The 144,179-nt window shown below is 37.3% G+C and overlaps 1 protein-coding gene and 3 non-coding genes across 8 annotated transcripts; 2 read left to right on the top strand and 2 right to left on the bottom strand.

Moving 5' to 3' along the window:
* The first annotated feature begins 1,239 nt into the window (after positions 1-1,239).
* On the top strand, positions 1,240-1,348 carry LOC130963849 (small nucleolar RNA R71). Its single transcript, XR_009079967.1, has one exon. It is a non-coding gene; the product is annotated as a small nucleolar RNA R71 (small nucleolar RNA).
* Positions 1,349-64,105: 62,757 nt separating this feature from the next.
* LOC130964358 (small nucleolar RNA R71) lies at positions 64,106-64,213 on the bottom strand. Its single transcript, XR_009080455.1, has one exon. It is a non-coding gene; the product is annotated as a small nucleolar RNA R71 (small nucleolar RNA).
* Positions 64,214-73,128: 8,915 nt separating this feature from the next.
* On the bottom strand, positions 73,129-122,282 carry LOC130957931 (actin-related protein 2/3 complex subunit 2B). Of its 5 annotated transcripts, none has more exons than XM_057884800.1 (11): positions 122,154-122,282; positions 121,946-122,039; positions 120,803-120,869; positions 120,272-120,479; positions 78,319-78,485; positions 77,100-77,177; positions 76,885-77,017; positions 74,612-74,703; positions 74,453-74,509; positions 74,243-74,300; positions 73,129-73,501 (listed from the first exon to the last, which is right to left on the bottom strand). In XM_057884800.1, exons 2-11 carry the CDS (start codon positions 122,002-122,004, stop codon positions 73,308-73,310), a joined length of 1,113 nt encoding a protein of 370 aa, XP_057740783.1. In that variant the 5' UTR covers positions 122,005-122,039; positions 122,154-122,282; the 3' UTR covers positions 73,129-73,307. The 5 variants fall into 5 exon arrangements, with proteins under 5 accessions (XP_057740783.1, XP_057740789.1, XP_057740775.1 ...); XM_057884806.1 differs by having other exon boundaries at positions 122,193-122,255; XM_057884792.1 differs by lacking the exon at positions 122,154-122,282 and having other exon boundaries at positions 121,946-122,142.
* Positions 122,283-137,410: 15,128 nt separating this feature from the next.
* Positions 137,411-137,518, top strand: LOC130964427 (small nucleolar RNA R71). The gene has a single exon (XR_009080522.1). It is a non-coding gene; the product is annotated as a small nucleolar RNA R71 (small nucleolar RNA).
* The last annotated feature ends 6,661 nt before the right edge of the window (positions 137,519-144,179 follow it).

The following is a 144,179-nucleotide window of genomic DNA, read 5'->3' as shown; positions in this document are numbered from 1 at the left end:
TCTAGGTTTTCTCTCTACACATTCATAGTTCTTAGGATTTGGTTTTTATTGCTTTTTGGATTGGGATATTGAGAAGAGTTATTACCTCCGTAAGACTTTATCACTCTAGTTTGTTCTCTTTACTTTTTTGCTTACTCTTTCATATCCTTAATTTGTTCAGAGTTACAATTGGATTATTTTTAGAATTTATTAATACAAGAACCATTTTTATTTTTAATTGATCTTTTTTATTATTGTCTATCATGTCTTTCTTTATTCCTTATTCTTATTTTGTGAAATTTACATTCATGATGAGCGAGTAGTTCTCTAACTTGATTGGGAGTTGATTGAAAGGAGAACCTTGAGTTAGAATGCTCAAAAGTAAAATTGTAATTGGGTTTATTTTTGGATGGCTCTCTAGTCACTGACACTAATCCTTCCCAAGGGAGAGGATTAGAACTTGTGAATAGAAGTAGAATTCCAACTTACTTGACTTTCCTTTACCTAGTAAAGGAAAACTAAGTAGAAAAACCTTCAATTATCAATTGATCTTGGGAAAACACCAACAAGGATAGAACTTTTGATTAATCTACTCCCGGTCAAGATTTTTATTTAAATTACATCAATTCTCTAATTTAATTTCTTGTTTATCAAACTCAAAACCATTTTGGAAAACCTCTGATTAATAAGACAGCACATCCTCCTGCAACTCGTTGGGAGACGACCTGAGATTCATACTCCCAGTATTTTAATTCTAATTTTGTGACAACCCTTATAAATTGATAAGCGGATTTTTATTGGTTAAGAACTGTACTTGCAACGTATCTCTCATATTAATTTCTTAATCTGCCTATTTCTGCCACGTCAAGTTCTCCCATGTAATTCACCTCTTCCATCATGGTTTGATTTGGATCATAGGCATCTCCATCATAGGAGGTGTCATGAGTGCTACTAGTTGCAGCTTGCACTCCAATCAAGTGCTGAGAGATCATTTGATCTATTGCGTCAATATCTTATTCTAAGCCAATATGGCATTCAGAGTGTCAACTTTTAAGACTACTTTCTTTTGACCTACCCCATTGTTCACAGTGTTTCTCTTAGAAGTATACATGAATTGGTTGTTTGCAACCATTTCAATGAGTTCCTGTTTCTCTTCAGGCATTTTCTTCAAGTGGAGTGATCCACCAGCAGAATGATCCAAGGACATCTTGGACATCTCAGATAGACCATCATGGAAAATACCTAGGATAGACCATTCTGAGAGCATGTTAGGAGGACATCTCTTGATCAGTTACTTGTATCTTTCCCATGCTTCATAAAGGGATTCACCCTCTTTTTGTCTGAAGGTTTGAACTTCCTCTCTGAGCTTGCTCATCTTTTGAGGTGGAAATAACTTGACCAAGAAAGCATTGACTAACTTTTTCCAAGAGTCTAGGCTTTCTTTGGGTTGAGAATTTAACCACATCCTAGCTCTGTCTCTAATAGCAAATAGGAAAAGCATAAGTCTGTAGACCTCAAGATCAACTCCATTAGTCTTAATAGTATCACAGATTTGCAAGAATTTAGATAAGAACTGATGTGGATCTTCTAGTGAAAATCCAAGGAATTTGCAATTCTATTGTATTAGAGAGACTAACTGAGGCTGAAGCTTAAAGTTATTAACCTTAATGGCGGGTATAGAGATACTTCTGCCATAAAGGTCAAAAGTTGGTGCAATGAAGCCACCAAGAACCTTCCTTGCATCTTCTCCATTGTTCTGTTCGGCTAACATGTTTGTATTTTTAGTTTCCTGTTTGAAAAGTTTTGTGAGGTCTCTTCCAGAGTGTTGTGCTTTAGCTTGTTGCAAACGCTTCCTTAGGGTCCTCTCAGGTTCAGGATCAGGATCAAAGAGAGGTTCTTTATCACTGTTCCTGCTCATAAACAAGAAAAAGAAAACAAGAAAGAAAGAGAATGGGAGCTCTATGTCAAAGAATAGAGAACTTCCTATGAGATGTGAGGAAGAAAGAAGAATAAGGATAAAAGAATGAGATGAAGAATTCGAATAAAGGGGGTAAAGAATTCGAAAATTAAGAAGTGAAAAGAGAAACTAGAATTAAAATATTTTTGTTTTTTTATTTATTAATTGAATAGGAAATTAGAAGCTAATTAACTAAAAAAATTTGAAAATTGGAAGATGAATTTCGAAAAAGAAAAGAGAGAAAGAAACAAGAATTTTCCAAAAAATAGAAGAGAGAGGAATTAGTTTGGAAGTTTTGAAAAAGAAGAAAGAGAAAACAAGTAACAAATTAAGAAAGATTTGAAAATAAGATAAGACAAGAGATTTGAAACAAGATTTAATTTTGAAATTTAAAATTTGAAAAAATGAGATAGAAATTGAAAATATTTGAAAATGATTTGATTTTGGATTTTGGAATTGAAACAAGATAAGATAAATATTTGAAAACAAGTTGAAAAAGATAAGATATGATGAAGATTTGGAAAAGATTTAGAAAGATAAGATTTGAAATTTGAAATAAGATAACATGAGATTTTTGAAATTTAAAGAAAGATAAAAAGATAACATAGAGATTTGAGAACGATATGATTTTTGAAAAGATTTAAAATTAAGAAAAGATAAGATAATGATTTGAAATTAAAATTTGAAATTTCTTTTGGAATTTTAGAAAAAAAATTTTTTGACTAAAGATAAAAAAAGATTTTTTATTTTTTATTTTTGAATTAATGAAGAAAGAGAAAAACAACCAAAAGACACCAAACTTAAAATTTTTAGATCAAAAGGCACTTGTTTTTCGAAAATTGAAAAGAAAAACTCCAAAAGACACCAAACTCAAAAATTTCAAGATCAAAATAAGAAAAGAAACAAGAACAACTTTAATACCAAGAAAGAACACTAAGACAATTTCAAAAATTCAAAGGAAACAAAGAACACACAAAGAACGCAAAACTTAAGAATTGACACTAGACTCAAACAAAAGATACTATTTTTGAAATTATTTTTTGAAAAAGAAACAAGAAAATTTGAAACTTTAATAAGAACAAAAACAAAAGACTCAAATAAAATAGTAAAAAATACATAATCTAAGCAACAGGATAATCTAGTTGTTTGTCAAATCCGAACAATCCCCGACAACGGCGCCAAAAACTTGGTGCGCGAAACTGGCTCCGCACGTTTCACACAGATAGACCGGCAAGTATACCGGGTCGTCTAAGAAATACCTCAAGTGAGTGAGGGTTGATCTCACAGAGATTGTTGGTTTGAGCAAGCAGTGGTTACCTTGTAGATCTTACTTAGGCAGTTAGAAATTATAGTTTGTCACGGAAAACGCATAAAACAAAATAAATAAATGAAATGTTACTAGATAGATGAGAAATCAATGGTATGAGAATGGTTGAGGCTTCGAAGATGCTTTGTCTTTCCGGATTGACTTTTCTTACTGTCTACTTCAATAACTTTCTGATTCCTTCAATGTCAGCCGTAAGTGATTAACTCATATCCTCTCATCAAATTAACCTCCTCCACTGCAACAACCCACTACGTTGAGATGACTCATATCCTCTCATCAAGCCACCTCTAGGTTTCTCACAGTAGTAGAAGATGAAGCTCTAAGCAATCCACTTCCCTTTATGATCCCACTCAAGATGGCACAGACAAGGCATATCTTCTAAATTAGAAAGTGCTGATTCTCTAACTCTAGTTTTAACGCCATAGAGACCTCACTTACCCACGGTCAACGGGATTTTATGTCACGTATCCAAAGTTGCCCAGGTACTCTATTGGAATCCGCAATGCAATCTCTAGCTTTGGTTCAACACTATCCGGGTCAGGACTCGCACGGAACCCATTTAGAACAAGGATGATTATCACAGGTCACACTCAATTCATGAGATGAAGAACGAGAATGCATAAGAGAATAGAATTAGACATATTGAACTAGAATGGTAATATTATTAATCCATAAAACTCAGCAAAGCTCCTAACCTTAACTTTAGGAGGTTAGTGACTCATGCTAACAGAGAAATACAATGGAAAACCTTAAAGTGGACAAGAGTTTTATGACAAGGGTGAACTTTTGTATATATATACTAATCTGTTAACTAAGAATTACAAAAATAAGATAAACTAGTCTTGTAGTTCGAAAATTCACTTCTGACGCCCACTTGGTGAGTGTTTGGGCTGAGCTTGAGTGTCTCCCACGAGCTAGTTCCCCTTAGGGGTGTTGAACGCTGGCTAGGGACTCCCTTTTGGGTGTTGGACGCCAGCTGCTCCCCTGTGGGCGCTGGACGCCAGGAATGGGGCTGGTGGCTGGTGTTGAACGCCAATTTTGGACCTTCATTTCCAAAGCAAAGTATAAACTATTATATATTTATGGGACGCCCTAGATGTTAGCTTTCTATTGCCGTTAAGAGTGCACTATTTGGACTTTTGTAGCTCCAGAAATGCTCCTTTGAGTGAACGGAGATCAGATCCTGACAGCATCTACAGTCCTTTCTCTGTCTCTGAATTAGACTCTTACTCAAGCTCCTTAATTTCAGCCAGAAAATAGCTAAAAACACCATAAAACACAAAAACTCAAAGTAAAATCCAAAAATACGAATTTCTCACTAAAACCTATGAAAACTTAATAAAACTTAAAGAAAATATAATGAAAACTATATGAAAATGATGCCAAAAAGCATATAAAATATCCGCTCATCAGTTGGATTGTAGTGAATTAGATGTTGATTGAGCTGTTCGGGCCTGAGGTTGTGATTGATTATGTGATGGGCAGAAAGCCGCGATTGGTTTGTGTTTGTGGTTTAGTAAAGTATGAAAAATCAAACCGGTTCAACATAGACTTAATGAACTTATGCTTGGAATAGGTTGGTCATTCATATTGTCTAGTAATACTTTTAAGATTTTATAAGAAAGGAAAAAGCTTTAGCTTTTCAAGAATTCATTGATTTCTCTTTTAAAAAGGATTTTGAATATTTGAATGTAAACCTTTGGCTTTTGAAAGGATACATAAGACGAGCAACGATCACTGTACCTTGAACACAGTTTTATTTTACGTATCTTATTATAGCAATTCTCTAATCCTATAGTGGGAACCAATGAGGATGATGTTCTCACTCCCCTAAAGGTTTTCCCTTTTCAGGATATGGACGAAGAAGTTTTGAAGAGTTTATTTCGTTTTCTGTTTGCATGATATTTTGTATTGTTTAGATATTATGTTTTCCTCGCCTTTATCTTTACAAATTTTGTAAGAAGGACAGAAATTGTGAAATGCAATGCTTGTAAATTAATATTATGTCTATATATGATTTGTAAGTATTGTATCTGGTCTGTATGTACGTATTTATGTTTTTAACTAAAAGGTCCCCTTTGGAAAGGTTACAGTTTTAAGTTTTAGTCAGGCTCTTGTCTTAGTATTAAATATGTTTAAAGTCATCGTAATACCTAAACTATCTGAGTGGCACAGCCTGAAGTGTGACATTTTATAGCAAGGGTGTTATAACAATCGTAGGTTGGATTCAAAGGTGATCGCTCAACACATATTCACAATGGTCAAAGCAGATCCAACAATCAGCATCGGGATTCTGCAAGGAGGTATGGAGAATCACTTCGGTTACAAGGCGTCCTACAAAAAAGTTTGGCTTGAAAAGCAGAGGGTCACTGCTAGAATATATGGTGATTGAGAGGAGTCATACAATGAGCTCCCTTGTTGGTTATTTGCTATGCAGATGTACTTGCCCGATAAGATTCATTACATTAACCTTAGTTATGTATAAAGTCACTATCTACATGTGCTAACTGTTGACGTTTTTTAGGTACTTAGATGCAACTTATGACACAACCTTGGCCTGGTTCAATCGACACTATCATGTTTCATCAGGTTTTTTGGACGTTTTCATTGTGTGTTGAGATTTTCAAGCATTACAAGCCACTTATTTTCATCAATGGCACCCACTTATACGGCGAATTCGGAGGCACGTTACTGATGGTCATTGCTTAAGATGGCAATGCAAACATTTAGCATATTGCATTTTTGTTATTGAGGGTGAGATGAAGGAGGCTTGGTCATTCTTTCTTACATATCTGCTGCAGCATGTGACACCACAACCCGACATCTTAGTTGTTTTTAGACAAACACAAATCAAATTGATGCCGCGTTGAACGCCGATGGAAGTTTCTAGAAACCACCTCATGCCTTCCAGGAATTTTGAACGAGACACATTGCTGCCAACTTCATGACTCACTTTATAAACAAGGACTTGAAGAAGGTTCTGGTTAACACAGCCTATTCGAAGTTGCAGCGGGAGTTTGCTCATTATTTTGGCTGTCTGAGGGGAGAAAATGTAGTAATCACAAAGTGTCTTAAAGAAATGCCTCGGTCACATTGGGCGCAGTATAGAGATGAAGGTCGTCAGTTTGATCACATGATGGCAAACATCTCGAAGTGCATTAATGTTGTCATGAAGGGTTCTCGTAATTTGCCCATCACGGTGATTGTTAAGTCAAGTTATTCCCGTTTGGGTGAACTTTTTGCTAGGAAGGGTTCAGAGGCCCTTGCCTAGCTTCAAGTCGGTGGTGCTGAATTCTCATAGACGTTGATGAAGGCCATAGAATACAACTCAAAGCACATGAACACTATGAATGTTTACCAATTTAATTAGTCGAGGACTACGTTCATGGTTGAAGAGTTAGCAACAGTGCCTGGGTCTAGACAACAGAATTAACAAGTGCTACTTGATGTGTAAACCCCGTTAAATTAATAGATAATTAGTCAATAAATTAGTCTTTAATAAAGAAGATTAAAAATGTAAATATTATATTAAATTAGGATAGAGTTCATCGAAACGATAATTTTAACACTAATTTCAAAGAAAACGGATCAAGATTGGACAAAACGGGCCGAACTGGTTAAACCAGGCCCAACCGGCCCAACATTAAAGAACCCAAGTTTTGTCTTCTCCCTCATTTCAGCAGCAACAAAGTTGAAGGCTTCCAGGGAGAAGAGAAACAAAAAACTCTCGAACCCTTACGCTAGTTTCCAAATCCCGTAACTTCTCCGTCCGAGCTCCGATTGTCGCACCGTTTACGGCCACGCATCCACCACGTTGAGCTCTACATTTCTACCGAAACAATTTCATAGGTAAGCCATTAAATATTCTTATCCACTCTTTTCCCCGAATTTTTGAAAAATTGAAAGAGATGTTGAATTTCTTTAATTTATAATGTTTTAAGATCCAATTAGCTTGAGAAAAATGTTCACTCTTGCTTAAGTGAAGCTTGGGTAAGGTGAGGATACCGTAATTCTATTTTAATTTCATTGAATTTGATCTTTGAGTATTAAATTGGATATATATGTGTTATAAATGTGTATTAGGTTGAAAATAAATAATTGGAGCTTGAAATTGCGAATATTGGAACTTGGAGGAAACTGATCCTAGAGTTTATTGAGTTTTGGGGGGGCTGCCTTGGTTTTAAATAAATTGCTTTGGTTGCTACGTGGAAATCGGCCAAGGTATGGCTTAGGTTTCTTTCATTTAATATATAATATTCTGTGAAAACTTAGGCTAGATGACCGTAGGATAAGTTGGAATGCAAGTGTAGGTTTAAGGTTTAGCAATTTGTTGATGAATATATTTGGTTGGTGTTTGTTGGATAACAAGTGATTGATTATGGATGGAGATGGTTATTATGTTAATTTGGAAAGAATCATGGTTGAATTGTTAATTATGAGTGCAGGTATATTGAAGGAAAGCTTGATTGATTGATTATGAAATGTTACGAATAATCATGTGTGATACTTGATTTGATAATCAAATGAATGATCATGTATGAAACTTGGCTTGAATGGTTAAATGATCTGAGATACGAGATTCCCTTGATAAAGTGCCGTGGCTTGCCACCACGTGTACCATGTTGAAAACTCGATACTCTGTTGACTTTACAACGTAAGGGTGACCGGGCACTTATAAATTCCCGGGAATATTAACCCCTGATGCGGTATTTTACAACCACACTAACTAACCGGCAAGTGCACCGGGTCGTACCAAGTAATACCTTACATGAGTAAGGATCGATCCCACGAGGATTGATGGATCAAGCAACAATCGCGTTTGATAGGATTAGTTAGGCAAGCAGAAAAGGGTTTTGAGATATTCAAAAGATTTAAATTCGAACTCAGAATATAAAAAGGGTAGACAAATAAATAAGTCGGGAATAAAATATTGAGAAAACAGTTAAGGTTTCAGAGTTATCTATTTTCCAGATTAATTTTTATTGCTAATTAATTTAATCATGCAAGATTTAATTTCATGGCAAACTATATGTGACTAGACCCTAATTCCTTAGACCTTCCTAGTCTCCTCTAAAATTCATTAATTGCCAATGCCTTGGTTAATTAATTCCAATCAAAGGGTGATGATCAATTTCTAGTTTATATGCCAAAAGAATCCTAATTATCCACAAATAAGGGGATTATATGTCACGTATCCCGTTAAATACAAACAATTAGAAATTCAGTATAATATGTTTTCAAGCTGTTGTTCAAGTAAAGAGCTTTTCCAAGTTTTACAAGAACTCAATTAGAACATGGGTCATACTTCCATTCCACCCAATGTTCATAGAATAAAGAACGAAAACAAGTTTAGCACGTGGCGCATGTCACACGTACGCATCAGTCACACGTACGCGTTGCTGGTCTTCTTCGCAAGTCACGCAGACGCGTCGGTCACGCGAACGCGTCGCTGAGTCAATCCTCAAATCACGCGTACGCGTCAGTCACACGTATGCGTCGCGATGGATACTTCCAGATCACGCGCACATGTCAGGAACGCGTGCACGTCGCTCCTCGCAGCCATCTCCTTTGATTCTTGTGTTGCAGAAATTCTGTCAAATTCCGCCGAATGCTACCCGAAATAAATAAAATTGCCCAAAACTCAAAATAGCATCCATAGTGGCTAAAATATAATTAATTCTTAATTAAACTCAACAATTTAAGTGCAAATTCACTAGGAAAAGATAGACAAGATGCTCACGCATCACAACACCAAACTTAAACTGTTGCTTGTCCTCAAGCAACCAAAACTAACATAAGCTTAGGATGTGAATTTGCATGAGAATGAGAATTCGATTAAGCTCATGTCTCTTTTTATAGTGGGGTTTATAACTGTAATCCTGAATAGTATTGGCATCACACTCTCCTTTGAATCTGAAGAATGTTAATGTCATTCGGAATTAGAATCCGGAAAATATTATGAATTCTCTGATCTTTACATTTCATAATCCTTGAACACAGCAAAATTGACTTTAATTTATTATTTTTTTTTCTTTGGTGCTTTGCACCTTGAGCCTAGTCGTGACTTTAAATGTTTTGTCTCAAGGATTACTTGAGACAGAAACACCACAAGCACTTAACTGGGGGACTTTCTTTGAGTCCTGATTTTTCTTTCAGTTATTCCCAGATAGTGGTGCTCAAAGTCTTTGGCATACTCTGTTAAACGCACTTGGTCTCGACTCTAAGTGTTATGTCTCAAGGATTACTTGACACAATCACACCACAACCATATAACTAGGGAAACAACTCTTTGAGCTTTTAATCATGTCTGACCTCCCTAGCCATTGATGCTCAGAGCCTTGGACCTTGCTTTTATTTATTAATTATTATATTTTTTTTTCTTTTGCTGTTTCTTTTTGCTTCAAGGAATAAATTTTTATTTATTTCAGAGAAGTCATAATAATTCTCTAAATTCCTGTTCCTTATACATTAACATCCCTTGATTCAAATTCAAATATGCACTGTTCAGATCATGCATTAAAAAATTACAGAAAATACCACCACATTTAAGTAAATAAGACCATTCTTAAAATTAAACTCAATTTCTCATGCAATACATCACTTCTTTTTCTTTTCTTTTTAGATTCAAGATCAGTGAGTGGTACATGAAACATCTTTGCAGCATTAAAGCAATTAAAAAAACTAAACTAGTCCTAAGATTCTAACTAATAAAGGATCAAGCAACAAACAAAGCAAAATAGCAGAAAACCGGAACATAACATAGAAAAAGAAGGGAGGAATAAAAATGAAAGGAACTCAACCACCTTAATTATCCTAGCGAATGCTTTATTCTTCAGGTTGTGCTACTCTGTGAAGATGATTCGCCTCCCTTTTGTGCTAGAAAACCTATAAGCGCAGCGTCAACACAAAACTTAAAGGTTTGCTTGTTCGCAAGCAAAGAAGAACTAAAAATAGAAGAGACAAATATTAAGAGGAGAGAAAAATAGAATGATAAAAGAATAAGAGAGAATTAGGATTGGGAGAGAGAGAGAGAGAGAAAGAAAACCGGGCGGCGCAAGCGACGTGTTCGCGTACGGCACGCAATCGCGTATGTCGCGCATTTTTCATAATAACGCATCAACGTCAGGCACGCGTCCGCGTGCCTTGAATTTGTGCGATTCACGCGAAGCCAGCCGCGCACCCGCACGACTTTCTGTTCGAATGGCTTGGGAGCCAATTTTTCATACGACGCGTTCGCGTCATACACGCGCTCGCGTGGATGGCCATATGTGCAACTGACGTGAACGTGTCAGTCACGCGTCCGCGTGACCAAATTTGTGCTTTTAGCACACTTCTTGCCCCAAGCCAGCACAACTCTCTGCCCAAATACTCTTTTCGTCGAATTTGCAGGTCACGCATTCGCGTCGGTGACGCGCCCAAGTGATTGGCGGAAATTACAAATGGCGCGAACACGTGGGGTACGCGTTCGCGTGCGATTGTTTGTGCAAAAGGCATGAGTCCAGCGCCACTCCCGTGCATCTCTCTGTCAAATTTTATTTTTCACGCACACATAATTGACGTATTCCCGTCAGTGACGCTTGCGCGTCGTGTGCTCTTTTTTTTTAGCTTGAGGTGTTCGGTTCCTGTGATAAAATAGCTGCATGATCAGAAAATTAGTAAGAACTTAATAAAAATCTAACAAGTAGGAAAACTACTACTACGAAAAATAAAAATAGCTAAGGATACGAAATTATCAGGTTGCCTCCCGACAAGCGCTTCTTTAACGTCACTAGCTTGACGGTCAGCTCTGCTAGTTCAGTAGATGAGTGGACTTCTGTCGATCAATCTCGCCTCCAAGATAGTGCTTCAACCTCTGGCCATTCACTGTAAATTTTTTGTCAGAATTCTCTTCTTGGATTTCCACATGACCATACGGTGAAGCTCTGGTAACCACAAACGGTCTTGACCATCGGGATTTTTAGCTTCCCGGGAAAGAATTTGAGCCTTGAATTATATAGAAGCACTTTTTGTCCTGACTCAAAGACTCTGATGGCAATCTTCTTGTCATGCAGTATCTTAGTTCTTTCCTTATAGAGCTTGGCATTCTCATAGGCTGAATATCTGAATTCATCAAGCTCATTTAGCTTAAGCATTCGCTTGATTCCTGCAACTTCTGAATCAAGGTTCAAGTATCTGATTGCCCATAAGCTTTATGCTCCAACTCAATTGGCAAGTGACAGGCTTTGCCATAGACCAACTGATAAGGGGACATGCCAATGGGAGTCTTGTACGCTGTCCGGTATGCCCAGAGAGCATCATCAAGCTTCCTAGACCAGTCCTTTCTTGAAACACTGACGGTCTTCTCTAGAATCCTCTTAAGTTCCCTGTTGGAAATTTTAACCTGTCCACTTGTCTGAGGGTGATAGAGGGTTGCCACTTTATGATGGACTCCATATCTCTGCAGAAGAGAGTCCAACTGTCTGTTGCAGAAATGGCTTCCTCCATCACTAATGATTGTCCTTGGAACACCAAACCGGCTAAAAATATATCTCTGAAGAAAGCTCATTACCACTTTGGCATCATTGGTGGGCAAAGCCACAACTTCCACCCACTTGGACACATAGTCAACTACCACTAGAATATAGTTGTTTGAATGTGAGGGTGGAAAAGGTCCCATAAAATCAATACCCCACACATCAAACAACTCGACCTCAAGAATTCCTTGCTGTGGCATTTCATGGTTGGCAGGGAGATTTGTAGCTTTTTCACATCTGCCACAGTGCTTCACAAATACTCTTGAGTCCTTGAAGAGAGTCGGCCAGTAAAACCCGCTCTAAAGGACTTTTGTAGCTGTCCTTTCACCACCAAAGTGGCCTCCATAATCAGACCCATGATAGTGCCAAAGAATCTGCTGCTTTTCCTCATCTGGGACACACCTCCAGCTGATTCCATCTGAACACCTTTTAAAATGGTATGGTTCTTCCCAAATGTAGTACTTTGCATCAGTCAATAGCTTCTTCACTTGTTGCCTACTGTACTCCCTTGGGATAAAATTCATGGCCTTATAATTTACAATGTCTGCAAACCATGGAGCCTGCTGAATGAGGAACAATTGTTCATCCAGAAACGTCTCAGTCACAGCTGTGGGTGGTTGTACTCCTGCTTCAGGCTCAATTCTGGAAAGATGGTTAGCTACTTGATTCTCTGACTCTTTCCTGTCTTTTATCTCAATATCAAACTCCTGAAGGAGCAACACCCATCTGATTAATCTTGGTTTAAAATCCTGTTTGGTTAGAAGGTACTTCAAAGCAGCGTGATCAGTATAAATAACAACCTTAGAACCAAGTAAATAGGACCTAAACTTATCAACAGCATACATAACAGCTAATAATTCCTTTTCTGTAGTTGTGTAATTCTTTTGGTCATCATTTAACACACGACTGGCATAGTAAATAACATGCACAAGCTTACCATGCCTCTGTCCTAAAACAGCTCCTATAGTAAAATCACTAGCATCACACATTAATTCAAATGGTAGATCCCAGTCAGGAAGAGCTATAATGGGAGCAGAGGTAAGGTTTTCCTTTAGAGTTTCAAAAGCATGCAAACAATCAGAATCAAAGATAAAAGGAACATCAGCAACCAAGAGGTTGCTTAGAGGTTTAGCAATTTTAGAAAAATCCTTTATAAATCTTCTATAAAATCCTGCATGACCCAAGAAACTCCTGATTGCCTTAACATTAGTTGGTGGTGGTAATTTTTCAATTACCTCCACTTTTGCTCTATCAACCTCAATTCCCTTACTTGAAATCCAGTGTCCAAGAACAATACCTTCTGTAACCATAAAATGGCATTTTTCCCAATTTAAAATAAGGTTTGATTCTTGACACCATTTAAAGACAAGAGATAAATGCTTAAGGCATGATTCAAAAGAATTACCAAAAATAGAAAAGTCATCTATAAACACCTCAATAAAATTTTCAATCATATCAGAAAAAATTGAAAGCATACACCTCTGAAAAGTTGCTGGAGCATTGCAAAGTCCAAAAGGCATTCTTCTGTAGGCAAATACTCCAAAAGGGCATGTGAATGTTGTCTTCTCTTGATCTTGAGGGTCCACTGCAATTTGATTATATCCAGAATATCCATCTGGAAAACAATAAAATGTATGACCAGCTAACCTCTCAAGCATCTGATCAATGAAAGGCAGGGGGAAATGATCCTTCCTTGTAGCAGTGTTGAGCCTCCTGTAGTTGGTGCACAGAGATTGTTGGCTTGAAGCAAGCTATAGTTATCTTGTTGATCTTAGTCAGGATGCCAATAGGGTTCTTTCGTTTTAATTGTAAAAAGTCAAAAGGCATAAAATAAATACTTATTGTGCAATAATGGAGAATATGTTGGAGTTTTGGAGATGCGTTGTCTTCTGAATTTCAGGCTTTTCTCTTGTACTCCTCTTCACACATGCAAGGCTCTTTCCATGGCAAGCTGTATGTAGGGTGTCACCGTTGTCAATGGCTACTTCCCATCCTCTCAGTGAAAATGGTCCAAATGCTCTATCACAGCACAGCTAATCATCTGTTGGTTCTCGATCATGTCGGAATAGAATCCATCGATTCTTTTGCGTTTGTCATCACGCCCAACACTCGCGAGTTTGAAGCTCGTCACAGTCATCCAATCCCAGAATCCTACTCGGAATACCATAGACAAGGTTTAGACTTTCCGGATTCTCATGAATGCCGCCATCAATTCTAGTTTATACCACGAAGATTCTGATTAAGGAATCTAAGAGATACTCATTCAATCATATGTAGAACGGAGGTGGTTGTCAGGTACACGTTCATGGATTGAGGAAGGTGATGAGTGTCACGGATCATCACCTTCTTCATAGTGAAGCGCGAATGAACATCTTAGATAAGAACAAGCGTGTTTGAATGGAAGACAGAAATAATTGCATTAATTCATCGAGACGCTGCAGAGCTCCTCACCCCCAACAATGGGGTTTAGAGACTCATGCCGTTAAAGAGTATAAAATTCAGATTTAAAAATGTCATGAGATACAAAATAAGTCTCTAAAAGTTGTTTAAATACTAAACTAGTAACCTAGGTTTATAGAAAATGAGTAAACTAAGATGGATAGTGCAGAAATCCACTTTTGGGACCCACTTGGTGTGTGCTGGGGCTGAGACTTAAGCTTCTCACGTGCCTGGGCTGTTTCTGGAGTTGAACACCAGGTTGTAACCTGTTTCTGGCGTTGAATTCCAACTTGCAACCTGTTTCTGGCGCTGAACGCCAGACTGCAACATGGAACTGGCGTTAAACGCCAGTTTACGTCGTCTATCTTCGTGCAAAGTATGGACTATTATATATTGCTGGAAAGCCCTGGATGTCTACTTTCCAAAACAATTAAGAGCGCGCCAATTGGACTTCTGTAGCTCCAAAAAATCTATTCCGAGTGTAGAGAGGTCAGAATCTAACAGCATCAGCAGTCCTTTTTCAGCCTAAATCAGATTTTTGCTTAGCTCCCTCAATTTCAGCCAGAAAATACCTGAAATCACAGAAAAACACACAAACTCATAGTAAAGTCTAGAAATATGAATTTTTCCTAAAAACTAATAAAAATATACTAAAAACTAACTAAAACATACTAGAATCTATATGAAATTACCCCCAAAAAGCGTATAAAATATCCGCTCATCACAACACCAAACTTAAACTGTTGCTTGTCCTCAAGCAACTAGATAAATAAAATAGGATAAAAAGAAATTAAGAAGCAATAATATCTCAGAGTTTTAAGTGAAGCTCGGATTCTAATCAGATGAGTGGGACTAGTAGCTTTTTGCCTCTAAACAGTTTTGGCATCTCACTTTATCCTTTGAAATCTAGAATGATTGGCATCCATAGGAACTTAGAATTCAGATAGTATTATTGATTCTCCTAGTTTAGTATGTTGATTCTTGAACACAGTTACTTTATGAGTCTTGGCCGTGGCCCTAAGCACTTTGTTTTCCAGTATTACCACCGGATACATAAATGCCACAGACACATAATTGGGTGAACCTTTTCAGATTGTGACTTAGCTTTGCTCATGTGCCCAATTAGAGGTGTCCAGAGTTCTTAAGCGCACTCTTTTGCTTTGGATCACGACTTTAACCACTCAGTCTCAAGCTTTTCACTTGGACCTGCATGCCACAAGCACATGGTTAGGGACAGCTTGATTTAGCCGCTTAGGCCTAGATTTTATTTCCTTGGGCCCTCCTATCATTGATGCTCAAAGCCTTGGATCCTTTTTACCCTTGCCTTTTGGTTATAAGGGCTATTGGCTTTTTCTTCTTGCTTTTTTTTTCTTTTTCTTTCTATATATTTTTTTCGCCAATTTTTTTTCACTGCTTTTTCTTGCTTCAAGAATCAATTTCATGATTTTTTAGATCAGCAATAATATTTCTCTTGTTCATCATTCTTTCAGGAGCCAACAATTTTAACATTCATGAAATTCAATATCAAAAATATGCACTGTTCAAGCATTCATTCAGAAGACAAAAAGTATTGCCACCACATATAAATAATTAGAATTTTCCTTATTAAGAACTCGAAATTAAATTGCCTCTTTATTCTAAAAATCTACTATTTTATTCATGTTTGATGATGATGAGAAAAATAATTTATAGCTTAATTGGAAATAAAATCAAAATAGATATACTAATTACTACTACTCCTATATAACTTCTAAGGTAAATTCCTATAAGAGCAATTATCACAGAGTTAAGTTTAAGATTAGGACTCAACAACCTTTGGTTTGGGAGATGATGGGTGCTCCTTCAACTTGTGGGGTGGTGCATGACATTGTGATTCATTCTTTTCACAACTCAACAGTCCCCGGTAATAGCTCCAAAAACTTGGTGCTCAATACCATGGTCTAAACACAACTTCGCACAACTAACCAGCAAGTGCACTGGGTCGTCCAAGTAATAAACCTTACGCGAGTAAGGGTCGATCCCACGGAGATTGTTGGTATGAAGCAAGCTATGGTCACCTTGTAAATCTTAGTCAGGAAGATTCAAATGGTTATGAATGATATATGAATAAAGCATAAAGATAGAGATACTTATGTAATTCATTGGTGAGAATTTCAAATAAGCGAATGGAGATGCTTTGTCCCTTCCGTCTCTCTGCTTTCCTACTGTCTTCATCCAATCCTTCTTACTCCTTTCCATGACAAGCTGTATGTTGGGCATCATCGTTGTCAGTGGCTACAGTCCCGTCCTCTCAGTGAAAATGTTCAACGCACCCTGTCACGGCACGGCTAATCATCTGTCGGTTCTCAATCAGGTTGGAATAGAATCCATTGATTCTTTTGCGTCTGTCACTAACGCCCAGCCTTCAGGAGTTTGAAGCTCGTCACAGTCATTCAATCATTGAATCCTACTCAGAATACCACAGACAAGGTTTAGACCTTCCAGATTCTCTTAAATGCCGCCATCAATTCTAGCTTATACCACGAAGATTCCGATTAAGGAATCCAAGAGATAAACATTCAAGCCTTGTTTGCTTGTAGAACAGGAGTGGTTGTCAGGCACGCGTTCATGAGTGAGAATGATGATGAGCGTCACATAATCATCACATTCATCATGTTCTTGGGTACGAATGAATATCTTAGAATAAGAACAAGCTGAATTGAATAGAAGAACAATAGTAATTGCATTAATACTCGAGGTACAGCAGAGCTCCACACCTTAATCTATGGTGTGTAGAAACTCCACCGTTGAAAATACATAAGAACAAGGTCTAGGCATGGCCGTGAGGCCAGCCTCCCATAATCTAAGAACTAGACGTCCAAAGATGATCTAGAGATCTAAAAATGATCAAAAGATGATCTAGAGATCTAAAAATGATCAAAAGATGAAAATACAATAGTAAAAGGTCCTATTTGTAGAGAACTAGTAGCCTAGGGTTTACAGAAATGAGTAAATGACATAAAAATCCACTTCCTGGCCCACTTGGTGTGCTTGGACTGAGCATTGAAGCATTTTCGTGTAGAGACTTTTTTTAGAGTTAAACGTCAACTTTTGTGCCAGTTTGGGCGTTTAACTCCCATTCTTATGTCAGTTCCGGCGTTTAACGCCGGGCAGTTTTGAGCTGATTTGGAACGCCGGTTTGGGCCGTCAAATCTCGGGCAAAGTATAAACTATTATACATTGCTGGAAAGCCCAGGATGTCTACTTTCCAACGCCGTTGAGAGCGCACCAATTGGGCTTATGTAGCTTCAGAAAATCCACTTCGAGTGCAGGGAGGTCAGAATCCAACAGCATATGCAGTCCTTTTCAGTCTCTGAATCAGATTTTTGCTCAGGTCCCTCAATTTCAGCCAGAAAATACCTAAAATCATAGAAAAATACACAAACTCATAGTAAAGTCCAGAAAAGTGAATTTTAACTAAAAACTAATAAAAATATACTAAAAACTAACTAAAACATACTAAAAACATACTAAAAACAATGCCAAAAAGCGTATAAATTATCCGCTCATCATGGGGTGTCTGGTCCTTCAAGAGATAGCTTCTGGCGCTTCAGCTCCTGTATCTCCAGATATTTGTCTTCTTTCAGATCAAATTTAACTTCCGGGATCACTGATCTCAGATCCATTATTTTGTGGTAATGGTCTGCATGTTCTTTGGTTAAGAACTTCTCTTAATTCCAAAGTGGTTTTGGAATATTCTCTTTCTTGCCTCTTGAAGTAGTTTGTTTTCCCTTAGGTGCCATGATCTTGATGAGTTTTAGCTCAGTGATCACGGAAAAACACACCAAACTTAGAGGTTTGCTTGTCCTCAAGCAAAAGAAAGGAAGGGAGAGGAATAGAAGGAGAGGCAATTTCGAAATTTCAAAAGATATGATGAGATTTTGAAAAAGATAACTTTGAATTCAAAAAGATAATATGATGAGTTTGAAAAAGATTTGAGAAAAATTAAAAAGATTTGAAAAGAATTCAAAAAGATAATTGAGTTTTGAAAAAGGTTTGAAAATATATTGAAGAAAAATTAAGAAACATGTTTAGGATTAAAAATTTTTGGAATTGAAGTTGAAAGATGAGAGTTTGTAATATGTTTATGCAAGAAATCATGAATTGAAACATGAAAAATGAAAAAAAAATTTGAAGTGAAAACGAATTTACCTCCTCCCCACAATCCTGGCGTTGAACGCCCAAACGCTGCATGTTTTGGGCGTTTAACGCCCATTTGCAGCTTCTCCTGGGCGTTCAACGCCCAGCTGTTTCTTCTAGCTGGCGCTTAATGCCAGGAACTCCTTTGTCACCGGGCATTTTTCTGAACGCCCAGGACGCTGTCAATCTGGCATTAAACGCCCAGAAGGTGCTTCTTTCTGGCGTTCAACGCCCTAAAGATGCTTCTTTCTGGCGTTTAACGCCCAGATGGCTATCCTTACTGGCGTTGAACGCCCAGTAGATGCTTCTTTTGGGCGTTCAACATCCAAAACAGTTCTTACTGGCTTTTTCGCACCAGTAAGCTTCCTTTTTGCAGTTTTATCCTGCGAATCCTTCTGTAACTCTGTGAACTCAAGCAATTGCTATTTTACATTGAAGATATTTGACATAAACCTGTAAAAATCAATTAATTAACAAATAAACTTTGTAAATGGCTGGGTTGCCTCCCAGCAAATGCTTCTTTATTGTCTTTAGATGTACTATTATTGAGCTTTAATCAAGTCTCAGTTTTGAGCATTCTTGCTCAAAATTGCTTTCAAGATAATGTTTAACTCTCTGTCCATTAACAATGAACTTTTTGTTAGAATCATTATCCTGAAGCTCCACACATCCATATGGTGACACACTTGTAATCACATATGGACCTCTCCACCGGGATTTTAATTTTTCGGGGAACAATCTGAGCCTAGAATTAAACAGCAGAACTTTCTACCCTGGCTCAAAGACTCTGGATGACAACTTCTCATCATGCCATCTTTTTGCTTTCTCTTTGTAAATTTTTGCATTTTCGAAAGCATTGAGTCTGAATTCCTCTAGCTCATTTAACTGGAGCAATCGTTTTTCTCCAGCTATCTTGGCATCAAGGTTTAGGAATCTGGTTGCCCAATAGGCTTTATGTTCCAGTTCTACTGGCAAGTGACAGGCTTTTCCATACACAAGCTGGTATGGAGAAGTTCCTATAGGAGTCTTGAATGCTGTTCTATATGCCCACAGAGCATCATCCAAGCTTCTTGCCCAATCCCTTCTACGGCTAATCACAGTCCATTCCAGGATTCTTTTAAGTTTTCTATTAGAGACTTTAGCTTGCCCATTTGTCTGTGGATGATATGGAGTGGCCACCCTGTGGCTAACTCCATATTGGACCAAAGCAGAGTAAAGTTGTTTATTGCAGAAATGAGTGCCTCTATCACTGATTATTACTCTAGGGATACCAAATTTGCTGAAGATATGTTTCTGGAGGAATTTCAGCACTGTCTTAGTATCATTAGTGGGTGTTGCTATAGCTTCTACCCATTTGGATACATAATCCACTGCCACCAGAATATAAGTATTTGAGTATGATCCCCATTAAGTCAATACCCCATACATCAAACAACTCAATCTCCAAGATAACTTGTTGAGGCATGGCATAACTGTGAGGCAGATTGTCAGATCTTTGGCAACTGTCACAATTAAGTACAAACACTCGGGAGTCTTTATAGAGAGTAGGCCAGTAGAAGCCACATTGGAGGACTCTTGTGGCTGTTCGTTCACTTCGAAAATGTCCTCCATACTATGATCCATGGCAGTGCCAGAGGATCTTCTGTGCTTCTTGTTTAGGCACACATCTACGGATTACTCCGTTTGCACATCTCTTGAAGAGATATGGTTCATCCCAAAGATAGTATTTTGCATCCGTGATCAATTTCTTTGTTTGATACCTACTGTACTCTTTGGGTATGAATCTTACTGCCTTGTAGTTTGCAATGTCTGTAAACCATGGCAAAGAGTTGCTCATCTGGAAAGTTTTCAGAGATCTCAGTAAGAGGGAGGGACGCCCCTTCTACTGGTTCTATTCGGGACAGGTGATCTGCTACTTGGTTCTCTGTCCCTTTTCTGTCTCTTATTTCTATATCAAACTCTTGCAGAAGCAACACCCATCTAATGAGTCTGGGTTTTGAATCCTGCCTTGTGAGTAGATATTTAAGAGCAGCATGGTCAGTGTACACAATCACTTTTGATCCTACTAAATAAGATCTAAACTTGTCAATGGCGTAAACCACTGCAAGTAACTCTTTTTCTGTGGTTGTGTAGTTCTTCTGTGCGTCATTTAAAACATGACTGGCATAGTAAATGACGTGCAGAAGCTTGTCATGCCTTTGCCCCAACACTGCACCAATGGCATAGTCACTGGCATCACACATCAATTCAAATAGTAATGTCTATTCTGGTGCAGAGATGACCGGTACTGTGACCAGCTTAGCTTTCAGAGTCTCAAACGCCTGCAAACACTCCTTATCAAAGATAAATGGCGTGTCAGCAGCTAGCAGATTACTCAGAGGTTTGGCGATTTTTGAAAAATCTTTTATAAACCTCCTATAGAATCCTGCATGCCCCAGAAAGCTTCTGATTGCCTTAACATTGGCAGGTGCTGGTAATTTTTTAATTACCTCTATCTTAACTTGATCTACCTCTATTCCCTTGTTCGAAATTTTGTGCCCAAGGACAATTCCTTCAGTCACCATAAAGTGACATTTCTCCCAATTTAAAACCAGGTTAGTCTCTTGGCACCTCTTTAGAACAAGTGCTAGATGGTTAAGACAGGAGCTGAATGAGTCTCCAAATACTGAAAAGTCATCCATGAAGACTTCCAGAAATTTTTCCACCATATCAGAGAAAATATAGAGCATGCATCTTTGAAAGGTTGCAGGTGCATTACTGGTGCACGAAATTGCAGTCACACTTTTGCAATCCCGCACAACTAACCAGCAAGTGCACTGGGTTGTCCAAGTAATACCTTACGTGAGTAAGGGTCGATCCCACGGAGATTGTCGGCTTGAAGCAAGCTATGGTTATCTTGTAACTCTTAGTCAGGATATCAATAATTCTCAGGTTTAATTGTGAAAAGTAGAAGAACATGAAATAAATACTTATTTTGCAGTAATGGAGAACAGGTTGAGGTGTTGGAGATGCTCTATCTTCTGAATCTCTGCTTTCCTACTGTCTTCTTCTTCAAGCACGCAAGGCTCCTTCCATGGCAAGCTGTATGTAGGGTTTCCCCGTTGTCAATGGCTACCTCCCATCCTCTCAGTGAAAATGTTCAACGCGCTCTGTCACAGCACGGCTATTCATCTGTCGGTTCTCAATCAGGTTAGAATAGAATCCAGTGATTCTTTTGCGTCTGTCACTAACGCCCAGCCTTCAGGAGTTTGAAGCTCGTCACAGTCATTCAATCCTTGAATCCTACTCAGAATACCACAGACAAGGTTTAGACCTTCCGGATTCTCTTGAATACCGCCATCAATTCTAGCGTATACCACGAAGATTCTGATTAAGGAATCCAATAGATATCTACTCAATCTAAGGTAGAACGGAGGTGGTTGTCAGGCACACGTTCATAGGTGAGAATGATGATGAGTGTCACGGATCATCACATTCATCAAGTTTAGGAACAAGTGATATCTTAGAATAGAAGCAAGCGTGATTGAATGAAAAACAGTAGTAATTGCATTAATCCATCAAGACACAGCAGAGCTCCTCACCCCAACCATGGGGTTTAGAGACTCATGCCGTAGAAGATACAATAAGAAACGTGTAATGTGTCATGAGGTAAAGGTACAATGTCAAAAAGTCCTATTAATAGTGAACTAGTAACCTAGGATATACAGAAATGAGTAAATGACGTAAAAATCCACTTCCGGGGTCCACTTGGTGTGTGCTTGGGCTGATCATTGAAGCTTTCATGTGTAGAGACTTTTCCTGGAGTTAAACGCCAGCTTTTGTGCCAGTTTGGGCGTTTAACTCCAATTTTTGTTCCAGTTCCGGCGTTAAACGCCGGGAATTCTGACGCTGATTTGCAACGCCGGTTTGGGCCATCAAATCTCGGGCAAAGTATGGACTATTATACATTGCTAGAAAGCCCAGGATGTCTACTTTCCAACGCCATTGAGAGCGTGCCAATTGGGCTTCTGTAGCTCCAGAAAATCCACTTCGAGTGCAGGGAGGTCAGAATCCAACAGCATCTGCAGTCCTTTTCAGCCTCTGAATCAGATTTTTGCTCAGGTCCCTCAATTTCAGCCAGAAAATACCTGAAATCACAGAAAAATACACAAACTCATAGTAAAGCCCAGAAAAGTAAATTTTAACTAAAAACTAATAAAAACATGCTAAAAACTAACTAAAATGTACTAAAAACATACTAAAAATAGTGCCAAAAAGCGTATAAATTATCCGCTCATTACAACACCAAACTTAAATTGTTGCTTGTCTCCAAGCAACTGAAAATCAAATAGGATAAAAAGAAGAGAACATACTATAGACTCCAAAATATCAATGAAACTTAGCTCCAATTAGATGAGCAGGACTAGTAGCTTTTTGCCTCTGAACAGTTTTGGCATCTCACTTTATCCTTTGAAGTTTAGAATGATTGGCATCTATAGGAACTCAGAATTCAGATAGTGTTATTGATTCTCCTAGTTAAGTATGATGATTCTTGAACATAGCTACTTTATGAGTCTTGGCTGTGGCCCAAAGCACTCTGTCTTCCAGTATTACCACCGGATACATACATGCCACAGACACATAACTGGGTGAACCTTTTTTAGATTGTGACTCAGCTTTGCTAGAGTCCCCAATTAGAGGTGTCCAGGGTTCTTAAGCACACTCTTTTTTCCTTGGATCACTTTTTATATTTATATATATATATATATATATATATATATATATATATATTATTTTTTTATTTTTTTATTTTTTTTTTTTTGAATTCACTGCTTTTTCTTGCTTCAAGAATCAATTTGATGATTTTTCTGATCCTCAATAACATTTCTCCTTTTCCATCATTCTTTCAAGAGCCAACAAGTTTAACATTCTTTAATCAACAAATTCAAAAGACATATGCACTGTTCAAGCATTCATTCAGAAAACAAAAGAGTATTGTCACCACATCAAACTAATTCAACTAGTTTCAGAGATAAATTCGAAATCCTGTACTTCTTGTTCTTTTGTAATAAAAACATTTTTCATTTAAGAAAGGTGATGGATTCATAGGACATTCACAGCTTTAAGGCATAGACACTAAGATACTAATGATCATGTAATAAGACACAAACATAGATAAACATAAGCATAAAAATTCGAAAAATAGAAAATAAAGAACAAGGAGATTAAAGAACGGGTCCACCTTAGTGATGGCGGCTTGTTCTTCCTCTTGAAGATCTTATGGAGTGCTTAAGCTCCTCAATGTCTCTTCCTTTTCTTTGTTGCTCCTCTCTCATGATTCTTTGATCTTCTCTAATTTCATGGAGGATGATGGAATGTTCTTGGTGCTCCACCCTTAGTTGTCCCATGTTGGAACTCAATTCTCCTAGGGAGGTGTTGATTTGCTCCCAATAGTTTTGTGGAGGAAAGTGCATCCCTTGAGATGAATCTCTCCATCTCCCATGACTCAGAGGTGGAAGCTTTTGCCTTCCCTTTCCTCTTTCTAGAGGTTTCTCCGGCCTTAGGTGCCATAAATGGTTATGGAGAAACAAAAAGCAATACTTTTACCACACCAAACTTAGAAGGTTTGCTCGTCCTCAAGCAAAAGAAGAAAGAAGAGAGAGAGTGGTGGGGTAGGTGGGGATCCTGTGGAGTCCACAGATCCTGAGGTGTCAAGGATAATTCATCCCTGCACCAAGTGACGAGCAAAAATGCTCTGTCTGCCAATCCTGGCATTAAATGCCGGGCTGGTGCCCATTTCTGGCGTTTAACGCCAGCTTGGTGCCCATTCCTGGTGTTTAACGCCAGCTTGGTGCCCATTCCTGGCGTTAAACGCCAGTTTGGTGCCCCTTTCTGGCGTTAAACGCCCAGAATGGTGCCAGACTGGGCGTTAAGCGCCCATTTGCTGCCCTTACTGGCGTTTAAATGCCAGTAAGCTTTTCCTCCAGGGTGTGCTGTTTTTCTTTCTGTTTTTCATTCTGTTTTTGCTTTTTCAATTGTTTTTGTAACTTCCCATGATCATCAACCTACAGAAAACATAAAATAAAGGAAAATAGATAAATATAACATTGGGTTGCCTCCCAACAAGCACTTCTTTAATGTTAGTAGCTTGACAGTGGGCTCTCAGGGAGCCTCACAGATACTCAGAGCCATGTTGGAACCTCCTAACACCAAACTTAGAGTTTGAATGTGGGGGTTCAACACCAAACTTAGAAGTTGGTGATGGCCTCCCAACACCAAACTTAGAGTTTGACTGTGGGGGCTCTGTTTGACTCTGTTTTGAGAGAAGCTCTTCATGCTTCCTCTCCATGGTTACAGAAGGAGAACCTTGAGTCTTATAGTTTGCACTGTCTGCAAGCCACGGAGCTTCCTGAATAGCAAACAATTTCTCATCCGGAAAGGTTTCAAAGATCTCAGTAGGAGGGAGGGATGCTCCTGCTACTGGTTCTATCCGGGATAGGTGATCAGCTACTTGATTCTCTGTCCCTTTTCTGTCTCTTATTTCTATATCAAACTCTTGCATAAGCAACGCCCATCTTATGAGCCTGGGTTTTGAATCCTGCTTTGTGAGTAGATATTTAAGAGCAGCATGGTCAGTGTACACAATCACTTTTGATCCTACTAAATAAGATCTGAACTTATCAATGGCATAAACCACTGCAAGTAACTCTTTTTCTGTGGTTGTATAGTTCTTCTGTGCATCATTTAGAATACGGATACCATAATAAATGATGTGCAGAAGCTTGTTATGCCTTTGTCCCAATACTGCACCAATGGCATGGTCACTGGCATCACACATTAGTTCGAATGGCAGTGTCCAGTCTGGTGCAGAGATAACTGGTGCTGTGACCAGCTTAGCCTTCAGAAGGTCAAACACTTGCAGACACTCCTTATCAAAGATAAATGGCGTGTCTGTAGCTAGCAGATTACTCAGAGGTTTTGCAATTTTTGAAAAATCCTTTATAAACCTTTTGTAGAATCCTGCATGCCCCAGAAAGCTTCTGATTGCCTTAACATTGGTAGGTGTGGGTAATTTTTCAATTACTTCAACTTTAGCTTGATCCACCTCTATTCCCCTGTTTGAAATTTTATGCCCAAGGACAATCTCCTCATTCACCATAAAGTGACATTTTTCCCAGTTTAAAACTAGGTTGGTCTCTTGGCATCTTTTCAGAACAAGTGCTAGATGGTTAAGGCAGAAGCTGAATGAGTCTCCAAATACTGAAAAGTCATCCATGAAGACTTCCAAAAATTTCTCTACCATATTTGAGAAGATAGAGAGCATGCACCTCTGAAAGGTTGCAGGTGCATTGCACAGACCAAAAGGCATCCTTCTGTAGGCAAATACTCCAGAAGGACCTGTAAATGCTGTTTTCTCTTGGTCCTGAGGATCTACTGCAATTTGGTTGTAACCTGAATAGTCATCCAAAAAGCAATAATATTCATGACCTGCTAGTCTCTCTAGCATCTGGTCTATGAATGGTAAAGGAAAATGATCCTTTCTGGTGGCTGTATTGAGCCTTCTGTAGTCAATACACATACGCCACCCTATAACTGTTCTTGTAGGAACCAGTTCATTCTTTTCATTATGAACCACTGTCATGCCTCCCTTCTTGGGGACAACGTGGACAGGGCTCACCCAAGGGCTATCAGAAATAGGATAAATAATCCTAGCCTCTTGTAACTTAGTGACCTCTTTCTGCACCACCTCCTTCATGGTTGGATTTAGCCGCCTTTGTGGTTGAACCACTGGCTTAGCATCATCCTCCAATAGGATCTTGTGCATGCATCTTGCTGGGCTAATGCCCTTAAGATCACTTATGGACCGCCCAAGAGCTGTCTTGTGTGTCCTTAGCACTTGAATTAGTGCTTCCTCTTCCTGTGGATTTAAAGCAGAGCTTATGATCACTGGAAAAGTGTCACCTTCTCCCAGAAATGCATATTTTAGGGATGGTGGTAGTGGCTTGAGCTCGAGTTTAGGAGGCTTATCTTCTTTCTGAGGAATTTTCAGAATTTCTTTTATTTCCTTTAGTTCCTCCAGATCTGGCTGAACATCTTTAAAGATGTCCTCTAGCTCTGATTTAAGACTTTCAGTCATATTGACCTCCTCCACCAAAGAGTCAATAATATCAGCGCTCATGCAGTCATTTGATGTGTCTGGATGCTGCATAGCTTTGACAACATTCAACTTGAACTCATCCTCATTGACTCTCAGGGTTAATTTCCCTTTTTGAACGTCAATGAGGGTTCGTCCAGTTGCTAGGAAAGGTCTTCCTAGAATGAGAGTTGCACTCTTGTGCTCCTCCATTTCCAGCACTACAAAGTCAGTGGGAAAGGCAAATGGCCCAACCTTGACAATCATGTCCTCAATTATGCCTGATGGATATTTAATGGAGCCATCAGCAAGTTGGAGGCATATTCGGGTTGGTTTGACTTCTTCAGTCAAGCCAAGCTTTCTGATAGTGGATGCAGGTATTAGGTTGATACTTTCCCCAAGATGACATAGAGCTTTCTTGGTACAAGTACCCTCTAATGTGCATGGTATCATAAAGCTTCCTGGATCTTGAAGCTTCTCTGGTAATCATTTCAGAATGACTGCACTGCATTCTTCAGTGAGAAACACTTTTTCAGTTTCTCTCCAATCCTTCTTATGACTTAAGATCTCTTTCATGAACTTAGCATAAGAAGGTATTTGCTCAAGTGCCTCTGCAAACAGAATCTTTATTTCAAGAGTCCTTAGATAGTCTGCAAAGCGGGCAAATTGCTTATCCTGTTCCGCTTGGCGGAGTTTCTGAGGATTAGGCATCTTGGCTTTATATTCTTCAACCTTAGTTGCTGCAGGTTTATTCCTTACAGAGGTGGTTGGAGAAGCCTTTTTAGAGGGGTTACTATCAGTACTCTCAGGTGTCTGATTCCTCATTGGCGTTTGAACGCCAAGATTGGGTGAGGAATTGGCATTTAACGCCAACTTTTCCCCCTTTTTTGGCGTTTGAACGCCAGGATTGGGCAAGGAATGGGCATTTAACGCCAACTTTTCCCCCCTTTCTGGCGTTTGAACGCCAGGAGTATTCCTCTCTGGGCTCTTACTGTCCTCAGAGGGATTTTGGAAAGTGGTTTGGTTATCCTCTGTCAGTTGTTCCTTTCTTGGCTTTTTGCCACTTTGAGTAATGCTATTCAATGTCTTTCCACTCCTTAGTTGAACTGCTTGGCATTCTTCTGTTATCTGTTTAGATAACTGCTGTTTTTTCTGATTCAACTGTGATTCTATATTCTTGTTAGCAATTTTGGTTTCTTGGAGCATCTCTTTAAATTCTGCTAACTGTTTTGTCATCAGGAGTAATTGCTTATTAAGCTCAACAATCTGTTCTTGAGGATTAGGATCAGTAGTTACTGCCATAGCTTCTTCTTTTGTAGAGGACTCACTACTTGTGTATAGATGTTGATTTCTAGCAACAGTATCTATGAGCTCTTGAGCCTCTTCAATTGTCTTCCTCATATGTATAGATCCACCAGCTGAGTGGTCTATAGACATCTGAACTTTTTCTGTAAGCCCATAGTAGAAGATGTCTAACTGTACCCACTCTGAAAATATTTCAGAGGGGCATTTTCTTAGCATACCTCTGTACCTCTCCCAGGCATTATAAAGGGATTCATTATCCTCTTGTTTAAAGCCTTGGATGTCCAGCCTTAGCTGTGTCATCCTTTTTGGAGGGTAGAATTGATTCAGGAATTTGTCTGATAACTGTCTCCATGTCTTTATGCTTGCTGTAGGTTGGTTATTCAACCACCTCTTAGCTTGATCTTTTACAGCAAATGGAAACAGTAATAATCTGTAGACATCCTGATCCACCTCTTTATCACGTACTGTATCAGCAATTTGTAAGAACTGTGCCAGAAACTCAGTAGGTTCTTCCTGTGGAAGACCGGAATACTGGTAATTTTGCTACACCATGATAATGAGTTGAGGGTTTAGCTCAAAGTTGCTTGCTTTAATGGGAGGTATACAGATGCTACTCCCACATGCAGCTGTAATGGGGTTAGCATATGACCCCAGAGTCCTTCTGGACTGCTCAATTCCACTTAGGTCTATGATGGAGAAAGGGAAATGATATGGATTCACAAGTAAAGTAAATTTTTTTTAAAAAAAATAACCGAAAATAGTAAAATAAATTAAATGGAAAATAAAATAAAGATTCGAAAACCAAAAGAGAATAAAATCAAAACAAATTGAAGACTAAATCAATTAATTAATCAAAAAGATTTTGGAATTAACAATTAAAAAGATATGATTGAAAATTATTTTGAAAAAGATTTGATTTTTTTTTTTTGAAATAAGGAAAGAGAAAAACAACAAAATGACACCAAACTTAAAATTTTTAGAAAATCAAGCACAAATTTTCGAAAATTTTAAAGGAAAACACAAAGAAGACACCAAACTTAGAATTTTTAAAGATCAAGAAAGGACTAAGAACATGCAAATTCGAAAAATTATGAGAAAACAAATGCATGCAATTGACACCAAACTTAAAATATGAAACTAAACTCAAATAAAAGACTCTAAACCAACAAAAATAAAACAGTCCTAATCTAAGCAACAAGATAAACCGTCAGTTGTCCAAACTCGAACAATCCCCGGCAACGGTGCCAAAAACATGGTGCACAAAATTGCAATCACACTTTTGCAATCCCGCACAACTAACCAGCAAGTGCACTGGGTCGTCCAAGTAATACCTTACGTGAGTAAGGGTCGATCCCACGGAGATTGTCGGCTTGAAGCAAGCTATGGTTATCTTGTAACTCTTAGTCAGGATATCAAAAATTCTCAGGTTTAATTGTGAAAAGTAGAAGAACATGAAATAAATACTTGTTTTGCAGTAATGGAGAACAGGTTGAGGTTTTGGAGATGATCTATCTTCTGAATCTCTGCTTTCCTACTGTCTTCTTCTTAAAGCACGCAAGGCTCCTTCCATTGCAAGCTGTATGTAGGGTTTCCCCGTTGTCAATGGCTATCTCCCATCCTCTCAGTGAAAATGTTCAACGCGCTCTGTCACAGCACGGCTATTCATCTGTCGGTTCTCAATCAGGTTGGAATAGAATCCAGTGATTCTTTTGCGTCTGTCACTAACGCCCAGCCTTCAGGAGTTTGAAGCTCGTCACAGTCATTCAATCCTTGAATCCTACTCAGAATACCACAGACAAGGTTTAGACCTTCCAGATTCTCTTGAATGCCGCCATCAATTCTAGCGTATACCACGAAGATTCTGATTAAGGAATCCAAGAGATATCTACTCAATCTAAGGTAGAACAAAGGTGGTTGTCAGGCACACGTTCATAGGTGAGAATGATGATGAGTGTCACGGATCATCACATTCATCAAGTTTAGGAACAAGTGATATCTTAGAATAGAAGCAAGCGTGATTGAATGAAAAACAGTAGTAATTGCATTAATCCATCAAGACACAGCAGAGCTCCTCACCCCCAACCATGGGGTTTAGAGACTCATGCCGTAGAAGATACAATAAGAAACATGTAATGTGTCATGAGGTAAAGGTACAATGTCAAAAAGTCCTATTAATAGTGAACTAGTAACCTAGGATATACAGAAATGAGTAAATGACGTAAAAATCCACTTCCGAGGTCCACTTGGTGTGTGCTTGGGCTGAGCATTGAAGCTTTCATGTGTAGAGACTTTTCCTAGAGTTAAACGCCAGCTTTTGTGCCAGTTTGGGCGTTTAACTCCAATTTTTGTGCCAGTTCCGGCGTTAAACGCCGGGAATTTTGAAGCTGATTTGCAACGCCAGTTTGGGCCATCAAATCTCAGGCAAAGTATGAACTATTATTCATTGCTGGAAAGCCCAGGATGTCTACTTTCCAACGCAATTCAGAGCACGCCAATTGGGCTTTTGTAGCTCCAGAAAATTCACTTCGAGTGCAGGGAGGTCAAAATCCAACAACATCTGCAGTCCTTTTCAGCCTCTGAATCAGATTTTTGCTCAGGTCCCTCAATTTCATCCAGAAAATACCTGAAATCACAGAAAAACACACAAACTCATAGTAAAGCCCAGAAAAGTGAATTTTAACTAAAAACTAATAAAAACATGCTAAAAACTAACTAAAATGTACTAAAAACATACTAAAAACAATGCTAAAAAGCGTATAAATTATCTGCTCATCAATTGCACATACCAAATGGCATCCTTCTGTATGTAAATACTGCAGATGGGCATGTGAATGTTGTTTTCTCTTGATCCTGGGGATCTACTGCAATTTGATTGTAACCTGAACATCCATACAGGAAGCAGTAGTATTCATGACCTGCTAGTCTTTCTAGCATCTGATCTATGAATGGTAAAGGAAAATGATCCTTTCTGGTAGCTGTATTGAGCCTTCTGTAATCAATACCCATACGCCACCCTGTAACTATTCTTGTAGGAACCAGTTCATTTTTTTCATTATGAACCACTGTCATGCCACCCTTCTTAGGGACGACTTGGACAGGGCTTACCCAGGGGCTATCAGAAATAGGATAAATAATCCCAACCTCTAGTAATTTAGTGACCTTCTTCTGCACCACATCCTTCATGGCTGGATACAGCCGCCTCTGTGGTTGAACCACTGGCTTAGCATCATCCTCCAATAGTATCTTGTGCATGCATCTGGCTGGGCTAATGCCCTTAAGATCACTGATGGACCATCCAAGAGCTGTCTTGTGTGTCCTTAGCACTTGAATTAGTGCTTCCTCTTCCTGTGGCTCTAAGGTAGAGCTTATGATTACAGGTAAAGTGTCACATTCTCCCAGAAATGCGTATTTCAGGGATGGTGGTAATGGTTTGAGCTCAGGTTTAGGAGGTTTCTCCTCTTCCTGATGGATTTTTAGAGGTTCTATTATTCTCTCTGGTTTCTCCAGATCAGGCTGAGTATCTTTAAAGATATCCTCTAGCTCTGATTCGAGACTCTCAGTCATATTGACCTCTTTTACCAGAGAGTCAATAATATCAACGCTCATGCAGTCATTTTGGGTGTCTGGATGCTGCATAGCTTTGTCAACATTTAACTTAAACTCATCCTCATTGACTCTTAGGGTTATGATGAGCGGATAATTTATACGCTTTTTGGCATTGTTTTTAGGTAGTTTTTAGTAAGTTCAAGCTACTTTTAGGGATGTTTTCCTAGGTTTTTATGTTAAATTCACATTTCTGGACTTTACTATGAGTTTGTGTGTTTTTCTGTGATTTCAGGTAAATTCTGACTGAAATTGAGGGATTTGAGCAAAACTCTGAAAAGGCTGACAAAAGGACTGCTGATGCTGTTGGATTCTGACCTCCCTGCACTCGAAATAGATTTTCTGGAGCTACAGAACTCCAATTGGCGCGCTCTCAACGGCGTTGGAAAGTAGACATCCAGAGCTTTCCAGCAATATATAATAGTTCATACTTTATTCGGAAATTGACGACGTAACTTGGCGTTGAACGCCAAGTACATGCTGCTGTCTGGAGTTAAACGCCAGAAAAACATCATGATCCGGAGTTGAACGCCCAAAACACGTCATAACTCGGAGTTCAACTCCAAGAGAAGCCTCAGCTCGTGGATTGATCAAGCTCAGCCCAAGCATACACCAAGTGGGCCCCGGAAGTGGATTTATGCATCAATTACTTACTCATGTAAACCCTAGGAGCTAGTTTATTATAAATAGGATGATTAACTAATGTATTAGACATCTTTGGTCTCAGTTTTGTTTTATTCTTCATCCTAAGAGGCTATTGATCACGTTTTAGGGGGCTGGCCATTCGGCCATGCCTGAACCTTTTACTTATGTATTTTCAACGGTGGAGTTTCTGCACACCATAGATTAAGGGTGTGGAGCTCTGCTGTACCTCAAGTATTAATGCAATTCTATTTTCTTTTATTCAATTCTATCTTATTCTTATTCCAAGATATTCATTCGCACCCAAGAACATGATGAATGTGATGATTATATGACCCTCATTATCATTCTCACTTATGAACGCGCGTGATTGACAACCACTTCCGTTCTACATGCAACAGAGCTTGAATGTGTATCTCTTAGATTCCCCAACAGAATCTTCGTGGTATAAGCTAGATAGATGGCGGCATTTATGAGGATCCGGAAAGTCTCACCTTGTCTGTGGTATTCTGAGTAGGATCCTGGGAATCCAGAAAGTCTAACCTTGTCTGTGGTATTCCGAGTAGGATTCCGGTAATGAATGACTGTGACGTGCTTCAGACTCGCAAGTGCTGGGCGTTAGTGACAGACACAAAAGAATCAAGGGATTCTATTCCAGTAGGCGCGGAAACCAACCAGTGATTAGCCGTGCTGTGACAGAGCGCGTGAGCGTAGTTTTCACTGCGAGGATGGGATGTAGCCTTCGGCCAGGTGATGCCTCCAGACGATTAGCCATGCGAGTGACAACCGCAGAGGACCATTTTCCCGAGAGGATTGAAAGTAGCCATCGTCGAACGGTGAACCCCTATAAACAGCTTGCCATGGAAAGGAGTAAGAAGGATTGAGTTGAAGCATGAGAATAGCAGGCGTCCTTGAGCATACAGTATCTCCATTCGCTTATCTGAAATTCCCACCAATGAATCTGCATAAGTATTCTATCCCTTTTATTATTTCTATTTTATTATTAATTTTCGAAACCATAAACAATTTAATCTGCATAACTAAGATCTACAAGGTGACCATAGCTTGCTTCATACCAACAATCTCTATGGGATCGACCCTTACTCACGTAAGGTTTATTACTTGGACGACCCAGTACACTTGCTGGTTAGTTGAACGGAGTTGTGAAAACAACCGATGCCATAATAATGATTTCATACAAGTACAAAAGAACATGGATCACAATTTCGTCCACCAGGTTACTTCCCCTTTTTGGTCGTCAATGAGGGTTCGTCCAGTTGCTAGGAAAGGTCTTCCTAGAATGAGAGTTGCACTCTTGTGCTCCTCCATTTCCAGCACCACAAAGTCAGTGGGAAAGGCAAATGGCCCAACCTTGACAATCATGTCTTCAATCACCCCTGATGGGTGTTTAATGGAACCATCAGCAAGTTGGAGACATATCCGGGTTGGTTTGACTTCATCAGTCAATCCAAGCTTTTTGATAGTAGATACAGGTATTAGGTTGATACTTGCCCCAAGATCACATAGAGCTTGCTTGGTACAAGTACCTTCTAATGTGCATGGTATCATAAAGCTTCCGGGATCTTTAAGCTTCTTAGGTAAGCTTTTCAGAATGACTGCACTGCATTCTTTAGTGAGGTAAACTTTTTCAGTTTCCCTCCAATCCTTCTTATGACTTAAGATCTCTTTCATGAACTTAGCATAAGATGGTATTTGCTCAAGTGCTTCTGCAAACGGAATCTTTATTTCAAGAGTCCTGAGATAGTCTGCAAAGCGGGCAAATTGCTTATCCTGTTCCGCTTGGCGGAATTTCTGAGGATAAGGCATTTTGGCTTTGTATTCCTCAACCGTAGTTACTGTAGGTTTATTGCATACAGATGTGGGTAGAGAAGCCTTTTTAGAGGGGTTGCTATCAGCACTTGTATGTGTCTGATCTCCCACTGGCGTTTGAATGCCAGGGGTGGAAGCTGGAGTGGCGTTAAACGCCAACTCCTTACCTGTTTCAGGCGTCTGAACGCCAGAACTGTGCTTCCTTTGGGCGTTCAACGCTAATTCCTTGCTTGTTTCTGGCGTTGAACGCCAGGACTGAGCATGGGTTGGGCGTTCAATGCCAGCTTCCCACCCATTTTCTGGTGTTTGAGCGCCAGAATTTTTCCTCTCTGGGCTCTGACTGTCCTCAGAGGGATTTTGGGTAGTAGTCTGTTCATTTCTTGGCTTCCTGCTGCCTTGAAGTGAGGTATTTAATGTTTTCCCACTTCTTAATTGAACTGCTTGGCATTCTTTTGTTATTTATTTTGATAACTACTGTTCTGTTTGCTTCAACTGTATTTCCATATTCATATTAGCCATTCTTGTTTCTTGTAGTATCTCCTTGAATTCGGCTAGCTGTTTTGTCAGAAAATCCAATTGCTGATTGAATTCAGTAACTTGTTATGTAGGACTGAGTTCAGTAGTTACTGTTTTAGCCTCTTCATTGATGGAAAGTTCACTGCTCAGGTACAGATGCTGATTTCTGGCAACTGTATCAATGAGCTTTTGAGCTTTTTCAATTGTCTTTCTCATGTGTATAGATCCACCAGATGAGTGGTCTAGAGAAATTTGAGCTTTCTCTATATGCCCATAATAGAAGATGTCTAACTGCACCCACTCTGAAAATATTTCAGAGGGGCATTTTCTCAGCATCTCTCTGTATCTCCCCCAGGCATCATACAGGGATTCATTATCTCCTTGTTTGAAACCTTGGATGCTCAGCCTTAGCTGTGTCATCCGTTTTGGAGGAAAATAGTGACTCATGAATTTTTCTGACAGGTGTTTCTATGTTTTTATGCTGTCCTTAGGTTGGTAATTTAACCACCTCTTAGCTTGGTCTTTTACAGCAAATGGAAATAGTAACAATCTGTAGACATCCTGATCTACTTCCTTATCATGTACTGTGTCAGCAATTTGTAAAAACTGTGCCAGAAACTCTGTAGGTTCTTCCTGTGGAAGACCGGAATACTGACAAATTTGCTGCACCATGATAATGAGCTGAGGATTCAACTCAAAACTACTAACTCCAATGGAGGGTATACATATACTACTCCCATATGAAGCAGTAGTGGGGTTAGCATATGACCCCAGAGTCCTTCTGGACTATTCATTTCCACTTAAGTCCATAATGGAGAAAGGGAGATGATGTGAATTTATTTTGTTTATTTTATTATATATAAAAATTTTGAAATAATAAAATAAAATAAAATAAAGACGACAATAAAATTTAAAATAAATAAAAATAAAAATAAAATAAAAAAAGAATTTAAAAATATTTTATGAAGATTTTTGAAAAAGTGAGGAGAGAGAAAGTGGTTAGGATATTTTTGAAAAAGATAAATTTTTTTTAAATCTTAAAGGATAAGATTTGAAAAATTTTGAAATTGAAATCTGAATTTTTATATAAAAAATTCGAAAATATGGCTTAAAATTAGTTAGAAAATATATTTTTTTGAATTTTGAATTTTATGATGAAAGAGAAAAACACACAAAAGACACAAGACTTAAATATTTTTAGATCTAATGCTCCTTGTTTTCAAAAATTTTGGAGGAAAAACACCAAGGAACACCAAACTTAAAAATTTTAAGATCAAAACACAAGAAAAACTCAAGAACACCTTGAAGACTCACAAGAACACCAAGAACAAAAGAAAGAACACCAAACTTAAAATTTTTACAAAACCAATAAAATTTTCAAAAATTAAAGAAAGATTAACAAGAAATCACCAAACTTAAAGTTTGGCACAAGATTCAATCAAAGAGAAATTATTTTCGAAAAAAAAGATTTTAAAAAGAAGATACCCAATTACCAAGAACATAAACCAACGCTCTAGCCAATTGAGCTGTAAATGTAACACTTGTTTTAAAGAAGTATTTTTAATAACTAAAAATAAATTTTTTTCGAAAACTAATATTTTGAAAAAGCACAAGAAAAACAAGAAAAGACACAGAACAAGAAAAACTAAAGATCAAACAAGAAAAATAAACAAGAAGAACTTAAAGATCTAGGAAAAACAAAGAACACGAATTCAAAAATTTAAAGGAAAATATAAAATATGCAATTGACACCAAACTTAAAACATGACACTAAACTCACGAAAAATTAAAACTTTAATAAGGAAAAATAATATTTTTGAAAAAAAAATTTTGAAAAGAAAATAAAGGACTCAGAATTGATGACTCTATAGCAACAAAAATAAATTATTCCTAATCTAAGCAACAAAATAAACCTTTACTTGTTCAAACTCGAACAATCCCCGGCAACAGCACCAAAAACTTAGTGCACGAAATTGCAATCACACTTTTGCAATCCGCACAACAAACCAGCAAGTGCATTGGGTCGTCCAAGTAATACCTTACGTGAGTAAGGGTCGAATCCCACGGAGATTGTTGGCTTGAAGCAAGCTATAGTTATCTTGTTGATCTTAGTCAGGATACCAATAGGGGTTCTTTCATTTTAACTGTAAAAAGTCAAAGGGCATAAAATAAATACTTATTGTGCAATAATGGAGAATATGTTGGAGTTTTGGAGATGCTTTGTCTTCTGAATTCCTGTAACATAATGCTTCCTTACTTTCAAAAGTGCAAAGTTCCTTCCATGCCAAGCTGTATGTAGGGTGTCACCGTTGTGAATGGCTACTTCCCATCCTCTCAGTGAAAATGGCCCAAATGCTCTGTTACAGCACGGTTAATCATCTGTTGGTTCTCGATCATGTCGGAATAAAATCCATCGATTCTTTTGCGTTTGTCATCACGCCCAACACTCGCGAGTTTGAAGCTCATCACAATCATCCAATCCCAGAATCCTACTCGGAATACCACAGACAAGGTTTAGACTTTTCGGATTCTCATGAATGCCGCCATTAATTCTAGCTTATACCACGAAGGTTCTAATTAAGGAATCTAAGAGATACTCATTCAATCTTATGTAGAACGGAGGTGGTTGTCAGGTACACGTTCATGGATTGAGGAAGGTGATGAGTGTCACGGATCATTACCTTCTTCATAGTGAAGCGCGAATGAACATCTTAGATAAGAACAAGCGTGTTTGAATAGAAGACAGAAATAATTGCATTAATTCATCGAGACGCTGCAGAGCTCCTCACTCCTACAATGGGGTTTAGAGACTCATGCCGTCAAAGAGTATAAAATTCAGATCTAAAAATGTCATGAGATACAAAATAAGTCTCTAAAAGTTGTTTAAATACTAAACTAGTAACCTAGGTTTACAGAAAATGAATAAACTAAGATGGATAGTGTAGAAATCCACTTCTGGGGCCCACTTGGTGTGTGCTGGTGCTGAGACTTAAGCTTCTCACGTGCCTTGGCTGTTTCTGGAGTTGAACGCCAGGTTGTAACCTGTTTCTGGCGTTGAACTCCAACTTGCAACCTGTTTCTGGCGCTGAACGCCAAACTGCAACATGGAACTGGCGTTAAATGCCAGTTTACGTCATCTATCTTCGCGCAAAGTATGGACTATTATATATTGCTGGAAAGCCCTGAATGTCTACTTTCCAACCCAATTGAGAGCGCGCCAATTGGACTCCTGTAGCTCCAAAAAATCTATTCCGAGTGCAGGGAGGTCAGAATCCAACAGCATCAGCAGTCCTTTTTCAGCCTAAATCAGATTTTTGCTCAGCTCCCTCAATTTCAGCCAGAAAATACCTGAAATCACAGAAAAACACACAAAGTCATAGTAAAGTCCAGAAATATGAATTTTTGCCTAAAAACTAATAAAAATGTACTAAAAACTAACTAAAACATACTAGAATCTATATGAAATTACCCCCAAAAAGTGTATAAAATATCCGCTCATCAGTAGTCTATACATATTCTCCATCCTGTGACGGTTCTTGTGGGAATAAGCTCATTCTTTTCATTCTCGATCACTGTTATCCCTCCTTTCTTGGGAACTACTTGCACAGGACTTACCCAAGGACTGTCAGAAATAGGATAAATAATTCCTGCTTCCCATAGTTTCATTACCTCTTTTTGGACCACCTCTTTCATGGTTAGATTGAGTCTCCTTTGTGGTTGCACAACTGGTTTAGCATCATCTTCAAGGAGGATCTTGTGCATACAGTTGGTTGGACTAATCCCCTTCAAGTCACTAATGGTCCACCCAAGAGATGTTTTATGGCTCTTGAGCGCTAAAATAAGCGCCTCTTCCTCTTCAGGCTTCAGGGAAGAGCTAATAATCACTGGATGTGAGTCATTCTCACCCAAGAACACATATTTTCGAGAAGGGGGTAAGGATTTGAGCTTAAGCTTAGGGGCTTCCTCCTCTGCTTTAGGCGTGTGAACCATAGCCTTCTGGGGTGGTGAATTATCAATTTCAACTAAGTCATACTCAGAGATAGGATCCAGAATGTCATCAAGCACCTCAGCCTTCAGTACCTCTTAAACAAGTGGTTCAATAACATCTATTTTCATACACCCTTCAGAATCATTAGGGTGCTTGAGAGCTTCAAAAACATGAAGGACCACCTGTTCTTCATTGACCCTCAGGGTTAATTCACAATTTTGTACATCAATCAGAGCTCTACCTGTAGCTAAAAAGGGTCTACCAAGTATAATAGAGGATTTCACCTCCTCTTCCATGTCTAATATAACAAAATCAATAGGAAAGATGAATGGTCCTACTTTAACAAGTAAATCCTCAACAACACCCACAGGTAATTTAATAGAAAGATCAGCAAGTTGAAGAGAAATACGAGTGGGTTTTACCTCCTCAATTTGAAGCTTTTTCATTACTAAAAGTGGCATTAAATTGATGCTATCTCCAAGGTCACATAAAGCTCTCTGAATGGTGACATCTCCAATGGTGCAAGGAATGACAAAGCTCTCTGTGTCTGGCATCTTCTTAGAAATTTTGTGTTGAATAATGGCACTGCATTCCTTGGTTAACACCACTGTTTCTTGTTCCTTCCAGTTCCTCTTGTGGGTCAACAATTCTTTCATAAATTTAGCATAGAGAGGCATTTGCTCCAGAGCCTCTACAAATTGATCTGTAGCTTCTTGAAGACATCTAGAAATTTAGAGAACTGCTTTTCTTTGGAAGCCTTCTGAAGTCTCTGAGGATATGGCATTTTTGGCTTGTATTTAGGAGCCTTTGGCAATGTAGGATATGTTTCTAGAGAGTCAGGGAACGGGTTGTCTGCACGTTTTGGAGGGGTGTGCTCCACTTCTTCTTTTTTCTCCTCTGGAGCTTTCTTTTCAACTAGCTCTTCATTAGCCCTTGTCTCAGAGCCAGCTGTTTTACCACTTCTCAATTGAATCACCTTGCAGTTTTCTTTTGGGTTCACCACTGTATCACTTGGAAATGTACTTGTAGACCTTTCAGGTATTTGCTTACTTAGCTGGCCCATTTGCACTTCCAAGTTTCTAATGGAGGCTCTGGTTTTCTGCGTAAAACTTCTCATTATCTCCCAGTTAGAATCTTCCTTGGATTTAGAGTTGGCCTGCTGAGGCTGAGATTGGCGGTTATTGTAACTGTTCTGTTGGAAACCGCCCTAAGAGTTATTGTTGAAATTCTGAGGTCTCTGGGGTTGGTCCCTCCACCCAAAATTTGGGTGATTTCTCCATCCTTGATTGTATGTCTGAAAATAGGGGTCATTATTAGGATTTTTAGAACCACTCCCCATGTAATTGACCTGTTCAGAAGAGGAATGAGCATAATCATAGTTGTCATTCTGCACTAAATGTCCTGCCATGTCATAAGAGATCTCTTGAGGTGGATTTTGGGTGTTGATAGCTGAGACTTGCATGCCACCCATGTGTTGAGTAAATAGATTTATTTGTTGAGACATAAGCTTATTCTGAGCAAGAATAGCATTAAGAGCTTCCACTTATAGGACACCCTTCTTCTGAAGAGCCTCAGAATTCACAGGATTCCTATTAGAGGAGTATAAATATTGGTTTCTAGCAACCAATTCAATAAGCTCAATAGTCTCCTCCGGTGTCTTTTTCTTGTGCAATGAGCCTCTTGCAGAATTGTCTAGGCACATCTTGGACATTTCACCCAAGCCTTCATAAAAGATGTCTAGTTGAGTCCATTTAGAGAACATGTCCGGAGGGCATTGCCTAGTCAGTAGCTTGTATCTCGCCCAAGCTTCATACAAAGTCTCACCATCCTTTTGCTTGAAGGTCTGAACCTCCATCCTAAGCTTAGTCAGCTTCTTTGGTGGGAAAAATTTTGTGAGAAACTCCGTAACCACCTTGTTCCAAGTGTCCAAACTCTCCTTGGGTTGGGAATCCATCCATAGCTTTGCTCCATCCCTCAGAGCAAACGGGAAGAGCATGAGTTTGTACACATCTGAGTTTACTCCATTTGTCTTCACGGTATCACAAATTTGCAAAAAACTAGAAATAAACTGATTTGGGTCTTCGTGGGGAAGACCATGATACTGGCAGTTTTGTTGCACTAGGGTAACCAGTTGAAGCAACAACTCAAAGTTGTTCGCAGCAATAGGAGGCACTACGGTACTTTTTCCATAAAGATCTGCAGTAGGAGAAGAGTAAGAGCCAAGCACTCTCCTTTGTTGCTCATTCCCATTCGGGTTTGCCGCATTGGCATTCTCTGTATTAGTCGGATCCATAGTGGATTCTGCAGCCTTGTAAAGTCTTGCTTGTTGTAAATGCCGCCTGAAAGTCCTTTCAGGTTCAGGATCAAAGCCTAAGAAATGTTCTTTGTCTCTGTTCCTACGCATAAATAAACAGAAGACAAGAAAGAATAGGAATCTCTACGTCAGAGTGCAGAGAATTCCCAGTGAGGTAACCTGTGTAAAGAGATAAAAATATTGAATAAAATAAATAGAAGAAAAATAATAAAATAGGTAACACCAAACTTAATTTCAGAAATTAAGAAAAATATTGGTGCTATTTATTTATTAAAATTTTTTTTGAAATTTTAATTTTTTTATTTAAATAATAAAAGAAGGAAAAAAAGGAAAACGTAACAGGGGAGGGGGAATGAAAGGAAAAAAAGGAAGTGTAACGGAAAAGAAAAAAATATATATAAACGTAAAAAAAGATTTTTTTTTGAAAATTTAAAAGCAAAATTTAATTAAAATAAAAATAAAAATGCCTAATCTAAGCAATCAAACAACTAATAGTTGTTAATCACTCTCAATCCGCGGCAACGGCGCCAAAAACTTGATGCGGTATTTTACAACCACACTAACTAACCGGCAAGTGCACCGGGTCATACCAAGTAATACCTTACGTAAGTAAGGGTCGACCCCACGAGGATTGATGGATCAAGCAACAATCGCGTTTGATAGGATTAGTTAGGTAAGCAGAAAAGGGTTTTGAGATATTCAAAAGATTTAAATTCGAACTCATAATATAAAAAGGGTAGACAAATAAATAAGTTGGGAATAAAATATTGAGAAAACACTTAAGGTTTCAGAGTTATCTATTTTCCGGATTAATTTTTATTGCTAATTAATTTAATCATGCAAGATTTAATTTCATGGGAAACTATATGTGACTAGACCCTAATTCCTTAGACCTTCCTAATCTCCTCTAAAATTCACTAATTGCCAATGCCTTGGTCAATTAATTCCAATCAAAGGGTGTTGATCAATTTCTAGTTTATATGCCAAAAGAATCCTAATTATCCACAAATAAGGGAATTATATGTCACATATCCCGTTAAATACAAACAATTAGAAATTCAGTATAATATGTTTTCAAGCTGTTGTTCAAGTAAAGAGCTTTTTCAAGTTTTACAAGAACTCAATTAGAACATGGGTCATACTTCCGTTCCACCCAATGTTCATAGAATAAAGAACGAAAACAATTATTGAAATATAAATCAAGACATGAATTAAATTAAAAAGATCAAACGAATCAATCCATGAAAATAGACAGAGCTCCTAACCTTAACAAGGGGGGATTAGTTGCTGATGGTTCAGAGAAGAAAAATAAGGGTTCTAGTAAAAATTATGTCCCTGTCTAAATGTACAGAGTTCCTATTTATAACTAATCCTAATTAATTTAAAATCTAATATCTAAAATTAAAATAATATCTTTTCCTATATTCAAATTCAAATTTGAATTTAAATCAGAATTAATTAACTACTCCGCGTCCTGTAACGTGGGGACCACTTGGCTTCACTGGATCCGCGCCTAACTTGGGTGCTAAAATGGGGCCCAGAAATCATCCCTTAGCATTTTCTGCGTTTCTGCACGTGGCGCATGTCACGCGTATGCGTCAATCACGCGTACGCGTCGCTGGTCTTCTTCGCAAGTCTCGCGGCGCGTCGGTCACGCGAACGCGTCGCTGAGCAAATCCTCAAATCACGCGTACGCGTCAGTCACGCGTATGCGTCGCCATGGATACTTCCAGATCACGTGCACGCGTCAGGCACGCGTGCGCGTCGCTCCTCGCAGCCATCTCCTTTGATTCTTGTGTTGCAGAAATTCTGTCAAATTCCGCCGAATGCTACCTGAAATAAATAAAATTGCCCAAAACTCAAAATAGCATCCATAGTGGCTAAAATATAATTAATTCTTAATTAAACTCAACAATTTAAGTGTAAATTCACTAGAAAAAGATAGACAAGATGCTCACGCATCAACCCCCATTGAGCAATATTGATTATTTGAGAAAAAGCTATACATAAACTCTTGGGGATGCACGTCGAGGGACAGTCTAAGGTTTTTGGACTTGTCGGGTTGGCTGGATAACCGACAGATGAGCCTCATCAGCCATAGGACAGACAAACATCATATGCATACTTCTTGAATTACTTGTTTGTGCATTAACTGGGTGTGTCTAAGTGTACTTGCCATGCTAAATGCATATCTGATACTTGCAGTAATTGTGACCTTCTTGTGCTTGCCTTTATCTGTTTATTTGTCTGTGAAGTACTGATGGAGATGGAGGTATGGAAGAATGGTAGTATGGGACTTAGATTTAAGGTTAAGTTAAGTTAGACTTAGATACTCTTAGAAAACCACCTTTCATGGCTTCTGTTTAATACTTTAAGCTCTATAATCAGAGTGTCGGCGTTCTAGGATTTCCTTTGGCATTCCCAGGACCTTATATATTAAATGTGTGGCACCTTTACCATACTGAGAACCTTCGGTTCTCATTTCATACTATGTTGTTATTTTTCAGATGCAGGTCGAGAGGCATCTCATTAGACGTCTGGACACCTGAAGCGAAGTGGTTACTGGGTTATCTTGTTGTATAGTGATGTATATATATGTACTTACCTTTCTCTCCACATAACTTATTCATTTTGATCCTCTTAGAGGTTTAAGCAGAGGCAGGACTTTGTTTACGTACATTTGGGTTTTGGATATGTTTACATACATGTGTAAATATTCTCCGGCCAGCCTTGACTTCGCGGGCTGAGTTAGGAGCTTGTTATTTTGTATCTTTGGCACTCTACTCCCACTTTTGTTATTTTATGTTTGATAGTTATGGTGTTCTTGACACGCAGGTTAACTCGTTTCTTGAGCGTTGCTTTTTAATTTCGCGATTTTTATTTCCTTTATCCTTCAAGGCTCCTAGTGTATTATAATTTTTTTGTTATTACATGTACATATTTTATTTTAGAGGTCGTAATACCACACCACCTCTGTTTTATGAGTTAAGCATAAAGCTCAGTGTGGTAGGGTGTTACATTATGAGGGTAAGTGTGATTGTGGGAATTTCAGGCTCTTCATCTTCCTTACCATCATGTTTTTGCAACTTGCTCTCATGCACGACTGGATTGGAAGCGGTATTTACATCCCATATATCACATGGAGTCGGTCTTTAATGTTTATATATTAGAATTTTGACCCATAGGTCATGAGGATGATTGGCTATCCTATGACGGGGCTTGGATTCGGCCCAACCCTAGGATGATGAGAGTGAAGAGAGGTTGCCCTGTCAGCTCCAGGATTCATAACAACATGGATGATGTTGAGCATAGCAGAGAGAAGAAGTGCGGATTGTGTCGTCAAGTCGGTCACACGCGTAGGACTTGAACCATTCTTGACGGTGGAGGGGCATCATCTAGTCAACATTAGTTATACATGTCGTTTTAAGGTGGATAACTTTGTTATTGTAAGCATTGTACCATGTAATTTACTTCATTTCAGATGTTGAAGTTCGAATACTTGTTTGAACCTTAAAAGTATTATATCAATTATAACAAAATTAATATTTTCTCATAACCAACTATTATACATTACACATTTAAAACAAAATTAATATTTTATCACAAAACCTACCAGCCCCGACCTTGCCTACCACCATGTGGACCAGGACATCGTCCATGAGGCCTTGGGTCGAGACATCCACCTATGCCACATGCAGGAGGTTAGATATCGCACAGTCCTCGCCCGAGGGTCAGATCCGAATCAGGTACTAGAGTGCTCATCTGCTCCCTCAGAGTCGCATAATTTGCAACAAAGGATGACTGAAGAACTGAAGATTGATGGTTTAGAAGTTATAATAAATTCTCGTTGCAAGTATAGTTTCTAAACCAAGCAATCAACCTTTCTTACAAAAGTTTTGGTTGTCACAAGTAACAAACCCCTAAATAAATTGATAATCGAAGTATTTAGACCTCGAGTCGTCTCTCAAGGAATTGCAAGGAGGTGTTCTTATTATTAGTTATGAGTTTTGTAAATTGGGGTTTTGAAAGTAAGGAACAAGTAATTTAAATGACAAGCAAAATAAATAAATAACTATAAAATAAACTCTTGGCAAGGTATGAAAATTCGGAAGTCCTATCCTAGTTATCCTTATGAGAATTGAGTTTAATTCCACTTAGTTAACCTTTACGAAAGCAAGGAAAGTCAAGTGAACTAATTAGTTAGATCCCCAAGCCCTAGTCAACTCCTAATGAAAGACTAGAGTTAGTGGGATACCAGTCGATTAGAGGATTTAAATAACAACCATGATAAGTTTAATAACTCAAGAACCTCTAGTTAATCAATTAAAGCCAAGAATATAACAAAAAGCTAAATAAGAATTATAAGTCTGAAATACCTCAATTTATATCAAATAAAGAAAATCCTAACATGAATGGTTCATAAGCCAAATAGGCAACATAAGTAATGCAAGTATTAAAGTATCTGAAAGTAAAAGAGAAATATAAACTAAAAAGAATATTGAACCTGATGAAGAGTTGGAATCCTAAATCCTTTAAGAGGAATCCTAATCCTAGAATCTAAGAGAGAGGAGAGAACCTCTCTTTCTAAAGACTACATCTAAATTATGTAAATTATGTGCAAATGTATCTTCCTTTTTTCATGAATGGATGCATTTCCCCACTTTATAGCCTCTATCTGTGCTTTTTGGACTTGGATTTGGGCCAAAAAGGGCTTCAGAAATCGCTGGGAGCATTTTCTGCAGTTGCTGCACGTGGCATCTATCACGCGTCCGCGTGGGTCACGCGGTTGCGTCATCTAGGAGTTTTCGCTTCGGTCACGCATACGCGTCATTTACGTTCTACTCAAGGCACGCGTCCGCATCAGTTACGCGTTTGTGTCGCTGCACTTTTCGCGCTAGGCATACAGCCGCATCGTCCATGCGTTCGCGTCGCTGCCAGTTCCTTCAAAAACTCCATTTTGTGCTTTCCTTCCAATTTTGTATGTTCCCTTTCCATCCTTTAAATCATTCCTGCCCTAAGAGGTCTGAAAACACTTAACACACATATCACAGCATCGAATGGTAATAAGAGATGATTAAATTTAATATTTTTAAAGCATAGGAAACATGTTTTCACATATATCATAAAATGAGGAAGGAATAGTAAAACCATGCAAATAGTATAAATAAGTGGGTGAAAATTTGATAAAAACCACTCAATTGAGCATGAGATAAACCATAAAATAGTGGTTTATCAACCTCCCCACACTTAAACATTAGCATGTTCTCATGCTAAGCTCAAGAGAAGCTATAAAGTAGTGAAGAGGAATGATAGAGAGTATGCAATCCAACCTATCTGTGTGAATGCAACTACATGCAAAATATTTCTACCTACTTGGTTAAAAGTAAATAAGTTCTCCAAGACAAACATGAATCAAATTCCACTAATTCAAATTACACAATAAAAGACAAGTAAACTTGTAAGAAGACAGCTCATGAAAGTAAGGAACATAGAATCAAGTATTGAACCCTCACTGGTAGTGTATATCACTCTAATCGCTCAAGTGTCTAGGGTCAATCACTCTACTCTTTCCTAATCATGCTTTCTAAACTTTGTTCTTCATCTAACCAATCAACAAATATTTAGTATACCCATGCACACATCATGAGGTCTTTTCAAGGTTCTAATGGGGCTAAGGCAAGAGTGAGGATATATGTATGGCTAAGTGAGCTATAAATTGAATCTTTGAGTAACCTGAGCTATCACCTAACATACATACATTCTATATAACTTCTAAAATCATGCCTAGCTACCCATAATTCCCACTTTTATATCACATACTCATGTATCAACTTTTCTTTTAATTTGTGTCACATATGCATTGATCTTTTATTGACTTAACATTGGGGTAATTTTGTCCCCTTATTTATTTATTTATATTATATATATATTTTTTCTTTTTTCTTTTTTTCTTTTTTTTATAGAGACATAAAAACTAAAATAACATATCAATGCATATGGAATTTTTTTTATTTTCTGTTTTACATGAGTAGGTACCCGAATTTCCCAATATTCAAAATTAGAAACATGATACATTCCCTTATTAACCCATGTTCCCATAGTTTCCCCACACTTAGTTGATGCATAACCTCTATCTTAAGCTAACCAAAGATTCAATTGGGATATTTAATTTATTTTTCTGCTTAAGGCTAGTGATGTGGTAAAATATTAAACAAATGGGGATTAAAAAGCTCAAAGTGGCTAACAAAGGTAATTTAAAGGGTATGCTTATTTGGGATAAGTGAGCTAAACAAATGATGGCCTCAATCATATGCAAGCATGTAAATACACTAAATAGTGGACATATAGAATGGAACAAAGTAAAGATTGTAATCATAGAGAAGAAAACACACAAGAATAAAAATTTATGGTTAAATAATGTAACCATACAATTAAGCTCAAATCTCACAGGTTGTGTGTTCTTTGGCTCAAAAAATCATGTTCCAAATGCAACTTCAAATAAATTTAACACATGAAAAATTTTAGTTTTTTTTAATTTAAATTAGTGAAATTTTTTAAAAATAGGGTCTCAAAAAGAAACTTAATATTTTTCAACCAAGTAGTACTTAAATGCAAACAATCAACTACACATGCAATCTATTATGCAATGCAACAATGAACGAACAAAGAAAATAGAATATTGGTGTTGAGAAGAGAATAACTAACCCGTGGAGATCGGTATCGACCTCCCCACACTTAAAGATTGCACCGTCCTCAGTGCATGCTAAGATGTACAAGTGGACGGGCTGTTCCAGCTGATGCCTTTCTCTGTAGATTGTGCAGATTAACTTGCCTGTCTCCCCATTAAGAAGCTTTTTCTCTCTCTTCGTGGTGGCCATCCTGAAAGAAGAGAAAAAGGAAGGAAAGTAACCCAAAAATAAAGATAAGAACATAAATAAAATATGGGTGTTAATGCCAAATAAGAAAGGTCTCAATTACATGGTAGCTACAACATGCAAGTGAGAAAATAGTGAGAAAATGGCATATCAATAGTGCAAAAGTTGCAACAATGGGGAAGAGAGTGTGGGTAATGCAAGAAAGTGTAAGTGCATATCAATGCAAAAGGAATATCAGTATTATAAAAATTAGCATTGACTTAAGAATAATACCCAATCAGAATAAAATAAGTCATGAAGTACCAGAATAATTCAAGAAAAGATGCAATAGTTGAAGAAGAGAATTTGAACACCAATGGAAAAGAAAATGAAAGTAAGAAAGGAGGAAGAAATAAATAAGAAGGAAAGAAAAGATTTAGATATGGGGAAGAAAAAGATAAGATATTTGGCTGATTTGGATAAGATGTGCGCCGCTTGTGACGCGGACGCGTGAGTGACGCGTTCGCGCGGATACCGCTTCTATGAAATGACGCGGACGCGTGGGTCACGCGTTCACGTGAAGTGATTCGTGCTTTCAGCGCGAGTGCAGCCTCGTGGCCGCGCAACTCTCTGATGAAAAGCTCATTTTGCCAAAACTTTAGGTTACGCGATCGCGTGGTGGACGCGATCGCGTGGATGGCCTCGTTTAAAGAACGACGCGGACGCGTAGGGCACGCGTTCACATGGTAGGGCTTGTGCTGCTAGCACGAGTCCAGCCCAATTCCAGCTCAACTTTCGGCCATACACCCTTATACGTCGATTTATAAGGCCACGCGGTCGCGTGGGTGACGCGGACGTGTGGGGAGGCTGTTTTGTTAATGACGCGATCGCGTCATCCACGCGGTCGCATGGATTCATTTGTGCCAAATGCACGCCTGATGATTGGATATTTTATAGTATAGAATTTCACTAATGAAATCTCGTTGTAAAGTATAGTTTCTAAACCAACATTAATCCTTTCAAACAAAAGATTGTTTGTCACTAAAACAAATCCCTAAATTTATAAACCGAAGTATTGAACCTCGGGTCATTCTCCCTAGGAATTACAATAAAGTGTCTTGTTATTGGTTATGAGATATTTTGGGGTTTTTGAGATTTTAGACAAGAAATATAAATGGCAAAGAAAATAAACTAACAACTAACAAAGCTCTTGGCAAGATATGAGAACTAGAAGTCCTATCCTAGTTATCCTCCTCAATTGTGACAGCAAATTGTCCATTGCTCCCACTTAGTTAACCTCTAACCATGGAGGAAAGTCAAGTAGATGAATCAATTTGATTCCTCAAGTCCTTATTAACCCCTAAAGGAAAGACTAGCTTTAGAGGCATTCAAATCAATTAGCAACTTCTAATTATCAATCAACAAGGGAATTAGACAACTCAAGAGTCACTAATTACTCTACCAAAGCCAAGAGGAGAAAAATCTATACTAAAACCAAAAGAAGCATTTTATCAAACACATAAGAGGCATAGAAGGAAAGCACATGAAATCTACAACAAGAATGAAATCTAACAACAATTATTGAAAGGAATTAACAACAACAATCAAAAGAAACACAATTATTATGAATTACCTTGAATTGAATTGAAAGAAAATGGAAGGAACAAAAGTAGATCTACAACAAAGTATGAGAACAACATAAAGGAAAAACAAAACAATGGAAGAAGAATGAATGTAACTACAAGGAATTGAGAAGATAGAAGTAGAAGAAGATGAATTAAAATCTAGATCTAAGAACTAAACCTAATTCTAATCCTAATCCTAGAGAGAAGTGAGAGCTTCTCTCTCTAAAACTAACTCTAAACTAATCCTAATGAGTGTGAATGAATGGAATCCCCCTTGCTCTTCAATCCTTGGCTTTAAATAGCATCTTTGGCGCCAAAGTTAGTTGGGATTGGGCCCCACATTCCTTCTGAATTTGCTGGCCACATTTTCATTAAAAAAATCATGAACCAGCACCAACGCGTACGCGCACACAACGCGCACGCGCCCATGGGGTGATTCACAAAGCGCGCGTAAGTGCCTGGTGCGCGCTCGCATCCATGGGCGAGTTCAACTCTTTGACTTTTTATGATTTCTCCACTTTGCATGCTTTCCTCTTCACTCCTTTGATCCATTCCTAGCGTTTTCAATCTGAAATCACTAACAAACACATCAAGGCATCTAGTGGAACCAAAGGGAGATTAAAATCATCAAGTTAAAGGCCTAAAAAGCATGTTTTCACATCCAAGCACAAATAAGGAGACAATCACAAAATCATGCTAATTCACTGAATAAATGTGGGTAAAAGGTGATAAAATCCCTTAAAATCAATACAAGAGAAACCTTAAATATGGGGTTTATCAACCTCCCCACACTTAAACCAAGCATGTCCTCATGCTTAAACCAAGAATGAAGGGTATGGCATTTATTCAATGGAAACTAACTAAATGCAATCTACCTATATGCAACTATCTAAATGAATGCAATTGCTTGGTCAAAATAAATCAATTCCCAAGAAGCATATATGCACAAGGGCTAAGGACTAGCAAGTCTAATCCACAATTGGATTGAGTTATTAAATATTTTTATAAACTTGCATGAAAAGCGATGATTGTAGGTGGAAACATGTAATCGAGCAATCGAACCCTCACTGGATGTGTTTGCACTCTATTCGCTCAAGTGTTTAGGGTTGATTCTCTCAATTCTCTCCTAATCATGATTTTCAAGATTTATTTTTCATCTCACAATCAACATATATTTCATGCATGCATACATCTATCATGAGGTCTTTTCCTTAGGTTGTAATGGGGTTAGGGTCAAGGTAGGATGCATATATGGTTAAGTGAGCTTGAAATTTGAATCTTTGATAAGCTTAAACTTTCCACCTAACCTATATAATAACCTATACAATTAAGTGCTAACCTAACTACCCATCCTTCACTTTTTCACATACTCATGCATTTCCTTTTCATTTCACAACACTTATGCATTGATCTCTTATTGGACTTTACTTTCGCGTGACTCTCTGTTCCTTTCTTCTCGTTTCTAAGGCACCTACGACGCGGACGCGTCATTGACGCTGTCGCGTCGCGTGCTCTCTCTCTCTCTTTTGAATATGCAAAATGCAAATGCAGATGTAAACTATATGCACTAGGACTGAGGAGAGTTATTGAAAAAGAAAACTACGGAGAGGGAAAAGAACGATCATACCATGGTGGGTTGTCTCCCACCCAGCACTTTTAGTTAAAGTCCTTAAGTTGGACATTTGGTGAGTTCCCTGTTATGGTGGCTTGTGCTTGAATTCATCCAGGAATCTCCACCAATGTTTGCAAATCCAATATCCACCGGGATCCCAAACTAGGCGCAGAAAGCCTTCAAGCAAGTTAAAGCAAGTGACAAGGCCCCAAGAGTGATGACTGTTGGAATGAATTCTGGGGTCCCAAACCTTACTTTTGCACCCATCTTCTTGTTGAGCAATATTATTTCATCCGGGTGGCAGGCAATCCAAATTCTCACTAAAGCTGCCAAACAACTTCCTAGACCCATTCAGTTGAGCTTTACACCAACCTTTGCACTTCAACTTGGAACACGCAACCATGTTGAACCTTGTTCGACAACTCCAACCACTAACCATTTTCCTCTTGCTCTTAATGCCACAAAGAGCTCTAAGTTGACCATCCGTCTCCAGTAGCCCATATTCAAGTGGGAAAGTAAAGGATAAGGATAGGAATTTTACCCACTTGAACATTGTGTTGGATGGTAATGGCCTTGGGAGAGGTATTTCTAATGAATTTGCAAGCTCCACTCCCTTGTGCTCTTCTCTGACAACTTCCACCTCTTTGTAAGCTTCTTCAGTTTCAACCTCTTCCTCTTGGTAGCTTTTTTCCAATTCAATCTCTTCTTCATTGCTTACCAAGGGCATGGGAGGCTGTGCTTCTTCTTCTTTCAACTCCATGTCAAGTCCAATGGGCGAGGATTCAAATGTAGATAAGAATTCATCAATGATTGAATCCATCTCTTGATCATCCCATTCAAAGTCTTCAATCATGAGATGCCTTGGAGGTTGTACACCCTCTTCAACATCAGTTTCAAACGTCTTTGAAGGAGGCTTTATAACTGGACTTTCCCATGGAGGTTCAGCATCTCCTAAGTCTTCAACCACTTCTTCTTCTACAACTATTATGGCTTCCTCCACTTGTTCCAAGACAAAGCCATGCTCCTCATTGTCCACCGAAGTCTCTAGTGTCTCCTTCATGCTATGCTCTTTTTTTGATTCTCCACATGTAACCATGGGAGTACTTTGAGTGCTCAGATGTCGGGAAGCTATTATATTTACTACCTCGGTTAAGGTAGTAGTGAGTTCCAATACGCCCCCTTGCATCTTCGCTTGCCCTTGAAGAAGAACACGAAGTTTGTCATTTACTGGAGGTTGGGGTGGGTATGAGGGCTCATTGATTGGGAAAGAGGGTTCATAATAAGAATGTTATGGTTCTTGGGAGTAATTGAATTGGAAGTGTGGTGGATAAGGGTCATGTGGTGGTGAATGGCGAAAAGGAACTTGTGAGTGCGGTGGTTCCAAAGTCATGTTGAGGAGGGGGCTCATAGGCACATGGTGGTGGTTGTTAATAATCAAGAGAGCGCTCACCATAGCCACTGCCTTGATATGCATCACAGAATGGTTGTTGATAGTCCATTGGAGGTGGTTGTTGCCATGAGGGTTGATCAAATCCTTGTGGCTCCTCCCATCTTTGATTGTTCTAACCTTGAAGCCTGTTCTCATTGTAATCTCCTCTTCCTGCAACATAATTGTAACCAGACTCATAGCCAAAGGGGTGAGAGTTCATAGTAGTAGGAGAAAATAAAAACAAAAACTAACAAAAAGAAAATATTTTGAAAAAGATATGATTTTTGAAAAAGATAAGAAAATATTTTGAAAAAGATATGATTTTTTTGAAAAAAAGATAAGATAAAATTTTGAAAAAGATATGATTTTTTTGAAAAAAAAGATTTGATTTTTGAAATTTAAAACTAAGATAAGATAAGATAAAAAAATTTTAAAATAAAAATCTAAAAATTGTTTTTAAGAAAAATATTTACAATAACCAATAATAAGGCACACGTTTGCAATTCCCCGGCAATGGCGCCATTTTGAAGAACTGAAGATTGATGGTTTAGAAGTTATAATAAATTCTCGTTGCAAGTATAGTTTCTAAACCAAGCAATCAACCTTTCTTACAAAAGTTTTGGTTGTCACAAGTAACAAACCCCTAAATAAATTGATAACCGAAGTATTTAAACCTCGGGTTGTCTCTCAAGGAATTGCAGGGAGGTGTTTTTATTATTAGTTATGAGTTTTGTAAATTGGGGGTTTTGAAAGTAAGGAACAAGTAATTTAAATGACAAGCAAAATAAATAAATAACTATAAAATAAACTCTTGGTAAGGTATGAAAATTCGGAAGTCCTATCCTAGTTATCCTTATGAGAATTGAGTTTAATCCCACTTAGTTAACCTTTACGAAAGCAAGGAAAGTCAAGTGAACTAATTAGTTAGATACCCAAGTCCTAGTCAACTCCTAATGAAAGACTAGAGTTAGTGGGATACCAGTCAATTAGAGGATTTAAATAACAACCATGATAAGTTTAATAACTCAAGAACCTCTAGTTAATCAATTAAAGCCAAGAATATAACAAAAAGCTAAATAAGAATTATAAGTCTGAAATACCTCAATTTATATCAAATAAAGAAAATCCTAACATGAATGGTTCATAAGCCAAATAGGCAACATAAGTAATACAAGCATTAAAGTATCTTAAAGTAAAAGAGAAATATAAAGTAAAAGGAATATTGAACCTGATGAAGAGTTGATATCCTAAATCCTTTAAGAGGAATCCTAATCCTAGAATCTAAGAGAGAGGAGAGAACCTCTCTCTCTAAAGACTACATCTAAATTATGTAAAATTATGTGCGAATGTATCTTCCTTTTTTATGAATGGATGCATTCCCCCACTTTATTGCCTCTAATCTGTGCTTTTTGGACTTGGATCTGGGACAAAAAGGGCTTCAAAAATCGCTGGGAGCATTTTCTGCAGTTGCTGTATGTGGCATCTGTCACGCGTCCGCGTGGGTCACGCGGTCGTGTCATCTGGAAGTTTTCCTTGTCGCGTGTTCGCTTCGGTCATGCGTACGCGTCATTTACATTCTGCTCAAGGCACGCGTCCGCGTCAGCTACGTGTTCGCGTCGCTGCCCTTTTCGCGCTAGGCATGCGGCTGCGTCGTCCATGCATTCGTGTCACTGCCAGTTCCTTCAAAAACTCCATTTTGTGCTTTCCTTCCAATTTTGTATGTTCCCTTTTCATCCTTTAAATAATTCCTGCCCTAAGAGGTCTGAAAACACTTAACACATATCATGGCATCGAATGGTAATAAGAGATGATTAAATTTAATATTTTTAAAGCATAGGAAACATGTTTTCACATATATCATAAAATGAGGAAGGAATAGTAAAACCATGTAAATAGTATGAATAAGTGGGTGAAGATTTAATAAAAACCACTCAATTGAGCATAAAATAAACCATAAAATAGTGGTTTATCAATGACCCACAAGATGGATCATCCATGAGTTGTGGCTGGTATATAAACTGTGGAGGAGTGGTGTGCATCTGTGAAAAGGGTTGGGTCTGCTGTGGCATTGCCAGAACATCCGTTAAGCCACCATCACCCCCTAGATCAAATGAGTCATCCAGTCAGGCATATCCATCATCACATCAACCATGTCCTGTGTATCCAAAATGGGCTCATAATCTGGCTAGGACCCGAAGTCTGACGGGTTGAACAGTAGGTCAAACTGAATGTCAAGATGCACACTGGGGCTGGCTCCTGGTGTATGTCCCTGGGGATTGGGCCCGGGATCCGAAGGGTCTGACCCAGGTGGTCTAAGGGACAAGTAGTCTCCAGGGAAGGGTCTTGAAGTTCCCCAACTGTGTGTCTAATATCCTCTGCCACATGCGCTGGCGAACTGACAGAATCTCTGTCGCGGGCAACCTTTGGATCCCCCTACCTACCTCTCCGTCCACAGTGTCTCCCTTTACCTCTACCTCTCCCCTGCCCCCTACCTATCCCTCCCTCAACAGCTTGTCGCACCCCTGAAGGGTTACCATCCTCTGGCTGATACAGATCTGGAGCATCCGGGTGGTGCATGGGCAGGTCATCTAGCACAACCCGACCTGCCACCAAGTGTTGGTCACCCTGACCAAATAACTTAATGTGGGCCCACTGAACATACCAGGTCATATATGGTCGTGACGGACGCAGGTCATTATGATGATGTAAATGGAGGCGATGGTCTGCATAAGCATCCCACATCTCATGTCAGCCCCCAGGAAATGCGGGAACCACTCACTTTTCCCAAACCTATCATCGTGCCGACATCTCGTCGATATTTAGAGGCCTAGTTGGAATGTGCTGCAGGCCACCAAACTGACACACAACCTAGTCAACCTGATGCCACTCAACGATAGCAAAGCAAATGAGTAAACATACAATCTCCATCAAGGCTTCAGCCTTAGCTATCCCCAGTTGAACTAGACCATGCAGCTGTGGGTCTACGTACAGCATCTAGTCAACCTGATGGAAAATGCAAGACGCATCACATACAAGATTCAAATTGAATTAACATAAAATAATAATTCTTAAATCTTTATCACTCACGTTGAGGATACTGATCCCATTCAGCGTACGCCTATAATGCCAAAGCCTACTCTGGCCTCTAGCATTATCCGGATAGTACTCAACCCACTTAGAATACCATGAATGATTACACATTATTTCTCAATTTCATTAACTAATGAAAAAAAATGTAAAATCGAATCATACCTCTCAACTAGTGGAAATTGACGAGTCTCAAATCGATCCAGCCATAGTAGTAGACTGTGGTGATAGGCCTAGGAGAGCAGCAAACCAATGCAACAACCCAAGTTGTGCTGACTATATCCTGTGGTACGACATATTTGGCGATACAGCCATGCCAGCATAGCCGAGTCCCATGATAACCTGGCACATCTATCAAGGTCTTCTAGCAGGGAGAGCCACCTGATATGTACCTGAGAGTCAGATGCATCGGGAATCAGATACCCCCGATCACTTGTATGATATTCCCTCTCGCATATCGCAACAGGTGCTCCTCAATGGCATTCTACTCCAGCTCTCCACAAACGGTATTGTGAAACCATGTGAGTTTGATAATCCACTTGGTTTGTGACTGTCAATCCTCTGGGCTAGGAATGACACCCAGAAGCTGCTGGCAGGATTCCTCAATGGACCGTCTACCATGCTGCTGCTCCCACCCACCGATACAGCCACTAATAGGATTACCATCAATCCTAAGTCTCAACTAGAAGACCACGTTCTGCAGGGTGATTTTATATATATGTTGTCGCGCTGTAATTGGTATGTTGTAGTGCTGATTATATATGGAATGTTGAGGTTTGAGTTGGATTTTTAATGTAGGTAGAGTTTAGGGTTTTTGAGTAAAATTGATTTTTTGCCAAACTTCGGCGAGTCATAACTCAGTTTTCAAACCACCAAATTATTTCAAACTTTTTTCATATGAATATTAGGTCTGTGAAGTTTATGGCGTTTAAAGAATAGATGAAAAATGTTTTGAAACAAAAAATTTATGCGCGTCGAAAGTTTGGAGTGCAAAGCTGAAAATTCTGCAGCATTCAGCATTTTATTCTGCATAGTTTGCATATGCAACCTCTACATGCAACGTAACCAACCTCTCTGTGTTTGGCATCTTGCGTACGCGAGCAGAGTGCTTGCATACGCGTGCAACGATTTTTGAGGGGTTGCGTGCGCGACCACTTATACGTGACGCGACCAACCTTTCTGAGTTGGGTATCTCGTGTACGCGAGCAAGGTGCTTGCGTACGCAAGCATGGCAAAACACACGCCCACAGGTATGCGTGGCCCCTATTTAAGCAAACATGAATTTTGTGTTTTAAAGCTTAATTTCGAACCTCTAAACCTCTATTTTCATTCTTTTAGCCCTAGATCTTAATAGTATACCTAGTCATGAGATGCAGCTAGGAAGAGGTGGTAACTTAAGGGTGAAATAAGGTTGAAATATGATGAATTATGTATGAAAAATGCAGAGAACTTAAGTATATGTGATGCCATAGATGTAAAGAATGATTATGCAATGATTATAAATGATTATTAATGTTTATTAGCTTATGCACTCAATTATCTGAGATACAAGTTTCCTTGGGTAAAGTACGGTGGCTTGCCACCACATGTTCCAGGTTGAGACTCGATACTCTGTTGATCCCACGTCGTAAGGGTGACTCAGGTACGTATATATTCCTGGGAAGAATACCCCCAATGAGTAAATTTTATATAAAAAAGCTATACATAGACTCTTAGAAATGTGTGACGGGGGACAGTCCAGGGTTTAGTAGCCGGACTTGTTGGATTGGCTTGATAACCGACAGATGAGACTCATCAGCCATAGGACAGGCATGCGTCATATGCATATTGTCTGAATTGCTTGCTTGTACATTAATTGGGAATGCCAAACTGATTTTAATATGTTATTTGTTATACTTGTTATCTGTATTACTTGTATTCTACTTGTGTTTGCCATTGTCTACTTGTTTGCCTATGTGAATTCACCAGAGTTAGAAGAACGGAGGAAAGAGGAGAGACTAAGGGTTTTAATTCGATTTTGGTTAAGTTAGAACCTTAGAGGACCACCCGTTTATGGTTTCTGTTTTCATTTCTTAAGGCTTATAATCTGAGTGTCGGCGTTGTAGGATTGCCTCTGACTTTCCTGGGACCTTATATCTTATGTATGCGGCACCTTTACCATGCTAAGAACCCTCGGTTCTAATTCCATACGGATATTTGTCTTTTTCAGATGCAAGTTGAGAGGCACCTTGCTAGGTTTCTGGAGTTCTGCAGCGAACTGGATCTTTGGGACTTTATTTTGTGTACTACAATTATATGCTTATATGGATAGGATTCTCCCAACAACTTGTTTTACTTTTGTACCTCTTAGAAGTGTTTGGAGAACTAGGGTTTTTTGTATGTATTCTGGATTATGGGATTGATATATACATGTATGTAAATATTCTCTGGCTAGCCTTAGCTTCGCAGGCTGAGTTAGGAGCTTGTTATTTTGTACTCTTGACCCTCTAATCTTGTTTCTGTATAAATATGTCTATGAACTTTAGTTTTCTTCGTACACAAGTTAGCCTTATTCTTGAGCGTTGCACTTTTAGTTTTGTGATTTTATTTTACCTATTCTTCAAGGCTCCTAGTATACTACTTTCTTTCAATTATTATACGTATATATATTTTATTATAAAGGTCGTAATATCAAACACCTCTATTTTTCGACTTAAGTGTAAAGCTCTGTGTGGTAGGGTGTTACATTACGGTATCAGAGTAGTTCGTTCTTGTAGAGCCTGAGGGACGAACTTACTATGCTTCTGTGAATTCTCTGTGTGTGTGTCTATTTGCTATTAGGATATCTAACTGATATATGTGGCATAACATTCATGAGCGTGGATTTGGGACTTTGAAGCACTAGACTTGCGATATTGAGACTGATCAACTTGATATCACTTATTTGCTGTGTATAGGAACCAGGTGGTGCCTCAAGGACGCGGGCGCGAGCGAGGTAGAGATAGATTAGGCAATGCATGTCCTGAACTGACAGGGAACAATCCTGTAGACTTTATGGCTTCCCTGGGAAACATGATTGTGGCTATGCAGGCGACAGCCGAGGCGCTGGGTAATCAGATGAACAATGGGAACAATGGTAAAAAGGGTTCTATGACGCTCTCCTCCTTTCTAAAGGTGCACCCTCCGACCTTCAGGGGGACCTCAAACCCCACTGAAACAGATAACTGGATTCAGGCTATGGAACGGGCATTGCAGGCTCAGCAGGTTCCCGAGGAACAGTGGGTTGAATTCAGGACTTATTAGTTACAAGGTGAGGCCCAGTACTGGTGGCAGAAAACACGACATATCCTGCAGCCAGATAGTGTTGTGAACCCTTGGGAGGTGTTCCAAATAGAGTTTTATAGGAAGTACATTCCCTGTTCGGTCAGAAATGCCAAGGAGCTTGAATTACTCCAATTAAAACAAGGCCATATGGCTGTTACTGAACATACTAACAAGTTTGAAGAATTGTGCCGATTTTCCCGAATCTGTCCTGAGGATTTTGCTGAGTGGAAGTGTATTAAGTACGAGGGAGGCCATTGGAGTGGTATTCTGAGCTCCGCTGCATCGATGGAGATTAGGGTATTTTCTAAAGTTGTGAATAAGAGTAGGGTAGCTGAGGAGTGTGTAAGGAATGCAGTAGTAGAAATGGGAAGTAAGAGGATGCCTTTACAGAGGACTCAAGGACAGAATTTTGCACCGAGGGGCAGGAACTTTAACTGGGAAGGTTTTGTTCCACAACATATTTAAGGTAAGACTAACTTCAAGAAGCCAAAGAATAATGCCAATCAAGGAATAAGGTATGAAAAGCAGCCACAAAGTGATTTAAGCTGTTAGAGGTGCGGGAAGTATCATCCTGGAGTCTCGTGTAGATTGGGATTAGAGTTATGCTACTTTTGTGGACAACCCAAGCACCAGGCATGGAATTGTCCAAAGAAGAAGAAGGTTGAGACCAGTAGAGTACAGCAATCGGGAAGAGTATTCACTACTTCTGCAGTAGGTGTTAAGGGATCTGAGACACTAATCAGAGGTAATTGTGAAGTAGCCGGTAAACTTTTAACTGCTTTGTTTAATTCGGGAGAGACATATTCATTTATAGCATTTGAAAAGGCTAGTGAACTAGGATTGAAGATTGCGGTCTTGGGTTATGATCTAAAGGTGCATAATGCCACTTCTGAAGCCATTGTGACTAGATTAGGATGTCCACAAGTGTCATTCCGAGTTAAACAACGTGAATTTGTGCATGATTTGATTTGTCTGTCGATGACTGGTCTTGATCTCATCTTGGGATTGGATTGGTTGTCTAAGAACTGTGTCTTGCTAAATTGTTCTGAAGGGAGGCTACATTTTATATCAGAATGGTCAGAAGGGCCAGTTGCGGTGAAGGATTATTATCTAAACTCGGTAGTTGTGAATTGCAGTGGGTGTGAATGCGAGGGCGTTTTTTTTGTGGCGAATGTGTCAGGTGAGGAATAAAGCTTAGAATAGATTATGGTTGAATGTGAATTTCCTGAAGTATTTCTGGACGACATTCCAGAATTTCCTCCTGCTCGAGAGATCGAGTTTATGATTGAATAGGTACCTAGAGCCGAGCCAATCTCAATTGCTCCTTATCGAATGTCACCATTGGAATTAACTGAACTTAAATCTCAGTTAGAAGAATTGATGAGTAAAAGTTTCATCCAGAAAAGTGTTTCACCGTGGGGAGCGCTAGTGCTACTGGTAAAAAAGAAGGATGGGAGTATGCGCCTATGAGTTGACTATCGGCAGCTGAACAAGGTTACTGTGAAGAATAAGTATCTGTTACCAAGGATCGATGGCCTAATGGATCAACTTCAGGGAGTCGGAGTATTTTCTAAGATTGATTTGCGATCTGGTAATCACCAGATAAGGGTTAAAGATGAGGACATTCCGAAGACTGCTTTCAGGATGCAATATGGTCACTATGAATACACGGTAATGTCTTCCGGGTTAACCAATGCTCCGGCAGTATTCATGGACTACATGAACCGAAGCTTCCGTCCATTTATGGATAAGTTTGTAGTCGTCTTTATTGATGACATACTGATTTACTACAAGAACAATGAAGAGCATTCGGATCACTTGCGAATTGTGCTACAAATATTGAAGGAAAGAAAATTGTATGCCAAGTTATCTAAATGCAAATTCTGGAAGAGCGTGGTGATGTTTCTTGGCTATGTGGTAAGTCATTGATGAGCGGATAATTTGTACGCTTTTTGGCATTGTTTTTAGTATGTTTTTAGTATGTTTTAGTTAGTTTTTAGTATATTTTTATTAGTTTTTAGTTAAAATTCACTTTTCTGGACTTTACTATGAGTTTGTGTGTTTTTCTGTGATTTCAGGTATTTTCTGGCTGAAATTGAGGGACCTGAGCAAAAATCTGATTCAGAGACTGAAAAGGACTGCAGATGCTGTTGGATTCTGACCTCCCTACACTCGAAGTGGATTTTCTGGAGCTACAGAAGCCCAATTGGCGCGCTCTCAACGGAGTTGGAAAGTAGACATCCTGGGCTTTCCAGAAATATATGATAGTCCATACTTTGCCCAAGATTTGATGGCCCAAACTGGCGTTCAAAGTCACCCTCAGAATTCCCAGCGTTAAACGCCGGAACTGGCACCAAAGTGGGAGTTAAACGCCCAAACTGGCACAAAAGCTGGCGTTTAACTCCAAGAAGAGTCTCTACACGAAAATGCTTCATTGCTCAGCCCAAGCACACACCAAGTGGGCCCGAAAGTGGATTTTTATGTCATTTACTCATCTCTGTACACCCTAGGCTACTAGTTTCCTATAAATAGGACCTTTTACTATTGTATTTTCATCTTCTGATCTTTGGAATCTTTTGATCTTTAGATCTTTTGATCACTTTGGGAGGCTGGCCATTCGGCCATGCCTAGACCTTGTTCTTATGTATTTTCAACGGTGGAGTTTCTACACACCATAGATTAAGGTGTGGAGCTCTGCTGTACCTCGAGTATTAATGCAATTACTATTGTTCTTCTATTCAATTCAGCTTGTTCTTGTTCCAAGATATCACTTGTTCTTCAACTTGACGAATGTGATGATCCGTGACACTCATCATCATTCTCACCTATGAACGTGTGACTGACAACCACCTCCGTTCTACCTTAGATTGGGTGAATATCTCTTGGATTCCTGATACACGATGCATGGTTGATCGCCTGACAACCGAGCGCTCGCCTGACAAACGAGCCAGCCATTCCGTGAGATCAGAGTCTTCGTGGTATAGGCAAGAACTGATGGCGGCATTCAAGAGAATCCGGAAGGTCTAAACCTTGTCTGTGGTATTCTGAGTAGGATTCAATGATTGAATGACTGTGACGAGCTTCAAACTCCTGAGGGCGGGGCGTTAGTGACAGACGCAAAAGAATCACTGGATTCTATTCTGGCCTGATTGAGAACCGACAGATGGATAGCCGTGCCGTGACAGGGTGCGTTGAACATTTCCACTGAGAGGATGGCAGGTAGCCACTGACAACGGTGAAACCCTTGCATAAGCTTGCCATGGAAAGGAGTAAGAAGGATTGGATGAAGACAGTAGGAAAGCAGAGAGACGGAAGGGACAACCATCTTCATACGCTTATCTGAAGCTCTCACCAATGATATACATAAGTGTCTCTATCTTTATCTTTATGTTTTATTCATATATCACCCATAACCATTTGAGTCTGCCTGACTAAGATTTACAAGGTGACCATAGCTTGCTTCATACCAACAATCTCCGTGGGATCGACCCTTACTCGCGTAAGGTTTATTACTTGGACGACCCAGTGCACTTGCTGGTTAGTTGTGCGGTGTTGTGATAGAGAGTTGAGATTGCAATGAGCGTACCATGTTGATGGCGCCATTGATGATCACAATTTTGTGCACCAAGTTTTTGGCGCCGTTGCCGGGGATTGTTTCGAGTATGGACAACTGACGGTTCATCTTGTTGCTTAGATTAGGTATTTTTCAGAGTTCTTAAGAATGAATTCTAGTGTTTCAAGGTGATGTTCTTATCATCACCAAAGCTGATTGATTATCATCAATTTAGCTCTTGAATGCAATGTCTTGCTGAAGCTTGGCTATCCATGTCTAATTCCTTTAGACTGAAGCTTTAGACTAACATTGCATGATTCCTGGAATTCTCATTAAGAATTTTGATACCTTTATTTTCCTTTTCACTTAATTTTCGAAAAATCCAAAAAAAAAAATTATTATTACAAAATCATAAAATCCAAAAATATTTTATGCTTCTTGTCAAGTCTAATGTCTCATTTTAAGTTTGGTGTCTTGCATGCATTGTTTATTTGATCTTGGTTCTATTTTCAAGTCAATAGTACAAGGAACTGAAGATTCAGAACATGCAGCAGAGGAATTACACAAGAAAAAGCTGGGCGTTCAAAACGCCCAGTGAAGAAGGACAGACTGGCGTTTAAACGCCAGCCAGGGTGCCTGGTTGGGCGTTTAACACCCAAAAAGGTAGTGCATTGGGCGTTAAACGCCGGAATGTGCACCATTCTGGGCGTTTAACGCCAGGATGGCACAAGAGGGAAGATTCTGTTTTTAATTCAGATTTTTTTTCAAGTTTTCAAAGTTTTTCAAAATCAAATCTTTTTCAAATCAAATCTTTTCAATCAAATGTTTTCAAAATCAATTTCTTTCCTTTTTCAAAGATACTTGCTAACAATTAATGATTTGATTCAACATTTCAAGTATGTTGCCTTTTCTATTGAGAAAGGTTTAATGTTTAAATCATATCTTTTCTTGTTAGCCAAGTCATTAATTTTTAAAATCAAGTCTTTTTAAAAATTGTTTTCAAATCATATCTTTTCAATCATATCTTTTTAAAACCATAATTTTTCAATCATATCTTTTTCAAACTAGTTTTCAATCATATCTTTTTGGTTTCTTTTTTTTTCCAAAATCTTTTTCAAAAAAATTACTTGATTTCTTTCCCACTCTTGGTTTTCGAAAATCAATTAAAGTTTTTCAAAATGTTTTCAAAATCTTTCACTTAATTTTCGAAAATCTCTTCCTCTCTTCTCACATCCTTCTATTTATGGAGTATCACTCCTCCTCAATGCACAATTCGAACTCTGTCTCACTAAGTTCGAATTCTTCTACCTCTTTCTTCTATTTTTCTTTTTCTCTGACACCTCAAGGAATCTCTATACTGTGACATAGAGGATTCCATATTTTCTTGTTCTCTTCTCTTTCATATGAGCAGGAACAAAGACAAAGGCATTCTTGTTGAAGCTGACCCTGAACCTGAAAGGACCTTGAAGCGAAAGCTAAGAGAAGCTAAGGCACAACTCTCTGTAGAGGACCTAACAGAAATCTTCAAAGAAGAAGAACCCATGGCAGCCGAAAACAACAACAATGCAAGGAAGGTGCTGGGTGACTTTACTGCACCTACTCCCGACTTCTATGGGAGAAGCATCTCTATCCCTGCCATTGGAGCAAACAACTTTGAACTTAAGCCTCAATTAGTTTCTCTAATGCAACAGAATTGCAAGTTCTATGGACTTCCATTGGAAGATCCTCATCAGTTCTTAGCTGAATTCTTACAAATCTGTGACACTGTCAAGACTAATGGGGTTAACCCTGAGGTCTACAGACTTATGCTATTCCCTTTTGCTGTAAGAGACAGAGCTAGGACATGGTTGGACTTACAACCTAAAGACAGCCTGAACTCTTGGGAAAAGCTAGTCAATGCCTTCTTGGCAAAGTTCTTTCCACCTCAAAAATTGAGTAAGCTTAGAGTGGAAGTCCAAACCTTCAGACAGAAGAAAGGAGAATCCCTCTATGAAGCTTGGGAAAGATACAAACAATTGATCAGAAAATGTCCTTCTGACATGCTTTCTGAATGGAGCATCATAGGTATTTTCTATGATGGTCTCTCTGAACTGTCCAAGATGTCTTTGGATAGCTCTGCCGGAGGATCTCTTCATCTGAAGAAGACACCTACAGAAGCTCAAGAGCTCATTGAAATGGTTGCAAATAACCAATTTATGTACACTTCTGAAAGGAATCCTGTGAACAATGGGACAAGTCAGAAGAAAGGAGTTCTTGAGATTGATACTCTGAATGCCGTATTGGCTCAGAACAAAATATTGACTCAGCAAGTCAATTTGATTTCTCAAAGTCTGTCTGGAATGCAAAATGCACCAAGCAGTACTAAGGATGCTTCATCTGAAGAAGAAGCTTATGATCCTGAGAACCCTTCAATGGAAGAGGTGAATTACATGGGAGAACCCTATGGAAACACCTATAATTCTTCATGGAGAAATCATCCAAATTTCTCATGGAAGAATCAAGAGAGACCCCAACAAGGTTTCAACAACAATAATGGTGGAAGAAACAGGGTTAGCAATGGCAAGCCTTTTCCATCATCTTCTCAGCAACAGACAGAGAATTATAAGCAGAGCCACTCTAACTTAGCAACCATGGTCTCTGATCTAATCAAAACCACTCAAAGTTTCATGACTGAAACAAGGTCCTCCATTAGGAATTTGGAGGCACAAGTGGGACAGTTGAGCAAGAAAATCACTGAACTCCCTCCTAGTACTCTTCCAAGTAATACAGAAGAAAATCCAAAAGGAGAGTGCAAGGCCATCAACATGGCCGAATTTGGAGAGGAAGGAGAGGAAGTGAACGCCACTGAGGAAGACCTCAATGGGCGTGCACTGACCTCCACTGAGTTCCCCAATGAGGAACCATGGGAATCTGAGGCTCAAAATGAGATCATAGAGATTCCATTGGACTTACTTCTGCCTTTCATGAGCTCTGATGAGTATTCCTCCTCTGAAGAGGATGAGTATGTCACTGAAGAGCAAGTTGCTAAATACCTTGGAGCAATCATGAAGCTAAATGACAAGTTATTTGGTAATGAGACTTGGGAGGATGAATCCCCTTTGCTCACCAAAGAACTGGATGACTTGTCTAGGCAGAAATTACCTCAAAAGAGACAAGATCGTGGAAAGTTTTCAATACCTTGTACCATAGGCACCATGACCTTCAAGAAGGCTCTGTGTGACTTAGGGTCAAGTGTAAACCTCATGCCTCTCTCTGTAATGGAGAAGCTAGGGATCTCTGAGGTACAAGCTGCAAAAATCTCACTAGAGATGGCAGACAATTCAAGAAAACAAGCTTATGGACTTGTAGAGGATGTTTTGGTGAAGATTGAAGACCATTACATCCCTGCTGATTTCATAGTCCTAGAAACTGGGAAGTGCATGGATGAATCCATCATCCCTGGCAGACCCTTCTTAGCCACAGCAAAGGCTGTGATTGATGTTGATAGAGGTGAACTGATCATTCAAGTGAATGAGGAATCCTTTGTGTTTAAGGCTCAAGGATATCCCTCTGTCACCATGGAGAGGAAGCATGAGGAGCTTCTCTCAAAACAGAGTCAAACAGAGCCCCCACAGTCAAACTCTAAGTTTGGTGTTGGGAGGCCACAACCAAACTCTAAGTTTGGTGTTGAACCCCCACATTCAAACTCTAAGTTTGGTGTTGGGAGGTTCCAACATTGCTCTGAGCATCTGTGAGGCTCCATGAGAGCCCTCTGTCAAGCTACTGACATTAAAGAAGCGCTTGTTGGGAGGCAACCCAATGTTATATTTTATCTATTTCCCTTTGTTATTTTATGTTTTTTGTAGGTTGATGATCATAAGAAGTCACAAAATCAATTGAAAAAGCAAAACAGAATGAAAAACAGGAAGAAAAACAGCACACCCTGGAGGAAGAACCTACTGGCGTTTAAACGCTAGTAAGGCTAGCAGGTGGGCGTTTAACGCCCAGTCTGGCACCATTCTGGGCGTTTAACGCCAGAAAGGGGCACCAGCCCGGCGTTTAATGCCAGAATTGGCTCAAAACGCATTTTTGCATGCCATTTGGTGCAGGGATGACTTTTCCTTGACACCTCAGGATCTGTGGACCCCACAGGATCCCCACCTACCCCACCACCCTCTCTCTTCTTCTTCACCCATTTACCAATCACCTCAACACCTCTTCCCCAAAAACCCTTCACCTATCAAATCCCATCTTTCTCTTCACCACTCACATCCATCCTTCATAAAACCCCACCTACCTCACCATTCAAATTCAAACCACTTTCCCTCCCAAACCTTCCCCTTTTGGCCGAACCACAAAGCCATCTCCCTCTCCTCCATTTCTTCTTCTTCTACTCTCTTCTTTCTTCTTTTGCTCGAGGACGAGCAAACCTTTTATGTTTGGTGTGGTAAAAGCGTTGCTTTTCGTTTTTCCATAACCATTTATGGCATCCAAGGCCGGAGAAACCTCTAGAAAGAGGAAAGGGAAGGCAAAAGCCTCCACCTCCGAGTCATGGGAGAAGGAGAGATTCATCTCAAGGGTGCATCAAGACCACTTCTATGAAGTTGTGGCCTTGAAGAAGGTGATCCCCGAGGTCCCTTTTTCACTCAAAAAGAGTGAATATCCGGAGATCCGACATGAGATTCGAAGAAGAGGTTGGGAAGTTCTCACCAACCCCATTCAACAAGTCAGAATCTTAATGGTTCAAGAGTTCTATGCCAATGCATGGATCACCAAGAACCATGATCAAAGTGTGAACCCGGATCCAAAGAATTGGCTTACTATGGTTCGGGGGAAATACTTGGATTTTAGTCCGGAAAATGTGAGGTTGGCATTCAACTTGCCCATGATGCAAGGAGATGAACATCCTTACACAAGAAGGGTCAACTTTGATCAAAGGTTGGACCAAGTCCTCACTGACATTTGTGAAGAGGGCGCCCAATGGAAGAGAGATTCAAGAGAGAAGCCGGTTCAATTAAGAAGGCATGACCTCAAGCCTGTGGCTAGAGGATGGTTGGAGTTTATCCAACGCTCAATCATTCCCACTAGCAACCGGTCCGAAGTTACTCTAGACCGGGCCATCATGATCCATAGCATCATGATTGGAGAAGAAGTGGAAGTTCATGAGGTTATAGCCCAAGAACTCTATAAGGTGGTGGACAAGTCCTCCACCTTGGCAAGGTTAGCCTTTCCTCATCTCATTTGTCACCTCTGTTATTCAGTAGGAGTTGACATAGAAGGAGACATCCTCATTGATGAGGACAAGCCCATCACTAAGAAAAGGATGGAGCAAACAAGAGACCCCTCTCATCATGAGATCCCTGAGATGCCTCAAGGGATGCACTTTCCTCCACAAGACTATTGGGAGCAACTGAACACCTCCCTAGGAGAATTAAGTTCCAACATGGAACAACTAAGGGTGGAGCACCAAGAACATTCCATCCTCCTCCATGAAATTAGAGAAGATCAAAGAATCATGAGAGAGGAGCAACAAAGACAAGGAAGAGACATTGAGGAGCTCAAGTACTCCATAAGATCTTCAAGAGGAAGAACAAGCCGCCATCACTGAGGTGGACCCGTTCTTTAATCTCCTTGTTCTTTATTTTCTTGTTTTTCGAATTTTCATGCTTATGTTTATCCATGTTTATGTCTTATAATCATTAGTGTCTTAGTGTCTATGCCTTAAAGTTATGAATGTCCTATGAATCCATCACCTTTTTTAAATGAAAAATGTCCTTAATTGAAAAAGAGAAGAATTGCATGAATTTTGAATTTTATAACAGATTAATTATTTTGATGTGGTGGCAACACTTTTGTTTTCTGAATGTATGCTTAAACAGTGCATATGTCTTTTGAATTTGTGGTTCATGAATGTTGGCTCTTGAAAGAATGATGAAAAAGGAGACATGTTACTGAGGATCTAAAAAATCATAAAAATGATTCTTGAAGCAAGAAAAAGCAGTGACTACAAAAAAAACAAAAAAAAAGAGAGAGAAAGAGAAAAAGAAAGAAAAAGAAAGAAATAAAGTTGTGATCCAAGGCAAAAAGAGTGTGCTTAAGAACCCTGGACACCTCTAATTGGGGACTCTAGCAAAGCTGAGTCACAATCTGAAAAGGTTCACCCAATTATGTGTCTGTGGCATGTATGTATCCGGTGGTAATACTGGAAGACAGAGTGCTTTGGGCCACGGCCAAGACTCATAAAGTAGCTGTGTTCAAGAATCATCATACTTAACTAGGAGAATCAATAACACTATCTGGATTCTGAGTTCCTAAAGAAGCCAATCATTCTGAATTTCAAGGGATAGAGCGAGATGCCAAAACTATTCAGAGGCAAAAAGCTAAAAGCCCCGCTCATCTAATTAATACTGATCTTCATAGATGTTTTTGAAATTCATTGCATATTCTCTTCTCTTTATATTATTTGATTTTCAGTCGCTTGAGGACAAGCAACAATTTAAGTTTGGTGTTGTGATGAGCGGATAATTTGTACGCTTTTTGGCATTGTTTCTAGTATGTTTTTAGTATGTTTTAGTTAGTTTTTAGTATATTTTTATTAGTTTTTAGTTAAAATTCACTTTTCTGGACTTTACTATGAGTTTGTGTGTTTTTCTGTGATTTCAGGTATTTTCTGGCTGAAATTGAGGGACCTGAGCAAAAATCTGATTCAGAGACTGAAAAGGACTGCAGATGCTGTTGGATTCTGACCTCCCTACACTCGAAGTGGATTTTCTGGAGCTACAGAAGCCCAATTGGCGCGCTCTCAACGGAGTTGGAAAGTAGACATCCTGGGCTTTCCAGCAATATATGATAGTCTATACTTTGCCCAAGATTTGATGGCCCAAACTGGCGTTCAAAGTCACCCTCAGAATTCCCAGCGTTAAACGCCGGAACTGGCACCAAAGTGGGAGTTAAACGCCCAAACTGGCACAAAAGCTGGCGTTTAACTCCAAGAAGAGTCTCTACACGAAAATGCTTCATTGCTCAGCCCAAGCACACACCAAGTGGGCCCGGAAGTGGATTTTTATGTCATTTACTCATCTCTGTACACCCTAGGCTACTAGTTTCCTATAAATAGGACCTTTTACTATTGTATTTTCATCTTCTGATCTTTGGAATCTTTTGATCTTTAGATCTTTTGATCACTTTGGGAGGCTGGCCATTCGGCCATGCCTAGACCTTGTTCTTATGTATTTTCAACGGTGGAGTTTCTACACACCATAGATTAAGGTGTGGAGCTCTGCTGTACCTCGAGTATTAATGCAATTACTATTGTTCTTCTATTCAATTCAGCTTGTTCTTGTTCCAAGATATCACTTGTTCTTCAACTTGACGAATGTGATGATCCGTGACACTCATCATCATTCTCACCTATGAACGTGTGACTGACAACCACCTCCGTTCTACCTTAGATTGGGTGAATATCTCTTGGATTCCTGATACACGATGCATGGTTGATCGCCTGACAACCGAGCGCTCGCCTGACAAACGAGCCAGCCATTCCGTGAGATCAGAGTCTTCGTGGTATAGGCAAGAACTGATGGCGGCATTCAAGAGAATCCGGAAGGTCTAAACCTTGTCTGTGGTATTCTGAGTAGGATTCAATGATTGAATGACTGTGACGAGCTTCAAACTCCTGAGGGCGGGGCGTTAGTGACAGACGCAAAAGAATCACTGGATTCTATTCTGGCCTGATTGAGAACCGACAGATGGATAGCCGTGCCGTGACAGGGTGCGTTGAACATTTCCACTGAGAGGATGGGAGGTAGCCACTGACAACGGTGAAACCCTTGCATAAGCTTGCCATGGAAAGGAGTAAGAAGGATTGGATGAAGACAGTAGGAAAGCAGAGAGACGGAAGGGACAAGCATCTTCATACGCTTATCTGAAGCTCTCACCAATGATATACATAAGTGTCTCTATCTTTATCTTTATGTTTTATTCATATATCACCCATAACCATTTGAGTCTGCCTGACTAAGATTTACAAGGTGACCATAGCTTGCTTCATACCAACAATCTCCGTGAGATCGACCCTTACTCGCATAAGGTTTATTACTTGGACGACCCAGTGCACTTGCTGGTTAGTTGTGCGGAGTTGTGATAGAGAGTTGAGATTGCAATGAGCGTACCATGTTGATGGCGCCATTGATGATCACAATTTCGTGCACCAGTCATCAAAGAATTATTGTGGATCCTGCTAAGGTTGAGGCTGTAATGGACTGGGGGCGACCAACTTCTGTGACGGAGAGTAGGAGTTTTCTCAGTTTACCGAGTTATTACCGAAGGTTCATCAAAGGGGTTTCACAACTTGCCTTGCGTTTGACCAAACTGACCAGGAAGGATGCGTCATTTTTCTGGACTTCTGAGTGCGAGGAGAGTTTTCAAGCATTGAAGCAGAAGTTAACCACCGCACCTGTAAATGATAAATTATGTATGAAAAATACAGAGAACTGAAGTATATATATGTGATGTCATGGCTGTAAAGAATGATTATGTAATGATTATAAATGATTATGAATGTTTATTGGCTTATGCACTCAATTATCTGAGATACGAGTTTCTCTGGATAAAGTACCGTGGCTTGCCACCACGTGTTTCAGGTTGAGACTCAATACTCTATTGACCCTATGTCGTAAGGGTGACTGGGCACGTATAAATTCCTGGAAAGGATACCCCCACTGAGCAAATTTTATATGAGAAAAAGCTATGCATAGACTCTTGGGGATGTGCGACGGGGGACAGTCCAGAGTTTTTTACAGCCGGACTTATCGGGTTGGCTTCATAACCGATATATGAGACTCATCAGCCATAGAATAGGCATGCATCATATGCATATTGTCTGAATTGCTTGCTTGTGCATTAATTGGGAATGCTTAAGTGATTTTGATATGTTGTTTGTTATACTTGTTATCTGTATTACTTGTATTCTACCTGGGTTTGCCATTGTCTGTTTGTTTGTCTATGTGAATTCATCGGAGTTGGAGGAACAGAGGAAAGGCAAAGAGACTAAGGGTTTTAATTCGGTTTTGGTTAAGTTAGAACCTTAGAGGACCACCCGTTTATGGTTTCTGTTTTTGTTCCTTAAGGCTTATATTATAATTTGAGTGTCGGCGTTCTAGGATTGCCTCTGGCTTTCTTGAGACCTTATATCTTATGTATGAGGCACCTTTACCATGCTGAGAACCCTCGGTTCTTATTCAATTCTATACGGATATTTGTGTTTTTCAGATGCAGGTCGAGAGGCACCTCGCTAGGCGTCTGATATTCAGCAGCAAAGTGGATCTTTGGGACTTTATTTTATGTACTATTTGTATATGCTTATATGTATAGGATTCTCCCAACAACTTGTTTTACTTTTGTACCTCTTAAAGGTGTTTGGAGAACTAGGGTTTTATGTATGTACTCCGGGTTTTGGGTTTGATATATACATGTATGTGAATATTCTCTGGCCAGCCTTAGCTTCGCAGGTTGAGTTAGGAACTTGTTATTTTGTACTCTTGACCCTCTAATCTTGTTTCTGTATAAATATTTTTATGAACCTTATCTTTCTTCGTGCGCAAGTTAACCTTATTCTTGAGCGTTGCACTTTTAATTTCGCGAATTTGTTTTACCTATTCTTCAAGGCTCCTAGTATACTACTTTCTTTCAATTATTATACGTATATATATTTTATTATAAAGATCATAATACCACACCACCTCTATTTTACGACTTAAGCATAAAGTTCTCTATGGTAGGGTGTTACAGATGGCTGGTAAGCAAAATTTTTTATTATAAAAACAAATTTTAATGTGCACGAATGGTTGAAAGTTTGGACCTTAATTAGTAATTACCACTACTTTTTTCTCCAATTCTCAACATCCACCAAGAGCCACTAACAGCAACAGACGCATATACACCTGCTTCCTTAGAAGCTCTTTCTGGAAGAACTAATTAAACTAACATTACAAATGAATGGGCGTAAAAAAATGAGTCAAATTGGATGCAAATTATATTGATTAATGGGTGTAAAATTATTTGAACTATAATGCTTTTTTTTTTCTTTTCTTATGTAGATGAAGGTTTTAAAATTTTCAACAATAACGAAAAATTATTAGTAGAAATTGAATAGAATAAACTTAGGATAGTCTCATAGAGTAGGACATAAAGACAAACCTTCCAACATTTCCATCATTACATTTTCTACATTTGTACGAGTTATATTGATTTTTGTTAAAGGTTTTCTCCCTCCAACTCATTTTCTTTGTGCACGCGAATAGAAAAATTAATTTGGTAGATGAACTCTTTGGGTGGGAGAAGAAGAAGAAAGCATAGGAAAGATTGAGAATTCAGTAAACAATTGATGAAGGGTATGAGGAAAGGATTCTTTTTTGTTTCAGCATGAGCGTGTATACACACGTGCTCTTTTTAGAGTATTGTGCCTTTTTTAGGATTGGATCCTCTTAATTTTAAATTTTATTTGAGAAGATAAAGTATAATTTTTTATCATTTATTTTATAGATAGGACAAAAAAATTATGAAAGAGAAAATATTTAAAGATAAAATATCACACTTTATCTTCTAAAATAAAAAATTTAAAATTTAGAAAATTCAAATTTTTTTTTTACACATACGTAAAAGATACTATTGTTGCCAAATATTGGCCAAAATATTTTGGATAGAGACGTCGATATGTCATTGCCACACTAATTCCTTGTGATCCGTTGACATACTCTAAAATGTTTAAGCATCAACATTGAGAAGAGCTCTGATTAATTAGTGTTTTTGTTCCTTCCATCGAATGTTCGAGTAAGAGACATGTCCTATAAACATATATTCCAATCTCTAGTTCTAGTTGTTTCAATGATTTCCGGACATTATATTTTAGTTCATATTTTAAATCATATGTCGTACGAATATCGTACTTCTTTACAATCAAGAAGTTGATAACTGTCACCAAAAAAAAAGAAGTTGATAACTGAATATCGTACGTCTTTACAATCAAGAAGTTGAAAGTCAGATTTTATAGTAAGACATGAATGAAAATTGTGTGATCAATAGTTGTCTTTCATGTCCAGCTAACATAATTGAAGACCATATCCATATATTACATAGAAACTAATAAAGCTACCTAAAAATCTAATCCAACTTCGTATATTCTCTTGAAGAAAATTTTGGTAACCTCAACCACCGTTGACGAAATCGTCCAAATCCTTGAATCTTAAGTCGAAAGTGAATCCTCTTTAGTTTTCTTCCAAGGTTTCCCCATCTTTGTTTCAGGATGCTGTATTTAGATGATCTTACTAGTCTTTTTGTACAACTACATCCTGCATCTTCAAAGAAATGTTAAATGAACAGAGAGGATGATGTAAAGAAATTTTATTCAATTTCCAACGTTATGTTCTCTTCTATCTGCACGTTATATTAGACAAGTTTAGACTTAGAGCCTAATATTGAAATAACAGCAAATCCATTATGGTCGCTACCAAATTTTGTTTCACATATAACATATTAGTTCTGAAGGAGAAGAAATTCACAAATTAAATATCTTTTATTTTTTCAAATATTAAAAAAATTTTAGTTTCTAATATAAAACAATAGAAGAGTTAATTTGATCTTTTACTTTCTAATAAATGAAAAGAAAATTTAAAAAAAAAGGAACCACTCTGTCTTTCATCAATTAAATATTAAGAACCAATACATTTGATATTTTAAAAGGGTAGGAATTATGTTGTCAATTTATTTTGTTAGAAATTAATTCATTTGATGCCGAATTTATTGAAAACTATTTTGGAAGGTTTATTCGTGAAATAATTTATTACTAGTATTATAATAATAAGCTGCTATTGAAGAATTGTTTTCGTTTCAAAATAAATAATGTTTAAATTTTTTTGAAGTATCCAGACACAAATATTGGGAAACTAATAAACATATATATAGACCAAGGTTTATTTGTCCAAATAAATTTTCAATATAAAAAACTTTTAGACTAACATTTAATTAAAACATAAAAAGTATGTTCATGAAACAAGTTTATACTATGAATCATGGAATGTGATCGCAATATAGCTAACCTTGATGCCTTGTGATTTGTTCATTATCTTGCTCCAATGACTCTCTATGGTGTAGGACCTGCATAAAAAAGAAAAAAGAAAAAAAAAGTTCATCAATGTATAAGTAGGTTAAGCTGTAAATATGGTATTTCTATGTTGTATACAAATTAAAAAAAAAAAATAGATTTTTGGCCAATATAGCAAATGTCTTTTTCTATCTTTTTTTCTTACCTCAACCAGATTTTCTAAGCGTTTCCTCATTCTTCTTTGGATAAAACCTTTAGTGATCTGTGGTATACAAATGCCAAACAAAATGTCATAAGAAAAGAATAGTTATTTGAACTAGAACTTGTGCATAAGAAGGAATATTGATATTAACACGTATATTACCTTTACATGGTACCTAACATAGGCATTAAAATTTAATAGATTCCAAACAGTTTTATCTAGCCTTTTGCCATCAACATGGTGAGAAGAGATATCTGTTAGTCATGAAAACAATGTTAGCCCACGATTTATTAGAATCCATTTTACATGAAACAATTCTTTTTCTTATTTTATGTGAATCCAAATTTCAAATAATGAAATCACGAATAAACTACCAATTTTGTTTTCGAAAAATTGGATTTTGATTTTGGAGACTTATTTAGTTTTAGGAGGAGTTAAAATTTTAGTTTTATTTTTAATCTTTTGGTTGTCTTTGAATTTTGTTGTTAAGATAGAAACATAAATATGGAAGGACAAATAATGAGAATAATATTTTTTTTCCACTTTTATAAATTACAAGAAAACGAGAATATTTTGTTTTTGACCAAAAAAATTGAATATATTTGCTCCTGAGTCCTGTCTACACCAAGCACAGATCTTAAAAAATTGAAACCATAAGTATATCTAATATAAAAATAAAAACTTAATTCTATAAATACTAAAATATGTAACACTATGAAAATTAAAGGTCAATGGTTCGAAAAGCTGAGTCTAGCCATATTTATATAGGGGTGTGTGTGTCTAATATGCAAGAAAAAAAAAGATCGTTTTTTACTACTTTGTCCTTTAAGGCTTAAGCTTTTAATTTTTGGATCACTGAATGAAAAAAATTATTTATTAAAAGAGAAATATTATTAGAAAGTTCTCAAAATTTATTATTTTTTATCATTAGTTAGTCTTTAATATTTAAAAATATAGAAAAGATATATTATTAGATTACTAGACCAAATAAATTGAATTAATGACTAATTAAGTAATAGCTAAAAATAATAAATTTTGATAGTCTCCTAGCTATAATTTCTCTTATTAAAATGAATAGATTAACTCAATATTAGAATGAACTTTGAACTCTTTTTTAAAGTGTAAAACTTTTAAAACAATTTGCTTGTTCTTTTAAATAGATCACAATAGATGGAGCATTTTCCATAAAGAAAAAAAATTATTTATTAAAATAAATAGATGGAGTATTTTTTAAATTTGTTTTTAAAAAATTTTATCAATTAAATTGATCATTCAATAAATTATGAATTAATTATATATTTTTTTAATCACTTCATTAACATTTTTTGTCAATGATTGATAACATAGAATAATGATTGATAACATAGAATATTAACTAATAGTAGCATTCATGATACCTAACATGTCCAATTAGACACACTGACCAAATATGTTTATGAAAATCTATCAACTTACTTACTAGATCATATGCTAATATAGTTTATGTAATTAAAAAAAAAGAATTAAATTAATATATTTTTATAAATATATCCAGTCAACATCTAATTGGATATGTCAAATATTATGTATGTTGTCAATTAATGTTTCATATCATTAATCGTTAACAAAAATTATTAATAAAGTGACTGAAAGACAAATATAATTAATTTGTAACTTTAAAAGACTAATTTAATTAAAAAAATTTTTTTAAGCACAAATTTAAATTATTCTTTTACCCTTTCTTTTTTCTTCTATTTTTCTAATATAATCATTTCACTTATTACTACCAACCATCCAACACCACCGTGATCCACCCACTATTGCATTCAGTCACCTTAAACTTTAAATTCTAAATATTAAAATTTTAAAAAATTTCAAATATTAATTTTTTAATATAAAATTTAAATTCTAAATTCTAAACTTCCAATTTTAAATTTTAAACGGTAAATGGTTTTTAAAATTTTTTTACTTGAATTCTAAATATTTTTTATTATTTAGTTTTAGATTTTTTTTTGTTCAAGTTCAACGCTTTTTAACTATTAACTAATTTTAAATTAGTTGGCTTAATTAATATTTAATCCTTATATACTCTTTTTCTTTAAGTGCCGTCATATACTCTCTACAACCAAATGAATTTCTATATATATCCAGTATATCTGCATTTGGAACAAAAAAAGCATCCATCGAAACTACGTTGGTGATTTGTACTGCAATCAACGTATAAAAACTTTAAATTTGGATCTTCTAAACTAAAAAAGTTAGTAAAGTAATAAAGTAAACTATTAATTATCATTGACTTTGTAACTTATATGAAATGTATATGATACTATCTTAATTTAAGAATAATTAATTTTCACTTTACCACTTTACTAACTTTCTCATATTAAAAGATCTTTATCCAAAACTTTGTAGACAAATAGTTTGTGGAATAAATTGGTGTGGGATAATAGTAATACCAAAAGAGACAAAGCCTCCATTAGTACTCAAATCCTCAAAAGCTTCTCCTCTTAGCTCTGGAGGAGGAATGGCTGACCAGCTGCATGGTGGTGCCTTGGCATATCTATCTGAACTTCCAACATCCACCAGCTCCTTTCAATAGTCATAGTAAAAAATGAGTCGATAACGAATCAACAACAAAATCTTGTGGCACTAAATAAAATCAGCAACAAACCTGGAAGAAAGCTGTTGAAATAATCACATCTGACTTTTCTGCAAACCGAATAGGGAATACTGCAATGATTTGCTGCGGCTGTTTACAGCATATTTGATTTTGTCAATATGGAAATTTTATGCATTACAATGAACAACTTTTACATGGAAGAGTAGTTTTTGGTTACTTAATTGCGGCCATTTCATGTTTCTAAAAGAAATAACATTAACAAGTAATTATTTTTTTACTATTCTAACTCTGATTATTTTAAAGTAACATTAACTAGTTGGTCAAAGTTAAAATGTATGCAGCAATAATATTTGTTTATTAACAACTTTTTTTTCTCTTGTGAATCTGATCTAAAGGATCATCCCCGATGATCTTTGATTTTATACTTAGAAAATAAGGTACCATGTAATCATTAGATGAGTAAAGATAGCTATATAACTCTTGAAAGATTAGCTGACTCACAAAATAGTACCATAAATATTTTTAATCATGTTGTGGTACCAAAAAATTATAAAATTTCGTTTTGTCTCCTGTGAACCACTAGTTTGCCTTTGCTCCTTATTGGAATACTAATTTGCTAACAAATTGGCCCTCGCATTTTGTATAAAACTTGTCGCACGGAATTCGTATTTGGCTGAGTATAATTAAATTATTAAAAAAATTAAAAATATTTTTTTTATTTTTTAGTGTATTTATCAAAATTTTAATAATAAAAATAAAATTATTAAAATAAAATATCTTTTTTAAAGTTAAAATTTACATCTTTTTTAATATATTTTATTTAAAAAATATTTTTAACATAATAAATAAACAAAAAAATATTTTTGTATTATTAAACCAAACACAGTTGTTAGATAAAAATATATTTTTACATAAATTATTCAAATATAAAATTATTTTTATTTTTTTAAAATATCTTATAAAAAAATATTTAAAAAAAGATTTTCGTATAAACTCATCCAAACATACATATCTCAATTTTCATAGAATATATCCAACTTTAAGATATTATTTTTCATCACCAAAATGATTTTTTTTTAAGATCAAAATAATATTTACTCACTAAGTCTAGGTTAAAAATTCATAAATTCACAAGTAAATAACTTCTTACATTCTCTATATCGTTTTGTTCCATTTTAAGGTTGGCAATCATGTTACAAATTTGTAATGTTGTTTCTCTTTCATGGCATCCAACACTACTTGTTCAAAGATTTGGTAACCTAGGAATTACCTGTCTAATGACAAAGAAAGGTTCTCTTGGATTGTAGACTAGTTTGATGGGTTTGTGCATCCCCTTAATTGCATTATCAGAGTTGAAATTCCACAATATTTCTTTCAGCTGTGAACTTAAAATCACCGAGTGAACTGTTGAAATTTCCTTAATTTCCTTGATATAATCTAGAACAAAGAATTAGAATTTTATCTGTATCACCGTTCATGTTTAAAAATTTAATGTATTATTTGAATGAATGCATTGTTTCACATATTTCTTGTGATTTCTTCTTGTTATCATCAAAGATTTATTGTGAAAATTACACATTCTCTGTTAGAATGACAAATACTTTTATGCATTGACCAATAGTCTCAAATTTGAATTCAGCATATTATATTATGTGTATATAAAACTCAACTATCAATTTTTTTTTTTAACCAAAGATTGACTCGAATCCGCGGCCTCTAAATGAGTATGGAGAGATTATGCCATGTGAGTTATAGCTCATTAGCAAAAACTCAACTATCAATTATCCATTAATCATTATGTATTGTGTATAAATATATGTGTTGTTTAACTCATTTTCAATGTGTATTTTGTATTTCTTTTTTTTTATCAAAGATAGAGAGACTCGAACCCGCAACCTCTTAGATAAGTATGTGAAGGCTATGTCATTTGAACTATAACTCATTAGCATGTATTTTGTATGAGGAAGTATAGGGAGCCAATGGAATATTTGTACAATGTGTACAATGGAGGTTTAAGGATGTCCGATTCAGTATTAGAGATATAACCATTAGTGTTACCTTTTTCTATCAGCTTAAGCTTTTGGAATGAGTAGTATCATGACATGGTATCAGAGCTCTAGATCCGAAGGGTCAAGAGTTCGAGTTCGACCTTTGGTGAACCCCAAAATCATATTTATTATCCCTGTATGGGTAATGTTCATTTTTTAACTCAATAGCCCATTGTACACATTGTACAAATATTCCATTAGCTCCATAGCAGGACTCATTTTGTATTTCAATATGTATCCTATACAGATAGTTATTTTTTATGTACATATAGCATGATTATTGTTATAATTAAATTTTATTATTGTAAAATATGATTAGGCTTTAAAATATCTAATTTATAAATTAAGATACCAAAATAGTAATTTAAATAATAATATATAATTTAAAATTTTATTTTTTAAGTTTTATATTTTAAAGAAATTGAGTAATTTTTTTCCTTAACAATACAATTAAAATGTCTCTTTTCTTATATATATCACTAAATAATTATTTAAAAACTTACTTCTCATACAATTAGAAGCCAATTCTTATTGTTATTCATAGTTGAAAAAGTTTTTTCAAATTAATGCAATGCTACGAGAAAAATTAAAGCTAATTTTAAAAGAAGATAAATAATACTCTTTCGAGTCGATTTCTAAGAAAGAACACCAATTTTATTTAAATTGATGATTGATAACTCTAATAACATCTACTATAAAATTTTTAAATTGACTATTAAATACCAAAAATCAAATAAAAAATTATTGTGAAGTCATATTTAATAATTTAATAAAAACAAATAAATATTATTTTGTACTATTCACAAAATTTTAAATTTTAGTGGAAGCACATGTCCCTGATGACTAAAAATCTTTAAATATAAAATTATAAAAATATAAATTTATTTAAAATGAAAGTAATGTGATTAAGTGTAATTTACTTATATGTAATTAAAAAATAATTGAGTACTATGTATAGTAAAAAAATTAATATTTTTAAAAGATAAAATTAAAATTTATTTTTATATATTGTTTTTGTCCCCAACGTTTTCGTTCTATTTAAGTCCTTAACGTTTCAAAATCATCTCAATTTTGTCCCGTCGTCAATTCTGTTAATGGATCCCTGATGGCAGGACAACATTGAGCCAATTTTGAAACGTTAGGAACTTAAATAGGACGATTGAAACATCAGGAACAACTTTAGAATTTACCTCAAACGTTGGGGACAAAAATAATACTTTACTCTAATTGAATATCTATTTATGACAATGTCTAGATATTATCTCGCTTGCGTATTGAATTTATTTTGTTTTGACACCTACACCGGGTAGGGGTGCACAAGACCCGGACTGGGCCCGGTGACTTCAGAGCTAATTTGATCCGGCTTTGTTATGGCCCAGTCAGACCCGAGGTTTCAATAGATGGTCCCAATTATTTATTAAATCAGGGTCGGGCCAAGTCTCGGGTCACCCGGCCTCGGCCCGTTGGACCCGTGTAAGCGTACAGTAAAAAAAATATATGCATTATTTTTTATTGTTTCTTGCCTTTGTATTTAATGTCCACACTCCACAATTTCACTCTTCAGGGCTTCAGGCTTCACATTTCACAGCCCACAATATTTAGGGGTTAGGACACAGCACACAACATACTCTCTCTCACTTTAAAAACGTTTCCCACTTTCCTTGAGGCGCAGCGCCATAGCCCCAACGGCCAACAGAGAGCTCCTCCTTCACACTTCCATGTCATTTGTGCTTCTTAATCTTACCTCACTCTCTCCTTCACTACCAATCTTCTTTAATTTTTTTGCGGTCCCTTTTTTCATCTTCTTCTTCCTTCTCCACCAAGTCTAATCAACCACCACAACTGCTGACCGTCAAACACCGCACGCACCAGTAACTCGCCTTCAATCACCTCTCATAGACTTAGAGTTTTCACCAACGCAGTGTTCATCGCAAGACGCATAGCAGGTAATTTGTTTTTGCTAAAAACCGTTGATTTTCATTTTTTTCTTGTAACTACTGGCCTATTGGGTGCTAAATATTTCACCTATTTTGTTTGTTTTGTTCATTTTTGGGAAGAACTAATGAAATTGTTGATATTTTTCTTGTCGTAATTGATTTAATTTTGAAAAAACCTAACAAAATTGATTTTTTTGTGTTTAATTTTCTGGTTTGTATTTTGAGTACTTTAATTATGAATTTATGAGAATTATGGGCTAGACGAAAGTAGCAAGAAGTTGTTGATTAGAGATGGGAATTAACAATTGAGAGGAATTGGGAGTAGGAACAATAATTTACAATTATAATTATTGGCTGCCTTAGCAAATTATTGGAAGTAGGAATAATAATTTTAGTTTTATAATTTGCACCACTAATAATTATAATTGATCTCTTCCACTTCAAAATTGATTGTTATTTAAAAATTGAATTTTCTAGTTTGTGCACTTTATGTTATTGTGAGTAATGCTTAGCAGCTTTGGTGAATATTGAGTAATGCTAGCTGCTCTGCCTCATTCCTCACGTGCATTTCAACCTACCTTCAATTATTATCTATGGCTCTATGCCTTACTTCACTTAAGTCTTACAATAATAAGAATGAGACTGACATACTTATGAATCTTTCTTATTTGTTTTGTTTTTTTTTTTTTTGATTAGTAAATTAAACATTTAATTCTTTTTGCATTTGTTATTGTTAAATGATGAGACTAAACACTTGTTTAAGTATGCTCAATTTTATTTAGATATATTGAATTTATGATCAGTTGTTTAAGTATGTTTAGTTTTTTTTAGATATATTGTTATATGAATCTTTTTTATGTTTAAATAAACATAAATGGGAGGAGGAGATCCTAGTTGTATTGCAGTCCAAAGTAATGAGGACAATAAAGCTATGGACATAGAGTATGAGGTTGCTGCTGTTGAGGGACAGCAAGCTAATGAGGGACAGCAGGCTACTCGCAAGGAAAAAAGTCTTATGTTTGGACGCATTTTAAACAGCTTCCATTTAGCGAGATCAATGGAGAGCATAAGGCCAAATGTAATCACTGTCGAAAAGTATATATATGTCATCCAACTAGACATGGCACAAATTCTTTGAATAAACACTTAAAAATTTCTCACAAGTGGATATTTACAAAAGCAGGCAAAAATGGGACACTTCATGGCTATATGCCTAAGGTTGCTGAAGAAGGTGAAGCCGGCAAAACTTTCAAAGTCAATGGCTATAGCTTGGAAGATTGTAGGAAGGCAATGGCTGAGTTTATTATCCTTGATGAACACCCTTTTAAAGTGGTCGAAGGGATTGGGTTTCACAAAATGATTAATTAATTTGAGCCAAGATTCACTGTACCATCCAGGATGACAATGTCAAGAGATTGCTTTCAGCTTTATTTATGAGAAGAAAAAACTTAAAACTTGGTTGGCAAAGTCATGTGCTCGAGTTTGTTTGACATCAGATTGTTGGACATCAAATCAAAATTATAGCTACGTGAGTCTAACTACACATTTTGTTGATGACAAATGGAAGCTACAAAAGAGAATTCTCAACTTTTGCTTGATTGAGAACCACAAAGGAGAAACAATAGGAGAGAAATTAAGACATGTTTGAGAGAGTGGGGAATTGAAAAGGTCTTCACAATCACATTAGACAATGCATCTTCAAATGATGGGGCTATCACTTACCTTCAAAGAAAATTAGCTGCAAGGGGTGGATTGGTGTGCGGAGGAAAATATTTGCAAATGAGATGTTGTGCTCATGTTCTCAACTTGATAGTGAATAAAAGAATTAAAGAGCAACATACCTCCATTGAAAGCATTCAGAATGCTGTTAGGTATGTTAGATCTTCTCTCCAAAGAATTAAAAAATTTAAAGAATACATTGAGGCTAAGTTGATAGAGTCTAAAAGTCTTGTTTGTTTAGATGTTCCAACTAGATGGAATTCCACCTATCTAATGTTAGAACATGCTGAAAAATTTGAAAAAGCTTTTGATAGACTTTATGATCAAGAAACTGATTTTTTTAGATAGTTTGGAGAGGATAGTGGGGGTAAAAAGAAAGTTGGTCCACCCACGGTACTTGATTGGCAACATGTTAGGCTATTCATTGATTTTTTGAGAATCTTCTATGAGATTACTTTGTGTTTCTCATCTTCTTTACATGTTACTTCAAACAAATACTTTCATGAAATTGCATCTATAAATTCTCAACTAACATCTTGGAACCACAACAATTCTGAATTATTGGGAACTATGGCATGCTCTATGAAGGCTAAATACGATAAATATTGGGGACCAGTTGACAAGTTTAATCCTTTGATATTTGTTGCTGTTGTTTTAGATCCTCGATACAAACTTGATTATCTTTCTTGGTGTTTGGAGGATGTATATGATAAGGAAGTGGCTACTAGTATGACTAGTTTTGTAAAATTTACATTGGAGACATTGTACAAATTTTATTCAAAAGAAATTATAGATAATAAAGTTCTTGATGATGGTGGCAGTTCCTCTAGAGCTTTTTTGGATGATAAAGATAGTAGTAGTCATTCTAGTGCTAAGTGTGTTGCTACAAATAGAGTGAATTTGTGGAAAAAATAAAAGAAGGAAAAAGCTAATGCAGATAGCAAATCTGATGTTGAGAAATATTTAGCCGAATATCCTGTGGATGTCGAAGATGAGAATTTTGATATATTGGCTTGGTGGAAGTTAAATGGATCAAAATATAAAATTCTTTCTCCCATAGTCCGTGATGTCTTTGGTATTCCAGTTTCAATTGTTGCATCTGAATCATGTTTGTTGATCTTTGCCGTAGCTCTTTGTCACAAAAAATGGCAGAAGCTTTAAACTGCACTCAAAGTTGGTTGTATCCTTCTAAGCAGATATTTGAAAAACTTGAGTTTGATCAATTTGATAGTAGTGATGATGCACCACTATTTTGTAGTACATCTTGTGCTTAATTGAGTGAATTTTATCCACTATTCTCACACTTATTCATGTAAATTACATGTTTTACATTTTCCTTCCTGATTTTGTGCTATCATTGAAAACATGTTTCTTTGGTCTTAATTTAGCTAATTTTAATCCTCTCTTATTACCATTCGATGCCATGATATGTGTGTTAAGTGTTTTCAGAGATTACAAGGCAGGAATAGCTTAGAGAATGGAAAGGAAGCATGCAAAAGTGGAAGGAATACAAGAAGCTGAACGAACTGCAAAGCTATCAGCCATGAACTCTTTGCACTCAATTGACTATAACTTGAGCTACAGAGGTCCAAATGAGGCGGTTCTAGTTGCGTTGGAAAACTAACATCCGGGGTTTCACAACAATATATAATTTGATATAGTTGCCTTGCTGTTAGGCAACGCGCACGCATAGATTGTGCCGCAGACAAGTGACACGTACGCGTGGGCGACGCGTACGCGTGACAGAGCCACGTGCTGGACGTATCAGAAATCGCTGGGGGCAATTTCTTGGCTATTTTTGACCCAGTTTTCGGCTCAGAAAATACATATTAGAGGCTACAGAGTGGGGGAATCCAGTCATTCATTCATTCACAACATTCATTCACATAATTTTAGGTTTTAGATGTAGTTTTCTAGAGAGAGAGGCTCTCTCTTCTTTCTAGGTTTTAGGATTTAGGATTTTTCTTAGTTTTAGGTTTATTTCTCTTCCAATCCAGGTTCAATGTTCCTTTAATTTAGTTTCTCTTCTACTTTTATTTATTCTATTACTTTAATTTATGAATTCTCATGTTATATTTGATTTCTCTTATTAATGCAATTTGAGGTATTTCATGTTTATTGTTTGTTTCTCCATTTGTTGTTATTGAATCTCTTGGCTTTGCTTGAGTAATTGGTGACACTTGAGTTATCAAACTCCTTTGTTGATGGATAATTGTTATGTTTGCTAGTTGATTTGAATTCCACTAACTCAGTCTTTCTATAGGAGTTGACTAGGACTTGGGAAATCAAATTGATTTATCCACTTGACATACCTTCATAGTTAGAGGTTGACCAAGTGGGAGCAATGAACAGTTCTCATCACAATTGATAAGGATAACTAGAATAGGACATCCAGCTCTCATACCTTGCCAAGAGCATTTCTAGTTATTAGTTTATTCCTTTTGCCATTTACTATTCATGCTTCTTATCCTAAAAACCCCAAAATATACTTTTACATAACCAATAACAAGAACACTTCCCTGCAATTCTTTGAGAGATGACCCGAGGTTTAAATACTTCGGTTATCAATTTTATTAGGGGTTTGTTACTTGTGACAACCAAGTTTTTATACGAAATGATTCTTGTTGGTTTAGAAGTTATACTTTCAACGAGAACTTATTTGTGAAATTCTAGACCACACAAAAGTCTGTTCGTAAAAAAATGGCGCCGTTGCCGAGGACTTGCAAACGTGTGCCTTATTATTGGTTATTGTAAATATTTGATTTCCATATTTGCTTTTTGCTTGTTTGCTAGTTTTTGTTAGTTAATGACTTAGTTGCTTATTTTTATTAGTTTTTATTTTTTTTCTTTAGCTACTATGAACTCTCACCTGTTTGGCTATGAGTCTGGTTACCATTCTGTTGTAGGAAGAGGAGATTACAATGAGAACATGCATCAAGGTTGGAACAACCAAAGATGGGAGGTGCCACAGGGATTTGATCAGCCCTCTTGGCAATAAACTCCTCCGATGTGTTACAAGCAAAAACCATTCTGTGATGCATATCAAGGCAATGGTTATGGTGGACCTTTCCATGACAGTCAACACCCACCACACTATACCTATGAGCCCCCTCTTCAACATAACTTTAAACCACCACACTCACAAGCTGCCCACTACCAAACATCCTTCTATGATCTTAATCCTTACCCACCATACCACCCACCTTATGAACCATACATAAAACCACCCCAATTTCAACCCAATTACTCCCAAGAACCACCACTTCCATATGCACCATGTCCATATCCATCAATCCAAGAGCCTTATGATCCCAATTACGTTATCCAAGAGGAACAAGAGTCACGGGATCGCCTCAAGGACACACTGGATCAATTTCAAGCAACCGTTCATCAATTTGAGCAAGTGGTAAGCCGAAAAGCACACGAAGCTTCCATAGATAAAGAATCTCAAATGGAGAACAAGGAATTAAAGTGTGTTGCACAACAAGTGGACAAGATGGAGAGTGTTGAACCGCTACATCCTTATTATGATGGACCACCCTCATATCATGAACCTTCCCTCCTAGATAATGGACCCTCTTATCCATCCCGATATCCCATGGATGACACTACAAATGTTCTTCTTCCAGAGGAAAGAGAGATGCAAGGGACAACACAGGAGTTCCAGGAGAATGTGCTAAATTTCGCGGCCGCCTTGGGCCAATTAATAAGTCGATTAGCCTCCCAACGGCTGGACACTTAAGGAACTCCCATAGCTACATATGAAGAATCTAATGAAGCACGTAGCATGGAGGAGACACTAGAAACGCCAGTGGAAAATGAGGAACGTGACTTTGTATGGGAACAAGTGGAGGAAGCCGCAATAGTTGAAGAGGAAGACGTGGTTGAAGACTTAGGAGATGCTGAACCCCTATGGGAATCTAGAGCTGTGGAATATTCCCCCAAGAAGATTGAAATTGATGTTGAGGAGGATAGTGCACGACCTCCAAGACATGTTCCATATGAAGAATTGGACGGAATAGATGAAGAAACAAATTTACTTGGTGAAGATGATCATGGAGCAAGTCTACCTGTTAATGAATCCTTATCTACAATTGAACCCTCTCCCATGCCCTTGGTAAGAAATGAAGAAGAGATTGAATTGGAAGAAAGCTACCAAGAAGAAGCGGTTGCAATTGAAAAGGCTTGCAAAGAGGTGGAAGAATCCAAAAAAGAGCACAAGGGAATGGAGCTTGTAAGCCCAGTGGAAACACCTCTCCCAAACCCATTACCATCCAATACAATATTCAAGTGGGTAAAATCCTTATCCTTGACCTTTACTTTCCCACTTGAATATGGTTTACTTGAGACAGATGGTCAGTTTAGAGCTCTTTGTGGCTCTAAGAGTAAGAGGGAGATGGTTAGTGGTTGGCAACACAATCCTAGGTTCGTTGTGGTTGGGAGCTCAAAATCTAAATGCAATGGTTGGTGTAGAACTCGAATGAATGGGTCTAAGAAGCTGTTTGGATGCCTTAGTGAGAATTCGGATTGCTTACCACCCGGATGGAATCATGATGATCAACTTGAAGACGGGTGTAGGATCAAGATTTGGGATCCAGGAATATATGAGGATCAATTTTGGGAGCTCAAAGCTTGTGAAAAGAACTCCATCAAAGCTTGAGGAATTTAGCTGGTATTGATAAAGCTTATTGGAAGCCCAAGCATTGGTGGAAGTTTCAAGACGAGTTCAAGCACAAGCCACCATGACAAGGAGCTCACCGAATGTCCAACTTAAGCACTTTAACTAAAAGTTCTAGGTGGGAGACAACCCACCATGGTATAATTGTCCCTTTTCATTCCTAGTTTTATTTTCTTTTGTTTTTCACAATATTCACTCATAATTTCTGCATAATCATCTACATTCTGCATTCTGCATTTTGCATTCTACATATACATATATATATAAACAAAAAAAGGGGGGAGATCGACGCACACGCGTCGTTTGTGTATGCGCACCTGAACAGAGAGTTACGTGAGAGACGCGCGGGAGGAATGCGTGGCGCACAAGCCACCCCACGCGTACGCGTGCCTCACGCGTATGCGTCCCCTGAAAAACATTCAACCCACGCGTAAGCGTCAGCGACGCGTACGCATGGGCATGAAAAATCGGCGTAAAAGTGTGCTGAACAGAGAGTTGTGATGGTCCAGGGATGGTACTGTGCTAGAGGCACAACCTCACCAACGCGTACGCGTCCCTGACGCGTGCGCGTCCTTTTGCTTCCAGAACACCCACGCGTACGTGTTGGCGACGCTTACGCATCGAACGGCCAACTCAGTCTTCACGCGTACGCGTGATGCCCACGCGCGCGTCATACCCTATTTTCATTCCCTTCTCCTTTCTTCTCTCGTTGCCCCTTCTTTTCTTCTCCCCTATTTACTCTGTCCCCCTTCTTTCCATTATTGCATTTATTTATTTCATGTTACCTTAGTTATCTATGAGTTCTTCTCATGCATTTTTATGCTGATGTTGGAATTTTATTTGGGTACTATTTATTATTTTGAACCTGTGGATATTATAAGGATTGATTTGACAATTGACATTTAAGTTTGGCTCTCATATATATTTGGACTCATTCTTTTCATTTTTATTCTCACATTGCACTCCACATGTATTTGGGGTTATCATTCACAATTGTCATCATAACAAGTGCTCTTTAGTTTGGCACATTTATTACTTGATGCTTGAGTTATGCTTCTCATGCCTGTTACTTGTATGTTTTTACCCTCCTGCATCTTATTATTCTGAATTGCCTACATGATCTAAATTGATGTCTTACCTACATGTTGTAGCTACCATATATTTAAGCCATTATCTTTTCTTTGGCATTCATTATCACTTGGAATTTTCTCCCTTCCAGTCTTAGTTATCTATATTTCACACTCTTCCTTTTTCTTCTTCCTTAGGCATGGGTACCAAGAAAGGAAAAGAGAAGGGCACTGACAAGACACCAGCAAGGAGTGGAACCAAGAGACCTCCAGCTAAGGCGCCTCCATCTACAAGCGTCAGTTGGAGCTACCCGTCCACTTGCACATCTTAGCATGCATGATGACGATGCAATCTTTAAGTGTGGGGAGGTTGATACCAACTTCCAGGGGTTAGTTACCTTCTTTTCAACACCATTGTTTAATTTTCTTTGTAGTTCATTGTTGCATTTGCATGTTTGATTGCATGTTTGTTTGATTTTTGTGCATATTTTACCATTGCTTGGTTAAAGTAATGAGTTTCTTTTCAAGACCCTTTTTACAATATTTCACTAATTTAAATTAAAAATTTGTGTTAAACTTGTTTGAAGCTTGTATTTGGAACATAGTTTATAGCTAAGAACACACAACCTGTGAGACTTGAGCTTAATTATATGGTTACATTATTTAGTCATAAATTTTTGTTCTTGTGTATTTTCTTCTCTATGATTGTAATCTATATTTTGTTCCATTCTATATGTCCATTGTTTAGTGTATTTACATGCTTGCATATGATTGAGACCATCATTTGTTGTTAGCTCACTTATCCCAAATAGCCTACCCTTTCAATCACCTTTGTTTGCCACCTTGAGCCTTTTAATCCCCGTTTGTTCTATATTTTACCACATCACTAGTCTTAAGCAAAAAAAAAAAATTAATTACCCCAAATAAATCTTTGGTTAGCTTAAGTTAGAGATTGTGTGTCAATTAAGTGTGGGGAACTATGGGAACTTGGGTTGATGAAAGTATACAGTGTTTTATTATCAAAATATTGAGAATTTGGGTACCTACTCATGTGAGACCAGAAAAATTAAAAACTCATGTGCATTGATATGTTATGTTTGCTTCCAAAAAAAAGGAAAAGAGAAAAACCAAAAATATTCAAATAATTAAGTAAACAAGTGAATAAGGGGACAAAATTATCCCAATGTTAAGTTTAATAAATGATCAATCCATATGTGATAAAATTAAAGAAAAGTTGATACATGAGTATGTAATGCAAAAGTGGGAATTTTGGGTAGCTAGGCAAGATTTTAGAGTTACATAGAGTGTGTATGTGTGTTAGGTGAGAGCTTAGGTTAATCAAATATTCATATTTTAGCTCACATGGCCATACATATATCCTCACCCTTACCTTAGTCCCATTATAACCTTGAAAAGACCTCATGATGTTTGCATTGGTATACTAAATACTTTTTGATTGGTTAGATGAAGAACAAAGTTTTAGAAAGCATGATTAGAGAAGAGTAGAGTGATTGACCCTAGACACTTGAGAGATTAGAGTGCATATACACTTCCTGTGAGGGTTCAATGCTTGATTCTATGTTCACTGCTTTCATGAGCTATCTTCTTACAAGTTTACTTGTCTTTTATTGTATAATTTGAATTAGTGAAATCTGATTTATGTTTGTCTTGAAGAGCTTATTTCTTTTAACCAATTAGATAGAATTATCTTAGCACATAGTTGCATTTATAGGTTGCATCTCATACTTTCTACCATTCCTCTTCACTCTTATAGCTTCTCTTGAGCTTTGCATGAGGACACGCTAATGTTTAAGTGTGGGGAGATTTGATGCACCACTATTTCATGGTACATTTTGTACTTCATTGAGTGGATTTTATCCACTATTCTCACACTTATTCATAGAAATAGCATGTTTTACATTTTCCTTCCTGATTTTGTGCTATGATTGAAAACATGCTTCTTTGGCCTTAATTTTGCTATGTTTAATCATCCCTTATTACCATTTGATGCATTGATATGTGTGTTGAGTGTTTTCAAGGTTTATAGGGCAGGAATGGCTTAGAGGATGGAAAGGAAGCATGCAAAAGTGGAAGCAATATAAGAAACTGAAGGAATTGCTGAGCTGTCCAGCCTAACCTCTTTGTACTAAATCGACCATAACTTGAGCTACAAAGGTCCAAATGAGGCGGTTTTAGTTATGTTGGAAAGCTAATATTCGGGACTCCGCAACGATATATAATTTGTCATAGTTGATCTGGCGTTTAGGGATGTGCACGCGCAAAGCACACATACGCGTGACCTGGCGAAAGTTCAATCCACGCGTATGCGTGGACGACGCATACACGTGACAGAACACCATGCTGAACGTATCAAAAATCGTTGAGGGCAATTTCTGGGCTATTTTTGACCCAGTTTTTGGCCCAGAAAACACATATTAAAGGCTATAGAGTGGGGAAATCCAGTCATTCATCGATCACAACTTCTCATTCACACAATTTTAGGTTTTAGATGTAGTTTTCTAGAGAGATAGGCTCTCTCCTCTCTCTAGGTTTTAGGATTTAGGATTTTATGCTTTTGAGTTGGATGTTGACAGAGTTACTACCTCCGTTGAAATTTTTATCATTCTAGTTTGTTTCCTTTTTCCATTTCTCTTTCATATCCTTAATCTCTGTTCAGAATTACAATTGGATTGTTTTTAGGATTTATTAATGCAAGAAGTATTTTTCTATTTAATTTTATTATTTGTTTAATTGCCATGTTGATAAACCACTATTTATAGTTTATATTGTGTTTAATTGTGTGGTTTTGTCGTGATCCTTACCCACTTATTCATCAATTTAGCATGTATTTAGATTTCCTTCCTGAATTTATTACATGTTTGAAAATTGCTTCCTAGAGACTTTAATTATTTAATTTCAATTCTCCTTTATTCCATTCGATGCCGTAATCTGTGTGTCAAGTGTTTCAGGCTTCATAGGGCATGAATGAGACGGAGATTGGAGAGGAAGCTAGCAAAAATGGAAGGAACACAAGAATTTGAGGAGATAACCAGCAAAAAGTGACGCGGTCGCATGGCTCACGCGAACGCGGTAGCGTGGACGACGCGAACGCGTGAAGAGGAAAAGCGCCAGCAACGCGTCCGCATGGACGACGCGATCGCGTGACATGCGCGATTTGCATAAACTGCAGAATCTGAAACCAGTGACTTTGGACCCTATTTTGGCCCAGTTTTCGGCCCGGAATAGCAGACTAGAGTCAGAGAATGTGCAGAAACAACAGAAACACATTCATTGAGTAGTTTAGATCTAGTTTTTCACTCTCTCTTAGGTTTTTCTCTCTAGTTTTGAGAATTTTAATTTTCAATTGGTCTTAGCATTAGAACATTGAGAAGAGTTATTTCCTCATCAAGACTTCATCATTCTAGTTTGTTCTCTTAACTGGGTTTTATTCTTCCATGTTCTTTGTTATGTTCAATTTTGTCATTCAGATACTTTTATGATTAATTAATGCAAGGATTATTTCTTTTTAATTTAATTTCCATTCCAATAATAATGTCTTCTTTTAATTCCCTTTCATGTGCCATGGATTCTTTATTTACAATGCGTGAGTAGCTTCATTACTTGATGGGGAGTTGATTAAAGGGAACTCTTGAGTTGGAAGGATTGAAAGAAAAAATTTGTAATTGGGTTAAATGTTGGATTGCTATCCTGTCACCGATGCCAATCCCTTTAAACTAAGTGGGTTGCAACTTGTAAACAGATCTGGCATTTCCACTTGTTTGACTTTCTCTTACCTAGTAAGGGATAACCAAACAGAACAACTATTAATTATAAATTAATCTTATAATCACACCATCAATGATAGAGATTCTAACTAATCAATTCCCAGTCAAGGCCTTTCATTTTTATTATTTAAAATTCCTCAATTTAAATCCCAATTTACTTAGCTCAACTCTTTTTGGAATATCTGATTAATAATACAGCACACTTTTCTGCAACTCGTTGGGAGACGACCTGTGACTTAAAACTCCCAGTAATTTTAATTTAAACTTTCAGTGACATATTTCTAAATTGATAGGCAGATTTTCGGTGAGTTAAGAACTATACTTGCAACGTAACCATTTTAATAAATTTTTAATTCACCAGCTTCTGCATACCCATCACATGTCTTCTTTCTACTCCCTTCACATGTATGCGAAATTGGCATCCATGTCAATGGAGTAGGCTCTCAACTTGACGTTGGAGTTAGATTAATATTTGAGACCATTGAGTTGGAATACTTAAGAGTTAATTGGTAATTGGAAGTTGTTGGCCAACTTTCTAGTTACTAACACTAACCCTTCCCAAGGGAGAGGATTAGGACTTGTGAATAGAAGTTGGCTCCCAACTTACTTGACTTTCCTTTAATCAGTAAAGGATAACCAAGTAGAACAGCAACCTCTTACCATTACACTTGGGAATATCCAACAAGGATAGAACTTCAGATTAATCTTCTCCTAGTCAAGGCTTTATGTGCCCATTGCCCAAACTCCAAATTTCCCAGAAAACTCATAACCAATAATAAATACACTTCCCTGCAATTCCTTGAGAGACGACTCGAGGTTTAAATACTTCGGTTATTATTTTTATTGGGTTTTCTTAAGTGATAACCAAACTTTTGTACGAAAAGATTCTTGTTGGTTTAGAAGCTATACTTTCAACGAGAACTTATTTGTGAATTCTATACCACACAAATATCCGTTCGTCAAGTGGCAAGATTGTTAATGGTATATTTAATTTATGATGTCTTTATTTTTTTCATTATTTAATTTAATTCATATAATAATCTTGAGAGACTAATTTTTATATTTTGCAGATGTTACTACACATCCACACAACAAGAATCAAGTTCACAACCTTGAGAGCAAGATACGAATCAAATGAATTTTATTCTGTAGTTGTTTGCTACTTAATATTTTGTTGTTATTGGTTGGTATATATGACACTATAAATTATTATTATTATTATTATTATTATTATTATTATTATTATTATTATATTAATCTTGTGTTGGTTGTTAACTTTATTTTAATTGTCTTTTCAACTTTAATGTTTAGTGTGTAATTGACATAATTATTATTATTAAATTTTAAATTATTATTATTATTAGATTCTAAATTATTATTATGTGAATGTTGCAATGTTATGGAATAATTATTTTCCAAAATTTAGAGGTTCAAAAGATGTAGAATCTAATTTTTGGTGATGTCGTGATAAAGTTGATTAAGATCCGGGCTTCACCCGGTCTAGACCCGGCTTAAGTGTGGCCCAAAAGTAACACGATTTCATTGGGTCTAAGGCCCGGTAAGGGTCTCATAAATAGACCCGATCATTATTTAGGATCGGATTCGGGTCACGGCGAACCTAGCTTCACCCGGCCCCATGTGCACCCCTAGCACCGGGTAAGAACGGAGGTTTCATCCTGCTTGTTTCGTGGTTGCGGTATGACGTGGGGACGACGATACGTAATGCCTATATTCTCTCAGATGAAAGGTGAAACGACACTCTCCATTGATGTAAGACGACAATCTCTATTGTTTGACACGTTTATAACTCTGGAAGAAGGTGAGACGACATTCTCCGTTGAGTTAATGGTATCACGATTGATAATTCCTCCTGTAATGCGCACCGAGATACCGATCCGGGGTGTCAACCAGATTTTGTGTCGGGTTTGGCGTAATAACCGACACGTGAGCTCATGGATAGTAGGACAGGCATGCATCATCTAAATTTATGTGACATTATTTGAGGTTGTTCATTGTATTTGGTTTGCCTATGTGATTAATTTTCTACTTAACTGTTATTTGCTCTATTTGATATATTTGTTTTTGTTTATGGTTGATTTTCCTACTTGTGTTTGCTACTACTATTAAAATCATTGAGATAATGAGAAGACTAATGACTTGTATTGAGGGAAATTGAAAATCTAAGATCATTAATTAGTTGAGTTTTAGTTTTTAATTATCCTGTTTGGTTTAGAAGAACCATAGGCTTGAATTTTGGGTTGTTTTGAGTATAGGATTGCCTAGCAGGTTCATGTCTTTTGACATAATCTCTATTTGGAATTATTACCCTACTGGAAACTTTTTAGTTCTCACCCGTTTTGGTAATTGTTTATTTTACAGATACATGACGTGATGCACCTCGTTGAGTGTGTTGGTTTTCTCTTGGAAGTGAATACTGTCTTTTGAAATTTTCATTGTGCTTTAGATGTTATTGTTCTCCACTTTTGTACATTGTAATTGTATATCCCTCTTAGAGGTTGATTATAGAGAAACAAGCTGTATTTTGTATTTTTTTAGGATGTATTATACTATTTAGCCGGCTTTTTCTTCGCAAGTCGAGACTAATATTGATATATATCTCCTTTTAAATCCTATGTATATATTTATATGTTTCGCTCTTTTTTATATGTCGACACTTGTTATTCTTCTACGTTTCAAATGTAATACAATTTTTGTGATGTTATTTTTTTTATAGGCTCCTAACTATATTATTATCTTTTAAATATATGTATTTTAAATATATGTATGTATTTTGTTTTTAAACATCATAATGTCTCACCATTCCTGATCTATGACTATTGCATAAAGTTTTGTGCGATAAAATTTTACAAAATACACGAGTTATACATGGCTGCATTATTACTAATTTAGGCATGAATTGAAGGATCACATTTTTGTATTTTATTATTTATTTGGTTGTCATTGTAAACCAAATAAGTATAGATATATTTCTTTTACAATTTGAATAAGATAAGTAATACAATTTTGCTAATACTTATCGTATTGGTAAGCAATATATGTAAAAGACTATATTTATGTGTATAATATCTTTCTTGTCTACAATGACAATGAAATAAGATTATTGGACAACTAAAAATAAAGTATTTGAAATATAATATATTTCTTGTCTATCGGTGTGGTGTGAGTTGCGCTTATTTTTAAATACTCTTTTATATATATATATATATATATATATATATTTAAAAATATAAATTTTCTTATATACACTACAATATTTTTGAACTATTGCAACATGTAGTACAGACAACACTTAAAAAATTTTGTCTATAATAATCAAAAACAACTTTTAAAATTTATTGCAAAAGAATAAGGCTATTGTAACTCTTTATTAACTAATGTGTCATAAGCGTTCTCTTTGATCAATTAGAAAACATGTAAAAAGCGTTACTTTAGTAAATTAATCAAGCAACGCTTATGGTTTTCATATATTACCCTTTATGAAGGATGCTTTTAAATTTTTAACAAACTTCTCATTATAATCGTTGCCTAAACTAATTCAATATTTTCTTTTAAAATTTTACGCGTCCCTCTAAATATTTTAAGCAGAACAGCATACATTCATCACCTGGTTCACTCCTGTTACTAAATCGTGATACTCTTCCTTCTTCTTCTCTGTTGTCCTTGTTGTTATTTTCTCTTTTTGCTGCTGCTGTTGTTACTGTGGTTTGAGAAGCGAAATTCGATCTCATATGTTTTGTTCATGTTGTGGCTCGCTTCGATTTACCTCATTTGTTACCGAATTCAGCGATTTCTTCACCGCCGTTAGGGATCGAGCCTTCGAGTTTGTCCTGGAAGGTTCTTTCGAGTGGATGCGCCAGCTCCATGGAGGCTTGCTCGGGCGGCGCGTGTGAGTTTCATGGTTGATTGCGGAGGCGCGTTGGTCTCCGATCTCTCCCAGACGAACGCTTGGACGGCGGTCAGAATCAAAATCATGAATAACCTAAATCCCTAACCCCAACCCTAAAACAATTTCCCTAATTTCACAACACTGATGTGCGCATTCTGCGTTTCTCTCTGCTCTGCCGAGTTCTGCTCTACTCCGCCGTGTTCTTCTCCTTGCGTCGAGTTCTGCTTTGCTCCACCATGTTCTTCTGCTCGCGCCGAGGTTTGCTCTACTCCGCTATATTCTTTTGCTCGCACCTTGTTCTTCGTTCTCTCGCGCTGAGTTTTGCTCCACTCCTCCGTATTCTAAATTTGGAGAAGTAGCTACTTATGCAAAAATAGTGAGAAATGTGACCTTGTTTTTCTTTTCCTTAATGTTTCAAAAACTTCATGTAACTCAATTAGATTACAGTAAGGCCATCTGCAGATAAATGTGAGGTATGTTCCTTTTGTCTTTAAATATGTCATTTAATTTTAAGTTTAAGAAATTAGAGAATAAACTCTCAGTTGCTGCTATTTTACAGGCAGAGTTGTTAAGCAAGAAATATGAGGAGAAGTACAAACATTGTAGTGGAAATAACATCCAAATTGATTATTGAAGAAGCTGAATTTCGTGATATACAGGTAATTAAAAATTTTCATTATTATTTGGCAAATAGTAAAAGGATTTTAGGGAAGAATGAATTGTTATTAGCCTTGCTTAATGGATGTAAAGGTAATTATAAAGGTAAGAAGAATGAGATTTTGCAACGGGAAGGGAGAGAAGAAAATGATTTTTCTGTGGTCTGAGGTTCTTCTTGTGAGGATTTTGCTCCTACTTAATGGGTCTACTTAAAGAGCTTTTGTTTTTAGTAATTGACTATGTGGGATTGGCTTGATTTTTTCTAGTTTTGAAATGTTGCTTAAAATGAAGCTTTCTTCAGCTAATTTTTGTCCTCCACCCCCGGAAGGTATGTTATGTATACATTCTTGTTTGCATATTCTTCCTTGTTCATCTCCTTTTCTATTCTCCACTTTTTTGGAGCTAGTTATTGTTGCATACCAGTGTTAAGGGGTGAAAATGCTATTCTCTTTTAGATCTTGATGGACTTTGGTTGTTGAGAATTTTGTGTATATAATCATATGGTTACAGGTGAAAAGAGAGACTGCACGGGGATTCAGTTTAAGCCACCTGGGTGTTGGGTTCCACTTCCATGGTTGAAGGTGGTAAAGTTAGCCATCTTCACATGCTTCTTGTGTTCTGCACTCTTCCTCTTAGTTGTCTTTTTTTGTCTTTACCTTTATTTCACTCAATTCTTTTACTTTCACAATTAAACTTTATTAATGCCTACAATTTTCCAGATCTTGACTCTCAATATCTATTTACTTTGGTATTCTTCAACTAAATGACTTTATCTATTAATACCTACAATTAAACTTAATGTCATTTCCAAAACAGTTTGTGAAAACAAGTTTTTGAATAAATAATAGATCTTAAACTATCTAAACAAAATTAACTTTATTTATTACTTTTCTTCAGGGCCTTTGGTTACAAGAGAAAAGCACGTTTTGGATTCAGAACTTTGGCATGCATGTGCTGGTCTCGTTGTTTCTTTACCCGTTGTTGGAAGCTGAGTTGTGTCCTTTCCACAAGGTCACAGTGTACTTTCCACAAGGTGCATCATAGGTAGGCTCCTTGCTCTATTCTATTTTCTTATGGCTGAAGTTGATGAGAAATTTTGGTTCTGCAATTTTTTCTTCTTTAATGAGAAATTACTGCTTAATTAATTCTGGTCCTGTAAAATAACTACAATGTTTCATTATTATGATATATTTATCTGCCTCTAATTTAATCACTAAATGATGGCAATTTTAGGGTTTGGAATTTAATTATTGTTGGTGGAATCTCAATTTGGAAAGTTAACAGTGGATTCATTGTTATTGTAGGTGTTAGAGTTGGCTGGGAATTCTTTCAGTTCAATTGAGTTGGCGCTAAGTTTTTCGCCATGCTTCCAATTACGTTCATTTCTTTTTTTCTGCTTCTCTCTTTTTGCAAATTTTGTACGTTTGCTTTCATAGCTACAATATTTGCAAATTCATCTCAAGGGCCATTTACAGGCATTTCCCTTTATTCTTCTTGCTTTCACTCATTCCAAATATCATGGACTTATTTTCTTTTACCAACATATTTTCTGTGTTTTTCTGGTCACTGCAGAAATATAGACTTGGGAAAAGCCAACCACAACTTGAAATCTGTTCTAGCAACAACAAACATGAAGGTAACTTGGTTATGGTTTCTCAGTTATTATAACTTGTTCTGATGAATGATTCATTTTTCTCCGTTGGTGTAGATTACAGATAAATGAACAACAGTAAAGGTCCTTGTAGCAGCAGGGAAGAAAGTATTGGAACACAGAATGAGATGACTGAGTAATAATTATAATAGTTAGAAAATTGATCAAACTAGTTGAATGCTTTTGTGATTGGTATCAAAAATTTCATTGATCAAATGTTTTGTTCAACAGAAGCATGAAAATTGCTGAGGCTCTCCAAATACAAATGGAAGTGCAGAAGAAACTTTATGAGCAAATTGAGGTAGATAGCTAAATTAAAATTGAAGCATAACAAGGATATGTTAAAGATCAATATGGATAATGATTTTTTAGGTGCAGAGACATTTGCAGCTTAAGATTGAAGCACAAGGGAAGTACTTGCAATCAGTACTACACAAGGCACAAGAAACACTTGTAGGAATGATCAACAATGGCAGCCCGGGATCTCCTCCGATTTCGGAACTGACAGAAACAAGAGGAGGGTTCAGTTGGAGCTGTGGGCAGAGGAAAGAGAACAGAGGAACCATGTGTTCACTTGAAATTTAAAGTTCTTTGACATCTTCTAAAAGCTCAATGGATCAAAGGACTAATAGTACTAACACTACTAATACTGCTTCACTTGAATTGTTGCCACTCTTCAAAGAATCTAAGGAACAAGAAGATGAATCTATTATTAGGAGAAAGAGGAGTTCAAGCCGCTGTGTTGATCAGCCATCAAAGATGAGCAGATCTGAATTATTATATAAAGTTGTGTTCTTCCAAGGATGCCAGCTTCTCGTCATCATGGAAAAGGTTATCTAGGTTTTTGTATTTGGTTTTCTTGTTTGAGCAATATAGCGAAATTAGCTGAAGTATTTAACCAGTAATACTATGGGTCTAACTTTCTAGGGTTTGCTTGTAACTTTCAAGCACCACATGATAAACCACTATTTTATGGTTTATATTATGTTTAATTGTGTGGTTTTATCATGATCCTCACACTTTTATTCATTAAATTAGCATGCATTTAGATTTCCTTCCTGAATTTATTACATGGTTGAAAACTGCTTCTTAGAGACTTTAATTATGTATTTTTAATTCTCCTTTATTCCATTCGATGCCGTGATCTGTGTGTTGAGTGTTTCAGGCTTTACAGGGCATGAATGAATGGGAGATTGGAAAAGAAGCTGGCAAAAATGGAAAGAACACAAGAATTTGAGGAGATAACCAGCGAGAAGTGACGCGGTCGCATGGCTCACGCGATCGCGCGAAGGGGAGCAAATCGCAGTGACGCGGCCGCGTGAGCGGATTGGAAAAGCTCAAACGACGCAGTAGCGTGGATGACGTGGACGCGTGGCATGGAAAAGCGCGAGTGACGCGACCGCATGGGTGACGCGATCACGTGACATGTGCGATCTGCATAATCTGCAGAATTCGCTGGGGGCGATTTTGGACCTGATTTCGACCCAGTTTTCGGCCCGGAACAGCAGACTAGAGCCAGAGAACATGCAGAAACAGAACACAACATTCATTCTACACAGTTTTCAGTTTTAGATCTAGTTTTCACTCCTCCTCTAGGTTTTTCTCTTTAGGTTTTAGAATTTAATTTTCAATTGGTCTTAGCATTAGAACATTGAGAAGAGTTATTTCCTCATCAAGACTTTGTCATTCTAGTTCGTTCTCTTAACTTGGTTTATTTCTTTCATGTTCTTTGCTTTGTTCAATTTTGTCATTTGAATACTTTTATGATTATTTAATACAAGAATTATTTCTTTCATTTTAATCCATTTTACCTTCCAATAATCATGTCTTCTTTTAATTCCCTTTCATATGTTATGGATTTATTATTTACAATGAGCGAGTAGTTCCCCTCACTTGATGGGGAGTTGATTGAAAGAAACTCTTGAGTTGGAAGAATTGAAAGAGAATTTGTAATTGGGTTAACTGTTGGATTGCTATCTTGTCACTAACACCAATCCCTTTGAACTAAGTGGGTTGCAACTCGTGAACAGATCTATCATTCCAACTTGTTTGACTTTCCTTTACCTAGTAAAGGATAACTAAACAGAACAACCATTAATTATAAATTAATCCTAAAATCACTCCATCAATGATAGAGATTCCAACTAATCAACTCCCATTCAAGGCTTTTATTTATATTCTTCAAATTTCCTCAATTTAATTTTCCATCTACTTAACTCAACTTTTTGGAAACATCTAATTAATAAAATAGCACACTTTTCTGCAACTCGTTGGGAGACAACCTGGGACTCAAACTCTCAGTAATTTTTAATTTAAATTCTCTGTGACATATTTCTAAATTGATAGGTAGATTTTTGGTGAGTTAAGAACTATACTGGCAACGTAATTAATTTAATAATTTTTAATTCACCACTTTCTGTGCTCCATCACCACACTCAGCTTCCCTCTCTGCTAAAGGACAATGTTTAACTTTTTAACAAGGAAAGACGTGAGAAAGATTCTCAAGCGTAAAGACAGTGATGCTGGTGAAAAAGGTACTCCCTCCCTCCTTAAGAAATTTGGGAGTTGAGTTTCAAGTGGTTCACATTTCTTCTCTTTTTTAGCTGGGATTGCTTTTCAAGTTGTTTTTTTCTTGCATATTTTGTCATTTGGGGTTAAATGGTGTCTTGTGGTCTTTATTAGTGATTGATGAAGTTTGCATTGCACAACAGAGCTTTTGGATGTTCCTGCTCATTGATTCTTTGTTGTTTAGGCATGCCATTGTACTTCTGAGCCGGTTTTGTTCAAATAATTGATTTGGTGGATTGCAATTTCGTTTCTGTGCAGATAGTTTGAGATTTAATGCATGCTTTGGTTTTTGACACTTAATGCATGCTTTGGTTTTTGAGACTTAATGCATGCTTTTCACTACTAGAAAACTAGTTATTACAGACGGATATTTCTGACGGATTTCATCCTACGGAAATACAGACAGAATTTCAGAGGGATTTTTTGTCGGAAAATAAAAAAAATGAATTAACATAAATTACAGATGGAAAATAGAATCCGTCGATAATTTTATCGGAAAAATTAATTTTTTTCGTGAGAAATGGTTACAGACAGATTTTTCGTCTGTAATTAAATGGACAAAGACGCTGCCTTTTATTAAATTATTACAGACGGAAAATCTGTCTGTAATTTAAAATTTTTCGTTGAAAAGATTGACTTAAACCTAAACTCTACTTCTATCCCCTCGAGCTCCACAGTCCACACACTCCAAACGAGTTTCACACTCCATTCACACTCCACATCTTTCTCCTCAGCGCCGCATTCTTCCATCAACGCTGTTCCATAACCACAGTCATCTACCGCATTCTTCCATCATCAACACCTTTGGGACTTCCATCACTTTCGTCGTCATCAATAATCACTCTCGGTAAACCTAACTCTACTTTTATGAGTATAAATTTTAATCCTTCTTCAGTGACTTTTTCTTCTCTTCAAACCCAACATCGATAGTGAGTATTTGAATTTTCTACCATATTTTCTTCCGGTTAGTTTAATTACTGCTTGATTTCATTTTCGATTTGGGATTAAGCTAGGGTTTGCTTTTGATTTTGTGATTTATTTAGTTGCTGTGATAAATTTTTTATTTAATCAAAGCATTTCGAATGATGCATGTAAGCTGTTTGATGAAAAGCCACAGAAACGGGATATTGATTTGGAATGACACATTTGGCAATGGTGTTTTGGTACTACGTATACCCTTCCTTGCTCACATCATTTTTTAATTATTCTTTTTTAGTTTTCTTTACTCTGTACTACTACTCAGCCTTACCTTTTTCATCTTATAAGGTATAAGGTGTGGAAACTATATTCTGATGCAGAGTTTGTGAGATGAGAGCTAATAATCTTATGAATTAAAAATAAAGATGCAACATCTCTACTTCTGCTAGTGCTTGTCAATGGTTTTGTTTCAAGTTGGTTCATATATAGAACTAATGACTTTGTCATTTTATCATTTATTTAATTAAATCACTTCCCAGTTCCAATGTTTTTCTGCTTCAGGTGTATTCTACTAGCTATACCACTTTATTAATTAATTACTCAAATTAGTGCTAGCAATCTTCTTTTAATAATGTTAATGTTACTAAACCATACGGCTCTTGCTAGAAGTTTTTTTATATAAAAAAATACTCTAAAGGTTAGTGGCTTGCCCATGGTTTCTTGATCAATCCTCTTTTAGCAAAATTCTTAGTGTCTTATTTTTATATCTTTAGTGTAAGTACCGTTGGATCAGCTTTAGAGCATATGAAGAGGATTCATGAGGCTGTAAATGAGAAAGAGTCCAAGCATATTTCTGTAGCAGTGTCACTAATCAGGTATCTAGTGAATTAATTGTGAGAAACTGAGTGTTTTTTTATATTTTTTTAGTTCCCCTTTCATGTGAAAAATTACCTGATAACTATTTTAAATTTCAGCTCCACAAATTGAAGCTAGGAAGCTCAGATCTATTATATTTTAACTTTTTTTTTTGCATTTTCTTAGTCCACTAATACTACTTCAGGAGTGAATTCATCTTGATTAACTTCCTATTTTCCTTCTTTTATGTTACTGTATGTAAATTGATTCACTTCCTATTTGCTTGTACTATTCACATTTCCCTACAAAATGCAATCCACCTGAACATTTTCTCTTATGGAACTTCCAGCAAGGACTTGATAGGATAGAAAAAAGAAGCAGGTGGGACAAAAAAGATAGGCAGCTAGCCCTTGATAATTTGGAGCAGTTCCAGAGTGTAGCTAAGACTAGCCGTCACAGAATTTGGCATTTGACTGAGCATCTAAGAATATCCATTGCAATAATACTCTTTATAATTTCTCTTGTAGGTTGTTGATGGAAAACTTTCTCAAACTTGCTACCTTATGGCTCTTGATTCATGCTATAAACAACTCAGTCACAAGTAAGTGTCTAACTAATTTTATTTCTAGTGGTCTCTTGATTTTCTATGCGCAGTATTTGCAATTTCTGTTATCAAAATATTAGTAACTAGCAATAACCTAACTCTATTTATCTTCAGATATGTTATCCTCTTAGCTTTTCGCTTCTTCCCATGACCCAATTGTCCTCTCATATGTCCACGTTGTTCCCCTCTCCAATGCACCATTTTCCATTCCTCTTAAGGAAGTCTCTTCCTTGGATAATACTTTTCCAAATCCAAGTTTCTTTTTTTTTTTTTGCTTTTTCGCATTCCAAAAGTTTGTGTAACCTTTTCTACTCTCTGCCATTTATTCAATACAGAATTGCTTTCATGTTAATTGATGTTGGAACCTGGAAGTGCTCATTCAGTTGTGTAGGTGATGATGATATTTGGATTGATTTCTCAAAATATATAGTTTAAACGATGGTCATAATGTCATTTATTTAATTGAGTTCACTATTACTCTACATAATTTCAAGTTGCATAATGGAAATTGAGGTATCACACTATGATGGGACAACTTGATTTAGTTTAGTTCCTTTTGTTCCTATAATAATTCATAGGTAATTGAGGATTTCATTTATTCTAATAGAAAACTTAAGAAGGAACAGAATAATAGAAGATCAAGAGGTAATGAATTCTTTTTTTTGCTATATTTAATTTCTGAGTTAGGGCTTTGCTATATTTAAGTTCGTTTGATGATTACAAATCACTTTCATCACCATGTTCCTGATTCAGCACTAATATCTTCTCTTTTCCTTCTGTTTTGCTTTTTAATTTTATAGGGTGATTACATCAAAGATTTGTAGCTGTAATTATATCTGTATCAGTTTTTAATTTCACACTTTGTTCTTGGATTCATTTCTTTCTTTCCCCAATTCCGTGATATTTTTTTAATCTATTCCAAGTCAAACTTTGCTCCATGATTTTTCCATTTTTTGTTTCTCTGTAGATTGATAACTTTGGATCTATAATATGCTTACTGCAGTTAAAACATGATTTGATTCCACTAATCCAACACCACACCAAAATTTTTGTAATGTTGCTGTCTCTTACATATTCACAGGGAGGAGATCCTTCTAAACAACGCAATTTCACTTTCGAGGTCAACGATCCCAATTCTTCCTCCCTATTTCATTTTCCTGTTAATCTGCAGCTTTTTGAATTTAGTATGCTTCTTTTACTTTAGATACATGTTTTCCAGCAATCCTCACATGCTATTGCTAATAATTTCATTTACTTATACTGCACAAAATCCTAGAATTAGAAAACATTGAAATATGAAAACAAACTCTTGACTTTGTTTTCATTAACTTGAACGAGGAATTGCATATATATAAACATGACCGGCACTTATTTAATTGATTATTGATTTTTTTTGTAATATAGTTTCTGTATTATTGAAGCTATGTTAACTTCTTTTACATTTATTTTTTTCTATATTACTTTTGCTATCAGACATTGAGACGTTTGGCTCAAAACAGAGAGGCCGCAAGAAAAAGCCATCTAAGAAAAAAGGTGTGTCCTATTATTATATGTTTACACAAATTCAAAAATAGTTGTTAAGAGATAAGATTAAAGCATATTACAAGTAAAGCATATTACAAGTATAAATTATATTGTTTTGCAGGATGGCTTGGAAGGAAATCTCGATAAGAAACAAGAAATAAGCTTCACTAATTATGGAGACTGGAGAGAAATCTTGATAAGAAACAAGAAATAAGCTTCACTAATTATCTTTACATACATTTAGATAAAATTGATGGAGTAATAATTATATTTGTAAAGTAAAATTAATGATATGAGATTCATTTTAATTTTATGAAATGTAGTATCTTAACAGTATGCGATAAACTTTGACTCCTTTAAGAACTTATCTTTATGTGAATATTCCCTTATTGATTGTTTAAGTAGTTGCAGAGGTTTTAGTGCAAAGGGTGAAAAAGGAGGAGGTTAATGCAAAGATATCAGCATGTAAAACAAGATTGCAAAGATTAACAACAGATTCAAGAGAGAAGATGCTGTCATCAAAGGTTGGGAGAGTGAGCAGGTTCAGAAGGCTACTTCTTGGATGAAGGAAGTTGAGGTAATTAACTTTTTTCCTTTTGCATTGTACTATTCTGTAAAGCTATTTTTTTCATTTCCTTGCAGGTACCTAATACTGTTGAATTTGCGGATTGGATTGGTAGGACAAAACAGAAAGAGATCTGTGTCACAGGGTAAGTAGTAAATCTCTGTTATGGTCTTGAGGGCCATTTAGTAGTTGAAAATTCTATTCAACATGTAGGACCTTTATTTCTAACATTACCTTTTTTCTGGAAATGTGTGAGAGCATGCCAACAACAATATATAGATCTCAGATATGGGCGGCGGATGTGATCAATAATCATATTAAATCAATATTTGATCTACCTTGGTTGAAATTTTTACCGTATGAATGAATTAGTAATTACAGTGTGCAAATCAATATTTGGATTTCCTCTTTAACTTGCGGTTTTATTTAATTTGTAACACTGTGCATCTCCTATTCCATATATTTTCCTTTTATCCGGAGCATCACTTAATCCATGAAATATAGGTTTTGGTTTTGATTTTGTTATTAATATTATATAAGATATATCATGTACATCAAATATTTAGATTTAAATGGTTTAACCGTAGATATCGTTGATCACACTTAGGTGGTGTAAGGCTTGGTTGTTATTATTATTGTTGTTTATATAATATGAACGATGAGAATAGATTTAAGTAGCTTCTGTTATTTATTTGACAGCATAGATACAAACTGAAATCCACGCTGAACATAAAATAGAAGTTTTAAATTCCCTTGACTATCTTGAATCTCTTGTGGTTTTTCCTATTATAATGATCAATTTTATCACCAGGACAACAAAAAGACCTGTCCCGTTGGAGCACTGCCTATTTTATTTTGGAGAACTTTACAAGTCAGAGATAAAAATTTGAGTCATAATTTGAATTCTAATATTACATACTTTTTTTCACTATGCAGGAACTGAACTAGCAATGTGTTATGGGAATATCTATGAACTTGGTCACATTCTTGGTTGAAACTTTGAATCTTCTATCAGCTAAATTTGCTACAATGTTTACCAATTTTATGGGAACTCTCAATCTTCTTTGGCCTCTTTGGTGGTTTCTTAGCTGATGCTGGCATTCAAAATTTATATGATGCTATAAGAACAATACACTTAGTTTATGTTTTGAATTATAGTTGATGTATCAATACATTTTGTCGATGTATAGTTGTTATTTATTATTATAGTTGATGTATCAATACACTTTGTTTATTTTTTGAATTATATTGGCTTCCTTGTTTATAGTATTTTTCTTTTAGTTTGATAATACAATAAATTTATTAATTTTTTGAAATATTATAAATATTCAAATACAAATTAGATAAAAAAAATTTATTTATTAAATTTATATTTATTTTGTATGAAAAAAGGTATATTTTGCAATGAAAAATCTAAAAAAAAATTACTTTACTGATGGATTTACAGACGAATTTTTCGTCTGTATTCAAAGTTTGAAAAATCCGTCTGTAATTACCGACAAAAAATATGTCGGAAATTACAGACGAAAAATCTGTCAGAAAATTCGTCTGTAATTACAGACGAAAAATCCGTCTGTAATTACAGACGGAAAATTTGTTAGAAAATCCGTTTATAATTACAGACGGAAAATCCGTCGAAAATTTTGCCGCCTTTGGGAAATAGATGGAGAATTTACAGAGGGAAAATCCGTCGGTAACTGGTAAAAATCCGTCGGTAATTTTTCGACGGAAAAAAATCCGTCGGTAAATAATTTCCGACGAGACTTTTATAGAGGAACAAAATCCGTCGGTAATTTCGTTGGTAACCAAAAATCCGTCTGTAATAAAGACCAAATCTGTCTGTAAATCTGTTTGTATTAATTCATTTTCTAGTTGTGTTTGTTTTAATTAATTCTGGGAGAGCTGGTTTTTTTTGCATATTTTTTAAATTTCAAGTCTTATTAGAACACTTATTAAACATATTAAATATTTACTATGGTTTCAACTTTCAACTCTTTCATTCACACTCTTTCCTCACACCAAGTTCCAACAGATTTTAGCCCATGGTTTGGTGATACTGTAGAATTATATTTCCTATACATAAATTATCAAATGATTTGTGATGAGCGGATAATTTGTATACTTTTTGGCATTGTTTTTAGTATGTTTTTGATATGATATAGTTAGTTTTTAGTATATTTTTATTAGTTTTTAATTAAAATTCACTTTTCTGGACTTTACTATGAGTTTGTGTGTTTTTCTGTGATTTCAGGTATTTTCTGGCTGAAATTGAGGGACCTGAGCAAAAATCTGATTCTGAGACCAAAAAGGACTGCAGATGCTGTTGGATTCTGACCTCCCTGCATTCGAAGCGGATTTTCTGGAGCTACAGAAGCCCAATTGGCGCGCTCTCAACGGCGTTGGAAAGTAGACATCCTGGGCTTTCCAGCAATATATAATAGTCCATACTTTGCCCAAGATTTGATGGCCCAAACCGGCGCTCAAAGTCACCTACAGAAATTCCAGCGTTAAACGCCGGAACTGGCATAAAATTTGGAGTTAAACGCCCAAACTGGCATGAGAGCTGGCGTTTAACTCCAGAAAAGGTCTCTACACGAAATTCCTTCATTGCTCAGCCCAAGCACACACCAAGTGGGCCCGGAAGTGGATTTTTATGTCATTTACTCATTTCTGTACACCTTAGGCTACTAGTTTCTTATAAGTAGGACCTTTTACTATTGTATAGAAATCTTTTGATCACTTTAGATCTCTAGATCATCTTTGGACATTTTAGTTCTTAGATCATTGGGAGGCTGGCCATTCGGCCATGCCTAGACCTTATGCTTATGTATTTTCAACGGTGGAGTTTCTACACACCATAGATTAAGGTGTGGAGCTCTGCTGTACCTCGAGTATTAATGCAATTACTATTGTTCTTTCATTCAAATTCCGCTTGTTCTTTATCCAAGATATCACTTGTTCTTCAACATGATGAAGGTGATGATTGACGCCCATCACCATTCTCACCCATGAACAAGGTGACTGACAACCATTCTTGTTCTACAAGCATCTGAGGCTTAGTGAATATCTCTTGGATTCCTGATTGCACGATGCATGGTTGATCGCCTGACAACCGAGTGCTCGCCTGACAAACGAGCCAGCCATTCCGTGAGATCAGAGTCTTCGTGGTATAGGCAAGAACTGATGGCAGCATTCAAGAGAATCCGGAAGGTCTAACCTTGTCTGTGGTATTCTAAGTAGGATTCAATGATTGAATGACTGTGACATGCTTCAAACCTGTAACCTACTGGGCGTTAGTGACAGACGCAAAAGAGTTATTCTATTCCGGTAGGGGAGGGAACCGAACCGGTGATTGGCCGTACTGTGACAGAGTATTGAGCATTAGCTTTCACTGCGAGGATGGGAGGTAGCTGCTGACAACAGTGAGACCCTATACGAGCTTGCCATGGAAAGGAGTAAGAAGGGTTGGATGAAGACAGTAGGAAAGCAGAGAGACGGAAGGGAAGGCATCTTCATGCGCTTATCTGAAGTTCCTACCAATGAATTACATAAGTATCACTATCTTTATCTTCTATGTTATTTTCGTTCATCACCACGTATATCTGAGTTTGCCTGACTAAGATTTACAAGATGACCATAGCTTGCTTCAATACTAACAATCTCCGTGGGATCGACCCTTACTCACGTAAGGTTTATTACTTGGACGACCCAGTGCACTTGCTGGTTAGTTGTGCGAAGTTGTGTAATGCCATGGTATTAGGCGCACCAAGTTCTTGGAGCCAGTACCAGGGATTATGAGAGTTGTGAAAAAGTATAGTTCACAATTTCGCCCGACCAAGTTTTTGGCACCGTTGCCGGGGATTGTTCTAGTTTTGAGCAAGCCTGTGGTAACATCAGTGCCAAGATCCGGCAACAACATCAAATTTTTGGTGTTATTGCCCGGGATTGTTCAGGCTGGACAACTGACGGTTCATCTTGTTGCTTAGATTAGGTATTTTTTTTTTTCGAAATTCTTGAAGATGAATTCTAGAGTTTCATGATGATTTGTTGAAATCTGGCTGGCTGAGAAGCCATGTCTAATCTGATTGGACCGAGGTTTCAACTTATCACCACAAGAGCTTGTTGATTTCGTACCAATCTTGCTTTTGGAGCAGTGATTTGCTAAGGCTTGGCTGACCTTTGGTCATGTCTAGTGTTTTGGACCGAAGCTTTCTTTGGAAGCTTGGCTGGCTGTGAAGCCATGTCTAATTCCTGGACCGGAGTCTTAGACTAGCATTGCACTGATTCCTGGAATTCTCATTAAGAATTTTGATACCTTTTCCCACTTAATTTTCGAAAAATACAAAAAAAAAAAATTTACAAAATCATAAAATCCAAAAATATTTCTTGTTTGAGTCTAGAGTCTCATCTTAAGTTTGGTGTCAAATGCATGTTTTTGTTACATTTTTCGAATCCATGCATATATTTTGTGTTCTAATCTTTGAATTCTATTGACTTGAGTATTTTGTGTGTCTCATACGCATTTTCAGTTCATTAGTGTCAGCAGTATACAAACTGCTAAGTTTGGTGTCTTGTATGCATTGTTATTTGATTCTTGTTGTATTTTAATTATTAAAAATCCAAAAATATTTTTAATTTGTGTATTTTCAAGTCAATGATACAAGGGATTGAAGATACAGAACACACTGCAGAGGAATTATACAGAAAAAGCTGAGCATTCAAAAATGCCCAGTGAAGAAGGCAGACTGGCGTTTAAACGCCAGCCAGGGCACCTGGTTGGGCGTTTAACGCCCAAAGAGGTAGCATTTTGGGCGTTAAACGCCAGAATGTATACCATTCTGGGCGTTTAACGCCAGGATGGTGCTAGGGGGAAGATTTTGTTTTCAAAATCAATTTTTTTCAAGTTTTCAAAGTTTTTCAAAACCAAATCTTTTTCAAATCATATCTTTTCAATCAAATGTTTTCAAAATCAATTTCTTTCCTTTTTCAAAGATACTTACTAACAATTAATGATTTGATTGAACATTTTTTGCCTTTTCTATTAAGGAAGGTTTTATGCTTGAATCATATCTTTTCTTGTTAGGCAAGTCATCAATTTATTTTTAAAATCATATCTTTTTAAATTGTTTTCAAATCATATCTTTTAAAATTGTTTTCAAATCATATCTTCTCAATCACATCTTTTTAAAACCATAACTCTTCAATCAAATCCTTTTAATCACATCTTTTTCAAATTAGTTTTCAATCAAATCTTTTTAATTTCTAATTTCAAAATCTTTTTCAAAAATCACTTGATTTCTTTTCCACTTTGAGTTTTCGAAAATTATCAATCTAATTTTCAAAATGTTTTCAAAATCTTTTGATTGAATTTTCGAAAATTCTCTTCCCTCCTTCCCACATCCTTCTATTTATGGAGTACCACTCCTTCTAAATGCACAATTCGAACCTTACCTAATTAAAGTTCGAATTCTCCTTCTCCTTCTTCTTACTATTTCTCTTTTCCTCTGACATTTCAAGGAATCTCTATACTGTGACATAGAGGATTCCACACTTTTGTTCTCTTCTCTTTCTTATGAGCAGGAGCAGAGACAAAGGCATTCTTGTTGAAGCTGACCCTGAACCTGAGAGGACCTTGAAGAGAAAGCTAAGAGAAGCTAAAGCACAACTCTCTTTAGAGGACCTAACCGAATTCTTCAAAGAAGAAGAACCCATGGCAGCCGAAAACAATAACAATGCCAACAATGCAAGGAAGGTGCTGGGTGACTTTACTGCACCTACTCCTGATTTTTATGGGAGAAGCATCTCTATCCCTGCCATTGGAGCAAACAACTTTGAGCTTAAGCCTCAATTAGTTTCTCTAATGCAACAGAATTGCAAGTTCCATGGACTTCCAATGGAAGATCCTCATCAGTTCTTGGCTGAATTCTTGCAAATCTGTGACACAGTCAAGACTAATGGGGTTAACCCTGAAGTCTATAGACTGATGCTATTCCCTTTTGCTGTAAGAGACAGAGCTAGAATATGGTTGGATTCTCAACCTAAAGAAAGCCTGGACTCTTGGGAAAAGCTAGTCAATGCCTTCTTGGCAAAGTTCTTTCCACCACAAAGATGGAGTAAGCTTAGAGTGGAAGTCCAAACCTTCAGACAGAAGGATGGAAAATCCCTCTATGAAGCTTGGGAAAGATACAAACAATTAATCAGAAGATGTCCTTCAGACATGCTTTCTGAATGGAGCATCATAGGTATTTTCTATGATGGTCTCTCTGAACTATCTAGGATGTCCTTGGATAGCTCTGCTGGAGGATCTCTTCATCTGAAGAAGACGCCTGCAGAAGCTCAAGAATTGATTGAAATGGTTGCAAATAACCAATTCATGTACACTTCTGAAAGGAATCCTGTGAACAATGGGACTAGTCAGAAGAAAGGAGTTCTTGAGATTGATACTCTGAATGCCATATTGGCTCAGAACAAGATATTGACTCAACAAGTCAATTTGATTTCTCAAAGTCTGTCTGGAATGCAAAATGCACCAAACAGTACTAAGGAAGCTTCATCTGAGGAAGAAGCCTATGATCCTGAGAACCCTTCCATGGAAGAGGTGAATTACCTAGGAGAACCCTATGGAAACACCTACAATTCTTCATGGAGAAATCACCCCAATTTCTCATGGAAGAATCAAGAGAGACCCCAACAAGGTTTCAACAACAATGGTGGAAGAAACAGGTTTAGCAATGGCAAGCCTTTTCCATCATCTTCTCAGCAACAGACAGAGAGTTCTAAGCAGAATACTTCTGACTTAGCAACAATGGTCTCTGATCTAATAAAGACCACTCAAAGTTTCATGAATGAAACAAGGTCCTCCATCAGAAATTTGGAAGGACAAGTGGGTCAGCTGAGCAAGAAAGTTACTGAACTCCCTCCTAGTACTCTCCCAAGTAATACAGAAGAAAATCCAAAAGGAGAGTGCAAAGCCATTAACATGGCCGAATTCTGGGAGGAAAGAGAGGAGGTGGACGCCACTGAGGAAGACCTCAGTGGGCGTGCACTAACCTCCAATGAGTTCCCCAATGAGGAACCTTGGGAATCTGAGGCTCAAAATGACACCATAGAGATTCCATTGGACTTACTTCTGCCATTCATGAGCTCTGATGAGTATTCTTCCTCTGAAGAGGATGAGTATGTTACTGAAGAGCAAGTTGCTAAATACCTTGGAGCAATCATGAAACTGAATGACAAGTTATTTGGAAATGAGACTTGGGAGGATGAACCACCTTTGCTCACCAAAAAACTGGATGACTTGTCTAGGCAGAAACTGCCTCAAAAGAGGCAGGATCCTGGGAAGTTTTCTATACCTTGTACCATAGGCACCATGACCTTCAAGAAGGCCTTGTGTGACTTAGGGTCAAGTGTGAACCTCATGCCCCTCTCTGTAATGGAGAAATTAGGGATCTTTGAGGTGCAAGCTGCAAGAATCTCATTGGAGATGGCAGACAATTCAAGAAAACAAGCTCATGGACTTGTAGAAAATGTTTTGGTAAAGATTGAAGACCATTACATCCCTACGGATTTCATAGTCCTAGAGACTGGGAAGTGCATGGATGAATCCATCATCCTTGGCAGACCCTTCCTAGCCACAGCAAAGGCTGTGATTGATGCTGATAGAGGAGAGTTAATCCTTCAAGTGAATGAAGAGTCCTTGGTGTTTAAGGCCCAAGGACATCCCTCTATCATCATGGAGAGGAAGCATGAAGAGCTTCTCTCAAAACAGAGCCAAGCAGAGCCCCCACAGTCAAACTCTAAGTTTGGTGTTGGGAGGCCACAGCCAAACTCTAAGTTTGGTGTTGAACCCCCACATTCAAACTCTAAGTTTGGTGTTGGGAGGTTCCCACACGGTTCTGAGCATTCCTGAGGCTCCATGAGAGTCCTCTGTCAAGCTAATGACATTAAAGAAGCGCTTGTTGGGAGGCAACCCAATGTTTATAATTAACTATTTCCTTTTGTTATTTTATCTTTTTTGTAGGTTGATGATCATAAGAAGTCACAAAAACAATGAAAAAAGCAAAAACAGAATGAAAAACAGGAAGAAAAACAGCACACCCTGGAGGAGAAGAAACTGGCGTTCAAACGCCAGTAATGCTAGCTGTTGGGCGTTTAACGCCCAGTCTGGCACCATTCTGGGCGTTTAACGCCAGAAAGGGGCACCAGACTGGCGTTAAACGCCAGTAAAGGGCAAGAACCTGGCGTTAAACGCCATGAATGGGCACCAGCCCGGCGTTTAACTTCAGAAATGGCTCAAAACGTGATTTTGAGCAACATTTGGTGCAGGGATGACTTTTCCTTGACACTACAGGATCTGTGGACCCCACAGGACCCTACCATCACTCTCTCTCTTCTTCCCCCATTCACCAATCACCTCAACACCTCTTCCCCAAAAACCCCTCACCTATCAAATCCCATCTTTCTCTTCACCACTCACATCCATCCTTCATAAAACCCCACCAACCTCACCCTTCAAATTCAAACCACTTTCCCTCCCAAACCCACCCCTCATGGCCGAACCTTTACCCCCTCTCTCCTATAAATACCCTTCTTCAACTCTTCATTTTCACACAACCTAAACACCCTTTCTTACCCTTCTTGGCCGAACACACTTCCATCTCCCTCTTCCTCATTTCTTCTTCTTCTACTCTCTTCTTTCTTCTTTTGCTCGAGGACGAGCAAACATTTTAAGTTTGGTGTGGTAAAAGCGTTGCTTTTTCATAACCATTATGGCACCAAAGGCCGGAGAAACCTCTAGAAAGAGGAAAGGGAAGGCAAAGGCTTCCACCTCCGAGTCATGGGAGATGGATAGATTCCTCTCAAAGGTGCATCAAGACCACTTCTATGAAGTTGTGGCCTTGAAGAAGGTGATCCCCGAAGTCCCCTTTTCACTCAAAAAGGGTGAATATCCGGAGATCCGCCATGAGATCCGAAGAAGAGGTTGGGAAGTTCTTACCAACCCCATTCAACAAGTCGGAATCTTGATGGTTCAAGAGTTCTATGCCAATGCATGGATCACAAAGAACCATGACCAAAGTGTGAACCCGAATCCAAAGAATTATCTCACTATGGTTCGGGGGAAATACTTGGATTTTAGTCCGGAGAGTGTGAGGGTGGCGTTCAACTTGCCTATGATGCAAGGAGATGAGCATCCTTACACTAGAAGGGTCAACTTTGATCAAAGGTTGGACCAAGTCCTCACAGTCATATGTGAAGAGGGCGCACAATGGAAGCAAAATTCAAGAGGAAAGCCAGTCCAATTGAGAAGGCATGACCACAAGCCCATCACCAAGAAAAGGATGGAGTACACAAGAGATCTCACTCATCATGAGATCCCTGAGATTCCTCAAGAGATGAATTTTCCTCCACAAAACTATTGGGAGCAACTAAACACCTCCCTAGGAGAACTAAGTTCCAACATGGGACAACTGAGGGTGGAGCATCAAGAACACTCCATCATCCTTCATGAAATTAGAGAAGATCAAAGAATCATGAGGGAGGAGCAACAAAGACAAGGAAGAGACATTGAGGAGCTCAAGCACTCCATAGGATCTTCAAGAGCAAGAAAGAGCCGCCATCACTAAGGTGGACCCGTTCTTTGATTTCCTTGTTATTGTTCTTCTATTTTTCGAAAATTTAGGCTTTATGTTTATCCATGTTTGTGTCTTATGATCATTAGTGTCTTAGTGTCTATGCCTTAAAGTTATGAATTTCCTATGAATCCATCACCTTTCTTCATTAAAAACGTGCCTAATTGATAAAAGAAAGAATTGCATGAATTTTGAATTTTATAATAGTTTAATTATTTTGATGTGGTGGCAATATTTTTGTTCTCTGAATGTATGCTTAAACAGTGCATATGTCTTTTGAATTTGTGGTTCATGAATGTTGGCTCTTGAAAGAATGATGAAAAAGGAGACATGTTACTGAGGATCTGAAAAATCAATAAAATGATTCTTGAAGCAAGAAAAAGCATTTCAAAAAAAAAAAAAAAACCGAAAAAAAAACGAAAAAAAAAAGAAAAAAAGAAAGAAATAAAAGTTGTGATCCAAGGCAATAAGAGTGTGCTTAAGAACCCTGGACACCTCTAATTGGGGACTTTAGCAAAGCTGAGTCACAATCTGAAAAGGTTCACCCAATTATGTGTCTGTGGCATGTATGTATCCGGTGGTAATACTGGAAGACAGAGTGCTTTGGGCCACAGCCAAGACTCAATAAATGGCTATGTTCAAGAATCATCATACTTTACTAAGAGAATCATTAACACTATCTGGATTCTAAGTTCCTAAAGAAGCCAATCATTCTGAATTATAAGGGATAAAGTGAGATGCCAAAACTATTCAGAGGCAAAAAGGTAAAAGCCCCGCTCATCTAATTAATACTGATCTTCATAGATGTTTTTGGAGTTCATTGCATATTCTCTTCTTTTTATCTTATTTGATCTTCAGTTGCTTGGGGACAAACAACAATTTAAGTTTGGTGTTGTGATGAGCGGATAATTTGTATACTTTTTGGCATTGTTTTTAGTATGTTTTTGATATGATATAGTTAGTTTTTAGTATATTTTTATTAGTTTTTAATTAAAATTCACTTTTCTGGACTTTACTATGAGTTTGTGTATTTTTCTGTGATTTCAGGTATTTTCTGGCTGAAATTGAGGGACCTGAGCAAAAATCTGATTCTGAGACCAAAAAGGACTGCAGATGCTGTTGGATTCTGACCTCCCTGCATTCGAAGCGGATTTTCTGGAGCTACAGAAGCCCAATTGGCGCGCTCTCAATGGCGTTGGAAAGTAGACATCCTGGGCTTTCCAGCAATATATAATAGTCCATACTTTGCTCAAGATTTGATGGCCCAAACCGGCGCTCAAAGTCACCTACAGAAATTCCAGCGTTAAACGCCGGAACTGGCATAAAATTTGGAGTTAAACGCCCAAACTGGCATGAGAGCTGGCGTTTAACTCCAGAAAAGGTCTCTACACGAAATTCCTTCATTGCTCAGCCCAAGCACACACCAAGTGGGCCCGGAAGTGGATTTTTATGTCATTTACTCATTTCTGTACACCTTAGGCTACTAGTTTCTTATAAGTAGGACCTTTTACTATTGTATAGAAATCTTTTGATCACTTTAGATCTCTAGATCATCTTTGGACATTTTAGTTCTTAGATCATTGGGAGGCTGGCCATTCGGCCATGCCTAGACCTTATGCTTATGTATTTTCAACGGTGGAGTTTCTACACACCATAGATTAAGGTGTGGAGCTCTGCTGTACCTCGAGTATTAATGCAATTACTATTGTTCTTTCATTCAAATTCCGCTTGTTCTTTATCCAAGATATCACTTGTTCTTCAACATGATGAAGGTGATGATTGACGCCCATCACCATTCTCACCCATGAACAAGGTGACTGACAACCATTCTTGTTCTACAAGCATCTGAGGCTTAGTGAATATCTCTTGGATTCCTGATTGCACGATGCATGGTTGATCGCCTGACAACCGAGTGCTCGCCTGACAAACGAGCCAGCCATTCCGTGAGATCAGAGTCTTCGTGGTATAGGCAAGAACTGATGGCAGCATTCAAGAGAATCCGGAAGGTCTAACCTTGTCTGTGGTATTCTGAGTAGGATTCAATGATTGAATGACTGTGACGTGCTTCAAACCTGTAACCTACTGGGCGTTAGTGACAGACGCAAAAGAGTTATTCTATTCCGGTAGGGGAGGGAACCGAACCGGTGATTGGCCGTACTGTGACAGAGTATTGAGCATTAGCTTTCACTGCGAGGATGGGAGGTAGCTGCTGACAACAGTGAGACCCTATACGAGCTTGCCATGGAAAGGAGTAAGAAGGGTTGGATGAAGACAGTAGGAAAGCAGAGAGACGGAAGGGAAGGCATCTTCATGCGCTTATCTGAAGTTCCTACCAATGAATTACATAAGTATCACTATCTTTATCTTCTATGTTATTTTCGTTCATCACCACGTATATCTGAGTTTGCCTGACTAAGATTTACAAGATGACCATAGCTTTCTTCAATACTAACAATCTCCGTGGGATCGACCCTTACTCACGTAAGGTTTATTACTTGGACGACCCAGTGCACTTGCTGGTTAGTTGTGCGAAGTTGTGTAATGCCATGGTATTAGGCGCACCAAGTTCTTGGAGCCAGTACCAGGGATTATGAGAGTTGTGAAAAAGTATAGTTCACAATTTCGCCCGACCAATTTGATATCAATCTGTTTACATTTACTATATATACACTTGTCAAGTGAAGTATATATTATGATAAATTAAATAGAGATTGACTTATAGCTAAGTAGCATCTGATATTAGAACTACTATTGAAATAATCAGTTAACATGCATGTGTTGTATGCACCTATACAGCTATACCTAAGATTTACATGATGGAGCTTGTTGATGTGTTTGAAAATTGAAGGCATTCCCACTAACGGTTAATTTGCACTTGTCAATGTACAAAGCAGTCTTATCCTTTGCACGTTGGCCACACGGTTTTGTCATTTATAGCATTCATATGGACTAAGAGTGCTGATTGATGCCATTCGAAATTAAATGAAAAGGAAAGAAAAGTCTAATGAATTTGACATAATTTCTGTATCATTCAAGTGCTTGTATTTTAGATATTAGATATTACAAGATAACTTTAACTAGAGTTTAAGAAAGCTTGTTTGTTTTCATTGTCCATCCTAGTAGATTCAGCTCCCTCTAAAGAAACAGATCATGCTCAAGTATGCTTCACACTTCAAAGGGATAACATCACTGCATCAACGATAGGGTATAACTCTCTCACTAGTACTACATACTCATCTATATCGGGTACATGAATAACACTATACCTTTTTATTGTGTATTATTTGCAGATTTAGCATATGGGACTAGTCAAGCATGGATATAAAATATGTAAGTAAATTGATATTTTTTTGATAAATATTAATTACTATTTTGTTATGAAAATTATTGTTAGACAAGAATTTTATTATTTTATTGAGAATTATTGATAAACATGTATTTGAATTACTAATTAAACCTTTTAATATCTATTTTAATTAGAATTTTATTATTAGTTATTTTGTCTCTTTTATAAATTTTTCTATTGTGCATAAATTTATTTATTAAATAAAATAATTACACATGTATGAACAAAAAAATTTATTGTAAATTTTATTTGTGTGTATTTTTATTACAAAAATAACTTTTATTTTTACCAAAAAGGCAACCCTTTTATTAGTTGCATATTTTGAATTTTTATTAGTTGCATATTTTGAATATTAGACAACACTTGTATGGTTGCATATCTAAAAGAAAAAACAACACTTGTATAGGTTGTATATCCAAAAGAAAAGGCAATGCTTTAAAAGGTTGCATATTCATAACTAATAGACAACACTTCAAAGTATTGTGAATTCAAATTTATAAGCAACATGTAAAAGGGTTGCATTTTATTGCAAATAGGCAACACTTTTTAGTAGTGGCCAAAATAGAAGAGAAAAGACAACACTGAAAAAGTGTTGTCTCAAACACACCTTTGAAGTGTTGTTGTTTTTCAACCAAAGATAACACTTGATAAGTGTTGCTTTCAAAAGCAATGCTTTTGAAACAAAAAAGTGTTGCCTTGATCTAAGGCAACTGCTGCATATGCAACGCCGTCCAAAAATGTTGCCTTAGGTCCAAAAGTGTTGCCGTATATCAAAAGCAACCTTTTGTCAGCTTTTAGGCAACATTTTTTAAATGTTGCCTCAACCTGAAAATGTTGTAGTGATAGAAGGTTCTATAATAATAAATAGGTAACAATTACATTTTAGTATCCATTGATGTCCACTAAAATATTTAAATTCACATATATTTTAGGTAAATTTTATCTAATTCTTTTAAAAATGATATATAATTTATTTTTTGTAATGTGTTAATTTCTAGTTATATGTTATCACAATTAACTATACATATCACTTAAGTTAGTTCAATTTAATTAGAGTTAATATTTTAACTATAATAAAATTATTTTGTAATTAAATTATTATTTATAATAGATAATTATCTAATTTTTTAAAATATTAAACCAATTTTTTTGAATCATTCTTTCAGAAAAAAAAAAAGAAAAACACTTCAGCATTCTTGTTACTTAAATAACGTTATCACTCCTCATTATAATTGCTCACTACCCACCATAATAAGTTGAATGCTTTGGATATCATTTTATTTTATTTTATTTGCCTTTTTTTAAAATATTTTTACCAAATTATAAATTTGGTGAACTTTTAAATTTTTAAATGAATCTAACTATTCATGCTAAAATTTTAAGCTTACTAGATGAAATGATAAAAAAAATAATATATCATTGTTAAAAGAGATAATAGAAAACTAGATAAGAATGTGGACTTTATGAGTTCACCTACCAAGGTGTATTTAAGTTAATTATTAGATAGGATAAACGATCTTAGATACGATTTTGGAAGGCACAACGACAAAAAAAAATGGAGATCATTATAGAAAAACTTAAGGTAGCTGATTTAAAAAAAGAAGTTTTTAATTTTTTTTTTTGTGTTAAGTTATATATTATTTTAAAAAGAATCGGATAAAATTTACTTATTTTTAATGTATTTTATGATATTATATATCCTATTTATGTACCATGTTTCCGGATAACATAGTAAATAACGTGAAATTGAAGGGTAGTTGCTAACCTTTGCCACGTGGAATCTTAGTGAGATTCAGCTTGAGAGTAAGTTGATATCCTTCTCGTCTAGATTCAGCAATTTCCACAACAGCAGGACAAAGTGCCTTTATCATTTCAATTGTATAGGAAGAAAGCTCATTTGTGGCAAGGACTCCAGGGCAAAGAGGTGCAGTTGATATTGACAAAAAAGCTACTCGTGGATCAGAGGCTTCAGACTGTAAGCATAGTACACAAATACTCAAATTTTTGGTTATTCTTTTTTTGTAAACGTTGATTTAGTCTTTAGAATCTGAAAAAGCTGAAGATCTAACTTTAAGAACAAAATAAACTTGTGAAACCTGAAAGTAAAAAGCACTTGCAGGGGGCTAAGTTTTCTTAGTCAAAAATCAACCAAATAAAAGAAAAAATTGATTAAATATTAACTGAATTTATTTTTTCTATACTTATTGCCATAAGCTGTGACACGCACATCAACCAAAAAGTAACAAAAGGTGAATAGTGCTCATATCGTTCAAACAGAGTATGGTGAGAATTTTACCAGAATATGATACTCCGCTGACCCAAATTCATACAAGTGATGATCAATCTCCATGGGCTTCTCAGCACTGTCATTAGATAGAGAAATCTCTTAGATGCTATATCTCAAAAAGAGATCATTTTCTTTATTTTTTTTTTATGTGGGATGAAATATGAAATTTCTAGTTTAGCTAGATAATTGAATACTTTTATTAAATGAAATTTAGTATTTGAAAACATAGGATTGGTTATAAGTGTATGTTAGCTGAATTAGCTAAGAGTGAGATTCAAGTGTTCTAAAATAAAATAATACATTGTTATCCACTGGAATCATCTCTTGCTCCTTCCTCTTTCTTTCGTTTCTTTCTTATCTAAACACTAATCTTCCCCCCGGCGCGCCTAGAAATTAGATAATGAGTTTTTTTTCTAATCCTTTACAATCAGTTTTTCTTAAAACAGGAAATTATATCTGAACAGTTTTTGCTGCTACTTATTTTACCCAAAGATTAGTGATTATCTTTAAAGAATTAATTTTCGATATCAGTAGTTTCCACCCCAAATCACAGCTTTTGTTTTGAATAATGACACTTACTTCCATCATAATTGGTGGTAAATCAATGTTTGGTGTGATGATTGTTCCACCGTACGCATGATTTTTCCTCTCACTTTAACTTTGCCATCATTCGTATTTTCGTTTCTCTCCCTCCATATTTTCATTATTTTGCCGATGTTTATTCCTTCACTTCTTGGTATGCACCATCCACTTATTAAAATGTGCGATTTTATTCTCATAGTAACCACTAACATTTACCACGTGCATCGTTTTACTATTTTCTAACGAAATAAGGGAGTGTTAGCTCATCACTCCATTTGTCAAATTACTGTCGGAAAAGGTCGAAGAACCACTGTAATATCCGAAATTCAATTTCGCGGACGATAATAATACCATTAGAACTTCAGAAACTAAATTGAAACATTTTTACTTTTACTTTCTTCTCACTACTTAAATTCAATTTCAATTTTACACCCATAATAAGCTGAATTTGAAAAATAATGTAATGATAAATAATTAAAGAACGAGAAACGAGGAGCATTTTAACCAAATCGAAATTGTTAGTTTCTCTATACCTAATTAATTAAAATCCATATATTAAATTCTTGTTACCTGTATAGTTTGAGCAGGATCTGATTCAAAGCAGGGGACGCTCTCTCTATGCATGTCATTTTCTGATGAGTGATTAGACTCTCTTCTTCTTCTTCTGTTGTGAGAATGTTAAAAGTGAAGAAACAATTGTAGAATGTGAGACTCTTTAATCGGTTGTATGAACTTTAAGTAAAATTTACGTTCAGTGCATATAATCATGTTTGGTAACCTTTGAAGCAAATCCACTTAGCCACACTCTTCCACTCACATTTCTTTTCTCCTTTCCTTTCTCTAATTTGTCATTTTCCCTTTCCCTTATGCTTCACTCTATCCTACGTTGACGATATGTATCTTTTGGTATACAAAGGTTATATATAATTTGAATTGGATAAAGCCACGTAAGAACCATATATTCAATCATTTAACGATGGATTTTATAAAATATTATTTAGATAAAAAAAATATTTAACAATATAAGATTTATTTTAATTATGTCAGTATCATTTAATCCTAACTTAATACAAAAATATTACTTTTGAAAAAAAAATATATTCTAACTTTAGTATTTAATAAAAAAATTGATTATTTTGCTGTAAATAATTTGATTATTCTAATATAAAATGTTTTTTCATTGTTAAAAGAAATGGATAAAACAAATATAAATTTTACATGTATACCTTAGTTAATAAGTTCGTGATGCTCGAGTCTCAATAGACTATTGGACATAGTATAACAACTTATCATAAATGTTAATCATGCTGTCATATATATAATAGGAAGACTTTCTGGGAATTTTTTTTATATAAATGAAATAAATATATTATTTACGGATATGAACAATTTGCAGCGTTTTTACAAAATTACATCGTATTATTTATTCTGTTTACAATGTAAACGAAATAATTTTGAACGTATTTCGTTTACAGTGTAATATGTGAAAATTTCTAGACACATATTACGTAATATGTGAAAGTTGATGTACTCCACATATTTTTCGTTTACAGTCGTTCAAAATTATTTCATTTACACTATAAACGAAATACGAATACTTGTAATTATAAAAAAATTAATTTTTGTAGGTATAAAATATAATTTTTAAAATAATAAAATAGTATTAAAAATATAATTTTTACCGATTTAAAAAATAAAATTCGATATATGTTTGTTACTGTCTTAATTAATTTATATAATTCGAATCGGGTAAAGTACTAATTTGGTCCCATACGTTTGAGGTGAATTCTGTTTTAGTCCCTAACGTTTAAAGTGTTCTATTTAAATCCAAAATAGTTTTGATTTGCATCAATCAGATCCTACCGTTAAGTGGGTGTGAAAAACTTAACGGCGTGTCCGACGTGGCAAAGGAGAGGGGACAGGGGTTAATAGACGTGTAATAGTTCTCGCCTTTGGATAGAACGCATACTTACCCTGATTCTTCTTCTTCTTCTTGTGAAGCACGAAACGATAAAAAAATCCCACAAACCCTACCGGTCGTCACTCAAGGGTTGCGATTCGCAGCTAGAGAAGTGATATTGTCCTTCAGTAACGTTAAAGGTTCACAAAAGCAGTTAGTTTGAAACCCTTCCTTTCCGGAAGAAGATCGTATCAGGTATTCCTTTATCAAATCTCCTCAACCCATTTGGTTTTTATCTTAATGCATGTTGATTTGTAATGATGCATGTTGATATGTGATTATTTTGTTTTATAGTTTCATATTCGTTTCTTGTTTTGTTTTGGAAGTTTTTATTTTGACCTAGTGATTGCATTTATGCATTTTTGTTGTTGTTGATCAATGTGAGAATTTTATGAAGTCTATTATTTTTGTCTAATAGATCGTTCGGAGAATGAGTTATTTTAGTATCAAGATACACCATGGGAGAAAGTTTGGGTTTGATGGTGAACCTTTACACTATGTGGGGGTGAGACTTCGATAGTAGACTACTGTGATGAAGATAGGTGGAGTAGGTTCGAGGCCATCGAGATAGTGGTCGAACAGGAATATGTGGCAGAGAACATCGCTGCAATGTGGTATAAGTCTCCAAAAGATGAAACAGATGTAGGACTGAGGATGCTTCACACAGACAAGGATGCAATGGACATGGCTAGAATTTGAATGAGGGACAACATGGTGGAGCTTTTTGTTGTTCACAAAGATGGTGCTATTGCTAGAAAAGGCTGCACCATTGAGAAATTTGAAGAGATAGATGGTGGTGAGGCTGCTGCACCCACTGCAGGGACTGTTGGGCCTGGTCCAATTATGCTGCACAAGGCCCAATCATCTGCTTAGGCCAAGGTGGGTAAGAAGCCCAAGGTGGTGACAGAAGCCTAAAATGATATGTTGGAGGATGATGATAAAGAGAGGTCAGATTTTTCAGGTGATAATGAATCTGAGGATAATGATGATGAGCGGATATTTTATACGCTTTTTGGTGGTATTTTCATGTAGTTTTTAGTATGCTTTAGTCACTTTTTAGTATATTTTTATTAGTTTTTATGCAAAAATCACATTTCTGGACTTTACTATGAGTTTGTGTGTTTTTTTGTGATTTCAAGAATTTTCTGGCTGAAATTGAGGGACCTGAGCAAAAATCTGATTCAGAGGCTGAAAAAGGACTGCAGATGCTGTTAGATTCTGACCTCCCTGCACTCGGAATGGATTTTCTGGAGCTAAAGAAGTCCAGTTGACGCGTTCCTAATTGCGTTGGAAAGTAGACATCTTGGGCTTTCCATCAATATAAAATAGTTTATACTTTTCCCAAGATTTGATAGCGCAAACTGGCGTTTAAACTCTAGCTTTTACCCTTTTTTGGCGTTAAACGCCAGAACTGGCATAAAAGTTGGAGTTAAACGCCCAAACTGGCACCAAAGCTGGCTTTTAACGCCAGAAATAGCCTATGCACGTGAAAACTTCAATGCTCAGCCCAAGCACACACCAAGTGGGCCCCGGAAGTGGATTTCTGCACTATCTATCTTAGTTTACCAATTTTCTATAAACTTAGGTTACTAGTTTAGTATAAAAACTACTTTTAGAGATGCATTTTGTACCCTATGACATTTTACATCTGAATTTTGTATCTTCTATGGCATGAGTCTCTAAAACTCCATGATTGGGAGTGAGGAGCTCTGCTGTGTCTCAATGGATTAATGCAATTACTACTGTTTTTCATTCAATCATGCTTGTTTCCATTCTAAGATATTCATTCACATTTCAACATGATGAATATGATGATCCGTGACACTCATCATCATTCTCAACCTATGAACATGTGCCTGACAGCCACTTTTGTTCTACCTTAGATTGAGTGGGTATCTCTTGGGCTTCTGGTTCATGAGTTTGATTGCCTCTCCTAACAACAGAGCATTTAAATCCGTGAGATCAGAGTCTTCGTGGTATAAGCTAGAATCAATTGGCAGCATTCCTGAGATCCAAAAAGTCTAAACATTGTATGTGGTATTTCGAGTAGGATTTAGGAAGGGATGACTGTAATGAGCTTCAAACTCATAAATGTTGGGCGTAGTGACAGTGTGCAAAAGGATCAACAGATTCTATTCCAACATAAATGAGAACCGACAGATGATTAGCCATGTACATGGACCATTTTCACTGAGAGGATGGTGGGTAGCCATTGACAAAGGTGATCCACTAGCATACAACTTGCCATGGAAGGAGCCTTGCGTGCGTGAAGAAGAAGATAGTAGGAAAGCAGAGATTCAGAAGACAGAGCATTTCTAAAACCCCAATCTGATCTCCATTACTGCATAACAAGTACTCTTTATTTCATGTTCTTTTATTTTCTGTAATTAAAACTAAGAATCATTATTGATATCCTGACTAAGAGTTACAAGATAACCATAGCTTGCTTCAAGCTAACAATCTCTGTGGGATCGACCCTTACTCACGTAAGGTATTACTTGGACGACCCAGTGCACTTGCTGGTTAGTTGTGCGGAATTGCAAAAGTGTGATTGTGATTTCGTGTACCAAGTTTTTGGCACCGTTGCCGGGGATTGTTCGAGTTTGAACAACTGACGGTTTATCTTGTTGCTTAGATTAGGAATAAATTATTTTTTTGTTGGTATAGAGTCATCAAATTTGAGTCTTTTATTTTCTTTTCAAAAAAAAAATCTTTCAAAAATAATTTTTCTTTGATTAAATTTTGTGTCAAACTCTTAAATTTGGTGTTCTTTTTGTGTTCTTATGAGTCTTCAAAGTGTTCTTGAGTCTTCTTTGTGTTTTGATCTTAAAATTTTTAAGTTTGGTGTTCCTTGGTGTTTTCCCTCCAAATTTTCGAAAACAAGGAGCATTAGATCTAAAAATTTTAAGTCTTGTGTCTTTTGTGTGTTTTTCTCTCTCCTCATTAAAAATTTAAAAATAAAAAATATATCTTTTCCTTTAATTACTCATAATTTTAGAATTTTTAGTCTTATTTTATTACTTTGATTGAAAAATTTTAAGTTTGGTGTTTTCTTATTAAGAAAGTCTTAATCTTTAAAATTTTAAAATCCTATCTTTTCAAAACTTCCTAACCACTTTCTCTCTCTTCACTTTCGAAAATCACCACCCAAAATTTTTTTCAAATCCTTTTAATTAATTAATTATTTTAGTTTCCAATTTTCTTTTATTTTCGGTTTTCAAAAAAATAAAATAAAATAAAATAAAATAAAATTTTACTCATAATTCACATCACCTCTCTTTCTCCATCATGGACCTAAGTGGAACTGAACAGTCTAGAAGGACTCTGGAGTCATATGCTAACCCCACTGCTACTTCACATGGAGGTAGTATCTGTATACCCTCCATTAAGGCTAGCAACTTTGAGCTAAACCCTCAGCTCATTATCATGGTGCAGCAAAATTGCCAGTAATCTGGTCTTCCATAGGAAGAACCTATTGAGTTTCTGGCATAGTTCTTACAAATTGCTGACACAGTACGTGATAAGGAAGTAGATCATGATGTCTACAGATTACTGATGTTTCCATTTGCTGTAAAAGATCAAGCTAAGAGGTGGTTAAATAACCAACCCAAAGCAAGCATACGAACTTAGAAGCAGATATCAGACAAATTCCTGAATTAATATTTCCCTCCAAAAAGGATGACACAGCTAAGGCTGGATATCCAAGGCTTTAAAAAAGGGGATAATGAATCTCTGTATGATGCTTGGGAGAGGTATAGAGAGATGCTAAGGAAATGCCCCTTTGAAATGTTTTCAAAATGGGTGCAGTTAGACATCTTCTACTATGGGCTTACAGAAAAAGCCTAGATATCTTTAGACCACTCAGCTGGTGGATCTATACACATGAGGAAGACAATTCAAGAGGCTCAAGAGCTCATTGATACAATTGCAAGAAATCAACATCTGTATTTAAATAGTGAATCTTCCGTGAAAGAAGAGGCTAAAGAAGTATCCACTGAAATTAGTCCTCCAAAACAAGTTGTTGAACTTAACCAGCAAATACTTCTCCTAACAAAATAGTTAGCAGAGTTCAAAAAAAATGTTACAAGATACTAAAAATGCTAACAAGAACATGGAGGTACAATTGGATCAGACAAGACAGCAGTTATCTAAACGAATAACAGAAGAGTGCCAAGCTGTTCAACTAAGAAGTGGAAAGACATTGAATATCTCAACTCAAGGCAGCAAAAAGCTAAGAAAGGAATAGCTAACTAAGGATGACCAATTTATTGCCTAAAATCCCTCTGAGGACAGTAAGAGCCCAGAGAAAAATGATTCTGGCGTTCAAACGCCAGAAAAGGGCAGTAACTTGGCGTTAAACGCCCATTTTGCTACCAGTTCTGGCATTCAAATGCCAGAAAAAGGCAGTAACCTGGAATTAAACGCCCAGTCCATGTCCACTTATGGCATTCAAATGCCAGAAAATGGTGAAAAATTGGCGTTGAATGCTTATCCAACCCCTAACCCTGGCGTTCAAACGCTAATGAGGGATCAGATACCTGCAAGTGCTGATAGTAACCCTCCTAAGAAGGCTTCTCCAACCTCCTCTGTAGGAAATAAACCTGCAGAAACTAAGGTTGAGGAATACAAAGCCAAGATTCCTTATCCTCAGAAACTCTGCTAAGCGAAACAGGATAAACAATTTACCCGCTTTGCAAACTATCTCATGACTCTTGAAATAAAGATCCCGTTTGCAGAGGCACTTGAGCAAATACCCTCTTACGCTAAGTTCATGAAAGAGATCTTAAGTCATAAGAAGGATTGGAGAGAAACTGAAAAAGTTTTCCTTACTGAAGAATGCAGTGCAGTCATTCTGAAAAGCTTACCAGAGAAGCTTAAAGATTTCGGAAGCTTTATGATACCATGCACATTAGAGGGTACTTGTACCAAGACAGCTCTATGTGATCTTGGGGCAAGTATCAACCTAATACCTGCATCCACTATCAGAAAGCTTGGCTTGATTGATGAAGTCAAACCAACCCGAATATGCCTCCAACTTGCTGATGGCTCCATTAAATATCCATTAGACGTAATTGAGGACATGATTGTCAAGGTTGGGCCATTTGGCTTTTCCACTGACTTTGTAGTGCTGGAAATGGAGGAGCACAAGAGTGCAACTCTCATTCTAGGAAGACCTTTCCTAGCAACTAGATGAACCCTCATTGATGTCCAAAAAGGGGAGGTGACCCTGAGAGTCAATGAGGATGAGTTTAAGATAAATGATGTCAAAAGCTATGCAGCATCCAGACACATCAAAAGACTGCATGAGTTGATATTATTGACTCCCTGGTGGAAGAAGCCAATATGACTGAGAGTCTCGAATCAGAGCTAGAGGACATCTTTAAAGATGTTCAGCCTGATTTGGAGGAACTAGAGAAAATAGAAGAACCCCTGAAAACTCCTCAGGAAGAGGATAAACCTCCTAAACCTGAGCTCAAATCACTACCACCATTCCTAAAATATGCGTTTCTGGGAGAGGATGCAACTTTTTCTGTGATCATAAGCTCTGCCTTAGATCCACAGGAAGAGAAAACACTACTTTAGGTGCTAAAGACACACAAGACAGCTCTTGGGTGGTCCATAAGTGATCTTAAGGGAATTAGCCCAGCCAGATGCATGCACAAGATCCTATTAGAGGATGATGCTAAGCTAGTGGTTCAACCACAGAGGCAGCTAAATCTGGCCATGAAGGAACTGGTGCAGAAAGAGGTCACTAAATTACTAGAGGCTGGGATTATTTATCCTATTTGTGATAGCCCCTAGGTGAGCCCTGTCCAAGTCGTCCCAAAGAAAGGAGATATGACAGTGATTCATAATGAAAAAAATGAACTGGTTCCTACAAGAACAGTTACAGGGTGGCACATGTGTATTGACTATAGAAGGCTCAATACAGCCACCAGAAAGGATCATTTTCCTTTACCATTCATAGACCAGATGCTAGAAAGACTAGCAAGTCATGATTATTACTGCTTTTTGGATGGCTATTCAGGCTATAACCAAATCGCAGTAGATCCTCAGGATCAAGAGAAAACAGTATTCACATGTCCATCTGGAGTATTTGCCTACAGAAGAATGCCATTTGGTCTGTGCAATGCACCTACAACCTTTCAGAGATGCATGCTCTCTATTTTCTCTGATATGGTAGAAAAATTTCTAGAAGTCTTCATGGATGACTTCTCAGTATTTGGAGACTCATTCAGCTCCTGTCTTGATCATCTAGCACTTGTTCTGAAAAGGTGCCAAGTGACTAACCTGATTTTAAACCGGGAAAAATGTCACTTTATGGTGACTGAAGGAATTGTCCTTGGGCATAAAATTTTGAACAAAGGAATAGAGGTGGATCAAGCTAAGGTAGAGGTAATTGAAAAATTACCACCACCCACCAATGTTAAGGCAATCAGAAGCTTTCTGGGACATGCAGGATTCTACAGGAGGTTTATAAAGGATTTTTCAAAAATCGCAAAACCTCTGAGTAATCTGCTAGCTACTGATACACCATTTGTCTTTGACACAGAGTGTTTGCAGGCCTTTGAGACTCTGAAGGCTAAGTTGGTGACAGCACCTGCCATTTCAGCACCAGACTGGATATTACCATTTGAATTAATGTGTGATGCCAGTGACCATGCTATTGGTGCAGTATTAGGACAAAGGCATAACAAGCTTCTGCACGTCATTTACTATGCCAGTCGTGTTCTAAATGACGCACAAAAGAATTACACAACCACAGAAAAAGAGCTGCTTGCAGTGGTTTATGCCATTGACAAGTTTAGATCCAATTTAGTAGGATCAAAAGTGATTGTATACACTGACTATGCTGCTCTCAAATATCTACTCACAAAGCAGGATTCAAAACTCAAGCTCAGAAGATGGGTGTTGCTTCTGCAAGAGTTTGATATAGAAATAAGAGACAGAAAAGGGACAGAGAACCAAGTAGCTGATCACCTGTCCCGGATAGAACCAATAGTAGGGGCGTCTCTTCCCCTGACTGAGATCTCTGAATCCTTTCCGGATGAGCAACTCTTTGCCATTTAGGAAATACCATGGTTTGCAGACATTGCAAACTATAAGGCTGTAAGATTCATACCCAAAGAGTACAGTAGACAGCAAACGAAAAAATTAATTTCTGATGGAAAGTACTACTTGTAGGATGAACCATATCTCTTTAAGAGATGTGCAGACAGAATGATCCACAGATGCGTGCCTAGAGAAGAAGCACAGAAGATCCTATGGCATTGCCATGGATCACAATATGGAGGACATTTCGGAGGTGAGCGAATGATAAACCCATATTTCATGAGATATTTTGTGCTTAATTTGAGTGATTTATACAATCCCTCACCTACTTATTCACATTAATTGCATGGTTTTACTTTCCCTTCCTTATTATGTCGTATTGTGAAAAACATGTTTCCTTAGCTTTAAAAATTAATTATTTTAATTACCTTTATTTCCATTCGATGCCGTGATTTGTGTGTTGAGTAGTTTCAGATTTTCTAAGGCAGAATGACTTAGAGGATGGAAAAGGAAACATACAAAAATGGAAGGAGAAAGCAAAACGGAGCTTTAAGGAAACTGGTGTTCACGCGATCACATGGACGACGCAATCGCGTGCCAGAAGCGAAGATTCAGCGACGTGGCCGCATGACTGATGTGATCGTGTGCCTTAAGCAGAACGCACATGACGCGGTTGCATGACTGATGGTGCGCGAAATTGTGAACAATACTTTTTCACAACTCTCATAATCCCCGGTAATGGCTCCACAAACGTGGTAGCTCAATACCATGGCATTACACAACTTCGCACAACTAACCAGCAAGTGCACTGGGTCGTCCAAGTAATACCTTACGTGAGTAAGGGTCGATCCCACGGAGATTGTTAGTATTGAAGCAAGCTATGGTCATCTTGTAAATCTTAGTCAGGCAAACTCAAATGTATATGATGATGAATGAAAATAACATAAAAGATAAAGATAGTGATACTTATGTAATTCATTGGTAGGAACTTCAGATAAGCGCATGAAGATGCCTTCCCTTCTGTCTCTCTGCTTTCCTACTGCCTTCATCCAATCCTTCTTACTCCTTTCCATGGCAAGCTCATGTAGGGTTTCACTGTTGTCAGCAGCTACCTCCCATCCTCTCAGTGAAAATACGTCCCTGATGCTCTGTCACAGCATAGGCTAATCATCTGTCGGTTCTCGTTCAGGCCGGAATAATATCCATCGATACTTTTGCGTCTGTCACTAACGCCCTAGCCTGCTAGGAGTTTGAAGCACGTCACAGTCATTCAATCATTGAATCCTACTCAGAATACCACAGACAAGGTTAGACCTTCCGAATTCTCTTGAATGCCGCCATCAGTTCTTGCCTATACCACGAAGACTCTGATCTCACGGAATGGTTGGCTCGTTTGTCAGGCGAGCACTCGGTTGTCAGGCGATCAACCATGCATCGTGCAATCAGGAATCCAAGAGATATTCACTAAGCCTCAGATGCTTGTAGAACAAGAGTGGTTGTCAGTCACTTTGTTCATGAGTGAGAATGGTGATGGGCGTCAATCATCACCTTCATCATGTTGAAGAACAAGTGATATCTTGGACAAAGAACAAGCGGAATTGAATGGAAGAACAATAGTAATTGCATTAATACTCGAGGTACAGCAGAGCTCCACACCTTAATCTATGGTGTGTAGAAACTCCACCGTTGAAAATACATAAGAACAAGGTCTAGGCATGGCCGTGAGGCCAGCCTCCCAAAGTGATCAAAAGATCTAAAGAAAAAGGTTCCAAAGATCAGATGATTTCTAATACAATAGTAAAAGGTCCTACTTATAGAAAACTAGTAGCCTAAGGTGTACAGAAATGAGTAAATGACATAAAAATCCACTTCCGGGCCCACTTGGTGTGTGCTTGGGCTGAGCAATGAAGCATTTTTCGTGTAGAGACTCTTCTTGGAGTTAAACGCCAGCTTTGGTGCCAGTTTGGGCGTTTAACTCCCATTTGGGTGCCAGTTCCAGCGTTTAACGCTGGGATTTCTTGAGGTGACTTTGAACGCCGGTTTGGGCCATCAAATCTTGGGCAAAGTATGGACTATTATATATTGCTGGAAAGCCCAGGATGTCTACTTTCCAACGCCGTTGAGAGAGCGCCAATTAGGCTTCTGTAGCTCCAGAAAATCCCCTTCGAGTGCAGGGAGGTCAGAATCCAACAGCATCTGCAGTCCTTTTTGGTCTCTGAATCAGATTTTTGCTCAGGTCCCTCAATTTCAGCCAGAAAATACCTGAAATCACAGAAAAACACACAAACTCATAGTGAAGTCCAGAAAAGTGAATTTTAACTAAAAATTAATAAAAATATACTAAAAACTAACTAGATCATACCAAAAACATACTAAAAACAATGCCAAAAAGTGTATAAATTATTCGCTCATCACAACACCAAACTTAAATTGTTGCTTGTCCCCAAGCAACTGAAGATCAAATAAGATAAAAAGAAGAGAATATGCAATGAACTCCAAAAACATCTATGAAGATCAGTATTAATTAGATGAGCGGGGCTTTTAGCTTTTTGCCTCTGAATAGTCTTGGCATCTCACTCTATCCTTTGAAATCCAGAATGATTGGCTTCTTTAGGAACTCAGAATCCAGATAGTGTTATTGATTCTCCTAGTTAATTATGATGATTCTTGAACACAGCTACTTATTGAGTCTTGGCCGTGGCCCAAAGCACTCTGTCTTCCAGTATTACCACCGGATACATACATGCCACAGACACATAATTGGGTGAACCTTTTCAGATTGTGACTCAGCTTTGCTAAAGTCTCCAATTAGAGGTGTCCAGGGTTCTTAAGCACACTCTTATTGCCTTGGATCACAACTTTATTCTTTTTTTCTCTTTCTCTTTTTTTTTCGGTTTTTTTTTCGTTTGCTTCCTTCTCTTTTTTTTTTTTTTGTATTCACTGCTTTTTCTTGCTTCAAGAATCATTTTTAATGATTTTTCAGATCCTCAGTAACATGTCTCCTTTTTCATCATTCTTTCAAGAGCCAACATTCATGAACCACAAATTCAAAAGACATATGCACTGTTTAAGCATACATTCAGAGAACAAGAGTATTGCCACCACATCAATATAATTAAACTGTTATAAAATTTAAAATTCATGCAATTCTTTTTCTTTTTCAATTTAAGCACGTTTTTATTCAAGAAAGGTGATGGATTCATAGGACATTCATAACTTTAAGGCATAGACACTAAGACACTAATGATCACAAGACACAAACATGGATAAACATAAGCATAAAAAAATTGAAAAAAAAACAGAAGAACAAATAACAAGGAAATCAAAGAACGGGTCCACCTTAATGATGGCGGCTCTTTCTTGCTCTTGAAGATCCTATGGAGTGCTTAAGCTCCTCAATGTCTCTTCCTTGTCTTTGTTGCTCCTCCCTCATGATTCTTTGGTCTTCTCTAATTTCATGAAGGATGATGGAGTGTTCTTGATGCTCCACCCTTAGTTGTCCCATGTTGGAACTCAATTCTCCTAGGGAGGTGTTTAGTTGCTCCCAATAGTTTTGTGGAGGAAAGTGCATCCCTTGAGGTATCTCAGGGATCTCTTGATGAGAGGGGTCTCTTGTGTACTCCATCCTTTTCTTGGTGATGGGCTTTTCCTCATCAATGGGGGTATCTCCTTCTATGTCAACTCCAACTGAATAACAGAGGTGACAAATGAGGTGAGGAAAGGCTAACCTTGCTAAGGTAGAGGACTTATCCGCCACCTTGTAGAGTTCTTGGGCTATGACCTCATGAACTTCCACTTCTTCTCCAATCATGATGCTATGGATCATGATAGCCCGGTCTATGGTAACTTCGGACCGGTTGCTAGTGGGGATAATTGAGCGTTGTATGAACTCTAACCATCCTCTAGCCACGGGCTTGAGGTCATGCCTTCTCAATTGAACCGGCTTTCCTCTTGAATCTTGCTTCCATTGTGCGCCCTCTTCACATATGATTGTGAGGACTTGGTCCAACCTTTGATCAAAGTTGACCCTTCTTGTATAAGGATGCTCATCTCCTTGCATCATAGGCAAGTTGAACGCCACCCTCACACTTTTCGGACTAAAATCCAAGTATTTCCCCCGAACCATAGTGAGATAGTTCTTTGGATTCGGGTTCACACTTTGGTCATGGTTCTTGGTGATCCATGCATTGGCATAGAACTCTTGAACCATCAAGATTCTGACTTGTTGAATGGGGTTGGTAAGTACTTCCCAACCTCTTCTTCGGATCTCATGGCGGATCTCCGGATATTCACCCTTTTTGAGTGAAAAGGGGACTTCGGGGATCACCTTCTTCAAGGTCACAACTTCATAGAAGTGGACTTGATGCACCCTTGAGAGAAATCTATCCATCTCCCATGACTCGAAGGTGGAAGCTTTTGCCTTCCCTTTCCTCTTTTTAGAGGTTTCTCCGGCCTTGGATGCCATAAATGGTTATGGAAAAACAAAAAGCAATGCTTTTACCACACCAAACTTAAAATGTTTGCTCGTCCTCGAGCAAAAGAAGAAAGAAGAGAGTAGAAGAAGAAGAAATGAAGAAGAGGGAGATGGTGGTGTGTTCGGCCAAAGAGGGAGAGAAGTGGTGTTTAGGTTGTGTGAAAATGAAGGGTTGAAGAAGGGTATATATAGGAGAGAGGGGGGGTAATGGTTCGGCCATTATGGGTGGGTTTGGGAGGGAAAGTGGTTTGAATTTGAAGGGTGAGGTTGGTGGGGTTTTATGAAGGATGGATGTGAGTGGTGAAGAGAAAGATGGGATTTGATAGGTGAAGGGTTTTTGGGGAAGAGGTGTTGAGGTGATTGGTGAATGGGGGAAGAAGAGAGAGAGTGGTGGTGGGGTCCTGTGGGGTCCACAGTTCCTGTGGTGTCAAGAAAAAGTCATCCCTGCACCAAATGGCATCAAAATTCACGTTTTGAGCCATTTCTGGCGTTAAACGCCGGGCTGGTGCCCATTCCTGGCGTTTAACGCCAGGTTCTAGCCCTTTTCTGGCGTTTAACGCCAGTCTGGTGCCCCTTTCTGGCGTTAAACGCCCAGAATGGTGCCAGACTGGGCGTTAAACGCCCAACTGCTAGGCTTACTGGCGTTTAAACGCCAGCAGCATCTTCCTCCAGGGTGTGCTGTTTTTCTTCCTGTTTTTCATTCTGTTTTTGCTTTTTTCATTGTTTTTGTGTCTTCTTATGATGATCAACCTACAAAAAAAGATAAAATAACAAAAGAAAATAGTTAACTATAAAACATTGGGTTGCCTCCCAACAAGCGCTTCTTTAATGTCAGTAGCTTGACAGAGGACTCTCATGGAGCCTCAGAAATACTCAGAACCGTGTTGGAACCTCCCAACACCAAACTTAGAGTTTGAATGTGGGGGTTCAACACCAAACTTAGAGTTTGGTTGTGGCCTCCCAACACCAAACTTAGAGTTTGACTGTGGGGGCTCTGTTTGGCTCTGTTTTGAGAGAAGCTCTTCATGCTTCCTCTCCATGATGATAGAGGGATGTCCTTGGGCCTTAAACACCAAGGATTCTTCATTCACTTGAATGATCAACTCTCCTCTATCAACATCTATCACAGCCCTTGCTGTGGCTAGGAAGGGTCTGCCAAGGATGATGGATTCATCCATGCACTCCCCAGTCTTTAGGACTACGAAATCAGTAGGGATGTAATGGTCTTCAACTTTTACCAACCATCCTCTACAAGTCCATAGGCTTGTTTTCTTGAGTTGTCTGCCATCTCTAGTGAGATTTTTGCAGCTTGCACCTCAGAGATCCCTAATTTCTCCATTACAGAGAGGGGCATGAGGTTTACACTTGACCCTAAGTCACACAAGGCCTTCTTGAAGGTCATGGTGCCTATGGTACAAGGTATAGAAAACTTCCCCGGATCCTGCCTCTTCTGAGGCAGTTTCTGCCTAGACAAGTCATCCAGTTCTTTGGTGAGCAAGGGAAGTTCATCTTCCCAAGTCTCATTTCCAAATAACTTGTCATTTAGCTTCATGATTGCTCCAAGGTATTTAGCAACTTGCTCTTCATTGACATACTCATCCTCTTCAGAGGAAGAATACTCATCAGAGCTCATGAAAGGCAGAAATAAGTCCAATGGAATCTCTATGGTCTCATTTTGAGATTCGGATTCCCATGGTTCCTCATTGGGGAACTCAGAGGGGATTGGTGCACGCCCATTGAGGTCTTCCTCAGTGGCGTCCACCTCCTCTCTTTCCTCTCCATATTCGGCCATGTTTATGGCCTTGCACTCTCCTTTTGGATTTTCTTCTGTATTACTTGGGAGAGTACTAGGAGGGAGTTCAGTAACTTTCTTGCTCAGCTGACCCACTTGTCCTTCCAAATTTCTGATGGAGGACCTTGTTTCATTCATGAAACTTTGAGTGGTCTTTATTAGATCAGAGACCATTGTTGCTAAGTCAGAAGTACTCTGCTTAGAACTCTCTGTCTGTTGCTGAGAAGATGATGGAAAAGGTTTGTTATTGCCAGGCCTGTTTCTTCCACCATTATTATTGAAACCTTGTTGAGGTCTCTCTTGATTCTTCCATGAGAGATTTGGATGATTTCTCCATGAAGAATTATAGGTGTTTCCATAGGGTTCTCCTAGGTAGTTCACCTCTTCCATTGAAGGATTCTCAGGATCATAAGCTTCTTCCTCAGATGAAGCTTCCTTAGCACTGCCAGGTGCATTTTGCATTCCAGACAGACTTTGAGAAATCAAATTGACTTGTTGAGTCAATATCTTGTTCTGAGCCAGTATGGCATTCAGAGTGTCAATCTCAAGAACTCCTTTCTTCTGACTAGTCCCATTGTTCACAGGATTCCTTTCAGAAGTGTACATGAATTGGTTATTTGCAACCATTTCAATTAGCTCTTGAGCCTCTGCAGGCGTCTTCTTCAGATGAAGAGATCCTCCAGCAGAGCTATCCAAAGACATCTTGGATAGTTCAGAGAGACCATCATAGAAAATGCCTATGATGCTCCATTCAGAAAGCATGTCTGAGGGACATCTTCTGATTAATTGTTTGTATCTTTCCCAAGCTTCATAGAGGGATTCTCCATCCTTCTGTCTGAAGGTTTGGACTTCCACTCTAAGCTTACTCCATCTTTGAGGTGGAAAGAACTTTGCCAAGAAGGCATTGACTAGCTTTTCCCAAGAGTCCAGGCTTTCTTTAGGTTGAGAATCCAACCATATTCTAGCTCTGTCTCTTACAGCAAAAGGGAATAGCATCAGTCTATAGACCTCAGGGTCAACCCCATTAGTCTTGACTGTGTCACAGATTTGCAAGAATTCAGCTAAGAACTGATGAGGATCTTCCATTGGAAGTCCATGGAACTTGCAATTCTGTTGCATTAGAGAAACTAATTGAGGCTTAAGCTCAAAGTTGTTTGCTCCAATGGCAGGGATAGAGATGCTTCTCCCATAGAAATCAGGAGTAGGTGCAGTGAAGTCACCCAGCACCTTCCTTGCATTGTTGGCATTGTTGTTGTTTTCGGCTGCCATGGGTTCTTCTTCCTTGAAGAATTCGGTTAGGTCCTCAACAGAGAGTTGTGCTTTAGCTTCTCTTAGCTTTCGCTTCAAGGTTCTCTCAGGTTCAGGGTCAGCTTCAACAAGAATGCCTTTGTCTCTGCTCCTGCTCATATGAAAGAGAAGAGAAAAAGAAAAATGTGGAATCCTCTATGTCACAGTATAGAGATTCCTTGAAGTGTCAGAGGAAAAGAAAAATAGAAGAAAGAAGGTAGAAGAATTCGAACTTGATGAGATAGAGTTCGAATTGTGCATTAAGAAGGAGTAGTACTCCATAAATAAAAGGATGTGAGAGAGAGGGAAGAGGATTTTCGAAAATTAAATTAAGAAAATTTTAAAAAAATATTTTGAAAAATTGATTGATAATTTTCGAAAATTGAAGTTGGAGGAGAAATCAAGTGATTTTTGAAAAAGATTTGAAATTAGAAGTCAAAAAGATTTGATTAAAAACTATTTTGAAAAAGATGTGGTTGAGAATATATGATTGGTTTTAAAAAAAATGTGATTGAGAAGATATGATTTGAAAACAATTTTAAAAGATATGTTTTGAAAATTATTTTAAAAGATTTGATTTTGAAAATTAGTAACTTGCCTAACAAGAAAAGATATGATTCAAACATTAAACCTTTCTCAACAGAAAAGGTAACAAATTTGAGATGTTCAATCAAATCATTAATTGTTAGGAAGTATCTTTGAAAAAGGAAAGAAATTGATTTTGAAAACATTTGATTGAAAAGATATGATTTGAAAAAGATTTGATTTGAAAAAACTTTGAAAACTTGAAAAAAATTGATTTTGAAAACAAAATCTTCCTCCTAGCACCATCCTGGCGTTAAACGCCCAGAATGGTATACATTCTGGCGTTTAACGCCCAAAATGCTACCTCTTTGGGCGTTAAACGCCCAACCAGGTACCCTGGCTGGCGTTTAAACGCCAGTCTGTCTTCTTCACTGGGCATTTTTGAATGCTCAGCTTTTTCTGTATAATTCCTCTGCAGTATGTTCTGAATCTTCAATTCTTTGTATCATTGACTTGAAAAGACACAAATTAAAAATATTTTTTGGATTTTTAATAATCAAAATGCAACAAGAATCAAATAACAATGCATGCAAGACACCAAACTTAGCAGTTTGTATACTACTGACACTAACAAAATGAAAATGCTCATGAGACACATAAGTTACTCAAGTCAATAGAATTCAAAGATCAAAACAAAGAAATACATGCATGGATTCGAAAAATATAACAAAAACATGCATTTGACACCAAACTTAAGATGAGACTCTAGACTCAAACAAGAAATATTTTTTTGGATTTTATGATTTTATAATTTTTTTTTTGTGTTTTTCGAAAATTAAGTGGAAAAAAGATATCAAAATTCTTAATGAGAATTCCAGGAATCAGTACAATGCTAGTCTAAGACTCCGGTCCAAGAATTAGACATGGCTTCACAGCCAGCCAAGCTTTCAAAGAAAGCTTCGGTCCAAAACACTAGACATGACCAAAGGTTAGCCAAGCCTTAGCAGATCACTGCTCCAAAAGCAAAATTGATGAAAATCAACAAGCTCTTGTGGTGATAAGTTGAAACCTCGGTCCAATGAGATTAGACATGGCTTCTCAGCCAGCCAAACTTCAACAAATCATCATGAAACTCTAGAATTCATCTTCAAGAATTTCGAAAAAAAATAAATACCTAATCTAAGCAACAAGATGAACCGTCAGTTGTCCAAACTAGAACAATCCCAGGCATTGTTACCAAAAGCTTGCTCAAAACTTGAACAATCCCCGGCAACGGCGCCAAAAAACTTGGTGCTGTTGCCGGAATTTGGCACTGATGTTACCGGACAAAAAGCTTGCTCAAAACTTGAACAATCCCCGGCAACGGCGCCAAAAACTTGGTGCGCGAAATTGTGAACAATACTTTTTCACAACTCTCATAATCCCCGGTAATGGCTCCACAAACGTGGTAGCTCAATACCATGGCATTACACAACTTCGCACAACTAACCAGCAAGTGCACTGGGTCGTCCAAGTAATACCTTACGTGAGTAAGGGTCGATCCCACGGAGATTGTTAGTATTGAAGCAAGCTATGGTCATCTTGTAAATCTTAGTCAGGCAAACTCAAATGTATATGATGATGAATGAAAATAACATAAAAGATAAAGATAGTGATACTTATGTAATTCATTGGTAGGAACTTCAGATAAGCGCATGAAGATGCCTTCCCTTCTGTCTCTCTGCTTTCCTACTGCCTTCATCCAATCCTTCTTACTCCTTTCCATGGCAAGCTCATGTAGGGTTTCACTGTTGTCAGCAGCTACCTCCCATCCTCTCAGTGAAAATACGTCCCTGATGCTCTGTCACAGCATAGGCTAATCATCTGTCGGTTCTCGTTCAGGCCGGAATAATATCCATCGATACTTTTGCGTCTGTCACTAACGCCCTAGCCTGCTAGGAGTTTGAAGCACGTCACAGTCATTCAATCATTGAATCCTACTCAGAATACCACAGACAAGGTTAGACCTTCCGAATTCTCTTGAATGCCGCCATCAGTTCTTGCCTATACCACGAAGACTCTGATCTCACGGAATGGTTGGCTCGTTTGTCAGGCGAGCACTCGGTTGTCAGGCGATCAACCATGCATCGTGCAATCAGGAATCCAAGAGATATTCACTAAGCCTCAGATGCTTGTAGAACAAGAGTGGTTGTCAGTCACTTTGTTCATGAGTGAGAATGGTGATGGGCGTCAATCATCACCTTCATCATGTTGAAGAACAAGTGATATCTTGGACAAAGAACAAGCGGAATTGAATGGAAGAACAATAGTAATTGCATTAATACTCGAGGTACAGCAGAGCTCCACACCTTAATCTATGGTGTGTAGAAACTCCACCGTTGAAAATACATAAGAACAAGGTCTAGGCATGGCCGTGAGGCCAGCCTCCCAAAGTGATCAAAAGATCTAAAGAAAAAGGTTCCAAAGATCAGATGATTTCTAATACAATAGTAAAAGGTCCTACTTATAGAAAACTAGTAGCCTAAGGTGTACAGAAATGAGTAAATGACATAAAAATCCACTTCCGGGCCCACTTGGTGTGTGCTTGGGCTGAGCAATGAAGCATTTTTCGTGTAGAGACTCTTCTTGGAGTTAAACGCCAGCTTTGGTGCCAGTTTGGGCGTTTAACTCCCATTTGGGTGCCAGTTCCAGCGTTTAACGCTGGGATTTCTTGAGGTGACTTTGAACGCCGGTTTGGGCCATCAAATCTTGGGAAAAGTATGGACTATTATATATTGCTGGAAAGCCCAGGATGTCTACTTTCCAACTCCGCTGAGAGCGCGCCAATTGGGCTTCTGTAGCTCCAGAAAATCCACTTCGAGTGCAGGGAGGTCAGAATCCAACAGCATCTGCAGTCCTTTTTGGTCTCTGAATCAGATTTTTGCGTAGGTCCCTCAATTTCAGCCAGAAAATACCTGAAATCACAGAAAAACACACAAACTCATAGTGAAGTCTAGAAAAGTAAATTTTAACTAAAAACTAATAAAAATATACTAAAAACTAACTAGATCATACCAAAAACATACTAAAAACAATGCCAAAAAGTGTATAAATTATCCGCTCATCAACTGACGCGACCGCGTGACAAGGAAAAGCTCCGAATGACGCGACCGCGTGACCCACGCGGACGCGTGACAGAGGCCACGCACCAGAAAATTACAGAACACGCCCCAGCGAGTTCTAAACCCCTTTTTGGCCCAAATCCAAGTCCAAAAAGCATAGACCAGATGTTATAAAGTGGGGGAATGCATCCATTCATGAGGATGCTATTCAGAATTCACTTTTCATGTTTTAGATGTAATTTTTAAAGAGAGAGGCTCTCTCCTCTCTCTTAGGATTTAGGTAGGGTTTTTAGAAATTAGGATTTAGGACTTCTCTTAGCTTGTAAGAGTGACTCTCGATCCAGGTTTTATATTTCCTTGTTTTCAAAGCTTTCCTTTCACTTTATTTATTTATTCCAGCATTTGAATTGATCATTTACTTTTATAATTTAATTTATGAATTATTCAATGTCACAGATTGTTATTTGAATTAATGATAATTGAGGTATTTTCAGTCTATGATTGTTCTCTTTGATTTAAGTTGCCATTGCTTCCCATCTAAGGATATTTTTATTATTTCAGCAAATTTACTTTTTCCCTTTTGGTTTTGAGTAAGAATTCAGTAACTCAACAGTTATCAAACTCAACATAATCGTTATCTTGCTAATTGAGCTGAACTTAAATAATCCCAACCTTTTCTTAAGAAATAATTAGGATTCAAAGGTCAATTTAATTAGTCCCTTGGCTTTCCTTTGCCCTGGTAAAGGTTGACCAAGTGGAATTAAGATACAACTTTCATTATTGTTGAGAGGGATAACTAAGTTGAACTTCTAGTTTCTCTTACCTTGCCAAAAGTTGTTTTACGGTTATTTATTTATTTTTAATTGCCATTTAATTCACTCGTCATTTAAATCACTTGCTTCTCATATTCTAAACCCCGATTACAACCTTTATAACCAATAATAAGAACATACTTCCTCGCAGTTCCTTGAGAAGACGACCCGAGGTTTGAATACTCGGTTAACAATTTCTAAAGGGTTTGTTACTTGTGACACCCAAAATGTTTGTACGAAGGGATTTTTGTCGGTTTAGAGACTATATCTACAACGCGACTGTTTTTATGACATTCTTTACAGGCGAAAATCCTAACGTCAGCGAACAACCACAAAAGTCCTCCAATGTGGCTTCTACTGTCCTACCCTCTATAGAGACTCCCGAGAGTTTGTACGTAACTGTGACAGTTGCCAGAGAGCTGGTAATTTGCCTCACGGTTATGCCATGCCTCAGCAAGGGATCTTAGAAATTGAGTTGTTTGATGTATGGGGTATTGATTTCATAGGGCCTTTCCCACCATCATACTCAAATACTTACATTCTGGTGGCAGTAGATTATGTATCTAAATGGGTAGAGGCAATTGCCACACCCATTAATGATACTAAGACAGTGCTGAAATTCCTCAAGAAGCATATCTTCAACAGATTTGGTGTCCTGACGTCGGGATTTTTGCCAGTAAAGAATTTCATAAAAATAGTCGCGTTGTAGATATAGTCTCTAAACCGACAGAAATTCCTTCGTACAAACGTTTTGGTTGTCACAAGTAACAAACCCCTTTAAAATTGATAACCGAGTATTTAAACCTCGGGTCGTCTTCTCAAGGAATTGCAGGGAGGTATGTTCTTATTATTGGTTATGAGTTGTAAATTGGGGTTTAGGAGGTAAGGGGGCAGTATGTTGCACAAAAAAATAATAAGAAAAATAAATAAATAACTATAAAATAAACTCTTGGCAAGGTATGGGAACTGGAGGTCCTATCCTGGTTATCCTTATCAATTATAATGAGAATTGGATTTTTCTCCCACTTTGTTAACCTCTAACTATGAAGGCAAGTTAAGTGGATGAATTCCAATTTTCAATCAACAATGAGTTTGATAACTCTAGAGTTACCAATTATTTAACCAAAGCCAAAAGGAAAGAAAATTGAAATTGCTGGAATAAAAATGCCTTCAGATGGGAAGCAATAATCATGTAAATAAAAGAAAGTAATATTAAACTGAAATACCTCAAATTATAATAAATAGAACATTCAAATCTTAACATGAAAAGTTCATAAGCCAATTGGGCAACATAAATCAAATACAAATAAAAGTATTAGAGTAAATAAAAATAAAAGAGAAACATAAATTAAAGGAACATTGAACCTGGATCGAGAGTCACTCTTAAAAACTAAGAGAAGTCCTAAATCCTAATTCTAAGAGAGAGGAGAGAACCTCTCTCTCTAAAAACTACATCTACTCCTAAAATTGTGAATGTGAGAGCCTCCTATGAATGGATGCATTCCTTCACTTTATAGCCTTTAATATGTGTTTTCTGGGCCGCAAACTGGGTCAGAAACAGTCCAGAATTCGCTGGTTTCGAATTTGGCCACGCTGGATTTTCGTCATTGCGACGCGGCCGCATGGATCATGCGGTCGCGTCGCCTAGCGTCAGGGAAACTATATCATATTATATATCAAATCGAAGCCCCGGACGTTAGCTTTCCAACGCATCTGGAACCGCGTAGTTTGGACCTCTGTAGCTAAAGTTATAGCCGTTTGAGTGCAAAGAGGTCAGGCTGGACAGCTTAGCAATTTCTC

Source organism: Arachis stenosperma, chromosome 2, assembly GCF_014773155.1.
Source record: "Arachis stenosperma cultivar V10309 chromosome 2, arast.V10309.gnm1.PFL2, whole genome shotgun sequence".
Taxonomy (NCBI): Eukaryota; Viridiplantae; Streptophyta; class Magnoliopsida; order Fabales; family Fabaceae; genus Arachis; species Arachis stenosperma.
Note: the sequence above shows the minus strand (reverse complement) of the source record. Positions and strands in the feature narration are given on the sequence as shown.

Excerpts from the sequence above, each read along its gene's own strand:
- LOC130957931 (XM_057884800.1), bottom strand. The coding sequence starts at position 122,004 with ATGACATGCATAGAGAGAGCGTCCCCTGCTTTGAATCAGATCCTGCTC. Across the intron at positions 120,870-121,945 it reads ATCCTGCTCAAACTATACAG|TGCTGAGAAGCCCATGGAGA; the intron begins GTAACAAGAATT and ends ATCTAATGACAG. Across the intron at positions 77,018-77,099 it reads TTTCAACAGCTTTCTTCCAG|GAGCTGGTGGATGTTGGAAG; the intron begins GTTTGTTGCTGA and ends GACTATTGAAAG.